At 45.5% G+C, this 144,179-nt stretch overlaps 1 protein-coding gene and 1 pseudogene across 1 annotated transcript; both read right to left on the minus strand.

The window, feature by feature from the left end:
* Positions 1–2,782: 2,782 nt before the first annotated feature.
* On the minus strand, positions 2,783–64,380 carry LOC139225796 (protein sel-1 homolog 1-like; annotated as a pseudogene).
* Positions 64,381–73,954: 9,574 nt separating this feature from the next.
* On the minus strand, positions 73,955–75,376 carry LOC139226674 (putative per-hexamer repeat protein 5). The gene has a single exon (XM_070857989.1). The coding sequence runs from the start codon at positions 75,374–75,376 to the stop codon at positions 73,955–73,957; it is 1,422 nt and encodes a 473-aa protein (XP_070714090.1).
* Positions 75,377–144,179: the final 68,803 nt, after the last annotated feature.

The following is a 144,179-nucleotide window of genomic DNA, read 5'->3' on the forward strand; positions in this document are numbered from 1 at the left end:
AACACAGAGCTGATGGGTGAACGGGACTTGGTGCGAGTTAGGACATGGGCAGCTGAGTTTTGGATGACCTTAAGTTTACGTAGAATAGAAAATGGGAGGCCAGCCAGGAGTGCATTGGAATAGGCAAGTGTAAAGGTAACAAATTCATGGATGAGGGTTTCAGCAGCAGATGAGCAGAGACGGGCAATGTTACAGAGGTGGAAATAGGCGGTCTTAGTTATGCTGCAGATATGTGGTCAGAAACTCATTACAGCATCAAATATGACACCAAGGTTGCAAAAAGTCTGGTTTAGCCTCAGACAGATGCTAGGGAGAGGGATGGAGGCAGTGGCTAGGGAATTGAGTTTGTGGCGGGGACTGAAGACAATGGCTTCGGTCTTTCCAATATTTAATCAGAGAAAGTTTCTGCTCATCCAGTACTGGATGTCGGACAAGCAGTCTCTCAGTTTAGAGACTGTGGTCGAGAGAGATGACTGTGAGGTAGAACTGGGTGTTGTCAGCGTACATGTGGAAACTGATTCTGTGTTTTCGGATGATTTCGCCAAGGGGCAGCATGTTGATGAGAAATAGGAAGGGGCCAAGGATAGATCCATAGGGGACACCAGAGGTAACAGTGGGGGAGTGGGAAGAGAAGCCATTGCAAGAGATTTTCTGTCTACGATTAGATAGATAAAAATGGAACCAGACGAGTGAAGTTCCACCCAGCTGGACAACAGTGGAGAGGGGTTGGAGATGGATGAAGTGGTCAATGTGTCAAAGGTTGTAGACAGTCGAGAAGGATGAGGAGGTATAGTTTACCTTTGTCACAGTCACAAATGTTGTCAGTTGTGACTTTGATGAGAGCCGGTTCGGTACTGTGGCAGGGATGGAAACCGGATTGGAGGGATTCAAACATGGAATTGCGAGAAAGATGGGCATGGATTTGGGTGGTGACAACACATTCAGGGACTTTGGCGAGGAAAGGGAGGTTGGAAATGGGGCAAGGGTTGGTTTTTTGAAGAGAGGGGTAATTACCGCAGATTTGAAGGAGAGAGGTACCTGAGGAGAGAGAACAATTAACAATGTCAGCTAACATGGGAGCCAGAGGAGGGAGTTGGGTGGTCAGCAGTTTGGTGGGAATAGGGTCAAGGGAGCAGGAAGTGGGTCTCATGGACAAGATGAGCATGAAGAGGTCATGAGAGTAGATCGGAGAGAAACTAGAGAAAGATGCGAGTTCAGGGCTCTGACGGGGAGAACCTTAGAGGAAGTTTGGCCTGGTGGACTAGGGGAAGGAAGGGAAGTGGTAGAGGCAGCTGAACAGATGGTCTAAATCGTAAAGACAAAGAAGTCCATGAACTCCTCGCACTTGTTGGAAGTGAGGGTGGAGGAGACAAGGGAGAGGGTTTTAAGAAGACAGTTTTCAGTAGAGAATAGAAGCCGGGGGTTATTTTGTATTCCAGAATGAGCCTGGAATAGTGAGCAGTTATGGCAGACGAGAGCAGGACCCAATAGTGCTTTATGTGGTCAGCCAGATCTGGCGGTGAATGGCTAAACCAGTTGTCCACCACATCTGTTCAGGTCTGTGTCCCTTGGACTTAAGGGAGCAAAGGTGGGGGCCATACTAGGAGGAATGGCTAGTGTGAGAGAGAGTAATTGTTTTAATAGGGACTGGAGCATCAAAGGTGGTGGTGAGGGTGTGGTTGAGCAGACATGTCATGGTGAATGGAGGGACAAAGGCTGGACAATTGGGATTTCATAAGTGCAGTTGTAAGAGAGTTGGGAGAGAGCTTTTTCCAGGGGCGGACACAGAAGGAAGTAGGGTTGGTGGGGTGTGGGGGGAAGGGGGATGTGAGTGGAGGCTTGGTCCTAAATGGAGGAAAGGGCCACCTATCAAGGTTGAATATCAATATTGCTGCATGTTTCTTGAAGCACCAAATGCAAAGAGACATTGAGCACTCATTAGCCTCTCCAAGTGCATTAGGGACTTGCATTTAATTTTCATTAAATGGGAGCCTTAATGAGCCATGCATACAGTTTGTATACAGGTTCTAAGTACCAACAGCACTTGAAACGGCACTAAATTGCACAGTGCATAGAGTGTCCAATACTTTCAGGTATCTTTTTGGAAGCTGCAGACTGCATTATTGACCTCAATGCTTTTATCTCCACTGCATCTACATTACTAAGCAAATATAAATAGCGTGTAATAAATAACCAGAACTTTTGTCGGAAGAAGAAAGGAACACAGTGAATGAGGTAGAGAAAAATGCACCTGGGCTGCTGTCTGTTCGAGGCTTGCCTCAGGGCTGTCGCAGACATGTTATAACAGAACCAGTGATTAAGATACCAAAGCATGAACTAATTCCAAAGTGTTTATATGTATTTGAGTAAGACCTGCCATTTTCATTATGTGAACAGGGATTGTACGTAGCACGTGTGAATCCTGCAGTCGCAAGTGGCTCCTGACTTGAGCGGTTTAAGTCTGACAAAGGTCTGTAATTATTTTTCAAGCTCGTTAGCTATCATTTCTTATTATGAAGTACAAATTGTCGAAATCTGAAGTAAAGCAAAAATGCTGAAATAAACAGCAGTCTCATCCTTACTTACTCCAGCCATGTCACTGTTACTGTGCACTCGCTCAGCATGTCCACTGATCCGCACAGAAGCAGACATCAGGGCAGCAGTTAGATATGTGAATCCCGACTTCAAGGTTCTCTCTATCCAATCACCCAGAACATTAAAGCTGGATGAGAAAGCCTCTTGTAGATTTGAACCCAAGGCCTCTAAAGCAGAAGTGTGATATTCACGAGACATGCTCCCATAGGACCTGTGAATCCGAGGCCAAGTCAACCTCCATCCACATCTCTGGGAATGTTGTTTCACTCAGGTACTCCACTGAATACATCAGACCTAGTTTACAAAGTGTGAGGAACAGCATTTATAGCAGTATTTAATGCAGTAAAATGTCCCAAGGCACTTCACGGGAGCATTATGAAACAAAATTTGACACTGAGCCACATAAAGAGATATTAGGGCAATGACCAAAAGCTTGGTCAAAGAGGCAAGTTTTAAGCAGTGTCTTCAAGGAGGAAAGCAAGCTAGAAAGGCGGAGAGGTTTAGGGAGTTGAATCATTGTGGGTGGAGATTAGAGATAGTAAGGGGAAAAAGTCACTGGTGGGCGTAGTTTATAGGTCCTCAAATAATAACTTCACGGTGGGGCGGGCAATAATCAAGGGAATAATGGAGGCATGTGAAAAAGGAACAGCAGTAATCATGGGGGATTTTAATCTACATATCGATTGGTCAAATCAAATAGCACGGGGTAGCCTTGAGGAGGAATTCATAGAATGCATACGGGATTGTTTCTTAGAACAGTATGTTACAGAACCTACAAGGAAGCAACCTATCTTAGATCTGCTCCTGTGTAATGAGACAGGAGTAATAAATGATCTCCGAGTAAAAGATCCTCTAGGAATGAGTGATCACAGTATGGTTGAATTTGTAATACAGATTGAGGGTGAGGAAGTAGTGTCTCAAACGAGCGTACTATGCTTAAACAAAGGGGACTACAGTGGGATGAGGGCAGAGTTGGCTAAAGTAGACTGGAAACAAAGGCTAAACGGTGGTACAATTGATGAACAGTGGAGGACTTTTAAGGAGCTCTTTCATAGTGCTCAACAAAAATATATTCCAGTGAAAAAGAAGGCCGGTAAGAGAAGGGAAAACCAGCCGTGGATAACCAAGGAAATAAAGGAGAGTATCAAATTAAAAACCAATGCGTATAAGGTGGCCAAGGTTAGTGGGAAACTAGAAGATTGGGAACATTTTAAATGACAGCAAAGAATAACTAAGAAAGCAATAAAGAAAGGAAAGATAGATTACGAAAGTAAACTTGCGCAAAACATAAAAACAGAGAGTAAAAGCTTTTACCGATATATAAAACGGAAAAGAGTGACTAAAGTAAATGTTGGTCCTTTAGAAGATGAGAAGGGGGATTTAATAATGGGAAATGTGGAAATGGCTGAGACCTTAAACAATTATTTTGCTTCGGTCTTCACAGTGGAAGACACAAAAACCATGCCAAAGATTGCTGGTCACGGGAATGTGGGAAGGGAGGACCTTGAGATAATCACTATCACTAGGGAGGTAGTGCTGGACAGGCTAATGGTACTCAAGGTAGACAAGTCCCCTGGTCCGGATTAAATGCATCCCAGGGTATTAAAAGAAATGGCGGAAGTTATAGCAGATGCATTCGTTATAATCTACCAAAATTATCTGGACTCTGGGGAGATACCAGCGGATTGGAAAGCAGCTAATGTAACGCCTCTGTTTAAAAAAGGGGGCAGATAAAAGGCAGGTAACTATAGGCCGGTTAGTTTAACATCTGTAGTGGGGAAAATGCTTGAAGCTATCATTAAGGAAGAAATAGCGGGACATCTAGATAGGAATAGTGCAATCAAGCAGACGCAACATGGATTCATGAAGGGGAAATCATGTTTAACTAATTTACTGGAATTCTTTGAGGATATAACGAGCATGGTGGATAGAGGTGTACCGATGGATGTGGTGTATTTAGATTTCCAAAAGGCATTCGATAAGGTGCCACACAAAAGGTTACTGCAGAAGATAAAGGTACGCGGAGTCAGAGGAAATGTATTAGCATGGATAGAGAATTGGCTGGCTAACAGAAAGCAGAGAGTCGGGATAAATGGGTCTTTTTCAGGTTGGAAATCGGTGGTTAGTGGTGTGCCACAGGGATCGGTGCTGGGACCACAACTGTTTACAATATACATAGATGATCTGGAAGAGGGGACAGAGTGTAGTGTAACAAAATTTGCAGATGACACAAAGATTAGTGGGAAAGCGGGTTGTGTAGAGGACACAGAGTGGCTGCAAAGAGATTTAGATAGGTTAAGCGAATGGGCTAAGGTTTGGCAGATGGAATACAATGTCGGAAAATGTGAGGTCATCCACCTTGGAAAAAAAAACAGTAAAAGGGAATATTATTTGCATGGAGAGAAATTACAATATTTCATGCTGTGCAGAGGGACCTGGAGGTCCTTTAGCATGAATCCCAAAAAGTTAGTTTGCAGGTGTGACAGGTAATCAGGAAAGCGAATGGAATGTTGGCCTTCATTGCGAGAGGGATGGAGTACAAAAGCAGGGAGGTCCTGCTGCAACTGTATAGGGTATTGGTGAGGCCGCACCTGGAGTACTGCGTGCAGTTTTGGTCACCTTTCTTAAGGAAGGATATACTAGCTTTGGAGGGGGTACAGAGACGATTCACTCGGCTGATTCCGGAGATGAGGGGGTTACCTTATGATGATAGATTGATTGACTGGGTCTTTACTCGTTGGAGTTCAGAAGGATGAGGGGTGATCTTATAGAAACATTTAAAATAATGAAAGGGATAGACAAGATAGAGGCAGAGAGGTTGTTTCCACTGGTCGGGGAGACTAGAACTAGGGGGCACAGCCTCAAAATACGGGGGAGCCAATTTAAAACCGAGTTGAGAAGGAATTTCTTCTCCCAGAGGGTTGTGAATCTGTGGAATTCTCTGCCCAAGGAAGCAGTTGAGGCTAGATCATTGAATGTATTCAAATCACAGATAGATAGATTTTTAACCAATAAAGGAACTAAGGGTTATGGGGAGCGTGCGGGTAAGTGGAGCTGAGTCCACGGCCAGATCAGCCATGATCTTGTTGAATGGCGGAGCAGGCTCGAGGGGCTAGATGGCCTACTCCTGTTCCTAAATCTTATGTTCTTATGTTCTTATATTCTTATGAGTCAATTCCAGAGATTAGGGCCTTGGCAGCTGAAAGCCCGGCCACCAACAGTGAAGCGATTAAAACCGGCCAAATTTTTGCAGGAGTTTAGATATCTCATGGGTTGTAGGGCTGGAGGAGGTTACAGATAGAGACGCATGATACCATGGAAGGACTAGTCTCTGCAGTCATGTTATAAAACTGCTTTGCAAGATAGATATCCTGCTTAATGCCAAAATATATTTTGTTCATGCAGCCCAGGTTAAACCTGGTCTGCGCAATGTGCTGTTGCTCAGAGGTGAGTCTTGTCATGTATGTAACCATCATGCAATGTTGATCTTCATGGAACTGTAACCTTTATGCAACTCCTGTACACTGTATTTATACCCTAGAAATGCACACCCTGACCACAGGGGGTGAACTTGTGGGAGACACTCCTCACCTTGGTTTCCAGGTATAAAAGGGGAGGTCCCACCTTGGGTCAGCACTCCTTGCTCCTGGGAATAAAGGTTGAGGTCACATAGTGACTGTGTCTGCTGTACATGCCTCGTGTGAATTTGTAGTAAGGTGCAAGGACATCACATTTGGCGATGAGAAACAGGAATCACCGAACCACGAGGATGGCCACCGGTAGCACAGAGGAACGTTACTGTGTGGGTGAGGACTTGGACGACTTCGTGGAGAGACTCCAGCAGAGCTTTTCATGAAGGACTGGCTGGGAGTGGCAGTAGCTGACAAGTGGAGGGCGCATCTACTGACCAGCTGCGGATCACAGACGTATGCGCTGATGAAAGACCTGCTCGCACCCCAAAAGCCAACGGACAAGTCCTTTGAAGAGCTCAGCCAGCTGATCAGTGAGCATCTCAAGCCGGCGAGTAGCATACACATGGCCCGGCACCGGTTCTACACACACCGGCGTCGGGAGGGACAAAACATCTCAGACTTCGTTGCGGATCTGCGGCGCTTGGCCAGTCTCTGTAAGTTCACAGACGCCTGCAGGGGGGAGATGTGAAGGGATTTCTTCACTGAGGGCATTAATCATGCCGGGATTTTCAGGAAGCTCATAGAGACCAAGGACTTGACTTTAGAAGGGGTGGCATTGATAGCTCAGACCTTCATGGCAGGGGAAGAGGAGACCAAGCTAATTTACACGCGCAGCCCTGGTCCCAACGTGGCGATGGACCAGGGAGTTAACATGGTGAACGCGGCTCGGGACCCGGCAGGCAGGCAAGGGCATTTCAAAACCGCCCAGGCAGCAACAGACTCTAGGGTGGGCCTGCAACAGGGACAATGGAAAGGGGATCAGCAATTTAAGCCATCACGAGGAACAGTGCGTCCCCCGATGGGACCATTAACACTCACCATCAGAGTGCTTAGAAACAACCAAATGGGCAATCAGAGAGGAATGCCAGGTAACAGTCCTTTTGTTAACAACAACCTCAGCTCATGCTGGAGGTGCGGGGGTAGACATACTGCGAAAAGCTGTAGGTTTCAGCAATATACCTGTAGGATTTGTAACGTCAGTGGACACTTAGCCAGGATGTGCAAAAAGGCTGTAGCGAGGTTAATCTGCAAGACAGAGGAACCAGACGAGGGGTCTGCAATGCAGGATGATGCCTGGGGAAAAGCCATGGATGCTGAAGTTCAGCGGGTTCATGTGCCTGACGTCCACAGCTCATACACTAAAACGCCACCCATGATGATGAAAGTTTTATTGAATGGCATCCCGGTGCGCATGGAGCTGGATACGGGAGCTAGCCAGTCACTTATGAGCGCCCAACAATTTGAGAGACAATGGCCACACAGAGCTAGCAGGCCCAAACTGGAACGCATTGACACGCAGCTACGGACATACACCAAAGAGATCATCCCAGTGCTGGGCAGTGCAAACTTGGTGGTAACACATAATGGATCACAGATCCGGCTGCCACTCTGGATCGTACCGGGAAATGGCCCCGCGCTCTTGGGGAGGAGCTGGCTAGCCGAGATGAATTGGAAATGGGGGGATGTGCACGCCATTTCATCTATGGAGCGAAGTTCATGCTCACAGGTCCTACAAAAATTCAGGTCACTGTTTCAACCCGGTGTCGGAACGTTCAAGGGCACTAAAGTAGTGATGCGCATCACTCTGGACGCCAGACCAGTGCATCACAAAGCCAGAGCGGTGCCATATGTGATGCGTGAGAACATTGAAAGTGAATTTGACTGGCTGCTCAGAGAGGGCATAATTTTGGCCATTGAATTCAGCGACTGGGCAAGTCCCATCGTTCCTGTCCTTAAAGCAGATGGCTCGGTCAGGATTTGTGGCGACTACAAAGCCACCATCAACCGAGTGTCGCTGCAAGACCAATACCGCTCCCGACAGCGGAAGACCTTTTTGCCACGCTGGCAGGTGGCAAGCTGTTCACGAAGCTGGACCTCACTTCGGCCTCAGGAACTCAGGAACTGGCTGAAGAATCCAAGCTTCTGACCACCATCACGACGAACAAGGGATTATTTATCTACAACAGGTACCCGTTTGGTATTCGTTTGGCGGCAGCTAACTTTCAGAGAAACATGGAAAGTTTGCTCAAATCCATTCCTGGTTCAATCGTATACCAAGATGACATCCTTATAACGGGTCAAGACACCGAGGAACACCTCCACAAGCTGGAGGAGGTGCTACGCCGACTGGACCGGGTAGGCTTGCGGCTGAAAAAGGCCAAGTGTGTGTTTTTGGCCCCAGAGGTCGAGTTTTTGGGCAGGAGGGTTGCCGCAGATGGGATCCGGATAACTGAATCAAAAACAGAGGCGATCCGCTGGGCGCCCAGGCCCGGCAACACGTCGGAGTTGCAATCATTCCTGGGACTTTTGAACTATTTCGGGAACTTTCTGCCGAACTTAAGCACATTGTTGGAGCCGTTGCACATGCTCCTGCGTAAAGGTTGTGAATGGCTTTGGGGGTACTGTCAAGAATGTGCTTGCAATAAGGTGAGGAACGTGCTGTGTTCGAACAAACTGTTGACTTTGTATGACCCCTGTAAAAAACTGGTTTTAACGTGCAATGCATCATCCTACGAGGTTGGGTGTGTGTTGCAGCAGGGTAATGATGACGGCCGACTCCAACCGGTGGCTTATGTCACCAGGTTACTCTCCCAGGCAGAGCGTGGATACGGCATGGTCGAAAAGGAAGCACTCGCTTGTGTTTACGGTGTGAAAAAGATGCACCAGTACCTTTTCGGTAGACGGTTTGAGCTAGAAACGGGCCACAAGCCGTTAGCATCCCTGTTGTCCGACAGCAAGGCTGTCAATGCCAATGCGTCAGCTCGCATACAGCGATGGGCTCTCATGCTGGCTGCGTATGACTACACCATACGGCACCGGCCAGGCACCGAAAATTGCGCTGACGCACTCAGCCACTAGCCACTACCGAGGGGGCGTCGGAGCAGAGCGCTGAGATGGTCATGGCCATTGAGGCTTTTGACACCGCAGGCTCCCCCATCACAGCCCATCAGATCAAACTCTGGACCAACAGGGACCCCCTCCTATTCATGATAAAGAAATGTGTTCTGGCTGAGGATTGGGCGGCCGCACACAGGGTGTGCCCCGAGGAGGTCAGACCGTTTCAGAGACGGATGGATGAGCTCTCCATCCAAGCCGACTGCCTGCTATGGGGCAACTGGGTAGTCATGCCCCAGAAAGGCAGGGAAGCGTTCATCAGGGAACTCCACAGTGAGCACCTTGGCATCGTGTTAAAAGAAGGCCATTGCCCGGTCACATGTATGGTGGCCGGGGATTGACTCAGCCTGGAACACTGGGTTCGCAGGTGCACGACGTGTGCCCAGCTGGACAATGCCCCCAGGGAGGCCCCACTCAGCCCGTGGCCCTGGCCCACCAGGCCATGGTCACGTATTCACGTAGACTATGTGGGCCCGTTCATGGGGAAAATGTTCCTGATCGTTGTCGATGCATACTCGAAATGGATCGAGTGCATCATATTAAACTCGTGCACGACATCCATTACCGTGGAGAGCATGCGTACGGTTTTCGCGACCCACAGCTCGCCAGACATCCTGGTCAGCGACAATGGCCCGTGTTTCACCAGCCATAACTTCCAGGAGTTTATGTCGGGCAATGGTATCAAACACGTCCGGACAGCACTGTTCAAGCCGGCTTCCAATGGCCAGGCGGAACGTGCGGTGCAAGTCATAAAACAGGGCATGCTACGCATCCAAGGACCCTCCTTTCAGTACCGCCTATTGTGCCTCCTGCTGGCCTACAGGTCCCGCCAGCACTCGCTCACGGGAGTACCGCCAGCGGAACTCCTCATGAAACGCACGTTTAAAATGTGGCTGTCTCTTATTCACCCAGCCCTGACAGACATTGTTGAGGGAAAGCGCCAGTCCCAAACCGAGTTCCATGATTGAAACTCAAGGAGGAGGTGTATAGAAATGGATGACCTGGTATTTGTTCTTAACCATACTTTGGGACCCAAGTGGCTTGAGGGCAGAGTAATCGGCAAAGAAGGGAATAGAGTCATAGTGGTCAGACTGAACAATGGGCAGATATGCTTCAAACACTTGGACCAAGTAAAGAAAAGGTTCAGCATAGACACGGAGGAACCTGAAGAAGAGCATGAGATGTCACCCACACCACTGCCAGTGGACGAGCAACAAGTGCAGTCCACAGCATGCACAGTTCCTGCGGCCAGCCCAGACAGGCCGAAATCACCTCAGGTAACAGAGACGCATGCCAATGCTCAGCCATCAGAGCCACCACTGCGGTGCTCCACGAGAGAGTGTCAACCACCTGAAAGACTTAATCTTTGACACAAAAAGACGTAAGGGGGGAGGTGATGTCATGTATGTAACCATCATGCAACAGTGATCTCCATGTAACTGTAACCTTCATGCAACTCCTGTACACTGTACTTATACCCTAGAAATGCACACCCTGACCACAGGGGGTGAACTTGTGGGAGACACTCCTCACCTTGGTTTCCAGGTATAAAAAGGGAGGTCCCACCCAGGGTCAGCACTCCTTGGTGCTGGGACTAAAGGTTGAGATCACGTAGTGACTCTGTCTGCAGTACATCCCTCATGTGAATTTGTAGTAAGGTGCAGGGACACCACAAGTCTAAAATGGATTACTGCTGTTTCATAGTCAATGGTTGTACCATACCATAGAAATGATAATCTCCAAGTTTGATTCTTGCAACTATATAACCTTGTGCTGTTGAACTATTCCATTAGCGCTCATGGATAGGTCTCATTCCCGCAAATGATTTAGCTTCCTTTTGATTCTGAATGAATGCAGCATTGCTCTGGACTACTTCGTACCTTTGTTCAGCCAATAAGAAGTGCTGTAGCAATGCATAGTCAATGGCTCCTCCTGTATGCAGACATTAGCCACTCTGACCAGCGACCTTGTTCATAGACATTTTAAAATAATGCCACAGCTCTATGACAAGATCCATTCACACCACAACAACCACAACTTATATTTATATATCACCTTTAAAGTAGTAAAACTTCCCAAGAAGTTCACAAGAGTGTAATAAAACATAATTTGACACCGAGTCACATAAGGAGATATTAGGGCAGATGACCAAAAGCTTGGTCAAAGAGGTAGGTTTTAAGAAGCAAAAGAGAGGTTGAGAGGTGGAGAAATTTACGGAGGGAGTTCCAGAGCTTAGGGCCTGGGCAGCTAAAGGCATGGCCACCAATGATGGACCAATTAAAATCAGGGATGCTGAAGAGGCCAGAATTTGAGGAGCACAGATATCTCGGAGGGTTGTAGGGCTAGAGGAGATTACAGAGATAGGGAGGAGTGAGGCCATGGAGGGATTTGAAAACCAAAGATGAGAATTTTAAAATCGAGGCATTGCTTAACCACGAGCCAATGTAGGTCCGCGAGCACAGGGGTGATGGGTGAACGGGGCTTGCTGCGAGTTAGGACACGGGCAGCAGAGTTTTGGTGACCTCAAGTATACAGAGGGTAGAACATGGGAGGCCAGCCAGGAGTGTGTTGGAATGGTCAAATCTACAAGTAACAAAGACATGGATGAGGGTTTTAGCAGCAGATAAGCTGAGGCAGAGGCAGAGTCAGGCGATGTTACAGAGGTGGAAATAGGTGGTCTTAGTGATGCCGCGGATATATGGTCGGAAGCTCATTTCAGGATCAAGAATGACACCGAGGTTGCGAACAGTATGGTTCAGCCTCAGACAGTTGTCAGGGAGAGAGATGGAGTCAGTGGCTAGGGAACGAGGTGCGTGGTGGGGACTTGACACAGTCTTCCCAAAATTTAGTTGAGGAAATTTCCGCTCGTCCAGTAATGGATGTCGGACAAGCAGTCTGAAATTAGAGACAGTGGAGGGATCGAGAGAAGTGGTGGTGAGGTAGAGCTAGGTGTCATCAGCATTCGCGTGAAAACTGACGTTGTGTTTTCAGATGATGGCATTGAGGTGCAGCATGTAGATGAGAAATAGGAGGGGGCCAAGGATAGATCGCTGGGAGACACCAGAGGTAACAGTGCGGGAGTGGGAAGAGAGGCTACAATTAGATAGATAAGAATGGAACTAGGCGAGTGCAGTTCCACCCTGCTGGACAATGGTGGAGAGGCGTTGGAGGAGGATGGAATGATCAACCGAATCAAAGACCACAGACAGGTCGCGAAGGATGAAGAAGGATAGTTTACCTTTGTCGCAGTAACATAAAATGTGACTTTGATAGCCGTTTCGGTACTGTGGCAGGGGCGGAATCCTGATTGAGGGATTCAAACATGGAGTTCCGGGCAACATTGCATGAATTTGGGAGGCAACATCATATTCAAAACTTTGGAGAGGAAAGGGAGGTTGGAGATGGGGTGATATTTTGCAAGCACAGTGGGGTCAAGGATTGTTTTTTTGAGGAGAGGGGTGATGACGGCAGATTTGAAGGAGGGGGGACAGTACCTGAGGAGAGAGAATCGTTAACAATGTCAGCTAACATGGGAGGAAAAGAAGGAAGTTGGGTGGTCAGCAGTTCAGTGGAAATAGGATCACGGGAGCCGGAAGTGGATCTCATAGACAAGGTGAGCCTGGGGAGGGCACGAGGGGAGATCGAAGAGAAATTGGAGATGGATGTGAGTTCAGGGCTAGAGCAGGGGTGAACTTTAGAGGAAGTTTGGACCGGTGGGCTAGGTTAAGGAAGGGAGGTGACAGAGGCAGCCAAACAGATGGTCGAAATCTTAGTGACAAAGAAGTCCATGAGCTCCTCGCACTTGTTGGAGGTGAGGATGGAGGAGACAGGGGAGTGGGTTTAACGAGATAGTTTACAGTAGGGAAAAGAAGCAGCTAGTTATCTTTGTATTCCAGAATGATCCTGGAATAGTGAGCAATTTTGGCAGATGAGAGTAAAACCCGCGAGTGCTTTATGTGGTCCAGCCAGATCTGGCGGTGAATGACTAAACCAGTTGTCTGCCATATATGTTCAAGTCTCCGTCCCTTGGACTTAAGGGAGTAGAGATGAGGGCCATAGCAGGGGGAATGGCCAGGGTGAGAGAGAGTAATGGCTTTAATAGGGACTAGGGCAGGAAAGGCGGCTGTGAGGGTATGGTTGACCAGATCGGTAGCTACAGAAATGTCGTCGTGAATGGGGGGCCAAAGGCTGGACAGTTTGGATTGTGTAAGTGCAGTTGTAAATGAATTGAGAGAGAGTTTATTCCAGGGGCAAACACAGAAGGAAGTAGGATTGGGAGGGGGAAGGGGGATGTGGGTGGAGTGCAATACAAGGAAGTGATCAGAGATGGCCTTATCTGTGATTGACACGATGGGAGTAGCAAGACCATGTGAGATGGCAAGGTAAAGGGGGTGGCCATGAATATGGGTTGGGGAGTTTACATGGAGGGAGAGATTACGGGAGGATAGGAAGGCAGTGAACTCAGAGGAGAAAGAACACAATGAATTGAGATGGAGGTTGAAATCACTAAGGATTAGAAGTTGCTTCGTGCAGAGGTTGAATGAGGAAATCAGTGAAGATTCATCAGTAAAAACATTGATATGGTACTTGGGTGGGCAGTAGAGAATCAGAAGTAAGAGGGATGAAACAAGGTGAAATGCTCAAAGGAGGAGAAAGTGCCAGAGGAGTAGGATGATAGACAAAGGTGAGATTTGGTTATATAAGTCACAGCGCCACCGTGACAGTCTGGGCGGGACATATGGTGGAAGCTATAGCCAGGTAGGGAGGCTTCATTTAGTCCTCACCCCTCAACCAGGTTTCCGTCAAGGCCATGATGTCGATGCATTCATCCACAATAAGCTCATGAATAGCAAGGGCCTTGTTCACAAGTGAACAGACATTCTGGAAAAGGATGCGGAGAGGGGTGGTGATAGCTGATCCACTGCCAGAATCCACAGGGTCAACACTAGGAGAGCTGAGTTGGTTGGGGAGAAGACTGGCAAGATTAGAGCCCAGCAGGCATGCTAGGCGGAAAGGTCGGCGAGCAAGTAGGATGCGGAAGTTGGGGTTGCTGTTCATACGGAGGCAGTGATGAGTGTCTCGATGAGCCCTTCGGAGAATCTCAAGAGAGGCACAGAGGGAAGTTGAGGTTCATCAAAGAGGGAATCAAACTTGGGACGACAGCAGGAGAGTAGTAAGGTTGAGGAATACTGAAGGGTTGGGGTAGGGATTTGGGATGCAAAGTACCCAAGAGGAGAGAAATGAATGGAGTCATGGGGGAATCTAGAACTAGGGGACATAGTTTCAGAATAAGGTGCCACCCATTTAAAACAGAAATGAGGAGGAATTTCTTCTCTCAGAGGGTTGTGAATCTTTGGAATTCTCTACCCCAGGGAGCTATGGAGGCTGGGACTTTGAATATATTTAAGGTAGAGATAGACAGATTTTTGAATGATAAGGGAGTTGAGGGTTATGGGGAGCGGGCGGGGAAGTGACGTTGAGGCCAGGATCAGATCAGCCATGATCTTAGTAAATGGCAGAGCAGGCTCGAGGGGCCAAATGGCCTACTCCTGCTCCTATTTCTTATGTTCTTATAAGTCATAATGACAGGACAGAGGGGATTTGGGGGACTAGAGAGAAAATAAGTAAAAAAAGGGGCAGAAAAATGTGGAAAAGAGGTGATGGGCTCGGGTCCAGGGTGGCAGCTAAAATACGCACGCAAATATACATAAGGAAAACTCTCATTACATAGGCCTGGTTACGTAGCAATTATTATTGTGATATATTCACAGAGCACAAGCACACACAGCTTCCTACATGGCAAGCAGCTCTCTCGGAAGCCTCCGGAAATCTGCCTGGTTCTGTTTAATTATTAACTGTGCAATTGCAGTACACAATACGTCCACATCCACAGTGTGGAGCTACAAACATTACAAGCTTACAGACATTACACTTCTCCCTCCTTAATGAAGAAGTTATTATAACAAACATCATACATAACTTTCATGTTTATACATACCACAGGATATAACTTATTTTTTTTTCCATATTTACAAATTTAACTTTACCATTTTTTTTCTGTTTCGAAGAGGATACCTTCGCTCTCGAACAGAACCTTCCAAACATGGTGTCGAATCTAAACTCATTTGAGGCTCATCCTGAGGAACATTTTCCTCCACGGAATTGCTTTGATTTTCATTTGAACTCACTCTAACTTCAGGCTTTTTGTTTTCCTGACTCGGACTCAGACTTTCATTCTGATTCTCTCCTGGATTTGTTTCCAGTACATTGGATTTAGGATTGCTACTGGTGTATCAAAACTATCTGAAATAATTGAATCATTCCCACTTTCAACTCCTTCCATGTGTGTAGGTAAAATATGATCAATATGAACAAACCTAACCTGTTCATTATCAAACATCTTTACCAAATATGTGCGAAGACCACATATTTTCACCACTCTTCCTGGTAACCACTTTAACCATTTATGGTCGTGGTTCTTCACTCGTACCTTCTGGTTTAATTTCACACTTCTCTCTTTTACTCTACCTCTAAGATGATTCTCTTTCTGTCTTAATTGTGTCTATTTTACGGACTGTGCCAAATTTGGCTTTAACAACGAAAATCTGGTTTGTGGCTGTCGTTTGAGAAACAACTCTGCTGGTGTTCTACCAGTAGTTGTATGAGGAGTATTTCGATATGTAATCAAAAAATTAGCCAATTTGTGATCCAATGACAACTGTCATTTCCTTGGATTAGGATCTAACATTTGTTTTATGAGGGCACGTTTTACAATTTGTACAATGCGCTCTGCTGCACCATTCGAAACAAGGTGGTATGGTGGAACCTTGGTGTGCTTCACACCATTTTTGCTCGTGAATTGTGCAAATTCTTCTGAACGAAATTGTGGTCCATTATCTGAAACAATTTCTTCAGGGAGGCCAAATGAAGAAATAAATTTTCGTAAAATGTCCAATGTTTTACTTGTTGTTATTTTCCACATTGGGAACACCTCAACCCACTTCGAATGGCTATCAATCACAATGAACAATTGTCCGTCTAACTCAGCAAAATCAATATGTAGCCTTTGCCACACCCTGGGAGGCCATTTCCATGGCTGTAATGGTACTGGTGGTGGTTTCTTGCTTACCGATTGACATGTCGTACACTGACTCACGATGTACTCTATATCTTTATCAAGACCTGGCCACCATAAATAACTGTGCAAAACGCTTGGTCAAGCACATTCCCAGGTGCTGGTCATGGAGGTCTCCTAATAATTTGGACCTGAATTTATTTGGTATAACCACTCTTGCACCCCACATGATACAATCTTTATTGACTGATAATTCATTCCTACGAATGAAGAATGGATGTGTATCTTTGTCTGTTACCTGGTTTGGCCATCCATTTGCAATATAATCATACACCTTTGACATCACTGGGTCACGTTTGGTTGCTCTACCAATCTCTTCAGCTGTGACTGGCAGTTCATCAATGTATGAAAAATAAAACACTTCTTCCCTATCGGGTGTAACTTGTGATGAAGAAGGCAATCTAGACATTGCATCAGCATTACTGTGATCAGCTGATCATCTGTATTCAATGTCATATGTATATGCTGACAAAATCAAAGTCTATCTCTGCATTCGGGCTGCAGCTAATGTTGGAACTGGGGACTTTGGATGGAGGATTGCTGTTAGGAGCTTATGGTCCATAACGATGGTAAACTTACGACCATACAAGTATTTGTGAAACTTCTTGACCCCAAAATTGAATGCCAAAGCTTCCCTTTCAATTTGCGCATAATTACTCTCACTGGCACGGAGAGTGCATGAAGCAAAAGCAATTGGTCTCTCCTCCCCACTACTTAATACATGAGAGATTACTGCCCCAACTCCATACGGAGAGGCATCACATGCTCGCTTAATCGCCTTAGAAATGTCATAGTGAACTAACATGGTGCTCTCTAACAATTTGCTTTTACACTCCTTGAAGGCTGTATCGCATTCTTTTGACCACTTCCAATGGACCTGTTTTTTCAAAAGTTCATTCAGTGGATGTAATACTGTAGCCAAATTTGGTAGGAACTTCCCATAATAGTTCAAAAGACCCAAGAATGAACCAAGTTCAGTAACATTCCTGGGAGTGGGTGCATTTCTGATCGCATCCAATTTTTCCATGGTTGGATGTAAACCATCTTTGTCTACTCTGTACCCTAAGTACTCCACTGAGTTTTTAAATAACTTACACTTACGAGCAGACACTCGTACTCTGTGCTTCTCTAGCCGTTTGAGGACTTCATTCAATATGTTATTATGAATTTGCCTATTTGGTGCTGAAATGAGTATGTCATCCAAACAACATACTACCCCTTCAATACCTTGCAACTGCAACATCTGGTTCATCACCCCTTGGAATATGGCAGGGGCGAAAGACACTCCAAATGGTAGCCTATTAAATTGATATAGGCCTAGATGAGTATTTATAGTCAAACATGACTTGGACTCCTCATCTAGTTCAAGCTGTAAGTAGGCATTCGTAAGATCCAGTTTTGAGAAGATCTGACCACCTGTCAGTGTTGTGAACAAATCTTCAATTTCGGCAATGTATTGGGGACATTACCCTCTAGAACCTGGTTTACGGTTACTTTATAATCACCACACAATCTTACCTTACTATCGGACTTAGATACAACAACAATGGGTGCAGCCCAATTACATCGATCTATCTTACAAATAATGTTCTCAGTCTCTAGTCTTTTGAGTTCTTGCTCAACTTTCTCCTGGAGTGCCTATGGTACGGAACGTGGCTTGTAGTAAACTGATCTAGCATCCTTCTGTACTCTGACACTCACCTTGAAGCCTTGGATCGAACTGCCCGTTTCGCAGAACACCTTCGGATACTTCTTGATAACCTCATCAGTTGATGAAAATCTCGTTTCCACACAGAAAATCTTACTCCAACCCAGCTTCAGTGAGCTCAGCCAATTTCTTCCTAGTAAGGCAGGCTTGTCTCCTTTCACTACTATTCGAGGCAAGTTCTGAAATTGACCTTTATATTTCACCGGTACGGTGATACGACCTACCACAGGAATTTTCTCTCCCAAATAGCCTCGCAGCTCTATCTATCTCCAGTTGAAAATCATGCAATTTGTCGCGATATAGTGACTCCGGTACTACACTCACGGATGCACCCGTGTCGATTTCCATTGGTATCTTGAATCCCACAACATCTATGAGGATTTTGATGCTTTCCGAATCGCTGTCCGTTAACCTCGTGCTCCTGATGACGTGTAACTCTAACATCTCCTCGTCCTGTTGTTATTCTTCCATGCTATGTAGTCTCTTGGGATTTCTACTCATAGCTTTGAACGCTGGACTCATAGCTTTAAAAACTGGTTTACCCATCAATCGGCATGCCTTCGCCAGATGCCCAGTCTTTCTGCAGAAGAAACACTCTGCCTTCACGGATGGACAACTTTGAGCAATGTGTTGTCCCAGGCACCTATAGCATGACTTTGACGCTCTGGTAGAATTTCCAGTTTCTGAGACTTTTGGCTTCCACTATCTTTTACTTTGAACCTGCAGGTGATTTACCTCGGTTAACTGACGACCGTAATTATTATTTAATTCTCGAGAATATTGTTCGGCCATGCCCATTGACCTCGCTGTCTGAAAAGCAACCTCAAAAGTCAAGTCATCCGTCATTAATAACTTCCTTCTGATCGCATAATTTTTCACTCCACAAACAAAACGATCCCGTAATGCTCGGTTTTGAAAGTTTCCAAAATTACAGTGCATCGATAGCTTTTTTAATGCTATGAGGTAATCACTGATACTTCCATCAGCCTTTTGATTCCGAATCCCGAAACTATAGCTTTCAGCAATTTCTAACGGTATAGTGCTGCTCCAGCTTCGTTAAAATCTCTTTAAGTGTTGTGTCCTTTGGCTCGTCAGGCACAAGCAGATTTACAAGGGTGTCATACAATGCCGGATCTGTCTCCGATAAGAAGATTGCTTTCTTACGTTCCAGCACAGCCCGGTTCTGGACTGCATTGTCTGGAACTTCGATTATGTTATTTGCAGTGAAATACATTTCTAGCCGATCCACATACGCTTTAAAACATTCCCGGTCGTGTCTATATTCCCCAAATGTCTGATTACACCTGCCATTTTAATCTCTAGCTGTTCACGCTGTGTGTTGTATTTTACCTCGGATTTTTTAGCTTTTTTTTCCAAAAACAGAAACTTCCAAAGTCTCTCTGTCGGCTGGCTGAATCCTTCACCAACAAAATTTAAGCTTTAAATCATCCGAAAAATCCCATCTCGCCGCCAAATGTGATATATTCACAGAGCACAAACGCACACAGCTTCCTACATGGCAGGCAACTCTCTCGGAAGCCTCCAGAAATCTGCCTGGTTCTGTTTAATTATTAACTGTGCAATTGCAGTACACAATACGTCCACATCCATGTGGAGCTACAAACATTACAAGCTTATAGACATTACAATTATGATACATATATCCTGGTAGGAACAAGGAATAGATAGGAGACAATAGGACAGAGTAAATGTCTGAGGTCCCATGGTGGTAGAAATGACCTTGGTAGGATGGAGTCAACTTAGAGCATCGATGAACTGTTGTCCAAGTGTAGAGACAGGTGTAGCGGATGAGTGAAATCCAGAGGCTTTTTGAAGGGTAGAGTTTCGGAGGAAAGAGCTATTTCCATGGGAATGAAGATCCAGGAAATATGCAGAATCGGTTGTGGGGCAGTAAGATGATAGCGAAGTTGGAGGTCAGCATAAGATCCAGAAGTGGCAGAGAGATATACATCAGCCCAGGAGAGTAAAACACTAGCCAGGAACCAGCCTGTAGGTGAAGCTGAAAAACCAGTAGAACCAGTAGGCCAGTCACAGGCTTAGCAGGGAACAGCAGCGGTGGGGGAAGGGCTGTAAGCTGATCAAGGTTACTTTAAAATGTAAGCAACAGAGCAGATCAGAGACACAGCAGGTGAGTCTTATGGTGTAGACCAGTGTAATCCAATGCAGAAGTGTATTTTTGATGTCCAGACAAATTCAGGAATTTGGAAGCCAAATTTTAGAAGAGATCCAGGATCTCAATGAGAAAAGCAGAGAGCAGGCATGGTCGGGGGATGGGCAGTGGCGTTTTAAACTAGCAGTTAACTTGTAGCTAGTCCACCTATGGCACAAGCACCCAAGGCCCCACCCCACTGCTGGCCAAGAATGGAGAGGCACTCATTAAGGACACCAAGGCAGTCAACGCCCACTGGAAGGAGCACTTCGAAGATCTCCTTAACCGAGACTCTGCCTTCGATGTGAGTGTCCTCGATTCCATCCTGCAGCATGCCCCGCCACCATCTCAGCAAAACCCCAGTCCTGCACGAGGTAGAAAAGGCCATCCATCAGCTCAAGAACAACAAGGCCTCAGGAGCAGATGAAATCCCCGCTGAGGCACTAGTGTATGGCGGAGAACACTATTGGCATGTAGGCATGACCTTATCTCTCTTATCTGGAAGGAGCAGAGCATGCCAGGAGATCTCAGAGATGCCGTAATTGTGACCATCTTCAAAAAAGGAGACAAGTCCGACTGCGGTAACTACATAGGAATCTCCCTGCTGTCAGCCACTGCGAAAGTCATTGCAAGAATCCTCCTCAATCGTCTTCCCCTCCTGGATGAAGAGCTCCTCCCAGAGTCGCAATGTGGATTCCACTAAGGGGTACAACCAACATGATCTCCAATACGCGTCAACTACAAGAGAAATGCAGGGAACAGCATCAACCCTTATGCATGGCCTTCTTTGACCTCACAAGGCCTTTGACTCTGTCAACCGCGAGGGACTATGCAGCATCCTCCTCCATTTCGGCTGCCCCCAAAAGTGTGTTACCTTTTCTGCCTGCTCCATGATGACATGTAAACCATGATCCTGACCAAAGGGATCCACCACAGACCCAATCCACGTCCGGACCAGTGTCAAGCAGGGCTGCGTCATCGTACCACTGTTTTTTTCGAGTTTCTTTGCTGCAATGCTCCATCTCACTCTCAACAAGCTCCCCACTGGAGTGGAACTAAACGATAGAATCAGTGGGAACCTGTTCAACCTTCGCCGCCTCCAGGCTAGATCCAAGGTTGTCCCATCCTTTTGTTTTTCATTTTTTTTTTGCAGCAATTACTTAGTTAAAGGTCTTGTAAATGTGTTGTGATTTTTTTTTGTTTATTGCTTTTTTTAAAGTTTTCCTCCCTGTCTTTTAGCGGTAATCGGCCTCTGACAGAGAGTGGAGAGCACCAGTTCCCACTGTCACAGGACGGGAGAGTGGAAAGCACCAGTTCCAACTGTCACAGGATGGGAGAGTGGAGAGCACCAGTTCCAACTGTCACAGGATGGGAGAGTGGAGAGCACCAGCTCCAACTATCACAGGACAAGAGAGTGGTAGCTCCAGTTCAAACTGTCACAGGACGGGAGAGTGGAGAGCTCCAGTTCCAACTGTCACAGGATGGGAGAGTGGAGAGCACCAGTTCAAACTGTCACAGGAGCATCCAGTCGTGCCCCGGTAACTGCCCCCAGAGGAAGTGGAGTGTGGGAAATTGCACTCCGCTTCCATTGAGGGGTGGTAAGGCCAATTCTGCGGCGGGAGCAACCCTTCCACGCTGGGGGCTAAAATTCCCTGCCCCAGAAGGTTACCGCCCCTAAGATGGGAGCCTGTGCGGGGAGGCAGAGGGAAGATGAGGGGAGACGGGGGCGGGGGATGGAGGGGAGAGTGGTGGAGGTGGGGGACAGAGAAACCCAGGGCGGGGGACAGGAGGGGCCACATTGCAGCAAGGTCTGGGGGGGTGAAGTGTGTTGGAGGGGCGGGCCTGGGGCCTCTGTGCCTCGGTGCGGGGAGTGTTCAGAGTGGGGTGGACGGGTTGACTGCGCAGATGGCGGTTGGTGGATGTGGTGTGGTTGGCATCGTGGGGGCGTGGCTCCGGGGTGGCCGGGGCTGGGAGCTCGACATCCGGAGGTGTTCGGCATTTGGGAAGGATTCTGACGGGCCGGGGCAAGTTGGGTGCAGGGGGCGTGTTCCCGGTGTTGGGTGGGTCGGGGCTGGGGGTGGGGGGCATGGTCTTGGGATGGGGGATGGGCTGTTTGGGGCTGGGATTGGGAGAGACTTTTTCACTCGGGGAGTTGTTGGCCTGTGGGGTTCCCTGCCGCGGAGAGTTGTTGATTCCAGTTCATTGGATGTGTTCAGGAGGGGGTTGGATGTGGTCCTTGTGGCTGGGGGTGTGGAGGGGGTGTGGAGGGGGCGTGGGGGGGAGGTGCTGGGGTGGGTGATCAGCCATGATCTTGTTGAATGGCGGTGCAGGCTCGAAGGGCCGAATGGCCTACTCCTGCACCTATTTTCTATGTTTCTATGTTTCTATGACTAAAGTTGTCGAGGACCGCGGTTTCCACCCCGAATCCTCATGCATTGCCTATTTTTACCGTTGGGTGCATTTTCTTTGCCAATTTTAGGCCTTTAAAAATGGCAGTGTGATTAGTAGTATTTTTGGCAAAAAATGACGAAAAATTACTGCTATCACCAAAAGACCAATTTCTAGCCCATGGTCTTTGATATGACATATGCAGGAAGTAGTTCTGAGGAAGAGAGTGAAGATAATGATGAACATGAACAGATTATACTGGTCACAAGGGATTTTAATCCCGTAATGAACATATTGGTGGCGAACTCCTTTTAATTGTGCAATATTAGTGAATGTCCTTCAACTATATGCGGGTAGATTGGTTAAAATGTTATCTTGATTCATTAAGTAGTGATGATCGACACAAGGTTAGGGAATATAAAAGTACTACGTGCTTTAGATCTGGTGATGACAACACATTGAAGTCACTCGAGAGCAGTAATTCCATGCAAGATAGCTGGAGTAAGCCATTTTATAAGTACAGATGTAGTCTGTAGTGAGATACCTATGCTTTTGAGTAAAACTTCCATGAAAAAGGCACAAATGAAACTTGACATGGAACATAAGGCAATTAATTTGGGGAAATCGGTTGCTCTGCAGTTTACCCAGTCAGAACACTAATGTATCCCCTTAACCAAACCTGATGCTTCTCATCAGAATGTTGGAGCAAGTATTAATGGCATCAGGCGATAAGGATAAAAGTAGAAAAAAAACAAATTGTCTTAAAGTTACAGACAATTTTCCCAACCTACTTGTCCCTGTTTAAAAATCCTGCTAAAAGATACAGGTGTAGTTGATGAGCAGTATACAAGGCTAATATAGATGAGTGAGAACTGTACGGAGTATAGAAGGATGCCCTATGTCCTGTTGCAAGTCTTCCATTGACACGTGACTTTAACAGGGTTGTTACCATGGATCTAAAGATATGGGACTAAGACAGAAATAGTTTCATTTTCCATTTTATTAACCTAGCTGCGAGATTTAGGGGCCGAAATTGATAAATCGAATTTTCTGGTGAATTACCGCCTGAATCGATGGGGTGGGGAATTTGCCCTCTTTTCTTTTGAAAAAGCATCGCAGCGGTGTTTGGGGTGGAAGTGAGTCAGGAGTGGGGCGTAAGGCGGGCGATGTCAGTGCGACGCGGATGTGCCGCGTTGCGCTGACACTTGGCTAAATCCCTCCCCTTCACTTAAAGGGGAGGGATGCTGCGAGGCCTACTTGGCGCCCACTGGGCCAGAAATGGATCGGGACTGGACTTGGGATAGCAACAAAGTTTTTGACTGATAATGGAGGTGAATTCACTAACGAGGAGTTCAGAGATATGTGTGAGAATATGAATATCATTGCCATGAATACAGCAACTGAGAGACTTTAAGCAATATACTTTGAGAAAGGGATCATGCTGTGATTGATGACATGGTGCATAGAATTTTGACTGACCGACCGACCAGAGTGTAAATTGTCAACTCAGTGTACACAAAGAATTCTCTTCAGATGGTTGAAGGATATAGTTCTTATTAACTAGTCCATGGGTGCAATCCCAAATTACCTTCTGTTTATTGCGATAATATTCCTGCTCTAAAAGGTACTACAAATAGTGCATTTTTTTTCTTAGGATTTAAATGCATGCAGACAGATTTTTCTTGAGGCTGAGGTATCAGAGAAAATTTGTAGAGCACTGAGGCGTCGTTTTCGACTATCTGAGACAGAATTCAATTCAGGAGATTTGGTATTCTATAAAAGAGAGGGTCACGGGGAACGGCAAGACCCTGGCAGGGTAATGGGTCATGATCGTAAGACAGTACGTGTCAAACATGGCAGTTCAACTGCCAAGTTCATTCCTTACGATTAATTGGAAATGATTATAAAATTGCAGACTCTGAGTGTTGATAGAAGTTAATGAGGCACCTTGCACCTCAAATGTTCATGTGTTTTTTGATGAATGTCCTGAGGAACAGGATGAGCTAGAGCAAGGGCTGGACTGTGGTAATGTGAGAGATCATGATGCACATGACAGCTATTACATCCACAGAACAATTACCCAAAGTAGGTACACGGGTGACATATGTTCCAAAAGGGACTAATGTATTGAGAGATGCAACAGTTTTTGGACGTGCAAGAAAAGTTACTGGTAGGTTTAAATTTTGGATGAATGTTCAGGATGATGGCCAAGAAGCAAGGTCCATGGACTGGCAGAATGGGTGAAAGAGTGAGAAGTAAGAAAGCCCAGTACAAATAGTGATGGGGAGTCCGGAAGTGACTCTCGCGTCAGAAAATAATCACTTACTATGGGAAGAGTCTATAATAGTGCAAGAGGGAGATCTCCTTACAGACATAATAGTGGAAGTAGGGGCTGTAGTTTGAATAGATCAGACAATGAAACAAAGACCACAGAACAGTCATGTTACAGAACTAGAAGTTATTGGTGGCTGCCAATAAATTTGAAGATAAACAAGTAAGAGAGGCAAAACAAAAGGAAAGAACATAGTTGAAAAGAATTTGGAGTTTATTCTGAGGTACCAGATAAGGGTAAACCAGCTTTGTCACATAGATGGGTTTGTACTGAAAAAGTCCCTGCAGATGGGACTTATAAGGCTAAAGCGAGGTTGTTTGTTAGGGGTTTTGAAGAGAAACTGGGTGATACAGATGTTAGAGTGGACTATTCCACTGCTGGAAAAGTAATCTTAAAAATCTTTTGGCCACATATTCATGGAGTGTAGTTAAGAACATAAAGAACATAAGAATTAGGAACAGGAATAGGCCATCTAGCCCCTCGAGCCTGCCCCGCCATTCAACAAGATCATGGCTGATCTGGCCGTGGACTCAGCTCCACTTACCCGCCCTCTCCCCGTAACCCTTAATTCCCTTATTGGTTAAAAATCTATCTATCTGTGACTTGAACACATTCAATGAGCTAGCCTCAACTGCTTCCTTGTGCAGAGAATTCCACAGATTCACAACCCTCTGGGAGAAGAAATTCCTTCTCAACTCGGTTTTAAATTGGCTCCTCCGTATTTTGAGGCTGTGCCCCCTAGTTCTAGTCTCCCCTACCAGTGGAAACAACCTCTCTGCCTCTATCTTGTCTATCCCTTTCATGATTATAAATGTTTCTATAAGATCACCCCTCATCCTTCTGAACTCCAATGAGTAAAGACCCAGTCTACTCAATCTATCATCATAAGGTAACCCCCTCATTTCTGGAATCAGCCCAGTGAATCGTCTCTGTACCTCTTCCAAAGCTAGTATATCCTTCCTTAAGTAAGGTGACCAAAACTGCACGCAGTACTCCAGGTGCAGCCTTACCAATACCTTATACAGTTGCAGCAGGACCTCCCTGCTTTTGAACTCCATCCCTCTCGCAATGAAGGCCAACATTCCATTCGCCATCCTGATTACCTGCTGCACCTGCAAACTAAATTTTGGGGATTCATGCACAAGGACCCCCAGGTCCCTCTGCACCTCAGCATGTTGTAATTTCTCCCCATTCAAACAATATTCCCTTTTACTGTTTTTTTTCCTCAAGATGGATGACTTCACATTTTCCGACATTGTAATCCATCTGCCAAACCTTAGCCCATTCGCTTAACCTATCCAAATCTCCTTGCAGCCTCTCTGAATCCTCTACACAACCCGCTTTCCCACTAATCTTAGTGTCATCTGCAAATTTTGTTGCACTACACTCTGTCCCCTCTTCCAGGTCATCTATGTATATTGTAAACACTTGTGGTCCCAGCACTGATCCCTGTGGCACACCACTAACCACCGATTTCCAACTGGAAAAGGACCCATTTATCCCGACTCTGCTTTCTGTTCGCCAGCCAATTCTCTATCCATGCTAATACATTTCCTCTGATGCCGCGTACCTCTATCTTCTGCAGTAATCTTTTGTGTGGCACCTTATCGAATGCCTTTTGGAAATCTAAATACACCACATCCATCGGTACACCTCTATCCACCACGCTCGTTATATCCTCAAAGAATTCCAGTAAATTAGTTAAACATGATTTCCCCTTCATGAATCCATGCTGCGTCTGCTTGATTGCACTATTCCTATCTAGATGTCCCGCTATTTCTTCCTTAATGATAGTTTCAAGCATTTTCCCCACTACAGATGTTAAACTAACCGGCCTATAGTTACCTGCCTTTTATCTGCCCCCTTTTTTAAACAGAGGCGTTACATTAGCTGCTTTCCAATCCGCTGATACCTCCCCAGAGTCCAGAGAATTTTGGTAGATTATAACGAATGCATCTGCTATAACTTCCGCCATCTCTTTTAATACCCTGGGATGCATTTCATCAGGACCAGGGGACTTGTCTACCTTCAGTCTCATTAGCCTGTCCAGCACTACCCCCTTAGTGATAGTGATTGTCTCAAGGTCCTCCCTTCCCACATTCCTGTGGCCTGCAATTTTTGGCATGGTTTTTGTGTCTTCCACTGTGAAGACCGAAGCAAAATAATTGTTTAAGGTCTCAGCCATTTCCACATTTCCCATTATTAAATCCCCCTTCTCATCTTCTAAGGGACCAACATTTACTTTAGTCACTCTTTTCCGTTTTATATATCTGTAAAAGCTTTTACTATCTGTTTTTATGTTTTGCGCAAGTTTACCTTCGTAATATATCTTCCCTTTCTTTATTGCTTTTTTAGTCATTCTTTGCCGTTGCTTAAAATTTTCCCAATCCTCTATTTTCCCACTAACCTTGAACACCTTATAGGCATTGGTCTTTGATTTGATACTCTCCTTTATTTCCTTGGTTATCCACGGCTGGTTTTCCCTTCTCTTGCCGCCCTTCTTTTTCACTGGAATATATTTTTGTTGCGCATTATGAAAGAGCTCCTTAAAAGTCCTCCACTGTTCCTCAATTGTGCCACCGTTTAGTCTTTGTTTCCAGTCTACTTTAGCCAACTCTGCCCTCATCCCACTGTAGTCCCCTTTGTTTCAGCAAAGTACGCTCATTTCTGACATAACTTCCTCACCCTCAATCTGTATTACAAATTGAACCATACTGTGATCACTCATTCCGAGAGGATCTTTTACTAGGAGATCGTTTATTTTTCCTGTCTCATTGCACAGGACCAGATCTAAGATGGCTTGTTCCCTTGTAGGTTCTGTTACATACTGTTCTAAGAAACAATCCCGTATGCATTCTATGAATTCCTCCTCCAGGCTACCCTGTGCGATTTGATTTGACCAATCGATATGTAGGTTAAAATCCCCCATGACTACTGCCGTTCCTTTTTCACATGCCTCCATTATTCCCTTGATTATTGCCCACCCCACCGTGAAGTTATTATTTGGGGGCCTATAAACTAAGCCGACCAGTGACTTTTTCCCCTTACTATCTCTAATCTCCACCCACAATGATTCAACATTTTGTTCATTGGAGCCAATATCATCCCTCACAACTGCCCTGATATCATCTTTTATTAACAGAGCTACCCCACTTCCTTTCCCTTCTTGTCTATCTTTCTGAATCGTCAGATACCCCTGTATGTTTAATTCCCAGTCTTGGCCACCCTGCAACCATGTTTCTGTAATGGCCACCAAATCATACCCATTTGTAATGATTTGTGCCGTCAACTCATTTACTTTATTTCGAATGCTGCGTGCATTTAGGTAGAGTGTTTTCATCCTAGTTTTTAAACCATGATTTTTAGTTTTGACCCCTCCTGCAGCCCCTTTATATTCAGTGGCCCTTTTTGTTTCTTGCCTTGGGTTTCTCTGCGATCCACTTTTACTCATCTCCTTTCTGTCTTTTGTTTTTGTCTCCTTTTTGTTTCCCTCTGTCTCCCTGCATTGGTTCCCATCCCCCTGCCATATTAGTTTAACTCCTCCCCAACAGCACTAGCAAACAGTCCCCCAGTACATAGGTTCCGGTCCTGCCCATGTGCAGACCTTCCGGTTTGTACTTGTCCCACCTCCCCCAGAACCTGTTCCAATGCCCCAGGAATTTGAATCCCTCCCTGCTGCACCACTGCTCAAGCCACGTATTCATCTGTGCTATCCTGCGATTCCTACTCTGACTAGCACGTGGCACTGGTAGCAATCCCGAGATTACTACTTTTGAGGTCCTACTTTTTAATTTAGCTCCTAGCTCCTTAAATTCGTCTCGTAGGACCTCATCCCTTTTTTTACCTATGTCGTTGGTACCAATGTGCACCACAACAACTGGCTGTTCTCCCTCCCTTTTTAGAATGTCCTGCACCCGCTCGGAGACATCCTTGACCCTTGCACCAGGGAGGCAACATACCATCCTGGAGTCTCGGTTGCGGCCGCAGAAACGCCTATCTATTCCCCTTATGATTGAATCTCCTATCACTATCACTCTCCCACTCTTTTTCCTGCCCTCCTGTGCAACAGAGCCAGCCACGGTGCCATGAACTTGGCTGCTGCTGCCCTCCCCTGATGAGTCATCCCCCTCAACAGCACTCAAAGCAGTGTATCTGTTTTGCAGGGGGATGACCACAGGGGACCCCTGCACTACCTTCCTTGCACTACTCTTCCTGCTGGTCTTCCATTCCCTAGCTGGCTGTGGATCCTTCTCCTGCGGTAAGACCAACTCGCTACACGTGCCACTCACGTCATTCTCAGTGTCGTGGATGCTCCAGAGTGAATCCACTCTCAGCTCCAATTCCACAACGCGGTCCTTCAGGAGCTGGAGGCGGATACACTTCTCACACACGTAGTCGTCAGGGACACCGGAAGTGTCCCTGAGTTCCTACATGGTACAGGAGGAGCATAACACGTGACCGAGCTCTCCTGCCATGCCTTAACCCTTAGATACCCTTAAATTGGCACAACAATGTTACAGTTTACTTACTGATATAAAAAAGAAAAAGAAAAGCTACTCACCAATCACCAGCCAATCACTTACCCCCTTGGCTGTGACGTCACCTTTTAATTCCTTTCTACTTCTTTTTTGCCTTCTCTCCCCGCTGTAGCTGCACCGGTACGCCTTTTATAGGCCGCTCCGACGCTGCTCCCGCCTCTCGCCAACTGCCGCTGCATTAAATTGACATAAAAACCGCATTTCCGCAGGACGGTACTTTGTGTTTCTGAAACCGCCTGAAGAGGCAGAAAGAAAATGATGGAAACTAAACAAATGTGTTTATGGCCTGAATGATGCTTCCAGGGCATCGGTGAGATCTGTTTTGCTGAAAATAGGTTATGTTCAACTAAAATCAGGTCCCACAATGTTTTATTGCTAACATAAAGGAAAACTTTCAGGCATCTTCATGATACATGTTGATGATTTCTTGTGGTGTGGTATTGTGGAATTTGAGAAATTTGTCATTAATAAGATTAGAGTAGAATTTAAAACTGGGAGTGAGGCCTGTGGGGCTTTTAAATATATTGGTTTAGATATTAAGCAAAGTGGATCTGGTATAACTTTAAAGCGACAGTCCTATTTCGAGAGTGTTACTCCCACACCGGTTAATCGTACTTGGTCATCACAGAACGATGATGCTATATCTAAAAAAAAGACAGAAGAATTGGGAAACTTCAATGGTCAGTTGAACTGATTGTACACTCAGACTAGACTAGATGTTAGTTTTGATGTGTTGGAGTTAAGTACTTCAATGAAACACCCCATAGTAGAGAATGTTTTAAGAGCAAATGAAACATTATGAAAATTAAATCTGGATCAATGTAAACTTAACTTTCCATACTTCTTGAGTGACTCAAAGAACATGAAACTATTTATCTTTAGTAATGCTTCACATGCTAATCTTCCTGATAGGTATTCTAGTGCAGCTTGTTTCATAGGCCGGAACCTTCCTGGTCTTGCGAGTGCAGGTTTGGAGGCGGGCCCACTGTGATAATGTCCATGATTGACAGCGGGGCTGGATCCTGCTCTGTGCCCACCTCCTTGTAAATTTCCAAAGTGCTGGGTCTGGCTGCGGTTCACAGACCCGGCACCAAGCGGCGGACCAGCCAATTAACATAATTAAGAGGTACTTTAAAGGTATTTTAAAAGAATTTTACCAGGTACTTACCATTTCTCCAAGTGTTTTACAAGCTTCACATCCCTTGGGGAACACGTCAGGTAAGTGTGTCAGGTTCTCAATGACTCTCCATTGTTTTGACTAGTTGAAAGCTGCAGAAGGGGTATAAAAGCTACTATTTCACAGCTCTTCACTTTACAATCTCAGAAGTTGAAGCCTTCAGGATTTGGAGGACACTTTTGAACTGTATGCAGGTTGGAAATGTTTACAGTGAACTCTCTATTCACTGTCACCTCCTTGGAGCAACCTCATCATTGACAGATCGCTTCTGTCATCGCAACTTCAAATACTATCTATTCCATCAGATGTGGCTAGTGAGATGGGGATGTGATAATGTAGATAGATAGAGAGAGAGAGGGATGGGTGGAGGTGCATGGTAAGTTGGTGTGAGTAAGGATTGCAGGATTAGGGTAGGGAAGGCAGAATGATGGGGATATGATAAGTAGCACAGCAGGATAAGGTTGAGTGTGGCTTTGCAGTAACGTTTCGTGATCTACTGAGATCATTGAAGGGTTTGCACCACTGCAGCCAGGTCCTCCAGATGACATCCCTGCTTGTGCCCTCCTGTGCAATGTGCAACCAGGCTGCATTGGTGTCCTGGGGAGGTCTCTTCCGCCCATTGGAAGGGAAGAGAAACTCTCTGCATGCTGTGACTCCCTCCATAAGCATCTGAAGGAAGTGATGGGAGAGCCTGGGTGCAGCCATGCACCTTTGTGCAGTGCTTGTCAGTGTTTACAGCAACTCAATGCTGCAGAAAACTGTCAATCAATGTAGCCATGGTCTCTTAAGGAAACAGGCTGATGACTTGTCATCTAATGACCTCAGACTTGCTTCCTTTTAATTGGCCGGGAACCTCGCAGGGCGGGCTTAACAAGCCCAATCTAGGGAAAATTCTTTTCACAGTGCGGGCTGGAGACAGGAGTGGGGTTGCAACCTGCCACTGGCCCCACCACGGTTGGTGAAATCGCGGCCATAGTGTTTCTTATCGGTAAGAATGAGAAATATTTTCCTTTTTATCTTAGGCAACTAAGAAAATAAAATGGATTGTTAAAAGTACTCTGGCTGCTAAAACTCTGGCTCTTGTGGAGGCAGTGGATATGGTATTCTCTTTGGCAACTATCTTGAATGATACCTTATACAATGGGAGTACTGAATATAGTATACCCATTGAATGTTATGCAGACAATTGTTAATTGTGGGATAATATACGCTCTACAAAAAAATGTGAATGAGAAAAGATTACAGATTAACATTGCTCCAAGAGAAAGGAAATCTCAAATTAAATGGGTGGATTCAAGTCATCAATTGTTGGATTGTTTTACGAAAATAATTTATTAGAACCCTTCTCCAGAACCCCTATCACAATGTAATGCTTTGTACAGAACATTTATTGAAATTTGGTTGTACTTTTATATATTTTTTAATTTAGAGAGAGAAGGGAATCTTTCAATTGGGTGTTAATTGTATTCAGTTGGTGGGTGTTAATTGGAGTCTCACTTGTGCTCAAAAATAGGGGAGCAGGCTGGGGAAGGGAGGCTTATCTTGGGGGTGTACGGTATGTAATTTGTGTCTCTCAGTAAATAAATCCTTCACCACCTGGTTATCCAACTGAAACACCATTGATCAGAACTTAATTGGATCAGACACAAGCATACAGTGGCTACAAGAGCAGTCCAGAGGCTAAGTATTCTGCAGTGAGTGATTCATGTCCTGACTCATCAAAGCCTTCCCACCACCTACAAGGCACAAGTCGGGAGTGTAATGGAATACTTTCCACTTGCCTGGACAACACCATGCAAGACAAGCAGCTCACTTGATTGACACCCCATCCACCACCTTAAACACACATTCCTTCCACCATTGGCGCACCGTGGCTGCAGTGTGTACCATCGACAAGATGCACTGCAACAACTCACCAAGGCTTCTTCGCCAGCACCACCCAAACCAGCGACCTCTACCACCTCCAAGTGCAAGAGCAGCAGGCACATGGGAATACCACTACCTGCAAGTTCCCCTGCAAGTCACACACCATCCTGACTTGAAAATATATTGGCATTCCTTCATAGTCGCTGCGTCAAAATCCTGGAACTCCCTACCTAATAGCATTGTGGGAGTTTCTTCTCCACATGGACTGCAGCACAAAGAGAAGGCGACTCAGCACCTTCTCAAGGTCAATAGGGATGGGCAATAAATGCTGTCTTTGGCAGCGACACCCACATCCTATGAATGAATGAATTTTTTTTAATTGTCTCTTTTTTATGTATGTAAACCAAAGTGTAAGATTTGCCACCAGGTGGTGCACCTATGGGAGACCCAAGGGTCACCTGCATACCCTGGGCAAGCAGGTATAAAAGGCAGACTATCATGCTGCCTCCTCACTCTGGAGTTACAATAAAAAGACCAAGGTCACAACAGTTTGAGCTGAAGATGTACAGTCTTGTGGAGTTATTATAAACCTAACAGTCTCCACTGGCATCCAGCAAATGGAGTAGCTCAGAAATACCCTTCTAAGGAGGATTTCAGATACTCCTAGGGCATCACGATAGTACAAGAGGAAGCTTGCCTGATGGTCTGCATCCCAGAGTACTTAAGGAGGTGGCCTTGGAAATAGCGGATGCATTGACAGTCATTTTCCAACATTCCATTGACTCTGGATCAGTTCCTATCGAGTGGAGGGTAGCCAATGTAACCCCATTTTTTAAAAAAGGAGGGAGAGAGAAAACATGGAATTATAGACCGGTCAGCCTGACCTCAGTAGTGGGTAAAATGATGGAATCAATTATTAAAGATGTCATAGCAGCGCATTTGGAAAATGGTGACATGATAGGTCCAAGTCAGCATGAATTTGTGAAAGGGAAATCATGCTTGACAAATCTTCTGGAATTTTTTGAGGATGTTTCCAGTAAAGTGGACAAAGGAGAACCAGTTGATGTGGTATATTTGGACTTTCAGAAGGCTTTCGACAAGGTCCCACACAAGAGATTAATGTGCAAAGTTAAAGCACATGGGATTGGGGGTAGTGTGCTGACGTGGATTGAGAACTGGTTGTCACACAGGAAGCAAAGAGTAGGAGTAAATGGGTACTTTTCAGAATGGCAGGCAGTGACTAGTGGGGTACCGCAAGGTTCTGTGCTGGGGCCCCAGCTGTTTACATTGTACATTAATGATTTAGACGAGGGGATTAAATGTAGTATCTCCAAATTTGCGGATGACACTAAGTTGGGTGGCAGTGTGAGCTGCGAGGAGGATGCTATGAGGCTGCAGAGTGACTTGGATAGGTTAGGTGAGTGGGCAAATGAATGGCAGATGAAGTATAATGTGGATAAATGTGAGGTTATCCACTTTGGTGGTAAAAACAGAGAGACAGACTATTATCTGAATGGTGACAGATTAGGAAAAGGGAAGGTGCAACGAGACCTGGGTGTCATGGTACATCAGTCATTGAAGGTTGGCATGCAGGTACAGCAGGCGGTTAAGAAAGCAAATGGCATGTTGGCCTTCATAGCGAGGGGATTTGAGTACAGGGGCAGGGAGGTGTTGCTGCAGTTGTACAGGGCCTTGGTGAGGCCACACCTGGAGTATTGTGTACAGTTTTGGTCTCCTAACTTGAGGAAGGACATTCTTGCTATTGAGGGAGTGCAGCGAAGATTCACCAGACTGATTCCCGGGATGGTGGGACTGACCTATCAAGAAAGACTGGATCAACTTGGCTTGTATTCACTGGAGTTCAGAAGAATGAGAGAGGACCTCATAGAAACGTTTAAAATTCTGACGGGTTTAGACAGGTTAGATGCAGGAAGAATGTTCCCCATGTTGGGGAAGTCCAGAACCAGGGGTCACAGTCTAAAGATAAGGGGTAAGCCATTTAGGACCGAGATGAGGAGAAACTTCTTCACCCAGAGAGTGGTGAACCTGTGGAAATCTCTACCACAGAAAGTAGTTGAGGCCAATTCACTAAATATATTCAAAAGGGAGTTAGATGAAGTCCTTACTACTCGGGGGATCAAGGGGTATGGCGAGAAAGCAGGAAGGGGGTACTGAAGTTTCATGTGCAGCCATGAACTCATTGAATGGCGGTGCAGGCTAGAAGGGCTGAATGGCCTGCTCCTGCACCTATTTTCTATGTTTCTATGTTTCTAACATAAAAACTGACTGCAAAAGCTTCTATAGATATGTGAAGCGAAAAGGTTTAGTGAAGATAAATGTAGGTCCCTTGCAGTCGGACTCAGGTGAATTTATAATAGGGAACAAAGAAATGGCAGACCAATTGAACAAATACTTTGGTTCTGTCTTCACGAAGGAAGACACATAATCTTCCGGGTGTACTACGGGACCGAGGGTCTAGTGAGAAGGAGGAACTGAAGAATATCCTTATTAGGCAGGAAATTGTGTTGGGGAAATTGATGGGATTGAAGGCTGATAAATCCCCGCGGCCTGATTGTCTGCATCCCAGAGTACTTAAGGAAGTGGCCCTAGAAATAGTGGATGCATTCGTGATCATTTTCCAACCATCTATCGACTCTGGATCAGTTCCTATGGACTGGAGGGTAGCTAATGTAACACCACTTTTTAAAAAAGGAGGGAGAGAGAAAACGGGTAATTATGGACCAGTTAGCCTGACATCAGTAGTGGGGAAAATGTTGGAATCAATTATTAAGGATGAAATAGCAGCGCATTTGGAAAGCAGTGACAGGATCAGTCCAAGTCAGCATGGATTTATGAAAGAGAAATCATGCTTGACAAATCTTCTGGAATTTTTTGAGGATGTAACTAGTAGAGTGGACAAGGGAGAACCAGTGGATGTGGTGTATTTGGACTTTCAAAAGGCCTTTCACAAGGTCCCACATAAGAGATTGTTGTGCAAAATCAAAGCACATGGTATTGGAGGTAATGTATTGGCGTGGATAGAGAATTGGTTGGCAGACTGGAAGCAGAGAGTTGGGATAAACGGGTCATTTTCGGAATGAGAGGCAGTGACTAGTGGAGTGCTGCAGGGCTCAGTGCTGGGACCCCAGCTCTTCACAATCTACATCAATGATTTGGATGAAGGAATTGAGTGTAATATCTCCACGTTTGCAGATGACACTAAACTGGGTGGCGGTGTGAGCTGTGAGGAGGATGCTAAGAGGCTGCAGGGTGATTTGGACAGGTTAGGTGAGTGGGCAAATGCATGGCAGATGCAGTATAATGTGGATAAATGTGAGGTTATCCACTTTGGTGGCAAAAACACGAAGGCAGAATATTATCTGAATGGTGGCAGATTAGGAAAAGGGGAGGTACAACGAGACCTGGGTGTCATGGTTCATCAGTCATTGAAAGTTGGCATGCAGGTACAGCAGGCGGTGAAGAAGACAAATGGCATGTTGGCCTTCATAGCTAGGGGATTTGAGTATAGGAGCAGGAAGGTCTTACTGCAATTGTACAGGGCCTTGGTGAGGCCTCACCTCGAATATTGTGTTCAGTTTTGGTCTCCTAATCTGAGGAAGGACATTCTTGCTATTGAGGGAGTGCAGCGAAGGTTCACCAGCCTGATTCCAGGGATGGCTGGACTGACATATGAGGAGAGACTGGATCAACTGGGCCTTTATAGACTGGAGTTTAGAAGGATGAGAGGGGATCTCATAGAAACATATAAGATTCTGACGGGACGGGACAGGTTAGATGCGGGAAGAATGTTCCCGATGTTGGGGAAGTCCAGAACTAGGGGACACAGTCTTAGGATAAGGGGTAGGCCATTTAGGACTGAGATGAGGAGAAACTTCTTCACTCAGAGAGTTGTTAACCTGTGGAATTCCCTGCCGCAGAGAGTTGTTGATGACAGTTCATTGGATATATTCAGGAGGGAGTTAGATATGTACCTTACGGCTAAAGGGATCAAGGGATATGGAGAGAAAGCAGGAAAGGGGTACTGAGGTGAATGATCAGCCATGGTCTTATTGAATGGTGGTGCAGGTTCGAAGGGCCGAACGACCTACTTCTGCACCTATTTTCCATGTTTCTATGTTTCTATCCTCTGTCATCGAACTACAGTATGCGGACGACACTTGCATCTGTGCACACACAGAGGTCAAACTCCAAGCCATCGTCAACACCTTCACCGAGGCATATGAAAACATGGGCCTTACGCTAAATATACGTAAGGCAAGACAAAGGTCCGCCGCCAACCTGACCCCATCACACAGCACTGCCCCCCCGTCATCAAAATCCATGGCACAGCCTTGGACAATGTGGACCATTTTCCATACCTCCTACTATCCTACTATCAGCAAGGGCAGCCTTCGGTCACCTGAGGAAGAGAGTGTTTGAAGACCAGGACCTCAAATCTGGCGCAAGCTTATTATCTACAGGGCAGTAGTGATACCCACCCACCTATAAGGCTCAGAGACATGGACCATATAGAGCAGACATCTTAAAGCGCTGGAGAAATACCACCAACGCTGCCTCCGCAAGATCCTGCAAATCCACTGGGAGGATAGACGCACCAACGTCAGTATTCTCACTCAAGCCAACATCCCCAGCATCGAAGAACTGACCTCACTCGACCAGCTCTGTTGGGCAAGCCACATCATCCGCATGCCCAACACGAGACTCCGTAAGCAAGCGCTCTACTTGAAACTCCTACATGGCAGGCGAGCTCCAGGTGAGCAGCGGAAACGTTTCAAGTACACCCTCAAAGCCTCCTTAATAAAGTGCAACATCCCCACTGACATCTGGGAATCCCTGGCCAAAGACCACCCAAAATGGAGGAAGAGCATCCGGGAGAGTGCTGAGCACCTCGAGTCTCGTCACCGACAGCATGCAGAAATCAAGCGCAGACAGCGGAAGGAGCGTGCGGCAAAGCAGGTTCCCCACCCACCCTTTCCTTCAACCACTGTCTGCCCCACCTGTGACAGAGATTGTAATTCCCACATTGGACTGTACAGCCACCTGAGAATTCACTTTTAGAGTGAAAGCAAGTCTTCCTCGATTCCAAGGGACTGTCTATGATGAAAATGAGGGCTAAAATGCACACACTATTAGAGCCAGAGGTACTTAAACAGTGGAAGAGAGGAGATTGGGAGAGCAAAGGTAAAGGATGGCAGCGGATTGCCAAGGATAGAGGAACACAGTGAGGAAACCCCTAGGGAGCTGCTAGCCTAGGAGCCATCTTGAAAACTCTAGTTTGAAAGCTCCACTGCCGAGTGCAGGCATTTGAGCCAAATTATAAAAAGCCAGTTCTGATGAAAGGTCATCGACCTGGAACGTTAACTCTGTTTCTCTCTCCATGGATACTGTCTAACTTGCTGAGTATTTCCAGCAATTCCTGATTTTATTATAAAAAGCCAGAATGCGTCCAGCTTGTGAGGCAAGGTTAAAATACTTCAAGGCTTGTTTGTAAGCTCCTTTCACAACTACACCATTGTAATATCCTATACATGGAACCCAGCTGGAGCTGTTCACCCACCCAACCCCGTTCAGCAGCTTTCTGAAAGTACTTCAGCGCCAACCACTTGGCAAATCTGCCCAGCTGGATTACCCTTCTCTGCATGTTTATTGAAGTAATGTTGTTGTTCTGGGGTACAACATTACTACTCTTTGCATACATCTTTCCAAGGGATCCCACTGCATGAGAGTTTCCAGTAGCTGTTGCTTGGTTAAAGTACTTGAAGGCTTTCTGATCATTTTGTTCCACACGTCGTCCTCCATGCAAATGCAATTGACCAAGTCCAACCTGCGCTTGGACATCTTTTTCAGCCAGGAATTGGTAGTATTGGATCAAGACATCTTCCAGCATTCCACTGCCAACACCAGAGTGTTCTGTTTCATCAAGAAGGCGCATTCTCTGAACAAAATTACCAGTTAAAGATATATCATTGACAACATAATTTGCCATTAGTTTGTAATGTGTTAGTGCAAATTTACAGCTCTGAGCGATTCCTATACCAGCCCAATATCTATAACCCAAAATCACTGTGATAGCAAGTTTCCTCCAAGCACTCCAAAGGTGCAAAATACCTACGTCTTAGCTTGACTTGAATGGACTCCCACTCCAGACACATAAAGGAATCCAAGTGCTGTTTGACCTTTCAGAGACCCCTGCTCTGTAAGCATCTCAAATAAATTCTTAGCTGTTCCAATGTTTAACTTTAGGAGTAATCCAACAGAATGGCACAGCCCACCTTCTCCATGGACTTGGAATTTCCCACGTCAGCTGCTTTGACAACTATTTGATATCCTTTTTCGCATTTCATTCCAATATGATAAAAAATTGTCTCTGCCTCTTGTGCAAGTTTTCTTTAATTGGCTTCTTCTTCAGTTTCACAAAGTCCCCGCTTGTGGTCCCGATTATAGGTGTAGGTTATTGCACACCAGAATTGGTCATTGTCCCATCATCAGTAGTACAGCTCAAGTACTCCTGGTCCATAAACAGGAAGGGAACACACATAGTGCTCACCATCAGCAATGCCACCAAATGCCATTGGATCTTTTTAACATCTTCCATATCATCAATGATTAGACCTTTTTCATCAGAAGTAGTATGCTGCTGTTCTTCGTTCTAAGAGCATAGAATATAAGAAATAGGAGCAGGGTTAGGCCATTCAGCCCCTCGAGCCTGCTCTGCCATTCTATAAAATCATGGCTGATCTGATCATGGACTCAGGTCCGCGTCTATGTGCACCCCTTATTCACTTATCTTTCAAAAATCTGTCTGTCTCCACCTTAAATACATTCAATGACCCAGCCTCCTCAGCTCTCTGGGGCAGAGAATTCCATAGATTTACAACCCATTGAGAGAAGAAATTCCTCCTCATCTCAGTTCTAAATGGGCGACCCTTTATTCTTAAACTATGCCCCCAAGTTCTAGATTCCCCCACGAGAGGAAACATCCTCTCTGAATCTAACTTGTCGAGCCCCCTCATTATCTTATATGTTGCAATAAGATCACCTCTCATTCTTCTAAACTCCAATTAGTATAGGCCCAACCTGCTCAACTTTTCTTCATAAGTCAACCCCTTCATCTCAGGAATCAACCTAGTGAACCTTTTCTGAAATGCCTCCAATGCAAGTATATCCCTCCTTAAATAAGGAGACCAAAACGGTACGCAGTACTCCAGTTGTGGCCTCACCAATACCCTGTACAGTTGTAGCAGGACTTCTCTGTTTTTATACTCCATCCCTCTTGCAATAAAGGGCAACATTCCAATTGCCTTCCTGATTACTTGCTGTACCTGCATACTAACATTTTGTGTTTCATGCACAAGGACCCCCAGGTCCCTCTGTACTACAGCACTTTGTAATCTTTCTCCATTTAAATACTAATTTGCTTTTCTATTTTTTTCTGCCAAAATGGATAACCTCACACTTTCCCACATTATGCTCCATGTGCCAAATCTTTTCCCACTTACTTAGCCTGTCTATATCCCTTTGCAGATTATTTGTGTCCTCTTTGCAACTTGCTTTCCCACCCATCTTTGTATCATCTGCAAACTTGGCTACATTACACTCGGTCCCTACATCCAAGTCATTAATATAGATTGTAAATAGTTGGGGCCCCAGCACCAATCCCTGTGGCACCCCGCTAGTCATTGTTTGCCAACCGGAAAATGACCCATTTATCCCGACTCTCTGTTTTCTGTTCGTTAGCCAGTCTGTTAGCCATGCCAATATATTACCCCCAATCCCGTGAGCTTTTATCTTGTATAGTAACCTTTTATGTGGCACCTTATCGAATGACTTCTGGAAATCCAAACACACCATATCCACTGGTTTCCCCTTAAATACCCTGCTCGTTACAACCTCAAAGAACACCAGCAAATTTGTCAAACATGATTTCCCTTTCATAAAACCATGCTGACTCTGCTTGACTGTATTATGCTTTTCCAAATGTCCTGCTACTGCCTCCTTAATAATGGACTCCTTAGTAATACTCCTGTATGGCTCAGAGAAATGGACCATGTACAGCAGACACCTCAAGATGCTGGAGAAATATCACCAACGGTGTCTCCGCAAGATCCTGCAAATCCCCTGGGAGGACAGGCACACAAATAGCAGCATCCTCATCCAGGCTAACATCCCCAGCATTGAAGCACTGGCCACACTCGATCAGCTCCGCTGGGCAGGCCACATAGTTCGCATGCCAGACACGAGACTCCCAAAGCAAGTGCTCTACTCGGAATTCCTTTACGGCAAACGAGCCAAAGGTGGACAGCGGAAACACTACAAGGACACCCTCAAAGCCCCCCTGATAAAGTGCAACATCCCCACTGACATCTGGGAGTCCCTGCCCTAAGTGGAGGAAGTGCATCCGAGAGGGCGCTGAGCACCTCGAGTCTCAACGCCGAGAGCATGCAGAAACCAAGCGCAGGCAGCAGAAAGAGCATGCGGCAAACCAGTCCCACCCTCCCTTACCCTCAATGACTATCTGTACTGCCTGTGACAGAGTCTGTGGCTCTCGTATTGGACTGTTCGGCCACCAAAGAACTCACTTCAGGAGTGGAAGCAAGTCTTCCTCGATTCCGAGGGACTGCCTATGATGATGATGAATGGACTCCAGCATTTTTCCAATGACAGATGTTAGGCTAACTGGTCTACAGTTTCCTGCTTTCTGTCTGCCTCCTTTTTTAAATAGAGATGTTACATTTGCGGTTTTCCGATCTGCTGGGACCTCAGAATCCAGGGAACTTTGGTAGATTACAACCAATGCATCCATAATCTCTGCAGCCACTTCTTGTAAGACCCTAGGATGCAAGCCATCAGATCCAGGGGACCTGTTCACCTTTTGTCCCATTATTTTACCAAGTACTTTTTCTTTAGTGATACTGATTGTTTTAAGTTCGGCCCCCCCTATAGCCCCTTGATTATCCATTATTGGGATATTTTTAATGTCTTCTACCATGAAGACCGATACAAAATATTAGTTCAAAGTCTCTGTTATTTCTCTGTTCCTCATTATTAATTCCCCAGTCTCATTCTCGAAGGGACCAACATTTACTTTAGCTACTGTCTTCCTTTTTATATACCTGTAGAAGCTCTTACTGCCTGTTTTTATATTTCTTGCTAGTTTACTCTCATAATGTGTCTTCCCTCTCTTTATTTTTTTTTAGTCATCCTTTGTTGGTTTTTTAAAAATTCCCACTATCCTCCCACTAATCTTGGCCATTTTGTATGCCATTGTTTTCAGTTTGATAATGTTATATTTAGAATAACTGTAAGCTTAAACTGATGTGACCATAGTCTCTTTAATAAAACTCCAGAATGCCAAAGCAGCATGGCAGACAACCTTTTATACTCGCATGCATGAAGTGTGCAGGTGACCCTTGGGCCTCCAACAGGTGCACACTGGTGGCAAGTCTTACACAGTTATAATGTTTTCATACATAACATCACTCCACCACCCCCCCCCCCCCCCAAGACTTTGATACTAGATATTTACAAGTTGAGGCGGTCCACGGCCCTTTGCTCCCTGGTTGAACGCCTGGCATGGGTGAGTTGGTGGGGCCATTGCTGCACTGCAGCACGACTGGTCTGACCGGACTGTTGGGCATGCTGGGTTCATCCTCTTGATTGACGGCGAGGTCAATTGCTGGTTGGGTGTGTGTTGGTGGATCGATGATGGTGATGACCTCTTTAAGTTGTTCCTCATTGTCAGTGAATTGCAGTTTGGTCTGATCCAAATGCTTTCTGCACATTTGTCCGTTACATAGTTTGACAATAAACATTCTATTCCCCTCCTTGGCCAAGACAATGCCAGCAACCCATTTGGGACCATGACCATAATTAAGGACAAACACAGGGTCGTTTATATCAATGTCACGTGATACAGTCACGCGATCGTGGTACATGTTTTGCCGATGATGCCAGGTTTCCACATGATCATTAAGATCCGGGTGGACTAAGGAGAGCCTGGTTTTGGAGGCTCTCTTCATTAACAATTCCGCCGGTGGAACCCCGGTAAGCGAATGGGGTCACATCTAGTAGCTGAGCAGAACCCGAGATAAACGGGTTTGCAGAGAGCTGTTCATCACGCGTTTCAAGCTCTGCTTGATAGTTTGGACGGCCTGTTCTGTTTGACAGTTGGATGCGGGCTTAAACAGGGCATACCTGACATGTTTAATGCCATTGCGGGCCATAAACCTGTTGAATTCCGAGCTGGTGAAACACGGCCCATTGTCACTGACAAGGACGTCGGGCAAGCCATGGGTGGCGAACATGGCCCAGAAGCTTTCAATGGTGGCAGTGGACATGCAGGATGACATGACTACACATTCAATCCATTTAGAGTAAGCGTCCACTACTACGAAGAACATCTTTCCTAGAAGGGGGCTAGCGAAATCTACGTGGATCCTGGACCACGGTTTGGAGGGTCATGACCACAGACTCAGTGGAGCCTCCCTTGGTGCATTGCTTAACTGTGAGCAAGTGTTACATTGGTATACGCATGACTCCAAATCAGAGTCAATGCTGGGCCACCAAACGTGCGACCTGGCGATAGCCTTCATCCTGACTATTCCTGGGTAGGTGCTGTGTAGGTCGCATATAAATGTTTCCCTGTCTTTTTTTGGCAAAACCATGCGATTACCCCATAAGAGACAATCCGACTGGATGGACATTTCATCTTTACGTTGGTGAAACAGCATAATTTCATCCTACATTTCCCTGGGAACAGCCGACCAGCTCCCATTGAGAACGCAACTTTTTACTAGTGATAACACAGGATCCAGGCTAGTCCAAGTCCTGATCTGGCGAGCCGTGACAGGTGACCCCTCGCTCTCAAAAACATCTATGACCAGAAGCAAGTCTGCGGGTTGCACCATTTCCACCCCGATGGTGGGCATTGGTAGCCAACTGACGGCATCAGCACAATTCTCCGTGCCTGGACTGTGGCAGATAACATAGTCGTAAGCTGACAATGTTAGTGCCCATCTTTGGATGCGGGACGAAGCACTGGTGTTTATACCTTTGCTTTCTGAAAACAGCGAAATGAGCGGTTTGTGGTCGGTTTCAAGCTCGAATCGGAGTCTAAATAGGTATTGGTGCATTTTCTTAACCGCGTATACACATACTAATGCTTCTTTCTCGACCATACTGTAGGCTCTTTCAGCCTTAGATGGACTTCTAGACGCATATGCAACCGGTTGCAGTTTGCCTGATACATTGGTTTGCTGTAACGCACACCCGACCCTGTACGAAGATGCATCACAAGCTAGCACTAAACGTTTACATGGGTCATACAATACAAGTAACTTGTTAGAACATAGCAGGTTTCTGGCCTTCTGAAAGGCTGTCTCTTGAGATTTACCCCAAACCCAGTTATCATCCTTACGTAGCAACATGTGCAATGCTTCCAGCAAAGTGCTCAACCTGGGTAGAAAGTTACCAAAATAGTTGAGGATTCCTATGAACGAACGCAGCTCCATCACATTCTGTGGTCCGGGTGCATTCTTGTTGGCCTCCGCCTTTGAGTCCATGGGTCTGATGCCGTCTGCCGCAATCTTTCTCCCCCAAAATTCGACCTCTGACGCCAGGAAAACACACTTGAGCATTTCAGCCTGAGTCCCGCTCTGTCTAGTCGACTTAGAACCTCTTCGTTGAGCAGGTGTTCGATGGTGTCACGACCAGTGATCAGGATGTCGTCTTGAAACATAACGGGGAACTGATTTCAGCAGACTCTATGTTCCTCTGGAAAATGGCAGCAGCCGAGCGAATCCCAAAAGGGCATTGTGGTATAAAAACAGTCCTTTGTGCATGTTTATGCACATTGTTAGCACGAATGTTTTCTGGAAGAATCACTCGTCACTCGGGTCAGTTCCAAACGTCAAAACGGTTTTAATTATGCCGGCGGAGAGAAAGCCTCTGGGTTACTCCAGGCACTACTCTCCGCCGAACAAAGAAATTCATCGATATTTATATATTTTACAACAGTTCACTACTATTACTCAGCCCATGTCGGCTGGACACAATCCAATCATAATGATTATAGATTACAAATCGTTTTCTTTGGGCCAATGGAATTGGCCCCCAGGCACCAGGGGACTGCGTGATCACCTCCTGTTTAGCTAGGAGCTTACTCATGGCCTTGTGATGTTTTCCAGACGCCCTTACCTCTGCTGTCCTTGGGTTCTGTTTGCGCCTAACCTCCTTACCTTAACACAGTTATAGGAATCCCTTTGTCCAGTATTCTACCAGGACCATCTTGTCTGGGGTTGCTGATTAAAGACATTCTGCTGTGTGGTCCTTTTCAATGTTCCTGTGCAAGGAACTGCAGTATCATCAGTTAACTAGAAATGTGGCCAAGCTGGTTAGCTAAATTCCCCTAATGCTTTGCGGAATCTCTGGCAGCCATTTTATACATACATACATACATATACCCTGCAGGGGCCTTTGCCTTTGGAAGCGTCCTACAACAATCCCCCCTTTCAGTAAGGGACTAGTCCTAGTCCCCTTTAACCGACATTTGTTATAATTTGTTGCCCCATTTATGGCTTTGTGTACCACCAGGTACTCCCTGCCCCAACGTGCTGGCCAGTCACGTGGTTTCAGGAGTTCCGGTTGCTTAGATCAAATTGATATAGTTCAAATTCCCCTGTCCCTCTGCTAGACAGATCTCTTTATTTACTTGAGCCTGGTTCTGATTCTCCTTTGTCGTGCATACTGCCTGCAGGATCGACAGGCCATGACTCCCCATGTTAGTGCTAAGACCAGCTGTACCCCGACCAATATATGCGATATTATTCGAATCCGGGGTGTATGTTTAAATTCATCCCCCAGTCCCAAACCCTCCTCCACCAACTCTGATTCTGTAACTCTATGTCAGTATCCTTTTCCAGTGTTTCAATCTTTGTCTGTAGTTGGTGGTAGAGCTTGACAGACTGGCCCACTCTGAGTTTTAGTTCCCTTAGTACCTCAGCTAGATGTGGTATAGGGGCCTGCTCTGGCTCGTCATAATCCTGCAGGTGATCGTGAAGCTGATCGGTGACGTTAATGATTTTGGTACCTCGGCGTCTAACCTGGATAATGTGGGCTTGTCCAATAGCAACGGGTCGTAGAGGCGTAAAGCAAAAGTTTGGCTGTGGGATCTGGCATTGTAGGCCATTGTATGGATAAGTGCATTCCATAGTAGAGACACTGTACTTCCCTTTGCCTCCGTAACCTGCTCTGACAAAGTGTGTGGGGGCAGGTACTATTTCTAATATACGTCCATCGGTTCGATTGAACCCACACTCGTCTAGTTCTTCTTGTCCCACCGGGGAGGGCACACCATGATGTCACCCCTCTGCTTACATCCCGTTAGGGAGATATCATAGAGTGTGTTGTCTCTGCGGACAGCAGAGGTTATGGTCAGATAATAACGGAGGGAGGTGTTTTCCCGTACGATCCCGATATTTTCTATCATGCTTATTCCCACTCCGGCAGCTTTGCCCATTTGGCAGCCTGGGATCACTGGGTATACTCTGGTTAGTCCCTTCAGAGTACAGTTATCCAGTGTCCCCTTCCGTTTGGCCAATTGAGCTAGATGTGGGCTGTCTATCCAGTCTGGCACCTCCCCCCTTTGGATCTGATCAAAGTTGTGTCGTATCTGTCCCACCATCCATAAGTCATAAGCGTGACAGAGTTGTCCCTGTGTAAGCTTTCCAGCATCTTCCTTCTCTCTGTCAATAAGGCATTTAATTGTTTTGGCATGAGCTTCTAGGACTGAAATTCCATCCAGTTGGATTTCTGCGCCCTCTCTTCCTAGGTTAGCTTGATCTTCCTGATTCTGCTCTGCCCATTCTAATAATCCTTTCATCATCCCCTTAAGTTGCTCCACCTTTTAATTTAGCCCTTGTATATCCAGCGAGTTTACTATGGAGGTTCCAGTGTTAAAACCGGTAGCAGCATCATTAACTATTCCCCTCTTAGTCCTATGAACTGGCTCCTGCCCTTAGAATCTACTGGCACCCATGGCATCGGCAGCCTGCTGCATTACAACTTTACTCAATACACTATACATATTTCTTGCTTGTTCCATACAATATTCCGGCATTCGTATGCCTGAGATATTGATCAAGCTGAACATTATCATATAGTCATGCGTTAAAATAAGTTCTCTCCTTGCTCCAGTCTTTGGCTGCTGGGATGCATATTCCATCAGTTAAATTAAACAAAGCCCCATAGTTCATGTAGTTGTGTCTTTCCTGCATGTGCTGTATCTCTCGTAGTCTGTCTGTATTATCCAGTGCTTGCATGGGCTTAAGGTTCCCAATATCCTGAGTCTCCAGAGTCGAAGTAATCGCTGCGGTCCCATCTCGGTGAGTGTTTTATCTGCAAAGTTTAAACAGATAGCCTGGTCGTCACCAGGTGTTAGGTTCTGGTCTACTCATCTTTTATCCATGTATGTCGAGGTCACTCTGTGAAATCGGAGGTAAGGGTTTGGTTATCCATATCCTTTATAGTCGTACCAATAATGATCTTTACTGTGGTGGGTATAGATATGGAAGGGCCTTTTCTGCTCGGGTAATCCCAGGGCTGCAGCACTTGTGAGAGCTTGTTTTAACCTTACAACCACAATTATTGTTATGTATTCTAGATATGTTACTTCGCTCCTTCCCAACGGTATCTTCCTAGGATTTATTTTTAATCCTGCACTGTAATTAAAGCCTTTCCGTGTTGTTGTTCTATACTGGATGCAATAAGGATATCATCCACATACTGCAAAAGCGTGCTCCCTTCTTTGCCTGTTGGGGGCCTCACCTTCCTGCGTCTCCTCCCTTATTGCAGCTAAAACATATCAGGGGAGCTGCGTGGGGCTGTGTCTCCTCCCCTTCGTTTCTGCTGCTACCACCGTTGCTGCTATTTTTGCTTTTGTTTTCTAACCTTCACTCTTCTACTTGTTCTGCCCATTCCAACGTTTCATCGTAATCATCTCCTATCTTAAATCCTCACTTAATTATCTTTTGATGTGCCTCTCCTAGTTGGTCTGAGAGATACCTCCTGTATGGTAATGTGGGCTGCTCTACGTCCATTGGAGGGAATGGTGGTAGTGCGTATCGCTGCCGCTGATAGATAGCCATTATCATGTGCCGGGGGCCACTCTACTCCGCACTAGTTATCCCAGTCTGGTTTACTGTTAGGTTGGGTTTGTGGACTACACTTACCCACCATGGGGTACATTGGCTCTATTACCATAAGTGATGGTGTTATGGCTGCGCACTGTACTATCCGTCTGGTCCCGTTTTTTTAAATCTCTTCCAGCTTAGTTATCTTAGCTTTAACTCTTGAATTTGTTTGAAATAAATTGAGTATCTATTTCTTTTATCTGTATCAGGTGAGTATTATTATATAGGCTAGTTCTGTTTTATTTTTATTCTGACTATCCCACCATTTCCTCTGTCTGTCAGGTGAGGCTTCTTTCTTTTATTAAGAAATCCAAATTAATAATGTCCAGTATAAAACAGCTGTCAATGGAAAGGGTTAACTCCTTTACAGGTTTGTAAGAAGGCCTGATGTCATTACGTGACTTCGCGTAATCATCCGAAATATTTTCCAAGTCTTTGTACCTTCAAAACTTGCTTAGAAATTAGGAATCTGTTAAAACAGCAGAAATCATTACTAAAGCTGTCATAATAAAAATCTTCTCATCGGGAAAGACAGCATTTTAGATTAAACTCCAATTTTTCTAAACTTCTAATTCAAATACTTGCCAAAGATTTTTTTTTAATTGATTTAAAATGAGACCACACATTTTTAATAGCTATTTTGTTTACTGAAATCCAATTTTCACACAAGCTGTATACATTCCAGCATTTCAAGGTTTTTTTAATGGCCCCGTTCACTGGGCAAATCTTGTGTTTTATTTCTCTCTCGGCACAAAATCTAAACTTCTGTGCCAGTTCCATTTTTTATAAGAATTTTTAAATTCAGTAAGATTTTCTAATTCCCAGGTTTTTTTCTTTCTGTGCTGAGTTCGCATAGCTTAGATCTTTTCTCCTCGTTATTTTCAAAACCCTCCTGCTTGTTTAGGTTGATCGGGACTTTTCTTGATAAACAATGTCCATTTTGGAAATCTTTTCAAACTGCAGTGAAACTTTCTCGTAATTTAAAATCATTATCAATGGAGAGTGTCTTTTACCTTTTCCAATTTTTTTCCCCCTTCCTTTTCCTAATTAAATCAATGTCAACTAGTATTTAGTAAATTACGTCTTTTTCCATTTAAATCTCCTGTCTTCAAATTAGGTTGTGTATTTTACACAGAGGGCTTGTGTCTCCGTAAATTTGTTCATTTAAAATCATAAGACAATCGAAAACACTTTTTTCCAAATTCGTTCAATTTGTTTTCTTTCAAGGTTGCGTCTTTATCTTTTGATAAAGACAAGCTGTCCTTTGTGGATTCAACAGTCTAGCTTCAACAAACATTCACACCAAATACAGCTTATCCTGTTTTTTTTCCAGCAACTTCAGGTTGCATCTTTATCTTTTTCGTCTTTTCCATAACTAGAACAGAGTCTAGCATGTAGGCTTTGAAAGCTGCTTTCCGTTATCTCATTTTAATTTTTCCAAAGTCCCTTTTACACTTTCACAGATAGCTCACCACTTGCCCAGGAGTTTGACCTGATCCCTGAAGGTATTTCTAGATTGTTTCCAAACCTTTTAGTTTTATTTCTTTTTTTTTAAAGAGATTATATTTAACTTTTTATTTTAAATGTATCGCATTTTGTTTTGCCTTTTCTTAACCATGGTACTTGAAACCTTCACAACAAAATTAAATCTTCACTGTTCCCATCCTAATTTCTGCTCCCCTTTTGTAGAATTTGTATTTATTGTTGAATTACAAAATATCAAATATGGTAATACTGTTTTTTTTATATCGGACTTCTCATTTATACTTAGTGATTCACAGATCACAGAATGCAAAGTACTTGTTTTATAATTATTTTTCCAATACAACCAAAATCTTTTTATTTAAAACTCTTTTTACTGAGCTAGAAGCTTTCGCATCAAGGTTTTACACATAGGAAAATGGAGGCGTACTTCCCCAGCCCGCAGCCTCGAGAGACCCATGTAGGCTTTATTTTTAAAAGGCATTTTTTTTAAAACCAACGGGACCACGCATTTTTTATCTTTTGCTCAAAAAACCTATCCTTTGTGCATTTCCTAGCTCCGTAACTTATTATCCGAATAAATCCGCACCTGCGTTTCTAACTTAAAATGTAATTCAATTCTAGGTTCACATTTTCTTAAAACTTCCCACATACAGGACAACACTGCAAAGGGTTAAAAAAAACTTTCACTCTGTCTGAAAAAGTGGGTGGAGCTAAAACAAACAGACAGCTCCACCATTTTTTCAAACAAGCTTTCAGACACCTGAAAAATTCATTAATTCCCACTTCAAATATTCTTCAGTCAAAAATCACACAAGCACTCTCATTCAAAGACAGACCTTTACAAAAGTCTCTCTTCATTCAACAAAGCTTATTGTTTGACCGGCTCTATTTTTGGATCCATACATCACTTAAGATAGTCACTATCAGGATTTTTTTTTGTGGCATTACGTAATTATGCAAGTTACAATTAATACATGATGATAGATTAATACATGATTGATTTACTTTCTCTGTTAATTTTACGTGGCCCGAAGATTCAGAACCCAGGCCTTTTCTTCCTTATCTTTCTTTTCCTTCTTCCACCACTCACGCTGGTCAGCCGGTGGGTCGTGGGGTTTCCAGCCTGATTTAATCATCCTTTCCATTACCTTTCTCTGTTTCAACGCCAGGTGGCAGGTAAGGGACCTTTCTGGCCCCCACTCAAGTTTTTCTGATCGTTGACCATTCCTGGGTAGGATTAGAACCATTAGGAATCTACTCCCAGAGGTCCGCTTTCTGTCTAGCACTACTTGTAGTAGACCATCTCCTGGCTAGCTGTTGGGTCACAAGTACATCACGATGTCTTTCTTACACCAGGCTTATGATACAATTCTTAAATATTTTAAGAAATTCCCGATAGCGCTCTACGTGTCCTTAACGAACTACCTACCACCATTTTGCCTGTTGGTCCGACCCTGTTCACAAGTTGGATATTCGTCGGTCGCTGGACACCACCCAGCCCCAGGATAAGTTTAAGTATATACTCTATATACTCACCCGGTTTTTCCAAGAGTATCAAAGCAATCTCCAAAATCTTGCCGACTACGCCACTGTTAGCGCGAATGTTTTCTCGGGTCGGTTCCAAACATCAAAACGGTTTTAATTACGCCCGCGGAGAGAAAGCCTCTGGGTTACTCCAGGCACTACTCTCCGCCGAACAAAGAAATTCATCGATATTTATATGTTTTACAACAGTTCACTACTATTACTCAGCCCATGTCAGCTGGACACAATCCAATCATAATGATTATAGATTACAAATCGGTTTCTTTGGGCCCCAGCACCAGGGGACTGCGTGATCATCTCATGTTTAGCTAGGAGCTTACTCATGGCCTTGTGATGTTTTCCAGACACCCTTATCTCTACTGTCCTTGGGTTCTGTTTGCGCCTAACCTCCTTACCTTAACACAGTTACAGGAATCCCAATGTCCAGTGTTCTACCAGGACATCTTGTCTGGGGTTGCTGATTAAAGACATTCTGCTGAGTGGCCCTTTTCAGTGTTCCTGTGCAAGGAACTGCAGTATCATCAGTTAACTAAGCTGGTTAGCTAAATTCCCCTAATGCTTTGCGGAATCTCTGGCAGCCATTTTATACATACATACATATATATACCCTGCAGGTGCCTTTGTCTTTGGAAGCGCCCGACAACACACGTCAAGCTTTTCGAAGATTCAACCAGCTCCTGTGTCATGTAAGCGGAGTTTAGATCCAATTTGGTGAACGACTTCCCCCCTGCTAGCGTTGCGAACAGGTCACTCGCTTTGGGTAGTGGATACTGGTCTTGTAACAACACTCGGTTGATTGTTACCTTGTAGTCTCCGCAGATTCTGACCGTGCCATCACTTTTCAACACCGGAACAATTGGGCTGCCCCACTTGTTGAACTCAACTGGCGATATGATTCCCTCTCATTGTAATCTGTCCGGTTTGATCTCGACATTCTCCCTCATCATATATGGAACCGCTCGAGCCTTGTGATGAACAGGCCATGCAACAGGGATTGGATGTGTCATGTATTCAACTGTCATTGTAACCCATGTATAATCTGACCTAAGCTGTACACTGTGAGAACAATGACCACTAGGTGGTGAACTTGGGGGAGACACTCCGAACCTGGACCTTCAGATATAAAAGGGGAAGTTCCACCCACTTCCATCACTTAAGTGCTAAGGAATAAAGGACAGGCCACAAACTGACCTTCTCTCAAGCATGGGCCTTGTGTGCATTTATACTGTATAGTAAGGATGTATCAATGGCGAGGAGAAACTGGGATTTAAACCACGCGAGCATGGTCACTAGCAGAACAGACGAGAGGTACTGTGTTAAACATAGAAACATAGAAAATAGGTGCAGGAGCAGGCCATTCAGCCCTTCTAGCCTGCACTGCCATTCAATGAGTTCATGGCTGAACATGAAACTTCAGTACCCCCTTCCTGCTTTCTCGCCATACCCTTTGATCCCCCGAGTAGTAAGGACTTCATCTAACTCCCTTTTGAATATATTTAGTGAATTGGCCTCAACTACTTTCTGTGGTAGAGAATTCCACAGGTTCACCACTCTCTGGGTGAAGAAGTTTCTCCTCATCTCGGTCCTAAATGGCTTACCCCTTATCCTTAGACTGTGACCCCTGGTTCTGGACTTCCCCAACATTGGGAACATTCTTCCTGCATCCAACCTGTCCAAACCCGTCAGAATTTTAAACGTTTCTATGAGGTCCCCTCTCACTCTTCTGAACTCCAGTGAATACAAGCCCAGTTGATCCAGTCTTTCTTGATAGGTCAGTCCCACCATCCCGGGAATCAGTCTGGTGAATCTTCGCTGCACTCCCTCAATAGCAAGAACGTCTTTCCTCAAGTTAGGAGACCAAAACTGTACACAATACTCCAGGTGTGGCCTCACCAAGGCCCTATACAACTGTAGCAACACCTCCCTGCCCCTGTACTCAAATCCCCTCGCTATGAAGGCCAACATGCCATTTGCTTTCTTAACCGCCTGCTGTACCTGCATGCCACCTTCAATGACTGATGTACCATGACACCCAGGTCTCGCTGCACCTTCCCCCTTCCTAATCTGTCACCATTCAGATAATAGTCTGTCTCTCTGTTTTTACCACCAAAGTGGATAACCTCACATTTATCCACATTATACTTCATCTGCCACGCATTTGCCCACTCACCTAACCTATCCAAGTCACTCTGCAGCCTCATAGCATCCTCCTCGCAGCTCACACTGCCACCCAACTTAGTGTCATCCGCAAATTTGGAGATACTACATTTAATCCCCTCGTCTAAATCATTAACGTACAATGTAAACAGCTGGGGCCCCAGCACAGAACCTTGCGGTACCCCACTAGTCACTGCCTGCCATTCTGAAAAGTACCCATTTATTCCTACTCTTTGCTTCCTGTCTGACAACCAGTTCTCAATCCACGTCAGCACACTACCCCCAATCCCATGTGCTTTAACTTTGCACATTAATCTCCTGTGTGGGACCTTGTCGAAAGCCTTCTGCAAGTCCAAATATACCACATCAACTGGTTCTCCTTTGTCCACTTTACTGGAAACATCCTCAAAAAATTCCAGAAGATTTGTCAAGCATGATCTCCCTTTCACAAATCCATGCTGACTTGGACCTATCATGTCACCATTTTCCAAATGCGCTGCTATGACATCCTTAATAATTGATTCCATCATTTTACCCACGACTGAGGTCAGGCTGACCGGTCTATAATTCCCTGCTTTCTCTCTCCCTCCTTTTTTACAAAGTGGGGTTACATTGGCTACCCTCCACTCGATAGGAACTGATCCAGAGTCAATGGAATGTTGGAAAATGACTGTCAATGCATCCACTATTTCCAAGGCCACCTCCTTAAGTACTCTGGGATGCAGTACATCAGGCCCTGGGGATTTATCGGCCTTCAATCCCATCAATTTCCCCAACACAATATCCCGACACAATTTAAAGAATGGTTGGGACAGAGATTCAACATTGTTAAAGCAGCACACAGTTCTTCAGGCAGTCAAGGGCAATCGGGCATGCCCCAACATGTAGTCGAACCCAGAGGGGGAGTTCGACAGAGACAATGGCAAGCTGAACGGCGATTCACGCCATTGCAAGGGACAATGCGGCCAGTAATGGGGCCATCAACACCTGTTAATGGCATGCTCAAGGACAATAACAGGGGCAGTCAGAGACGATCGACTGGCAAGGGACCTTTTGTTTCCAACAGCAGCTCATGTTGGAGGCGTGGAGGCGTGGAGGCACACACTCAGCTGGAGTTTGCAGAGATGAGCAAAATACCTGCAGAAAATGCAGAAATGAACGCTGGGGGAAATCGCTGGAAGCTGAAGTTCAGCGAGTTCATGTGGAGTACGTATACAGTTCATACACCAGGACGCCACTGATAATGATGAAAGTGCTCCTCGATGGCATCCCAGTATCAATGGAGCTAGACACAGGGGCCAGCCAGTCCCTGATGGGTATCAAACAGTTCAAAAAGTTGTGGGCATCCAAGGCCAGAAGGCCAAAATTATCGCCGATTGACGCACAGCTACGGACATACACAAAGGAGATCATTCCGGTGCTCGGCAGCGCCACGGTAGTCATGACCCACAAAGATTCGGAGAACAGGTTACCACTCTGGGTTGTCCCAGGGGACAGTCCCGCACTACTGGGGAGGAGTTGGCTTGCTGTCATGAACTGGAAATGGGGCGATGTCAATGCAATTTCCTCTGTGGAGCGAGTATCATGCTCACAGATCCTGGATAAATTTGACTCATTATTTCAACCCGGCATTAGCACTTTCATGGGGGCCAAGGTAGTGATTCACATAAACCCGGACGCCAGGCCAGTACACCACAAGGCCAGAGCGGTGCCGTACGTGATGCGGGAAAAGATAGAAGGCGAATTGGACCGCCTGCTGAGGGAAGGCATCATCTCGCCAGTCGAATTCAGTGACTGGGCGAGCCCGATTGTGCCAGTGCTCAAGGCAGATAGGTCGGTCAGGATATGTGGTGATTACAAGGCCACCATCAATCGGGTGTCACTCCAAGACCAGTACCCACTACCGAGAGCGGAGGACCACTTTGCGATGCTATCCGGTGGCAAACTTTTTTCAAAATTGGACCTGACCTCAGCTTACATGATCCAGGAGCTGGCGAGTGAGTCGAAGAAGCTGACCACCATCACAACACACAAGGGGTTGTTTGAGTACAACAGATGTCCATTCGGGATTCGCTCGGCAGCCGCGATCTTCCAACGAAATATGGAAAGCCTCCTCAAGTCGATTCCAGGGACGGTGGTTTTTCAGGACGACATCCTCATCATGGGTTGCGATACTGAAGAACACCTCCACAACCTGGAGGAGATGCTACGCAGACTGGACCGGGTAGGGCTGCGACTGAAAAAGGCGAAGTGTGTCTTCCTAGCTCCAGAGGTAGAATTTCTGGGGATGAGGGTAGCAGCAGACGGGATCAGCCCTACTGCGTCCAAGACGGAAGCGATCCAGAGAGCACCCAGACCCCGTAACACGACGGAGCTGCATTCATTCCTGGAGCTCCTGAACTATTTTGGTAACTTTCTTCCCAAATTGAGCACGCTGCTAGAGCCGCTACACGTGCTCCTATGCAAAGGTCGCGAATGGGTCTGCGGGGACAGCCAGGAAAGGGCTTTTAATAGAGCACGCAATTTGTTATGTTCCAACAATCTGTTAACGCTATATGACCCATGTAAGAAACTTGTTTTAACGTGCGATGCGTCGCCCTATGATGTCGCGTGTGTGTTGCAGCATGTCAATGCCAAGGGTCAGTTACAGCCGGTAGCTTATGCCTCCAGAAGTCTGTCTCAGGCAGAAAGGGGCTACGGGATGGTAGAAAAGGAGGCGCTCGCATGTGTATATGCGGTAAAGAAAATGCACCAGTACCTGTTTGGCAGGAAATTTGAGCTGGAGTCAGATCACAAACCCCTAACGTCCCTTTTGGCTGACAACAAGGCCATAAATGCAAACGCATCGGCCCGCATACAGAGGTGGGCACTCATGTTAGCCGCCTCTGACTACACAATTCGGCACAGACCAGGCACCGAAAACTACGCCGATGCACTCAGCAGGCTCCCACCAGCCACCACTGAATTGGCTACCGAGCATGCTGCTGAGATGGTCATGGCTGTTGAAGCTTTCGGAAGCAAAGGCTCACCCATGACAGCCCGTCAGATTAAAGTCTGGACAAATAGAGACCCGCTATTGTCTCTAGTCAAGAAATGTGTTCTGAATGGGGACTGGGCAGCCACGTACAGGGCATGCCATGAGGAATTTAAACCATTTCACAGGCGCAGGGATGAACTCTCGATTCAAGCCGATTGCCTACTGTGGGGAAACCGCGTAGTCGTGCCCCAGATGGGCAGAGAGGTGTTCATCAGAGAACTCCACAATGAGCACTCGGGCATTGTCATGATGAAGGCAATTGCCAGGTCACACGTTTGGCGGCCAGGGATAGACGCAGATCTGGAACTTTGTGTTCGCAGGTGCAACATGTGCGCCCAGCTGGGCAATGCGCCCAGGGAAGCCCCCCTTAGCCCCTGTCCATGGCCCGCCAAGCCTTGGTCACGCATCCATGTGGACTACGCAGGTCCTTTCATGGGAAAAATGTTTTTGGTTGTAGTAGATGCCTACTCCAAATGGATCGAGTGTGACATTTTAAATTCAAGCACATCCTCTGCCACAGTAGAAAGTCTACGGGCAATGTTCACCACCCACGGTCTACCAGACATCTTGGTCAGCGACAATGGCCCGTGCTTCACAAGCACTTAATTCCAGGACTTCATGGCAGGCAATGGAATCAACCATGTCAGAACGGCACCATTCAAGTCAGCCTCAAACGGCCAGGCGGAACGAGCAGTGCAGATAATCAAACAGGGGATGCTCAGAATCCAAGGGGGTTCCCTACAAAACCGCTTATCATGCCTCCTGTTGGCCTATAGATCCCAACCACACTCGCTCACAGGGGTTCCACCCACAGAGCTGCTAATGAAAAGGACGCTCAAAACCAGGTTATCCCTTATACACCCCACCATGAAAGAAATTGTCGAGAGCAGGCGCCAGTCACAATGTGACTACCATGACAGGAATGCGAGGGCACGATGTATTGATGTTAATGACCCTGTTTTTGTCCTCAACTACGCTGCAAGGCCCAAATGGCTCACAGGCACTGTGATTGCCAAAGAGGGAAATAGGATTCTGGTAGTTAAATTTACCAATGGACAAATCTGCCGCAAACATGTGGATCAAACAAAAAGGAGGTTCAGCAACCCCATAGAAGAAGCAGAGGAAGAACACGATATAGAGTTCACTCCTCCACTGGTGACCGAACACCGGAACCAAGTGGAGGAAAGCCCAGTCACTGTGGGCAGTCCAGACAGGCCTGAGGCACCGCAAACAGCAGACACTCAGGCCAGCGCCCAACAACCGGAGCCCCAACTCAGGCACTCTACAAGAGAGCGCAAACCACCAGAGAGACTCAACCTGTGATCCCAATAAGACTTTGGCGGGGGGGGGGGGGGGGGGCGGGGGCGGTGGGGAGGTGATGTCATGTATTCAACTGTCATTGTAACCCATGTATAATCTGACCTAAGTTGTACACTGTGAGAACAATGACCACGAGGTGGTGAACTTGTGGGAGACACTCTAACCTGGACCTTCAGATATAAAAGGGGAAGCTCCACCCACTTCCATCACTTGAGTGCTAAGAAATAAAGGACAGGTCACACGAGACTGACGACCTACTCTCAAGCATGGGCCTCGTGTGCATTTATACTGTATTGTAAGGACGTATCAGGATGGATCTGCACCTTGACGCCTATGACGTTGCCGATGCCTGGTTCAAATAGCGACGGAAATTTGCTCAGCACTTGAGCTCACAAGGCGTCATCCACCAAAGATAGTGCTTTGATGTCATCCCAGTTCCATTGAATCTTTCCTAGCCAGCTTCTTCTGAACAGCGTTGGGCCATCGCCTGGTACAGTCCACAGTGATAAGTCATGCACAGCTCCATCGTACGATATCTTCACTGCTGAACTGCCAATGACTGGTATGAGCTCTTTGGTGTAAATGCGCAGCTTTGTATAAATCGGGCTCAGTTTGGGCTTTTGTGCCTTGTTGCCCCACTCAAAAGCCTTCTGGCTCATAATTGACTGACTCGCCTCCATGTCCAACTCCATGGAAACTGGAATGACATTTAATTTGACTTTCAGCATTATAGGAGGTCTCTTGGTGGTGAAGGTGTGTACCCCATATACTTCTTCCTCGGCCTCGGGTTGAGTTGTCTCTCTTACTCGTTCAGCATGATCCACTTCGGATCGACCATCTTCTGCCGACTCTGCCACTTGGTGAGTCGCAGCACGTTTGCACATTCACTGGAGGTGCTCCATTGTTTCACTGCCTTTGTACACATAGTGCTTGAATTGACATTGATGGACTCTATGATTACCCCCGCAGCGCCAACATAATGTTAATGGATTCGCATTCATGCCCCATGGCGGACTTTGAGTCATCCTAGGTCTTGAAGCTGCAGACATGTAGGCCCTGCTATGTACAGTTTTGCCTCCTAACAGTATTATTTTATGCACAGTACTTGCCGGTCAGCTTCGATGTTGAGAAGATATCAGTTTAGTATTATCGTTCGTGGACATGAAAGCCTGGGCTATCGTGATGGCCTTGTTCAGGACTAGGGATTCGGCAGACAGCAGCTTGCTAAGAATGATCTTGTGGCCGATTCCAAGCATGAAAAAGTCCAGTAGCATTTCCCCCAAATATCCAGCAAAATCACAAGGTCCCGCAAGGCGTCTTAGGTCAGCGACATAACTTGCCACGTCCTGACCCTCGGAGCGATGGTGCATATAGAAGTGATACCTGGCCATTAAGATGCTCTCCTTCGGCTTGAGGTGTTCCCAAACCAGCGTACACAACTCTGCATATGTCTTTTCTGTTGGTTTCGTCGGTGCTAGCAGAAGCTTGATGAGGCCGTATGTTGTAGACCCACAAACGGTGAGGAGAATCGCCCTGCGCTTGATCGCTTTATCGTCCGCATCCAGCTCGTTGGCCACGAAGTACTGGTTGAGACGTTCAATGAAGGCTTCCCAATCATCACCCTCTACAAATCGTTGAAGAATACCAACGGCAGCAATAACCGTGTGAAAGTTTGTGATCTGTTACTCGGCGCCAATTGTTATGTTTAGAATAACTCCACAAGACTGAGTACTGTAAGCTTAAAATGATGTGACCTTAGTCTCTTTAATAAAACTCCAGAGTGCCAAAGCAGCATGGCAGACACCTTTTATACTCGCTTGCATGAGGTGTGCACGTGAGCCTTGGGCCTCCAACAGATGTGCCCTCTTACACAGTTATAATGTTTATATACATAACAGATACTATCCTTTACATCCTTAGTTAGCCATGGATGGTATTCCCTTCTCTTAAAGTCTTTCCTTCTTATTGGAATATATTTTTGTTGAAAGTTGTGAAATATCTCCTTAAATGTCTGTCACTGTTTATCAACTGTCTTATACTTTAATCTATTTTCTCAGTCCATTTTAGCCAACTCTGTCATACCTCTATAATTGCCTTTATTTAAGATCAGGACATTGGTTTCAGATCCAACTTTCTCACCCTCCAACTGAATTTGAAATTCAACCATGCTATAATCATTCTTTCCGAGAGGATCCTTTACTATGAGATCATTTATTAATTCTGTCTCATTATCCAGATCCAGGATAGCCTGCTCCCTGGTTGGTTCCGCAACATACTGTTCAAGGAAACTATCCCGGATACACTCTATGAATTCTTCCTCGAGGCTACCTTAGCCAATTTGATTTGTCCAATCAATATGAAAATTAAAATCGCCCATGATTATTGCCGTACCTTTCTTACAAGCCTCCATTATCTCTTGATTTATACTCTGTCCATCAGTGTAGCTACTGTTAAGGGGCCTATAGACTGCACCGACCAGTGACTTTTTCTCCTTATTATTTCTTATCTCCACCCAAACTGATTCTACATCTTGATCTTCTGAGCCAATATCATTTCTCACTACTGTCATGATCTCATCCTTTATTAACAGAGCTGCACCCACCTCTTTTTCCCTTCTGTTAATCCTTCTGAATTGTCAAGTACCCCTGAATATTCAGTTTCTAGCCTGTCACCTTGCAACCACGCCTCTCCAATGGCTATCAAATCATACCCATTTATATCTATTTGTGCCGTCCACTCATCTATCTTGTTACGAATGCTGCATGCATTCAGATAAAGAGCTTTTAATTTTGTCTTTTTACCATTTTTCCCTACTTTGACCCCACTTTCTGATGCTTTCTGATACTTTCTTATTTTTATACATTCTATCCCTTCCTGTCACACTCTGATTATAATTTCCCCCATCGCTACCCTGCTCTATTGCCTTCTCCTTGCTCTTTGACTTTTTGCATTTTTCACTCACCTGAACCTTCCCCCTCACTACTGTTTTCTGAATATCTACGCATTGATTTCTTTCTGGTTCTGTATATTTCAGAATAATGGAGGAGCAGTATGATTTACCTTTAAGGATACAATACTTGTTTAACATTTTGACTGGATTGTCTGTGCTTTAAATATTTTATGGAGTTCATGATCTGCCCGGCAACTAGATAGGCTCCACTTTGATGTTCTTCCTTTTGCTCACTCCGTTGATCTATCTTTGAATCCAGTGATTCATCAATTTCTTGTACATTGGCGTTGGGCAAAACTGGAGACTGAGGGCACATAACGTGTCTTCTCCAAAATTAGTGCATGTAGCTAAAATGACAATATTGAGTGTTAACAAACAAGTGGGAATTCTCCTAGATCATCATCATAGGCAGTCCCTTGAAACGAGGATGACTTGCTTCCACATCAAAAAGGGATGAGTTCACAGGTGTTTCAATGAAGGACCTGATATTCCAGATCCAGAACTACATTGTGAAGCCTGTGCTTGGATTTTTTAAACATGTGGTGGCCGTTGCACACCAGCCACCACACGGGCTTGACAAAGCTAGGTCTTGGTCCAGTGGCAAGGATTACCCAAGACTAACTGGAGACCAGCTCTGCTGCACAGACCGAGCCCGCACACATATTGCAGTGTGGGCTGGCCCGTGCTGCCCCTGGGCCCTTGCCTCTTCTGGGCCCCAGATTCACGCATCTCCTGGGTCCCGGTCACTTCCCTCTACGGACTCTTGCCGCTCCTTCGCCCCTCCTGCTGCGCCTGCCAGCACTGCAATCAGTGACCTGGCTTCATAGCCGTCGCCCTCCTGCAGCAGCACGTGCTGCTCCCTGCAGTGGTATGCCGCTGCATGCTGCTCCCTCCTATGGCTCCGGCCTGCTAAAGGTCTTGCAGGCCGGGACCGCGCTGATTTCCTTACTTTAGTCAGCATACCAACAGCAGTTTCTAGGCTATCATTCCATTTTTGTTATGAAAATGTTTTTACAACCAGAGGAAAAGTTCAATTTTGGCACGATAAGTAAACATTTTTCGGTTGCCTTGAGTCAAATATTGAAAAGTGCTGACATTGGCAGTGACTTGGAATATCAAGTTATATGTTAATATTTATAGAGATATTGTGAAATGGTTGAACCTCCTCCTTATGCATTCTTCCTCTATGTCACATCATCATCATCATAGGCAGTCCCTCGAATCGAGGATGACTTGCTGCCACATCAAAAAGTTCACAGGTGTTTCAATGAAGGACCTAAAATTCCAGGTCCTGAACTACATGTTGAAGGGTGGAAGATGCCTGTGCTTGAATTGTTTTAATGTGCGGTGACCGTTGCACACCAGCCACCACACGGACTTGATAGAACTAGGTCTTGGTCAGTAGCAAGGATTAACCAAGACGACTGGAGACCAGCTCTGCTGCATGAACCTAGTGCACACACATATCGCAGTGTGGGCTGGCCCATGCTGCCCCTGGGCCCTCGTCTCTTCTGGGCCCCAAACTCACGCCTCTCCTGGGCCCCGATCACATCCCTCTACAATCTCTCGCCGCTTTTTCGCCCTGACCTCGCCGCATCTGCCCGCACTCCAATCAGCGACCTGGATCTTGGTGATGTCCCTCTTCACTGCCGTTGCTCTCCTGCTCCAGCACGTGCTGCTCCCTGGAGTGGTATGCCACCATGCTGCTCCTTCCGCTCCCCGGCCTGTTCCGATGGTGCTCGCAGGCCGGAGACCGCTCAGCCTGCTGGGCTAGACCGCCACGTTGCTCCTTCCACTCCCCGGCCTGCTCCAATGGTGCTCGTAGGCCAGGGGCCACTCAATGCTGGGGTTGTTGGCTTGGTCGAGAACACGGACATTGGTGCAACTGTCCTCCCATGTCACAGCATTGCATAATTTTTACATAAAGAATAGGGATAATATTGTAACAATTGAGAAATGACTCAGCTAGATTCAATTAGTTAAAAGGGAAGGAATTGATGAATGTAATAAAAGCAGAGAAGCCCTGCTACAACTGTACAGGGTATTGGTGGGGCTGCGTACGGTTTTGGTCTCCATATTTAAGGAAGGATATACTTACATTGGAGGCTGTTCAGAGAAGGTTCACGAGGTTGATTCCGGAGATGAGGTGGTTGATTATGAGGATAGGTTGAGTAGGTTGAGCCTATACTCATTGGAGTTCAGAAGAATGAGAGGTGATCTTATTGACACATATAAGATAATGAAGGGGCTCGACAAGGTGGATGCAGAGAGGATATTTCCACTCATAGGGGAAACTAAAACTAGGGGACATAGACTCAGAATAAGGGGTTGTCCATTTGAAACTGAGATGAGGAGAACTTTCTTCTCTCAGAGGGTTGTTAATCTATGGAATTCTCTGTCCCAGAGAGCTGTGAAGGCTGGGTCATTGAATATATTTAAGATGGAGATAGACAAATTTTTGAGCGATAAAGGAGTAAAGGGTTATGGGGAGCGGGCAGGGAAGTGGAGCTGAGTCGATGATCAGATCAGCCATGATCTTATTGAATGACGGAGCAGGCTCGAGGGGTCAAATGGCCTAATCATGCTCCTATTTCTTATGTTCTTATGTTCTCATGAATAGGATGAATGGGTGCAAAACAGTATCTACATTTATGACAAGGTTGGCCTGCAGTGTCTGTTAACCAGCTTATTCCTGGGTGTCAGCAAGTTTTGAAGGTGGAGGGAGGGTGGTGATATATTTCCCTCCTCCAATTGTCTTTCGTCCTCTCCTGAATGCGCTGACTCATTCTAGAGTGAAAATCACAGGCACATGCCACCCATTGGTATCACCCAATGGGCCATTCTTCAAGCATAAGCCTCAACAATGGTGCTCAACTACATTCAATCTTGTCATCAGCTGATGTACACACACACACATTTTCCAGCAGAAATTAATGGGTAGTGAGCAGGGATGCGAACCTTGGCTGATTTTCTTCCCCTAAGCTTTAGAACTCCCTCCCTAAACCTCTCCGCCTCTTTATCTCTCTTTCCTCTTTTAAGATGCTCCTTAAAGCCTACCTCTTTAACCAAGCTTTTGGTCATCTGCCATAATTTCTTCTTCTGTGGCTCAGTGTCAAATTTATTCTTTTGTCTTATAACACTCCTGTGAAGCGCCTTGGGACACTTTACCACATTAAAGGTGCTATATAAATACAGGTTGTTGTTATTATTCCTTAGCTCAAGGGTACTGAGGTTATGGTAGTACCCAACTCCTGTTTGGATGAGATAGATAACTTAGCACAGGTGAGGGCCCCAGCTGGCTGTTCTTGTTTGAATAGCTCCATTCTATTTTGAGCAGTGCTAAGTCATCAGTGTTACCTTTTCTGCAAAAAAAACCAAGTGATATCAAGTTTGATGATTGAAAGTGCCAAGTTCTGAGTTTTGAATAGTTTCCAAGTTTAAGCACATGGGGTAAACATTTCTAATTGTTTTGCTTTGAAAGTCAATAGCTACTTGGTTTGGAATTTTTCCATTGGAAGGCCTCCAAATATTCAAAGGACAGACAAACCAGTCAAAATAATAAACAAATATAGTATAATCCTTAAAGGTAAATCATACTGCTCCTCCATTATTCTGAAATATACAGAACCAGAAAGAAATCAATGTGTAGATATTCAGAAAACATTATTATGTATGAAGTAAGCATTAATACTATGAACTGAAAAGAGTGATTTATTATATTATGTTGTCACATTATTCATTAGACCAGATATAACAGAAAAATAGAATTATAGCACAGAAGATCAATTGGCGCATCACACCTGTGTCAGTGCTAACTCTTTAATTGCAGTTATCTACTTTAATTCCATTATCATTCCTGTCTTTTCTCCATACCTTTTTAATAAAATACATTTTCAGAGCTTAATGTTTGGTTGAATGCATTAACTGCTTCTGCTTTCCAGTTGTTCTGCCCTTCTTGTGTGACTAATGCAAAGATCATATTCCAGTTCATTTACTACACCACACGTTCCCATGCTGAATCCAATCACTGTTCCCATGCTGAATCCAATCACTGTTCCCATGCTGAATCCAATCACTGTTCCCATGCGGAATCCAATCATTGTTCCGGCGCTGAATCCAATCACTGTTCTCATGCTGAATCCAATCACTGTTCCCGTGCTGAATCCAATCACTGTTCCCATGCTGAATCCAATCACTGTTCCCGTGCTGAATCCAATCACTGTTCCCGTGCTGTAAGGGGTGGTTTGCAGGGGGTCAGCTTTCCCTTCTGACCTTATATGAGCGGTTCCGAATCGCTCCCACACCCTTGGTTCTAGACACCGGAATTATGAAGGGACTGTGACAGACTTGGACAGACAATCGGTTTCAAGGTAGGAAGCAGGTATGGCTTTATTGTGTTTAAAAAGAAGTAAAAAGGCACACCTTTAGTAACACACACAGACCAATACACACTGAAGGGTACAACACATTGAATAAATTGTCCAAATACAGTCTGTGGGGAAAAGAATACAGCTTAAACTCTAAATGGGGTAAAAAGGCGAATGCAGATACATTTACACAAGTTATCCCAGCCTCCCTCCTCCCAATTCCCCTAACTAACGAAGTTATAGCTCTGGGGGGTTCAGGGGCTATGCTCACCAATCCCTTTAGACAGTTGCCGGTGAATCACGGTTTCGGGGTTCGCTGCACTTGGCCTTCTAGGTGAGCCGTACCCCGGACGGAGGAGAGGACTTCGGACTGCGTAGTCTTCGGTTGGGGTGCGTCCGTTGATGCGCTAAGTTGCGTTTTGGATGTATGGGGTAAATACCCACTATCTTTGGTTAGGAATAGTTTTAGTTAGTCCTTTTTGGTCATTTCTCCCCCATTGGTCATTCCGAAATAGATTGTAGAGTGGAAATAAATGTCGATTCTTTGGTTTTTGTTGAGTTGGTTTCGGTTGGTCGTTTTGCTGGTTGTGGTGGCCCGGGTTGTCAATTTGGTTGCTGACAACCTTTCATTTTGTGGGCCTCGTGCTCAGTCAGTTCTTGATGAGTTCTAGTAGTTTCCTTCACTGCTCCATTTCCTCACTCCCCAGCTCCGGCTGCTTGTGTCTGTGTCTGTGTTCCAGTCTGTGCTCTGCTTCTCTCCTGTCTTCTGCTAGTTTTCCTGTGTTCTGCTAGTCTGCGTGTTGCTCCTTGCTGGTCTTTCCTTATAAAACTGGGGGATAGATATATTCCAAAAAAAAGGCTCCGTTATCTCCCATCAAATCTCTTGGGCTCTGTTTAAACTGTACTGTCCACTGATTTTCAAATGTCTCCTTTGTCAGCAGTAACTCGATTAGGGTGTGAGAATGTGCTATCAGTGGTTTTGCATTGTTTTAGAATTGTCCAGTTTCTTGACCATGATTTCCATTGTGCTTGATTGGGTAATTCGATTATCTCTTAGAGGGTGAATAGTTCCCCCAGACAGTCTGGGGTCTTTAATACATGAATTTGGCCCCACCTCCTGTATTTGGTAACTCTTTTTTTTTGCAGCCAAAATGTTGTAGAATCTTAAAATTGATATGCTCCTTCCCATAGATGTTTAGGGAATCTCAAGCTTCTGTAATTTAGGTCCATTTTGAATTCCCTTTCCTATGAGTCCAAACACTGGGGGGGGGGTCTCCATGAATGCATCCCCTTTTATCCCCCATAGGCTTCGTCTGCCCCTTTTAAAAGCCCAGAAAGGGATTCTTCTCCTCTGTAGGGGAAAGGTACCTGGAATCTTTGCGAGCTATTGGTAAATTCTACATTCCCCCCTGTGATACCATATCACTTATGGTATCATTCTTCAAGGTGAGCAAAGTTCCTGACTCCCAAGAGATAACCTTCCCCATAAATTAGCTAAACTAATACCCAAAATGCATTACACTTATGCAACATATCCATAGAGGCACACTTTTCCTTTTACAGGTACAAACTTTTTACATTTATACCCTCCCAGCTTGGAGGGGGTTCAATCACTACAATTGCATTTCAGCACAGTTACATTTCATTTCAGTTACATTATATTCACCAGCATATAGGCAACGTACAACCACATTACAGAAGGAAAAAAAACCTAGATTAAAATTAAACAACATCAATTGGTCTCCTGATAATGTCTGGATCTTGCCCTTGAGAACTGCTCTCAGGCTGGCTGACACACAAGACAAACTCAAAATAATCACCTAAACATTACTGCAATATTACCCTCAATTCTAAACTAAACCTTAAAATATCCTTAAACTAAAATTAGAGCTATGTACAACCGCCACCCGTCTCCGGGTGACCTGGTTAGTCACTGTCAGGCCCATGCCTTGTGCGGCCTGATAGCCGCCTGGATGCTAAGGTTTCCCCGCAGCTGGTGAGCTGGAGACCCTTGTCTCTGGGACAGCTCGTTGCTACTGCTCCTGTGAGACCCTCATCGCTGGAGGCGGCTGGCTGGGGGTCCCTCCTCTGAGCGGCCTCTGTACTTCTGACCTTCGGCCTTTCCTGTCGGGCTGCCCTTCTCCTAGGGTAGAATCGCTGAGGCTCAGATGCCGGTGACCACGGTATCGTTGGCCGTGGTGTACGGAGGGTCCTTCTCAGGGCTTGGGTTACTGGAGGTGCGTCCGAATCCCAAACGATGGGTGGGATAGCCCCTCCAGTACTGCAATTCACCGCCCCTATAGGCACGGTTTCTGAGCCTGCCACATTCCCTGTGGGCCCTCCACCGTCGGGGGCGGCCAACGGAGGGTCCCTGTCCTGAGGACGGTTCACCCCTCCCGGCTGCCCTCTGTGCTTGGCTGACCCTGGGTTGTACAGCTTGCACTGGTTGATATGGAACCACTTAGTACGGCGGGGCAGCTTTATGGCATAGACCATCGGGCTTGCCTTGTCCACAATGCTGTATGGCCCCATATATAATGCTTCAAAAACCCCGACCCGAGCATAGTTCCTCACCATGACCTGGTCCCCTATCTCCCATTCGTGGTGTTTGCTGGGTTCTAGCAGCAATCGGTTACTCTGATGCTGTCTGCCCATGTTACTAGCAGCCTGGCAGTGAATCTGTTTGAGGTGTTCAAACAGGTTCCTGACAAACCGGACCCGGTTCACCTCTCTGAGCTGACCTTCTGTGAGCACCGGGGCTAGGACATGGGTGGGGGTCCGCGTGATCCGGCCAGTCATGAGCTCGTATGGGGAATACCCGGTGCTCTTTGACTGGCTAGCTCGGATCCCCATTAGGACCAATGGTAAGACCTCCACCCACTTTTGGGGTGAGTCTCCCGTTTCCTTCCGCAGCCTTTCTTTAATGGTGCGGTTTAAACGCTCCACAATACCAGATGACTGTGGACTGTGGGCAATGTGCCATTTCCCCTCAATGCCGAGCACCTTAAGGGTTGCCTGCATTACCTGCCCGGTGAAATGGCTCCCCTGGTCCGACTCCACATACTGTGGGAGTCCCCACCGGGAGAACACTTCCCTCACTAGAATCTTAGCTGTCCCTAGTGCGGTGGTTGTTCGGCAGGGGAAGGCTTCAACCCATTTTGAGAACACGTCCACCAGGACTAGGCAGTATTTGTAGCCTCCCTGGGCGGTGGGTAGGGGCCCGATGTAGTCAATTTGGATTGACTGCCATGGTCCCTCTACCCTCCTGACGTGTCCTAGGGACACCTTCCTTTTCTGGGGGTCAGGGTTGTTCGCAGCACACACCAGGCAGTTCGCACAGAACTTGCGGACGTCCTCCCTGAGTCCCGGCCACCATCCTGCCTGTTCCACCCGTTGCCAGGTGGTCTCAGGCCCGGGGTGGTCCCGCTCCTGGACCCTCATGGGCCAGTTTTAGGAATTCCCTCTGGTGCTGCTGTGGCACGACCCATTGTCCCTCTTTAAACAGCATGCCTTCCTTAACGGTAATGGCTGCTGTGCCGTACGGACCTTCTACTCTCTCTCCTCTAGCTAGTGCGTTCAGGACAGCTTTCAGGACTGGGTCCTGTGCCTGAACTGTATTTAAGTCCGGGGCCAAGGCTATCCCTGTAATCTCTGCTGCCCTGTTCTTATTCTTGACCGCTGCTGGTGTCATCGGGGTCCCAGAACTTTCCCATGCGGGCACCTTCTTTGGCCAGTTTGTCAGCCTGTTGGTTTCCCTCTGCACGGGGTTCGGTTTTTGAATGGGCCTTCACCTTATGTATGTAGACCTTTCCTTCTTCCCCCACCGCTGTCATGATTTTTTCCAGCAGGGGCTTGCTTGCCAGGGGTCTCCCGTCAGCGGACATGTATCCGCGACGGGACGAGATAGCCAGGTACTCCGTACATGAATTACAGGTGAACATACTGTCCGAGCAAATCGTGTACGGGGTAGGGAATTCCTCGGAGTGGGTCACCACGTACATTACGGCGGACAGTTCAGCATGCTGGGCGCTCATGGTGCTGGGGAGCTTGATTGCCAGGGCAATACCTGCCCTTGGGTCATAGACTCCGCACCCAGTGAGTCGTTCGCCAGCAGATACCGTGCTGGACCCGTCCACGTAGATGTCCCGGCCTGTAGGGTGTAACCCAGCCCGAAGGCCAATGTTCACCTCCCATACCCCTTCTATGGAGCACCTGTGGGCTTTCCCTGGATAGATTAGGTTGGCTGCGAGCCTTGGCTCGCGGGGGCCTTCTACTCTGAGGTCCATCTGGGAGAGGAGCAGGGTCAGCGAGCAATGCGGGCACTGCTCACCGTCCCGTCCTTAATCCTCCCATCTAGGAGCATCTGAGTAGGTGTGTGGTGGGTTAGGAGTGTTAGAGGAGACCCTCCCGTGAAGATCAAGGATCTTTTCACTGCCCAATGTGTGGCTAGGAGGTGTCTCTCACAGTTGGAGTACCCTTTCTCCACATCTGTGAGGATCCTGGAGGAGTAAACCACCGGTCTCAGCTGGCCGTGCCGCTCTTGAAGCAGTACTGAGCTCAAACTGTCCCCGCTGGCTGCCACCTCCAGGAAAAACTCCTTTCCTACATCTATCGCTCCTAAGGCTGGCGCGGTCTGCAAGTCCTTCTTGAGCTGATTAAATGCTGCCACGCAACTCTCATCCCAGTCCCACTCTACACTCTTGTGTAGGAGCCTGAGCAGAGGGGCTGCATAATCCTCAATGAAGTCTCTGCAGTACCCGGTGAGTCCTAGAAAGGACCTTACTCCTGTCACTGTGTTGGGGGCTGGTAACTCCTGTACTGCCTCCCTTCTAGCCTTGTCTATGGCCCTTTCCCCAGCGCGCACAGTCAGCCCCAGGAATTTGACTTCCTTCTGGCCGATTTGTGCCTTCTTGGGGTTTACTTTAAACCCTTCTTCTTTTAGCAGCTCCAGCAGCTCAGCCAGCAGTGGGCCATGCTCCTCCCCCTGATTGGTGAACAGAAGCAGGTCATCCACTACTGCACCAACTGCTGGGGTCTGCTAAAGCCCTTTAAACAGTTCGCCATGCATTGGTGAAAAATGCTGGGACTATTGTGGAAGCCTTGGGGAAGACAGTTCCACGTGTATTGTTGGCCCTTAAAGGTAAAGGCGAACTTGTACTGGTCCTCTCGTTTTAAAGGAATGGACCAGAACCCATTTGAAATGCCCAGCACCGTGAAAGTGGTCGCAGATGCTGGAATACTCCCTATGAGATCCGCTACGGCTGCTACTGTGGGTGCACAGGCAGGGATATTCTTATTTAGTGCTCGATAATCCACGGTGGCCCTCCATGAGTTGTCCGGTTTCTTAACCGGCCACAGTGGAGAGTTCACATGGGTTGCTATCGGTCTTAACATGCCCCGTGTTCCACCAGTGATCCCAGCGCCGTTGTCAGGTCTGCCTCTGCCTCCCTGGGGAAGTTATATTGCTTTTATGGTCGGGTCATGGGGTCCCCTACTATACTAACTTCCACCCCCATTACCCTGCCACAGTCATGTTTGTGGGTGGCAAATGCTGCAAGATGTGCCCGTACATATGCCTGGTACTCCACTGGGGTGTTACTGACCAGTAATTCCAAGTCGTAACCCTCCTTTGGCTTCACGGTACACAATGTTCCCTTGGCCCCTTTTTCTGGGATCACCGCCACCTCACCTTCCCTGTCAGTCACTATGGCTCCCCATAGACAGTGGTTCCTGAGATCCACTAGGATCTGGTGGCCAATGATAAAATCAGCTCCCAGGATCCCTTTTCCCTTCTGCTCCCATTTCATCAGGACACACTTCCATTTGGTTTTGAGTGTCCCTAACTGAATGGTGAGCGGGATGGAAAATGAACCAGTTTGCTCATTGCCTGTGAACCCCACGAGACTGTACGGGACCCCGTTCGATAGAGGTGAGGTAGCTGGGTTATCTGCATATACAAGGGTGCTGGAAGCACCAGTATCTAGCAGGTAGGTCCCTTTCACTTTCTCCATCTCCATCGTAACGCACGGTCTCTTCCAGGCATCGGACTCTAGAGAACACAGGTACACAGGCTGCGCTGGCTCTAGTCATGCATCTGGGTGGGTTGGAGCAGAGGGTTTTACCGTACCAGCTACTGGACCGGTTGCGATAGCTACTGCTCCCTGTCCGTTTATGAGTGTCTGTAGGGCGGCTACAAGTGTCTCATATGTGTCGGGTGTTCCTGCCGGCCCGGCCTTACGGGCTGGGGCTGGAGTGGCCTTTCCCTTAGTCTCTTTCCAGGGGTTCCTACAATCCTTCCTCCAATGCCCACTTTTCCCACACCCAAAACATTCGCCCCCTTTGTGGGGAGGGTTCCCACCTTCCTGATGCCACTCTCTCTTGCCTTGGCTGGGTTTAATCTCATGGACCCTCCCTTTAGAGGAGGGCTCCTCTGTCCCTCTACCGTTCCGGTAAGCCAGTGTCAACTGCCTGACCACTGTCTCCTCAGTGGTTCTGGGATCTCTTGGATCGAACCAGACCTCGGCTTTTGCCTTTACTCCAGGTAGGCTGTTTGCCACCAGGCTGCGGAGCCAGTGAGCCAGCTCGTTAGGGTTCAGGTGGGCCCGGTCAAGAACCCCACTACAGGCCCTTTCGTAGACTGGCCACAACCTGTCGGCGAAAGCCTGTGGAGTCTCCCCATAGAGCTGCACTGTTTTCTCCACTCGGGAGAAAGGACTCCCGTCGTTCATACCCATGGCCTCTAGAACCTCCTCCTTAACCGTAGCGTACGTGTTTCGCCCCTTTCTGCTGTCTGCAGAGAGGGAATGGCACAGCTTGGTGTCTAGCGAGAAAAGCAACAGCTTAGCCTGCTCTGAATCATCGCACCCGTTAATATATCCCCTGTGTGATCCACTTCCAGGAAGTGTACCGAGGGATCCCCCTGTTGGGTGAGCTTACTTAGGTGGCCTATCATAGCCCTCAGTTTTTGGGTGTCGTGGGGGACTACGAAATTGCTTTCTAGGGGTCCTGCTGCTCCATTGGCATCAGGCGGGCCAAACTTCTGCTGCCGGACCGGGTGCATTGGCCCTGGTTCCAGCCCTTCTTGTATTGGCTCGCCCTCTTCCCCCTGCTGCCAAGCCGAGTTAAAACTCGGGGCTGCCGCTGTTGGTAGTTTGCAATCCTTGCCTGCCCCGCACTCTGGCTGACACCCCTGCTGCCCCGGGCCATTCCTGGGAGCTGCAGGCGGTGACTGAGGGGTTTCTCCTTGATCAACCAGGTGTTCCTGGGCTAAACCCGGGTTTATCAGGCACACCATCCCTTTAGCCCGGGATAGAGCAAGGTTCAAGCTTTGGATCTGCTGCTGGCAGGAGCCGTGGTCTCCTGCCTCAAATTCCCTGGCACTGGCTACCTTATAGGCTACCTGAATGTCTCTCACCCTCTCCCCGTACTCTTTAACTTGCTTGGCGAGGCAGGAATTCTCTTCCCGCAATGCCAGTTCGCTATTCTTGGCTTCAATAATCTGACACTGTAAAAGGTCCAGTTGGGTTTTGTACCTTTCTTTAGTGAGCTCTCTACTTTCCTTTAACTGTCTCACCTCTGTCCACAGACTTTCCCCGACTGTGGCCCTTGCACTGGACCTCTCTTCTGCCTGTCTCAATACTTCCTTTAATTTCTCATTCTCCTCATCTAGAAGCCGGATCTGTTGCTGAAGGCAAATTAGTCAAATGGCCTTCTCTATCAACCTTTTGTGGTCCTTGCTCTCGGTCCATTGAGCTGCAGCATCTTCTGGACGCTCAGCATACAATAGATCGAGTACCCACTCCTTAGCCACATTTACCCTCTTAAACACATACGAGGAAATCCCCTCTTCCATTTTGCTTCGTTTCCTGAAACCAGTCTCTCTCTTATCACGTCCCTTGTACCAGTGTCCCATCTGGGGTGCCATTATGTAAGGGGTGGTTTGCAGGGGGTCAGCTTTCCCTTCTGACCTTATATGAGCGGTTTCGAATCGCTCCCACACCCTTGGTTCTAGACACTGGAATTATGAAGGGACTGTGACAGACTTGGACAGACAATCGGCTTCAAGGTAGGAAGCAGGTATGGCTTTATTGTGTTTAAAAAGAAGTAAAAAGGCACACCTTTAGGAACACACACAGACCAATACACACTGAAGGGTACAACACATTGAATAAATTGTCCAAATACAGTCTGTGGGGAAAAGAATACAGCTTAAACTCTAAATGGGGTAAAATGGCGAATGCAGATACATTTACACAAGTTATCCCAGCCTCCCTCCTCCCAATTCCCCTAACTAACGAAGTTATGGCTCTGGGGGGTTCAGGGGCTATGCTCACCAATCCCTTTAGACAGTTGCCGGTGAATCACGGTTTCGGGGTTCGCTGCACTTGGCCTTCTAGGCGAGCCGTACCCCGGACGGAGAAGAGGACTTCGGACTGCGTAGTCTTCGGTTGGGGTGCGTCCGTTGATGCGCTAAGTTGCGTTTTGGATGTATGGGGTAAATACCCACTTTCTTTGGTTAGGAATAGTTTTAGTTAGTCCTTTTTGGTCATTTCTCACCCGTTGGTCGTTCCGAAGTAGATTGTAGAGTGGAAATAAATGTCGATTCTTTGGTTTTTGCTGAGTTGGTTTCGGTTGGTCGTTTTGCTGGTTGTGGTGGCCCGGGTTGTCAATTTGGTTGCTGACAACCTTCCATTTCATGGGCCTCGTGCTCAGTCAGTTCTTGATGAGTTCTAGTAGTTTCCTTCACTGCTCCATTTCCTCACTCCCCAGCTCCGGCTGCTTGTGTCTGTGTCTGTGTTCCAGTCTGTGCTCTGCTTCTCTCCTGTCTTCTGCTAGTTTTCCTGTGTTCTGCTAGTCTGCGTGTTGCTCCTTGCTGGTCTTTCCTTGTAAAACTGGGGGATATATTCCAAAAAAAAGGCTCCGTTATCTCCCATCAAATCTCTTGGGCTCTGTTTAAACTGTACTGTCCACTGATTTTCAAATGTCTCCTTTGTCAGCAGTAACTCGATTAGGGTGTGAGAATGTGCGATCACTGGTTTTGCATTGTTTTAGAATTGTCCAGTTTCTTGACCATGATTTCCATTGTGCTTGATTGGGTAATTCGATTATCTCTTAGAGGGTGAATAGCTCCCCCAGACAGTCTGGGGTCTTTACTACACGAATTTGGCCCCACCTCCTGTATTTGGTAACTCTTTTTTTTTTGCAGCCTAAATGTTGTAGAATCTTAAAATTGATATGCTCCTTCCCATAGATGTTTAGGGGATCTCAAGCTTCTGTAATTTAGGTCCATTTTGAATTCCCTTTCCTCTGAGTCCAAACACTGGAGGGGGGGGGTCTCCATGAATGCATCCCCTTTTATCCCCCATAGGCTTCGTCTGCCCCTTTAAACTCATTTTAAAAGCCCAGAAAGGGATTCTTCTCCTCTGTAGGGGAAAGGTACCTGGAATCTTTGCGAGCTATTGGGAAATTCTACAGTGCTGAGTCCAATCACTGTTCCTGCACTGAATCCAATCACTGTTCCTGTGCTGAATCCAATCAGTGTTCCTGTGCTGAATCCAATCACTGTTCCTGCACTGAATCCAATCAGTGTTCCCGTGCTGAATCCAATCACTGTTCCCGTGCTGAATACAATCACTGTTCCTGCACTGAATACAATCACTGTTCCTGTGCTGAATCCAATCACTGTTCCCGTGCTGAATCCAATCACTGTTCCTGTGCCGAATCCAATCAGTGTTCCCGTGCTGAATCCAATCACTGTTCCTGCACTGAATACAATCACTGTTCCTGTGCTGAATCCAATCACTGTTCCCGTGCTGAATCCAATCACTGTTCCTGCACTGAATACAATCACTGTTCCTGTGCTGAATCCAATCACTGTTCCTGCACTGAATACAATCACTGTTCCCGTGCTGAATCCAATCACTGTTCCTGCACTGAATCCAATCACTGTTCCCGTGCTGAATACAATCACTGTTCCTGCACTGAATCCAATCACTGTTCCCGTGCTGAATACAATCACTGTTCCTGCACTGAATACAATCACTGTTCCCTTGCTGAATCCAATCACTGTTCCCTTGCTGAATCCAATCACTGTTCCCATGCTGAATCCAATCACTGTTCCTGCACTGAATCCAATCAGTGTTCCCGTGCTGAATCCAATCACTGTTCCCGTGCTGAATCCAATCACTGTTCCTGCACTGAATACAATCACTGTTCCTGTGCTGAATCCAATCACTGTTTCTGCACTGAATCCAACCACTGTTCCTGCACTGAATACAATCACTGTTCCCTTGCTGAACCCAATCACTGTTCCTGCACTGAATCCAATCACTGTTCCCTTGCTGAACCCAATCACTGTTCCTGCACTGTATCCAATCACTGTTCCCTTGCTGAATCCAATCACTGTTCCCTTGCTGAACCCAATCACTGTTCCTGCACTGAATCCAATCACTGTTCCCTTGCTGAACCCAATCACTGTTCCTGCACTGAATCCAATCACTGTTTCCTTGCTGAATCCAATCACTGTTCCTGTGCTGAATCCAATCACTGTTCCCGCACTGAATACAATCACTGTTCCCTTGCTGAATCCAATCACTGTTCCCTTGCTGAACCCAATCACTGTTCCTGCACTGAATCCAATCACTGTTCCCTTGCTGAACCCAATCACTGTTCCTGCACTGAATCCAATCACTGTTCCCGTGCTGAACCCAATCACTGTTCCTGCACTGAATCTAATCACTGTTCCCTTGCTGAACCCAATCACTGTTCCTGCACTGAATACAATCACTGTTCCCTTGCTGAACCCAATCATTGTTCCTGCACTGAATACAATCACTGTTCCCTTGCTGAATCCAATCACTGTTCCTGCACTGAATCCAATCACTGTTCCCTTGCTGAACCCAATCACTGTTCCTGCACTGAATCCAATCACTGTTCCCGTGCTGAACCCAATCACTGTTCCTGCACTGAATCCAATCACTGTTCCCGTGCTGAACCCAATCACTGTTCCTGCACTGAATCCAATCACTGTTCCCGTGCTGAACCCAATCACTGTTCCTGCACTGAATACAATCACTGTTCCCGTGCTGAATCCAATCACTGTTCCTGCTCTGAATACAATCACTGTTCCCTTGCTGAACCCAATCACTGTTCCTGCACTGAATCCAATCACTGTTCCCGTGCTGAACCCAATCACTGTTCCTGCACTGAATACAATCACTGTTCCCTTGCTGAACCCAATCACTGTTCCTGCACTGAATACAATCACTGTTCCCTTGCTGAATCCAACCACTGTTCCTGCACTGAATCCAATCATTTTTGAAAACAACTCAGACCTCAGCAACCATTTGTTGTGCTTTCTGAGGAACAGGATTTTTCCTTTATTCTAAGCATGAATAAAAACATTTTATCCATGAAGGATATTCAAGCTAATATTGTTTCTGTACATATTAGAGTGCATACACAAGGGACTAATAAATGATTTCAAAGGGCTAGAATTTGCATGCAGATCGACTCCGCCCGATCTTTAGCGATATTCCAGCGGTTGTGTCTTTTCAACCGCCGGAATACCGCTGGTGCGCGCTCCCGAGGTTTTCGGGTGGTCCATGTCGGCGGTGGCGAAGCGGTGCGGGTACGGAGTGCAGCGGGCGGCCAAATCGCGACCAAAGTCAGCGATCAACTTACCTGTGTAAATGGGCCGGAAACGCTTCTTTGCGCATGCACGGCCATTCTCCTGCGATTTCAGGGTCAAGGATGACCCCGCACATGCGCAGAAAAGAGAAGGACACACTCAACAGTTTGAAGCTGCAGCGGTTTGTGCATGTCTGTGGGAGAGGAGCTATGAGGATTTGTTTGGTTTTTTGAGGATATCTTACTATTTTCACAATTATATAATAATATAAAAGAATATAATAAATAATATAAGTACTAATAATTATAATAATAAAAATAAATCTTAAAAATAATAATAATTAATTAATTAATTAATTAAATTGGGGTGAGAAAATATTTTATATAAATAAATATCAATACAATGGAAAAGCAAGCCATGTAAGTGGCGAGGGAGTTAGGTGGGAGAAAAAGGGTCACTTGTTTCTCAGCGGAAGCCCAGGAGGCATTGCTGGGCGAAGTGGAGGCCCGTTGGAATCAGTTAACACGGGGTGGGCGAGGGAAACCGTCAACTATCGTGTATCAGTGGTTATGGCAAGAGATCGCTGAGGTGGTGTCCTCCGTCGGGCCCGTGATGCGGCGGCTCGAACCTGTGCCGCAAATGGTGGAAAGACATCGTTTGTCTGCGAGAATAAGTACTAACTTTTATCATGCATTGACGATTTACTCTTCACGTTTTATTATGTGGTAAAGCTTGGTGTCATTTTTATTTCCCATCATCAATCTCATTGTATTAGTCCTCCATATTTTAATGTGTTCATCATGTAACATTTGCATGCTAACAAAACTTAAATTGTGCGAAAAGACTGGGGGACAGTTAATTGGGGATGTGTACCAATATATTGTGTATCGATGTGTGTGCTCAGTATTAGTAGCTGTCAAATTAGTTCACACATATTTTTTGTCACCTTTGCAAGAAAAACTAGCCAGCAATAGGGCGGAGCTATGCAGAACGGGCGATGGTCCACCCAACATTATTCCTCTCAGGAACCTCGAGGAACGCGCTGCAGCCCTCACGGAGCATATAATCGCACTGCCACGTGTGTTGGTGCCGGACCAGTTGACCTGGAGGGCAATTCTGCATAATCCCTGGACTGTACTGCGGTCATGTAATTCAATCTTATGGCAATATAATATAGAATGTAATGCCATGCTGGAAACAAAAAATGTTGTTAGTTGTGACATGATTTTTTGGTTGATCACACTGTGCCACTTGGAAAGCAAACTGTTTGAGACTGAAGTTTTGTTATTTCATGTACTTTCTCTATACTTTGTTTATGATACTTTGATGTAATGATTCTCAATAAAACATATTTGTTCTCCACATAGGCCTGCGCAACGTGAATTGCTCTGATGTTACCTCTGACCCCTCCTCTCCCCTGTCGCCAACCATTAATGTTATGTTTTTACAGTTGCAGAGGTGGAGCCACCTGCCCCTCCCAGAGAGATGAAATGAAGAGATGGTGGTGGAGTAGCTGGAGGAGAACACTCCACAAAGTGTTGTAACGCTGGTGTTGCATGAGGAGAGAGGTGTGATGGGACTTCAAGGGTCGTTTCTACTTGCAGCCACCGGTTCCTCGTTGGAATCCAACTTTCTTGGATTCCGGTTCGAGGAAGCAGGACCAAGCGCCTTGCAACAGCGCACACCGACCCCCGTGGTGAATCCACGGCAGCTGATCCGCCAAAGTGGGAATGCTGCGCGACAGGCAGATACTAGCCTGGATATGGTGGGACTGTCCAGGATGAGCATCGACGTGATTCGAGAGCTCCTCCAGTCCATGCTGGGCTGTCCGAAAACATCACGGCTTTAGCAGCCCACCAATTGGAGGACATAGCGGAGCTGATTGCCGCGATGAGGGAGAACACTCAGACCGCCAATGCCAAAGCAATGTGGCAATCGACGGCACTGCACCCCAAGGAGCCATACCACCAATTGTGACAGCACCTGATCGTTGGAGGAACCAGTTTCTTCCGACTTTGAGGATGGGTCCTTAGCACCTCCATCTTCTCCCAAAACCCCCAATCATAGCGCTGCCATTCTCACCCCGCGCCCCCCCCCCCCCCCCACCCCGTCCCACCCTGCCCTCAGCAATCACGCTCGAGGTGCTCTGCTGGTGCAGAACATTGTGGTCCCGATGTGGGCAGGGCCAGGGGTATTGTTAGTGGGAGGAGGAGGAGGAAGGGGTCAGGGCCAAGGGTCAGGGGGGGATTGGGGAGGAAAGGCGTTGGGAAAGCTGGCCGCAGGTAGAATTGTGGGAGGGTGCAGGGTCTTTTCAGTGCTGTTTATACTGTTGTTGATGGTGTTGTTGTTGCTGTTTGTTGTTTATAATGTTTGTTGTTGTCAAAATTTGTATTCATATAAAATGTTATTTTATTACATTTTACCACTTTTATATAAAATTTTATTCAGCTAAACCATTATTGTACTGTGTCTCACTCACATCTGGGAAGGGGAAAATATATCCCATTTGACAACTTTTAGGAATGACAACTTTAAATGTGTGATTGGCGGTGTCCCTTGTAAAATCATACCTTATTTTGGTTGAGCTAGACCCAACTGACTGGGGTTTTCTTGAGTCTTGTGAACATGACGTAACTGGGTAAGCCAATCACAATGCAACAGCTCTACCAACCTGTGAGCATTCTCACAGGTGCATACATTACAGTTGTGACACCTGCTACAGTTGAATAGCCCCACGACCAGTGTCAAGCCAAGTGAAGAATGGTTACTTGGATGTACACCTAGTGAGTGACTCCCTTCTCAACCACCTCCCCAGGTCTCCTTGCACACCCAATGACTGACTCCCTTCTCCTTCCCCCACCGCCCCCCACCCGCCTCAGGCCATTATGAACACACAATGACTTGGATGAGGCCCTATCATGTGGACACAACCCCTCCCACTTCCGTGTGAGACAGTGAGCCCCTTTCTCTTTGTAATCCTGTACTCATCATAGGCAATCCCTCGGTGCATCATCAGAGGTGCGACAGATAATCGGTGAGGAAGAGTGGAACAGGTTTGTCGCACGCTCTTTCCGCTGCCTGCGCTTGATTTCTGCATGCTCGTCCACTTAGGGCGGTCTTTGGCCAAAGACTCCCAGGTGTCAGTGGGGATGTTGCACTTTATCAGGGAGGTTTTGAGGGTGTCCGTGAAATGTTTCTGTCATGTATTCAACTGTCATTGTAACCCATATATAAGCTGACCTAAGTTGTATACCTTGAGAACATTGACCACAGGGGGCAAATTTGTGGGAGACACTCCTCACCTGGACTTTCTAGTATAAAAGGGGAAGCTCCACCCACCGTCTGCCTCTTGAGGTCTTGGTAATAAAGGTAACTGGTCACAGAGTGACCTTTTCTCAAATATAGGCCTTGTGTGCATTTATACTATATAGTAAAGACATATTATTGGCGACGAGAAACTGGGATTTAAACCACGCGAGCATGGCCACTAGCAGCACAGAAGAGAGGTACTATGTTGGTGATGATTGGGACAACTTTATTGAGAGACTACAGCAATGTTTTCTCACTAAGGAATGGTCAGGACAGAATTCGGCCAACAAACGCAGGGCTCATCTCTTGACGGTTTGTGGATCCAGAACGTACTCCCTGATGAAAGACCTTCTAGTGCCAGAGAAGCCGGTGGACAAGAAGTTCGAAGTGCTCAGTAAGTTGATCAGGGAATACCTTAAACCGGTGAGCAGCATGCAGATAGCGAGACACCGGTTTTACACGCACCGGCGGCGAGAAGGGTAAAGCATTCCTGACTTCATGGCAGATCTCAGGCAACTGTCGAGCCTATGTAAGTTCCCAGATGCATGCAGAGCGGAGATGCTGCGAGACTTTTTTATTGAGAGCATCGGGCATGCTGGGGTTTTCAGGAAACTGATTGAGACCAAAGACTTGACCTTGGAAGCGGCGGCTGTGATAGCCCAGACATTTATCTCAGGGGAGGAAGAGACCAGAATGATTTATGGCAACAATCTTGGCTCAAATGCGGCAAACGACCAGGGAGTCAACATTGTTAACGCGGCACACAGTTCTCTAGGCAGACAAGAGCAATCGGACATGCCCCAGCATGCAGTCGAACCCAAAGGGGGAATTCAACAGAGACAATTGGCTAGCTGAACAGCGATTCATGCCATCGCAATGGACAATGCGGTCAGTAATGGGGCCATCAACACCTGTTAATGGTGCGCTTAAAGACAGTTACAGAGACAGTCAGAGACGATCGATTGGTAATGGACTTTTTGTTTCCAACAACGGAGCCTCCAGCTCATGCTGGAGGTGTGAAGGCAAACACCCAGCCAGAGCTTGCAGGTATCAGCAATATACCTGCAGAAACTGCAACGTCAGCGGTCACTTGGCACGTATGTGCAGGAAGCCTGCAGCCAGGTTGATGTACGAGGGGGACGGGCCCGATGTAAGCCCTACGAGGCCAAATGAATACTGGAGGAAATCGCTGGAAGCTGAAGTTCAGCGAGTTCATGTGGAGCACATATATAGTTCATATACCAGGATGCCACCGATAATGATGAAAGTGCTTTTCAATGGCATCCCAGTATTAATGGAGCTAGACACGGGGGCCAGCCAGTCCCTGATGAGTATCAAACAGTTCAAAAGGTTGTGGGTGTCCAAGGCCAGGAGGCCAAAATTATTGCCGATTGACGCACAGCTACGGACATATACAAAGGAGATCATTCCGGTGCTCGGCAGCGCCACGGTAGTCATGACTCACAAAGATTCGGAGAACAGGTTGCCACTCTAGATTGTCCCGGGGAACGGTCCCGCACTACTGGGGAGGAGTTGGCTTGCTGTCATGAACTGGAAATGGGGCGATGTCAATGCAATTTCTTCTGTGGAGCGAGTATCATGCTCACAGGTCCTGGACAAATTTGACCCATTATTTCAACCCGGCATCGGCACTTTCATGGGGGCCAAGGTAGTGATTCACATAAACCCAGATGCCAGGCCAGTACACCACAAGGCCAGAGCAGTGCTGTACATGATGCGGGTAAAGATAGAATGCGAATTGGACCGCCTGCTGAGGATAGGCATCATCTCGCCAGTTGAATTCAGTGACTGGGTGCTCAAGGCGGATGGGTTGGTCAGGATTTGTGGCGATTACAAGGCCACCATAAATCGGGTGTCACTCCAAGACCAGTACCCGCTACCGAGAGCGAAGGACCTCTTTGCGACGCTATCCGGGGCAAACTTTTTTCAAAATTGGACCTGACCTCAGCTTACATGACCCAGGAGCTGGCGAGTGAGTCGAAGAAGCTGACCACCATCACGACACACAAGGGGTTGTTTGAGTATAACAGATGTCCGTTCGGGATTCGTTCGGCCGCCGCGATCTTTCGGTGAAATATGGAAAGCCTCCTCAAGTCGATTCCAAGGATGGTAATTTTTCAAGACGACATCCTCATCACGGGTCGCAATACTGAAGAACACCTCCACAACCTGGAGGAGGTGCTACGCAGACTGGACCAGGTAGGGCTGCGACTGAAAAAGGCGAAGTGCGTCTTCTTCGCTCCAGAGGTAGAATTCCTGGGGAGGAGGGTAGCAGCAGACGGGATCAGCCCTACTGCGTCCAAAACAGAAGCGATCCAGAGAACACCCAGACCCCGTAACACGACAGAGCTGCATTCGTTCCTGGAGCTCCTGAACTATTTTGGTAACTTTCTTCCCAAATTGAACACGCTGCTAGAGCTGCTACACGTGCTCCTATGCAAAGGTCGCGATTGGGCCTGGGGGGACAGCAAGGAAAGGGCTTTTGATAGAGCACGCTACTTGTTATGCTCCAATAAACTGTTAACGTTATATGACCCGTGTAAAAAATTTGTTCTAACGTGCGATGCGTCGTCCTATGGGGTCGGGTGTGTGTTGCAGCATGTGAATGCCAATGGTCAGTTACAGCCGGTAGCTTATGCCTTCAGAAGTCTGTCCCAGGCAGAAAGGGGCTACGGGATGGTAGAAAAGGAAGCGCTAGCATGTGTATATGCAGTAAAAAAAATAAACCAGTATCTGTTTGGCAGGAAATTTGAGCTGGAGACAGATCACAAACCCCTAATGTCCCTTTTGGCCGACAACAAGGCCATAAATGCGAATGCATTGGCCCGCATGCAGAGGTGAACACTTATGTTAGCCGCCTTTGACTACACAATTCGGCACAGACCGGGCACTGAAAACTCTGCTGATGCACTCAGCAGGCTACCACTAGCCACCATTGAGGGGGCAGCTGAGCATGATGCTGAGATGGTCATGGCTGTTGAAGCTTTCGAAAGTGAAGGCTCACCCGTGACAGCCAGATTAAAGTCTGGACAAATATATCCCCGCTACTGTCTTTAGTTAAGAAATGTGTTCTGAATGGGGACTGGGCAGCCACGTACGGGGCATGCCCTGAGGAGTTTAAACCGTTTCATAGGCACAAGGGTGAACTCTCGATTCAGGCCCTTTGCTTACTGTGGGGAAACCGAGTAGTCATGCCCCAGAAGGGCAGAGAGGTGTTTATCAGAGAACTTCACAATGAGTACCCGGGCATTGTCATGGTGAAGGCAATTGCCAGGTCACACATTTGGTGGCCAGGGATAGATGCAGACCTGGAACTTTGTGTTCACAGGTGCAACATGTGTGCTCAGCTGGGCAACGCACCCAGGGAAGCCCCCCTTAGCCCCTGGTCCTGGCCCGTCAAGTCATGGTCATGCATCCATGTGGACTACGCAGGTCCTTTCATGGGAAAAATGTTTTTGGTTGCAGTAGACGCCTACTCAAAATGGATTGAGTGTGACATTTTAAATTCAAGCACATCCTCTGCCACGGTAGAAAGTCTACGGGCAACGTTCGCCGCCCATGGTCTACCAGATGTCTTGGTCAGCGACAATGGTCCGTGCTTCACAAGCACTGAATTCCAGGACTTCATGGCAGGCAATGGAATCAACCATGTCAGAACCGCACCGTTCAAGCCAGCCTCAAACGGCCAGGCGGAACGAGCAGTGCAGATAATCAAACATGAGATGCTCAGAATCCAAGGGGGTTCCCTACAAAGCCGCTTATCACGCCTCCTGTTGGCCAATAGATCCCGACCACACTCGCTCACAGGGGTTCCACCCGCAGAGCTGCTAATGAAAAGAACACTCAAAACCAGGTTATCCCTTATACACCCTACTGTGAAAGAAATTGTTGAGAGCAGGCGTCAGTCACAATGTGACTGCCATGACAGGAATGCGAGGGCGCGATGTATTGATGTCAATTACCCTGTTTTTGTCCTTAATTACGCTGCAGGGCCCAAATGGCTTGCAGGCATTGTGATTGCCAAAGAGGGGAATAGGGTTTTGGTAGTTAAACTTGCCAATGGACAAATCTGCCGCAAACACGTGGATCAAACAAAAAGGAGGTTCAGCAACCCCATAGAAGAAGCAGAGGAAGAACACAACATAGAGTTTACTCCACCACAGGTGACCGAACACCGGAACCAAGTGGAGGAGAGCCCAGTCACTGTGGGCAATCCGGACAGGCCTGAGGCACCGCAAACAGCAGACACTCAGGCCCAACAACCGGAGCCCCAACTCAGGCGCTCTATAAGGGAGTGTAAACCACCAGAGAGACTTAACCTGTGATCCCAATAAGACTTTTGGGGGGGAGATGATGTCATGTATTCAACTGTCATTGTAACCCATGTATCAGCTGACCTAAATTGTATACCTTGAGAACACTGATCACAGGGGGCGAACTTGTGGGAGACACTCCTGACCTGGACTTTCTGGTGTTAAAGGGGAAGCTCCACCCACCGTCTGACTCTTGAGGTCTTGGTAATAAAGGTAAGTGGTCACAGAGTGATCTTTTCTCAAGTATGGGCCTCGTGTGCATTTATACTGTGCAGTCAGGACATATTAGTTTCTCTGCCCACCTTTGGCTCGTTTGCTGTGAAGGAGTTCCGAGTAGAGGGTTTGCTTTGGGAGTCTCGTGTCTGGCATGCGGACAATGTGGCCTGCCCAGCGGAGCTGATCAAGTGTGGTCCTACAAATCCTGTACTGGGAGTTAATTCAGTGCCTGGTGTGTGTCTGAGACAATGAGCCTCTTTGACTACCCCTTAGAATTTGAGAACTTTTTTATTACACAATCCAATCATTTGCAAGGCTTTTAGAGGTCACAATCCTTCATAGACTTTCTGATACAATGTTTGCACATTGGTGAGGTGATGTTCCAGTCAACCACAGAGTCAAAGGACCCAAGTTTCGGGCCACGCCTAGAACGGCGCAGCCCCGACATGGATGCCCGTTTTTCACGCTCGAAAATGTGCCGAAAAAATACTTGCATATTCTCCGGCTCCCTGCAGGTCTTCAGCAGCTTGGCGCGGCGCACACAGAACAGCGGGGGGGCGGAGCAAGAGACTCACGCCGATTCTACAAGTAGTGGCACGCGCAGTGGCACGTAAACATTGGCACTCGGACATTTTTAAAGGGACTAGAGGAAAAGTGAAGATTTGTCTCTGGAACCCCTGGCCAAACGGCCTAAGACTTTGCAGCTCGGAGGCTGCTGCTGCCATCGCTGTGGCCTGACGCCGCCCCTATCCCGTGGCCGAACGGCCTAAGTCCCTTTCGCAGCTCGACAGCTACTTGCTGTTTCTTCGGCTGCCGTCCAGACACTGATGGAAGGAAGGCCTGCCTGAAGCATCGCAGCTCGAAGGCTGCTGCTGCTTCACACAGGTAGGAACATGGAATATTTAATCTTTGCTTTGTTTATAAATTTTTATTCAGGTTGTATCTTTATTTGTATAAGTATGACTGTTGAATGATTGTAGAATTTAATTACTTCCCTTCACCCCCCCTTTTCCCCCCACCCCTCGTTCCCTATGCCTAATTTGTAACCTACGCCTGATTTGTAAAGTGTTTTTCTGAGCGTACAAAAATCTTCACTTACTCCATTCTAAGTTAGTTTGGAGTAAGTTTTCACTGCCTAAACTTTCAAAACAGGTGTAAGTGGCTGGACACGCCCCCTTTTGAAAAAAAAATTCTGTTCCAAAGTGAAACTGTTCTAACTGACTAGAACTGGAGCTAACTAAATGCCGAGAATTGCAATTTCTAAGATACTCCATTCTAAACCAGTTGCTCCAAAAAAACAGGAGCAACTCAGGCAGAAACTTGGGCCCAAAATGTCAATCAGCTAACACAGAACCAAATTATAGCAGAAACTCAGCATATATGTCAACCCAAAGCCTACTGAACAAAAGGTTCTCCCAATTCTCCCATTCAAATGATACAAAAGTTCATTTTCTGCATAGAATCACTTAAGTACAGTAGTAGTGGTCATGTTGTCGAAACATCACATATCTGTTAATATGTACAGTACATATTACATTTACATCAAAAATGGCTTTTCTTCATTATCCACGATCTTCTGGGCCACTGTGAAGCGGCAAGCAAAATGGAGGGAGGCATAATGCTGGGCCCAAGTCAGGTAAGTACTCCAGAAATGGGCGGTATCCAGCACAGCGTTAACGGGTGGTAGCGGGCTTTAAAAAACAGATTTTAATGGAATTTAGGGCTGAGAGGGAATTTTTAGACTTTTTTGGATCTCCAAAGTGGGCGGGCAGTTTGCAGCAATGCCGGCTGTAATGGTAGGCCCAAATGACTGCTGCCGCTAATCAGGAGCAGTAACGGGCGGTAACGGTGCTAATTTACATTTTTTATGAAAATGGGCAGTAACTGGGCAGTAATTGGGCGGTAAATGGGCAATTTGAGAGGAAGTTAGATTTTAATTTTAATGGTTTGTAATTTTTCCTGGTTTTCCCAGCGTTGAAGTCAACATACAAAAGCCTGATGCTTTTCTAATACTTTATTTACTCCACAGGGTTTCCTCTGACAGCAAACGTGCTTTTTGAGTCAATGCTACAAAGAATACAAACAAAGTCAGCTGTTTCCATGGCAAAAAGACTCACTTAAAGAGGGGTTTGCCTGGTGCTCCCAACCACTGGATGCTGGCAGTGGCAAATATAAATAGTTGCTGCCAGCAGCATTTGCGTTGGGCCATTATTTTGGATATCAGTATTACGTGCAGATATCAGTTACCTAATCCATCCATAGTATAAATAGGGCCAATGCAGCAGCACGGGAACCAGGTTATATTTCAGGACCACCTTCAATAGAAGGAGTTCTGTAATATACATTGGACTGTTTGGCTGAAAGTCTCTTTTCTGTGCTGGCTGGAAGAGTTTTACCCAGAATAAATTGGACAGTGTAACCTCAGTTTTTCAATATGTAGCACAAATTCATCTTTTTATATATTTTTAATCTATCCCTTTTCTGTGAGCGATTTGGTCCATTAGGCGAAGCCAACAAAGAAACCCCAGTGGTTGAAGCAGTTTGCTCAGTTCCTAAGCTCTTATGTAGCACTAAAAACAGGACAGGTTTCAGATCAGGGATCCGATCCTGAACAGAACAAACAGCTCTGGACTTGTTTTCCTTCCTCTGGGTCTGCCCCGTGGAAGACATTTGCTGCTCCTATCCTGAGATAGGTTTTCAAATCCAGCATGGGAGCTGAATCAGTGTCTGTTCTAGTAGGGAACATGTGCTTAAATATTTCACAGGTTCGGGTAACACGCCATAATCTGGTTAGCACTAAAAGAAAGTCTTCTTTTCATTTTTAATACTATTGTGTTTTTGTAATGTGATCAATCCTGTGTTTTCAAAAATTATTTTAATCAAAGTTTGCACCAGGTATTTTCAAATTTTATGTTTTCAAATCATACGTGTGGAGCACAGACCACATTAACAGTGAGAGAAGCACTGTGGTTTATTATTGTAAAAAAGCTTTAAAAAAAAGCAGCATGTCTTGATCTCTCTCTCCAGCCCTTCCTGTTGCTAACACTTCATTCAGTGGTTCTGTCTGTTCTGATTACATTAATAGTATTGCATTTAATCCCAACCCTCCCCCACTATTGGCAAAAATTCTCATTCAATCAATGTCCTCCCCCCACTTACCCCCCCCCACCACCATTAACCTACACTGGCTGTATGTTTCACTCAGAAGTCACCCCTACCCCACTTCATTTCCCATTTTACAGTAACTTCTCCAACTGTATTTCCCATTCGCAGCAACCATCTTCCCCCTCCCCCCACCACCATTAGTTGGTATTCACCTTCCTCAATGGTTGGTTGTGCCCTGCATCAATAACAGCACCCCTGCTGATCTCAATGCCTCTTCCTCAATATTACCCCTTCCCCTTCCCTTGCAGGTTACTTTTCGGGTCTTTTCCCCACTCCCCAACCAGGCAGAGACACAGTCTACTAAACAGCACTCTGCCATCTCCCTGCCATTTCCCTTGCACTCCGCTCCCCTCCGTTCCCTATCTCCAATGCCTCCCTCCCTTTCCCCCTTCCTCTCTCATTCCCTCCTTCCACTCTCCTTTCACTCTCCCCACCTGCTTCCTCCATTACCCACTCCTCTCCCACCTGCCTTTTTTCCATCCCTGGGAGATCCTCACCCTCTCCCCTTACCCTCCCTTCAGCTCCTCCCTCTCCATCTTATAAGGCAAATTGAAGCATGAACCTTTGCATGTCCCAGTGGCTCACATTGACCATGCAAATGACCCCACAATTCGGGATGGGGTTCACAGCCAAATATATGGGCGGGTGGTGGTTCTTCAGCTATCGGACTAGCCCTTGTAGAATTTTCAAAGACTGCACTTTGTGAATCTAGCATAAGGGAAGTAAGTTATTGTGGGTAATTTTCCAAGTACACGCCACGGCAAGGAACCTCGCTCATTGCCAGCATATAGAAACATAGAAACATAGAAAATAGGTGCAGGAGTAGGCCATTCGGCCCTTCTAGCCTGCACCGCCATTCAATGAGTTCATGGCTGAACATTCAACTTCAGTACCCCATTCCTGCTTTCTCGCCATACCCCTTGATCCCCCTAGCAGTAAGGACCTCATCTAACTCCTTTTTGAATATATTTAGTGAATTGGCCTCAACAACTTTCTGTGGTAGAGAATTCCACAGGTTCACCACTCTCTGGGTGAAGAAGTTCCTCCGCATCTCGGTCCTAAATGGCTTACCCCTTATCCTTAGACTGTGACCCCTGGTTCTGGACTTCCCCAACATTGGGAACATTCTTCCTGCATCTAACCTGTCTAACCCCGTCAGAATTTTATATGTTTCTATGAGGTCCCCTCTCATTCTTCTGAACTCCAGTGAATACAAGCCCAGTTGATCCAGTCTTTCTTGATAGGTCAGTCCCGCCATCCCGGGAATCAGTCTGGTGAACCTTCGCTGCACTCCCTCAATAGCAAGAATGTCCTTCCTCAGGTTAGGAGACCAAAACTGTACACAATACTCCAGGTGTGGCCTCACCAATGCCCTGTACAACTGTAGCAACACCTCCCTGCCCCTGTACTCAAATCCCCTTGCTATGAAGGCCAACATGCCATTTGCTTTCTTAACCGCCTGCTGCACCTGCATGCCAACCTTCAATGACTGATGTACCATGACACCCAGGTCTCTTTGCACCTCCCCTTTTCCTAATCTGTCACCATTCAGATAATAGTCTGTCTCTCTGTTTTTACCACCAAAGTGGATAACCTCACATTTATCCACATTATACTTCATCTGCCATGCATTTGCCCACTCACCTAACCTATCCAAGTCGCTCTGCAGCCTCACAGCATCCTCCTCGCAGCTCACACTGCCACCCAACTTAGTGTCATCCGCAAATGTGGTAAAATTATTAGCACGCTGCCACAATGTTATTTCCCTGTAGATCGTTGTCAGGTTCCTTGTCCGACTGTGTGATTATTTTGTCATTTGATTGATAAAAATACATAATTGATGTTACTGATAAATTGTCATAAATTAGCAATTTTGACAACAGGGAGAAAGAAAGGATTCAACCAATGTGTCATTGCAGTCTTGCGCACTTCCAAGTAAATGATTGCAGACAATATAGCCAGAAGCCTGGGAGTGGATTAAACAGCTGCTCAGCCGGGGAGTGACGCATGCCAGAGGAACTGAAAGGAGGGGAAAAAACATGAAGGAACACTGGGTAGGACACAATGTTGAAAATTCTGCAAAAGTTTAACCCCCCTTTTGCATTATTTAGGGATGAGCAGAGAATGAAAACGAGAATTCAAACTGATTTCAACTGGGACAGTTCAAGTCAATCAAATATAGGCCCACACTTATAAACATCCACATTTAATTTGGGCAGTTGCTTACATCGGCCAAAACACGATAACCATTAACCAATTTCATTTAACGTCAGTTTCAAAGTTGCCGGTTATAGAGTCTTAAGTACTCTGTTATTTCTGGCAGAAACAGCTGTATTTAGTCACAAGTTCACACCTCATTACGTTGCACTGAATGTAAAAAATTGGACTTTAGGGGAATCAAGGGATTTGGGCCTAGAACCTTCACTTTTGAGCTTAGCGCCCAAAAATGGGCGTTATTTCCGGTGTGGGTGCTAAAAAAGGGTTTGCAGATCGCCGGCTTTTCACCCATTCTCAAAATATCCAGTTTACATTTTTGAAAATTGCCATTACCGTGAGCGATATCAAATGGGCAGCAGCGTTAAATTTTTCTGACCTTCTGCCGTAAAGTGTGGCCGTCCTTAGCAACGGCATGGCAATGCTCCATTCCCGCGATTCTGGAGGTCAAGGGTCATCATGACATGCGAAGAAGAGGAGACAGAAAGAGAGGAGCTCAGAGGACTGAAAGCGTGTGTGGCTGTGGTGTGTGCTTGTTTGGCTGTTGTGGGAGGAACGATGGAGATTCACCAGCAGCAGAAAGCCAACTAAACACCAAGAACATAGTTGGCACCGAGTTTTTGTCCAACAAATAAGATATAACATGGAAGAGATGGAGGAGGCCCTGGAGCTGGTAGCCAGGAACACTGGTGGCAGAGTACTCCCAACGGTCCCGGAGAGTGGCACTGCACCCCAAGATGACACACCCCCATTCCCAACCACACATGAGAGCCAGCAGCAACATCTTGTTTATGGCTCAGAGCACACTCCCACCTCGGGACCATCCTCTCCCGTATCCGTCCAAACAGCACTTCGGCCGTCGGTTCCCCCCCCTCCCTCCCCAATGAAGCATCGTCTGAGGACCTCCTCGGCCAGGCGGCTTGGAGTCAGGAGGATAAGGGGAAGGGGTAGAGGTGGGGAGGAGAAGCGGGTGTGGGGGGAAGGATTGGTTTGTACAGAAAAATTGATGATTTCAGACTAATGTTCGGTTTAAATGTTTTTTATTTAACAAAACCTTGCAGCACATTGGTGTCCATAATGTTGTGATTCATTCCGGTTAGTTCCACTTTTTGTGGGCGTTTTTTTGGGCGAGCGATATTGTGGGCGAAATGTGTGCAAGGTGGTGAAATTAATGATGGGCGATCTCCATGGCCGCTAGTTTGGGTAAATATGCTCTTTACAACAAAGAACAGTCGCTGAGTGTTAATATTGAGTCTCGGCATTAATTCCGTGCGGAACGTAACGCTGGCCGATATTATGGGCGTTGAATTCGCCCATCCTGCTGATTCTGCCCCAAAAAAGTGGGCGGGCAATAATATTTTTTCCGGCATTAAGCACATGGGAAAGTAACGCTCGGCGATAAGTTTCTGAAAAATGCCCGTCAGTTTCCATTTTGTGCCAAAATGGGTGATATATGGGCGTTATACGTAATTTCAGTAGTAAAATGGGCATTAAGCAGGCAAACAAAGTGGAGGTTCTAGCCCATAGGGATCAGGCGGGAAAGTATTGAGGTCGAAGATCAGACATGATCTTATTGAATGGCAGGAGTAGGCTCGAGGGGCCATATGGCCTACCCCTGCTCCTAATTCTTATGTTCTTATCAAATTACATCATATAGGCTGGGGTTATCAAGGAAAACAAGATGCTTCAGCTTTAATTCCAAACAGGATTTCGTCTAAATTATGATATATATGCATCGCTCAAGCAGTCAATACTAAAGAGCGCAGACCTGAATGGGAGCGATGGCAGTGGAGGCAGCTGCAGCAACATAAGGAGCTGAGTGGCGATTCGAAAAAAACACAAGAAGTGACTTATATGGTAGCTAGTAATGATTGGTTGGTAAAGCTCACACCATTTTTTTTTACTTCAAGTTAGAGGCCGTGGTTAACTAGCTGGTTAGTAATAAAGCAGAAGCTTGGAGATTAGTAACTCATAATACTATATTAAATTAGTAACTGGTAATACTAAATTATATTAATAACTGTTAATACTATATTAAATAGTAACTGTAATATTATATTATATTAATAACAAATTAGATACATCATAGACTTAAGTTTCTGTAAAGTTAGTTATTAGTCAAATAAATAAAGGCATGGCAGAGCAATTCGGTCCAGTGGAGTGCACATCCTGTGCTGAGTGGGAAATCCAGGACACTTCCAGTGTGCAGGAAGTGTCGTCAGCTGGATGAGCTTGAGCTCCATGTTTCGGAGTCACTGCGGTGCAACCGCAACACTGAGAGCTTTGTGGATAGCATGTTTCAGGACGTGGTGCCCCGCAGATAAGGAGTGCGCAGGCAGAGAGGGAATGGGTGACCACCAGCCAGAAAAGGAGGACCAGGCAGGTAGTTCAGGAGTCCTCTGAATGTATTTCGTTCTCCAACCAGTATTCTGTTCTGAGTAGTGATGAGGGTGATGGTTCCTCTGGGGAGTGCAGTCAGAGCTGAGTCCGCGGCACCACGGGTGGCTCAGCTGTACAGAGGGGAGGAAGGAATGTGCTCAAAGGATCGGGAAAGGTAGCGAGCACTAAAGTAAGAAATAGTAAGGTATTAGATGGGGTCTAACTAACAGAGAAGGCAGGATGGTCTAAGATGGGTTTACAGTGTATATATGTGAATGCACGAAGTAAACAAGGTAAATGAGCTGCAGGTCCAAATAGTCAAAAGGGAATATGATGTTGTGGCATTAACCGAGACCTGGCTCAAAAAAGTTCAGGATTGGGTATTAAATATCCCTAGTTGTAAGATGTTCAGGAAAGATAGGGAAGGAAAGATAAGATGTGGTGTGACAGTATTGGTTAAGGGGAATGTTACACTGCTGGAGAGGGAGGATGTCCTGGAGAGTTCAAGTACAGAATCTATGGGCCCAAGTTTCCACATGATTTGCGCCTGATTTTTAGGAGCAACTGGTGGAGAACGGACTATCTTAGAAATCGCAATTCTCCACATTTTTTTTTCTGCGGTTCTAGTCAGGTAGAACAGTTCTACTTTAGAACAGAATTTTTTCTTCAAAAGGGGGCGTGTCCGGCCACTGACGCCTGATTTGAAAGTTTCCACAGTGAAAACGTACTCCAAACTAAAGTAGAATGGAGCAAGTGAAGATTTTTGTAGAACTGAAAAAACCTGTTCTACACATTAAAAAATCAGGCGCAGGTTACAAATTAGGCGTCCAGAACGAGGTGGGGGGGGAGGGGGGGGGGAAGGGAACTCATTAAATTCTACAATAAATCCTTATTTATACTTATACAAATATTATACAAATAAATCCAACCTGAATAAACATTTATAAGCAAAGAAAAGATTAAATAAACCATCTTCCTACCTGTGTGAAAGTGCTTCAGGCAGCTCAACGATGTTCCCGCGAACGGGAGGGGGGGGAGGGGCAGGCAGGCAGTAACGAGGCAGTAAGCAGCTTTCCACTTGAGGTGGAAGCCTTAGTCAGCTCAGCGATGTTCCCGCGAACGGGAGGGAAGGGGAGAGAGGGAGGGGAGGGAGGGGCAGGCAGGCAGGCAGCCAAAGATACAGCAGCAGGCTTCGAGCTGTGAGGGGGACTGAGGCCATTTGGACAAGGAGAGGCAGCCACATCGACAGTTTTATATTTACATTTGCAGTATGGGTGCTGCATTGTCAACACCACATATTATGCAATGGTTCGCCATCAATTCACTGCATAGGAGAGAATTGATTAGAGCTCACCGCACCAGGAACGTCGTAGCCCGTAGGTTGATGGGCAGGAGACCTTACCCACGTCGACAATATCGAACCAGGCGCTCGTACCTGGACAAGAGCGAGGCTGATTGTGTGAAAAGGCTGCGTTTTCGCAGAGAAGTTGTCACTGAGATCTGTGATATGGTGAGAGCAGATTTGCAGCCCAGAAGCAGAAGGACAACTGCCTTGTCTATTGAAGTGAAGGTAACAGCTGCACTTTCTTTCTATGCCTCGTGATCGTTTCAGGCTACAACTGGAGATGTGTGTGCCATCTCTCAACGTGCAATACATGCCTACGTTTACCAGGTCACGGCTGCACTTTATGCGCGAAGGAATGACTTCATCAATTTCCCAATGACCGCACAAGCGATCCATGAGAGGGCTGTGGGCTTCTTCAGGATTGCCGGCTTCCCAAAGGTACAGGGCTGCATTGATTGTACCAACGTAGCCTTGCGAGCACCCGTGGAGGATTCTGAGCAGTACCGAAATAGGAAAGGTTTCCACTCTATCAATGTGCAGCTCGTGTGTGACGACAAGCAGCGCATCATGTCAGTCAATGCGAGATACCCTGGCAGCACCCACGATGCGTTCATCCTACGCGACAGCGTTCTATCTGACATGTTTGAGCAGCAGCCAGAAGGGCAGAGCTGGCTACTGGGAGACAAAGGGTATGGCCTGACCACCTGGCTCATGACACCTCTACGCGTGACACGGACAGAAGCTGACCATCAATACAACATGGCGCACATTGCGACGCGCAGCATCATTGAGAGGACCATTGGCATATTGAAACAGCGATTCCGATGCCTGGACCATTCCGGAGGACAGTTGCAATACTCTCTTGAGATGGTCGGTCACTTCAATGTTGTGTGCTGCATGCTTCATAACTTAGCCATCATGAGGCAGCAGGAGCTGGTAGTGGAACCCGAAGCCCCACGTGAGGGTCCAGTGCATAATGATAGTATTATGGAAGACCAGGATGTGGATGATAACGACAATCAGGAAAGCATGCAAGTGCCTGATGCCGGAGCACGAGGTCGGAGGAAGGCCGTCCATCGTGCCCCTTTAATGATTGCTCGAGCCTTGCGCCAGCAGCTCATCCGTGAACGCTTCAACTACTGATGCCTGAGGGCTCTGCGAACAATTTTGCATATGGACATGTTTATTCTTTGGCGTTGTTCCTACGTTGTGTTGTGTTAATGGAACATGAAACAGTTTTAATGAAAAAATATTTTATTGAAAAGTTAACGTCACTCTAATAAAATATTTGTTATATCAAACTATACTTTTTAATATGACTCTTGAAGATCACTTAAAAACTTTAAGATCACTTATAAACTTGTAAAGTTACAAAAGTTACAAAACACTTTCTATGTGAAAAATTTTACACTCTAAGATCACTTAAACTTCAAGATCACTTTTTAGATGCAAAATTAAATAATTTACAGAATGTGCGAGCATTTACACTATAAGATCACTTGAAAACCCTGAGATCACTTATAAGTTGTAAAGTTACAAAACTTACAAAACAATTTCAATTTGAAAAATCTTACACTCTGAAGAACACTTTTAAACTTCAGGATCACTTTTTAGGTGCAAAATTAAATAAGATACAAAAAAATGTGAGAGCATTTACACTATAAGATCACTTAAAAACCATAAGATCCCTTATAAGTTGTAACGTAACAAAACTTACAAAACAATTTCAATTTGAAAAACGCTACTACAGCTACATCAAGAGCAAGAACAAAAGCAGCAAAGAAAGGCTGCAACCATGTCTCATCCACATCTCAGTGAACGTTCACTTCCTCATAGGGGTGTCATTTGATTGGCCGGGCTGTGTGCCCTTATTGCAGCAACTACCTCAACCAGGCCCTCCCTGACGGCCTGTGCCGAAACTTGCATGCCCTCCCTGATGGCCTGTGCCATCGATTGCACTCCCTCGGACATTCCCTCCCTAAGTTCCCGTGTCATTACTGCTATTTCTCCCGTCAGGCCCGTCAACTCTTCACCTACTGCACTGACGCCACCGATGAGTGATCGGGTAAGCTCATTGGTCTCCATACCCAATGCCACAACCTGAGCCGCATTTGTTGCACGCTGCATCTCAGGAGAGCGTGTCTCCAATCTCCTTCTCCTCTGCCTGGGTCTGCCTCGTGGCACCACTACACTGGGAGGCGCGGGCACGGACGGTGGGATGCTCAGTGTTGCAAGCGGCACCACTACACAGGGAGTCGCAGGCTGGGACTGTGGGACACTCTGTGTTCCAGACGGCTGAACTGGAGGGAGAGGCTCGGGCTGGAATGGTGGGATGCTCTGTGTTGCAGACGGCAGAACTAGAGGGAGAGGCTCGGGCTGGAATGGTGGGATGCTCTGTGTTGCAGACGGCAGCACTCGAGTGCGAGCCATGGGCTGGGATGTTGGACGAATGGGTGTAAACTGCTCAATGATATTAGCAGCAACACTGGGACCCGAAGCGTCGGAATCGAAACCTATGCTAGGGGTTGAAACTCTGATGCCCCTTGATGGGGGCTCATAAACATTAAATTGGAAGCTCTCCCCTGCAGACATTTCAGTCATCGCCGCCATCATCCAGTCTGGATCGTCCGCAGCTGGTTGTACTGGTTCTTGTTCTGTACCCTCAGGATCCTCAGGGTTGGCAGCAGCATCATCATCGTCATCATCATCATCATGTTCTGCAAAATACATCAGAACAGTCAAATGTTTAACAGCAAGGGAGGGGGCCGGGTGGGTGGCATGAGTACTCTCACACATAGCAGGCCAAGCAGCAGGTTGATTTAAAGGGCCATGATGCATTTTCAGGACTTGCCCTCTTCCTCGTGTGCGGGCCCAGCTTGTGCTGTACCGATTGCTTTACTCCATTTACTCATCATAGCAGCTACCCTTTGTTCCAAGGGTGTCAGTGGATGCAGATTGGGCATGCCTCCTCCTGTTCGAGTTGCTTCCCTTTTGTTGTGGGCCAATTTCTTCTGCAAAGAGTAAAATATAACTTTTTACAGAGTGTGTCAGTCTGCAAGGTGGGACATACAGATAGCCAGGTTACAATTACGATTAAATTAAAAATGGGAAATATTACTTACACTAACTACTTGACCAAGGTCGTGCCATTTCTTTTTACACTGACTTCCAGATCTCCTGGTATGCATCACTGCGCAGTAATCTCTGCAACTTGGTTCCAGCGTTTCTTCATTTCTTTTGGTGGCACTTTTATGCGACCTCTGTTGCTGGTATCTAGCTCCTGCCATCTCTGCTCAATTATATTCACTAATATCTCAACTTCCTCATGTAAGAAATTCTTTTTTCTTGGTAGAGGTTGATCCATTGCAAAGTTGAATTGGCACTTTTTTTTCTCCAAACACAGTCCTTAATTTGCAGGCACAGGTACTGCAAGTTTAGCAGTGAAAAGCTGAACTCACTGATTTCAGGTGATTTCTTCAGCAATGCTGCTAAAAGCACTCCCTCACACACAGAAATATCAATAAAATTAAAATACAAGCCTTTGCAGGGGTCCAAGAACAAATCTTCACGTTTTCTGCAGCACTTTCTAAGTGCCAATGTTTTTTTCACACTGCGCGTGCGCAAACGCTCCAACGCGCACGCACAGCGTTGTTGGCAGGGAAAAAAACTAATTTAAATAGTACCCGCCCCCTCCCACTTACAAAATCGGCGCGAGTGTAGGCTCCGTCCTCCTGGGCGCCGCGCCAGGCAGACAAGGAGCTGCAGAATGCTCCAGAATCGCGATTTTTTTTTTTAGGCGCCGTTTTAGGCGCGAAAAATGGGCGCCCAGCTCGGAGGGGCGCCCGTTTTTTTTCGTGTGGAAACTTGGGCCCAATATGACTAGAGTTAAGAAATAATAGAGGTGCCATTAAACTACTAGATGTATTCTATAGACCACCAAGTAGTGGAAAAGATATAGAGGAGCAGATTTGCAGAGAAATTACAGAGAGGTGCAAAACTATAGAGTAGTAATAATGGGGGATTTCAATTATCCTTATACAGGGATCAATTTTCCCCAATGCGTTTTTTTGGCGTATTTCAAGAGTTCTGCCCATTTTCTTTGGACCCGGCTGCTCCAAAAAAAATAACTTGCAAGTTTCCCCGTTCTATTTTTTTAAAATTAATGCCGCGCAGCCTGTCCCTTAGCATTGTGGAGTGGAGCCTAATGCCTGCGTCGAAAAAAATGATGCCCCACCTTCTGCTTATGCTTGGGAAAAAAAATGACGTATTTATGTGACTGCTATGGGCGCGCATGCCCAGTATACCTCCCAGTCTGCATTCGGCCATTTTTAAAAAGCCAGTTGTGTATGAGAACTGTGTGAGAACTTTAATTCTCAGTGGAAAAAATCAGAGCTGCAATATGCAACGCATCTCAAGGACCAAGAATTTCTCACAAGAGGAACTAGAGGCACTAGTTACTATAATTGAGGCGAGGTGGCACGAGCTGGACATCGGCAAAGGTCAAATAAAAGTTTCACCAAAAGAAATGAAGAAACGCAGGAACCACTTGCAGAAAATTACTGTGCAATGGTGACCACCACGAGTTCTGGAGGCCAGTGCAAAAAGAAGTGGCACGTATATGGTCAAGTAGTTAGTGTAAATAAAATTTTCATTTATTCAATGGAATTGCAATTGTAAATGTGACCATCTGTACATGCCCACCCAGCAGAACGACACCCTCTCAAAAAAGTTATATTTTCATCTTTACAGAGGAAGGTGGCACACAACAAAAGAGACAGAACGCGAACAGGAGGAGGCCCGGCAAATCTGCAGCCATTGACACCCTTGGAAGACAGTGTCGCTGCATAGATGGGTCCTGCCCGGAGAAACAAAGAAACATAGAAACATAGAAAATAGGCGCAGGAGTAGGCCATTCGGCCCTTCGAGTCTGCACCACCATTCAATATGACCATGGCTGATCATTCACCTCAGTATCCCTTTCCTGCTTTCTCTCCATATCCCTTGATCCCTTTACATAGAAACATAGAAACATAGAAAATAGGTGCAGGAGTAGGCCATTCGGCCCTTCTAGCCTGCACCGCCATTCAATGAGTTCATGGCTGAACATGCAACTTCAGTACCCCATTCCTGCTTTCTCACCATACCCCTTGATTCCCCTAGTAGTAAGGACTTCATCTAACTCCTTTTTGAATATATTTAGTGAATTGGCCTCAACAACTTTCTGTGGTAGAGAATGCTATAGGTTCACAACTCACTGAGTGAAGAAGTTTCTCCTCATCTCGGTCCTAAATGTCTTACCCCTTATCCTTAGACTGTGACCCCTGGTTCTGGATTTCCCAAACATCAGGAACATTCTTCCTGCATCTAACCTGTCCAATCCCGTCAGAATTTTAGATGCTTCTATGAGATCCCCTCCCATTCTTCTACATTCCAGTGAATATAAGACTAGTCCATCCAGTCTTTCTTCATATGTCAGTCCTGTCATCCCGGGAATCAGTCTGGTGAACCTTCGCTGCACTCCCTCAATAGCAAGAATGTCCTTCCTCAGATTAGGAAACTAAACTGTACACAACATTCAAGGTGTGGCCTCACCAAGGCCCTGTACAATTGCAGTAAGACCTCCCTGCTCCTACACTCAAATCCTCTCGCTCTGAAGGCCAACATGCCATTTGCCTTCTTCACCGCCTGCAGTACCTGCATGCCAACTTTCAATGACTGATGTACCATTATACCTACGTCTCGTCGCGCCTCTCCTTTTACGAATCTATCACCATTCAGCTAATATTCTGCCTTCCTGTTTTTGCCACCAAAGTGGATAACCTCACATTTATCTACATTATACTGCATCTGTCATGCATTTACCCATTCACCTAGCCTGCCCAAGTCACCCTGCAGCCTCTTAGCATCCTCCTCACAGCTCACACTGCCACCCAGCTAAGTGTCATCTGCAAATTTGGAGATATTACATTCAATTCCTTTGTCTAAATCATTAATGTACATTGTAAATAGCTGGGGTCCCAGCACTGAAACTTACGATACCCCACTAGACACTGCCTGCCATTCTGAAAAGGACCCGTTTATTTCTACTCTTTGCTTCCGGTCTGCCAACCAGTTCTCTATCCACGTCAATACATAACCCCCCAATACCATGTGCATTAATTTTGTACACCAATCTCTTGTGTGGGACCTTATCAAAAAACACCACATCCACTGGTTCTCCCTTGTCCACTCTACTAGTTACATTCTCAAAAAATTCTAGAAGATTTGTCAAGCATGATTTCACTTTCATAAATCCATGCTGACTTGGACCAATCCTGTCACTGCTTTCCAAATGCGCTGCTATTACATCTTTACTAATTGATTCCAACATTTTCCCCGCTACCGATGTCAGGCTAACCGGTCTATAATTCCCTGTTTTCTCTCTCCCTCCTTTTTTAAAAAATGGGGTTATATTAGCTACCCTCCACTCCATAGGAACTGATCCAGAATGTTGGAAAATGACCACCAATGCATCCACTATTTTTAGGGCCACTTCCTTAAGTACTCTGGGATGCAGACTATCAGGCCCTGGAGATTTATCAACCTTCAATCCCATCAATTTCCCTAACACCATTTCCTGAATAATAAGGGTTTCCTTCAGTTCCTCCTTCTCGCTAGACCCTCGGTTCCCTAGTATTTCTGGAAGGTTATTTGTATCTTCCTTAATGAAGACAGAACCAAGGTATTTGTTCAATTGGTCTGCCATTTCTTTGTTCCCCATTATAAATTTACCTGATTCTGACTGCAACGGACCTACATGAGTCTTCACGAATCTTTTTCTCTTCACATATCTATAGAAGCTTTTACAGTCAGTTTTTATGTTCCTGGCAAGCCTACTCTCGTACTCTAATTAAACGCCTCCTAATTAAACCCTTTGTCCTCCTCTGCTGAATTCTAAATTTCTCCTAGTCCTCAGGTTTGTTGCTTTTTCTGGCCAATTTATATGCCTCTTCCTTGGATTTAACACTATCCCTAATTTCCCTTGCTAACCACGGTTGAGCCCCCTTCCCCATTTTATTTTTACAGGGATGTACAATTGTTGAAGTTCATCCTTGTGATCTTTAAATGTCTGCCATTGCCTATCCACCGTCAACCCTTTAAGTATCATTCGCCAGTCTATCTTAGCCAATTCACATCTCATACCAGCGAAGTTACCTTTCTTTAAGTTCAGGACCCGAGTATCTGAATTAACTGTGTCACTCTCCATCTTAGTGAAGAATTCTACCATATTATGGCCACTCTTCCCCAAGAGGCCTCGCACAACAAGATTGCTAATTAATCTTCTCTCATTACACAACACCCAGTCTAGGATGGCCAGCTCTCGAGTTGGTTCCTCGACACATTGGTCTAGAATATGATCACTTATACACTCCAGGTAGCCTTGAGGAAGACTTCATAGAGTGTATCCGGGATAGTTTCCTTGAACAGTACATTGGGGATCCAACCAGCGAACAGGCTATCTTAGATCTGGTACAGTGTAATGAGGAAGGATTAATAAATGATCTCATAGTAAAGGATCCTCTCGGAATGAGTGACCATAACATGGTTGAATTTCAAATTCAGTTGGAGGTTGAGAAACTTGGTTCTCAAAACCAGTGTCCTAAGTTTAAATAAAGGAGATTACAAAGGTATGAGGGTAGATTTGGCTAAAGTGGACTGGGAAAATAGATTAAAGAGTGGGACAGTTGATGAGCAGTGGCAGACATTTAAGGAGATATTTCATAACTCGCAACAAAATATATCCCAATGAGAAGGAAAGACTGTAAGAGAAGGGATGACCATCTGTGGCTAACTAAGGAAATAAGGGATGGTATCAAATTGAAATCAAAGGCATACAATGTGGTCAAGATTAGATGGAGGCCAGAGGATTGGGAAACTTTTAAAAGCCAGCAAAGAACGACTAAAAAAATGATAAAGAGAGGGAAGATAGATTATGAAAGTAAACTAGCACAAAATATAAAAACAGATAGTAAGAGTTTCTACAGGTACATAAAAAGAAAAAGAGTAGATAAAGTAAATGTTGGTCCCTTAGAGGATGAGACTGGGGAATTAATAATGGAGAACAGGGAAATGACAGAGGCGTTGAACAAATATTTTGTATCGGTCTTCACGGTAGAAGACACTAAAAACATCCCAATAGTGGATCATCAAGGGGCTCAAGGAGGAAGGAATTTAATACAATCACTATTACTAATGAAGTAGTACTTGGTAAAATAATGGGACTAAAGGCGAACAGGTCCCCTGCACCTGATGGCTGTGTCATAGGGTCTTAAAAGAAGTGGCTGCAGAGATAGTGGATGTATTGGTTGTAATCTACCAAAATTCCCTGGATTCTGGTGAGGTCCCAGCAGATTGGAAAACTGCAAATGTAATGCCCCTATTTAAAAAAGGAGGCAGATAAAAAGCAGGAAACTATAGACCAGTTAAACTAACATCTGTCGTTGGGAAAATGCTGGAGTCCATTATTAAGGAAGCTGTAGTGGGTCATTTGGAAAAGCATAATTCAATCAAGCAGAGTCAGCATGGTTTTATGAAAGGGAAACTGTGTTTGACAAATTTGCTGGAGTTCTTTGAGGATGTAACGAACAGGGTGGATAACGGGGAACCAGTGGATGTGGTGTAGTTTGATTTCCAGAAGGCATTCAATAAGGTGCCACATAAAAGGTTACTGCACAAGATAAAAGTTCACGGAGTTGGGGGTAATATATTAGCACAGCTAGAGGATTGGCTAAGTAACAGAAAACCAAGTCAGGATAAACGTGTCATTTTCGGTTGACAAACAGTGACTAGTGGTGTGCCGCAGGGATTGGTGCTGAGTCCTCAACTATTTACAATCTATATTAATGACTTGGTTGAAGGGACTGAGTGTAATGTAACCAAGTTTGCTGATGATACAAAGATGAGTGGGAAAGCAAATTGTGAGGAGGACACAAAAAATCTGCAAAGAGATATAGACAGGTTAAGTGAGTGGGCAAAAATTTGGCAGATGGAGTATAATGTGGGAAAATGTGAGGTTATCCATTTTGGCAGAAAAAAATAGAAAAACAAATTATAATTTAAATGGAGAAAAATTGCAAAATGCTTCAGTACAGAGGGACCTGGGGGTCCTTGTGCATGAAACACAAAATGTTAGTATGCAGGTACAGCAAGTAATCAGGAAGATAAATGGAATGTTGGCCTTTATTGCAAGGGGATAGAGTATAAAAGCTACAACTGTACAGGATATTGGTGAGGCCATACCTAGAATAATGCATAGTAAGGAGAAAAAGTCACTGGTGGGCGTAGTTTATAGGCCCCCAAATAATAACTTCATGGTGGGGCGGGTAATAATCAAAGCAATAATGGAGGCATGTGAAAAAGGAACGGCAGTAATCATGGGGGATTTTAACCTACATATCGATTGGTCAACTCAAATAGCACGGGGTAGCCTTGAGGAGGAATTCATAGAATGCATACGGGATTGTTTCTTAGAACCGTATGTTACAGAACCTACAAGGGAGCAAGCTATCTTAGATCTGGTCCTGTGTAATGAGACAGGAATAATAAACGATCTCCTAGTAAAAGATCCTCTCGGAATGAGTGATCACAGTATGGTTGAATTTGTAATACAGATTGAGGGTGAGGAAGTAGTGTCTCAAACGAGCGTACTATGCTTAAACAAAGGGGACTACAGTGGGATAAGGGCAGAGTTGGCTAAAGTAGACTGGAAACACAGACTAAACGGTGGCACAATTGAGGAATGGTGGAGGACTTTTAAGGAGCTCTTTCATAGTGCTCAACAAAAATATATTCCAGTGAAAAAGAAGGGCGGTAAGAGAAGGGATAACCAACCGTGGATAACCAAGAAAATAAAGGAGAGTATCAAATTAAAAACCAATGCCTATAAGGTGGCCAAGGTTAGTGGGAAACTAGAAGATTGGGAAAATTTTAAACGACAGCAAAGAATGACTAAGAAAGCAATAAAGAAAGGAAAGATAGATTACGAAAGTAAACTTGCGCAAAACATAAAAACAGATAGTAAAAGCTTTTACCGATATATAAAACGGAAAAGAGTGACTAAAGTAAATGTTGGTCCTTTAGAAGATGAGAAGGGGGATTTAATAATGGGAAATGTGGAAATGGCTGAGACCTTAAACAATTATTTTGCTTCGGTCTTCACAGTGGAAGACACAAAAACCATGCCAAAAATTGCTGGTCACGGGAATGTGGGAAGGGAGGACCTTGAGATAATCACTATCACTAGGGGGGTAGTGCTGGATAGGCTAATGGGACTCAAGGTAGACAAGTCCCCTGGTCGGATGAAATGCATCCCAGAATATTAAAAGAGATGGCGGAAGTTATAGTAGATGCATTCGTTATAATCTACCAAAATTCTCTGGACTCTGGGGAGGTACCATCGGATTGGAAAGCAGCTAATGTAACGCCTCTGTTTAAAAAAGGGGGCAGACAAAAGGCAGGTAACTATAGGCTGGTTAGTTTAACATCTGTAGTGAGGGAAATGCTTGAAGCTATCATTAAGGAAGAAATAGCGGGACATCTAGATAGGAATAGTGCAATCAAGCAGACGCAACATGGATTCATGAAGCGGAAATCATGTTTAACTAATTTACTGGAATTCTTTGAGGATATAACGAGCATGGTGGATAGAGGTGTACCGATGGATGTGGTGTATTTAGATTTCCAAAAGGCATTCGATAAGGTGCCACACAAAAGGTTACTGCAGAAGATAAAGGTACGCGGAGTCAGAGGAAATGTATTAGCATGGATAGAGAATTGGCTGGCGAACAGAAAGCAGAGAGTCGGGATAAATGGGTCCTTTTCAGGTTGGCAATCGGTGGTTAGTGGTGTGCCACAGGGATCGGTGCTGGGACCACAACTGCTTACAATATACATAGATGACCTGGAAGAGGGGACAGAGTGCAGTGTAACAAAATTTGCAGATTACACAAAGATTAGTGGGAAAGCGGGTTGTGTAGAGGACTCAGAGAGGCTACAAGGAGATTTGGATAGGTTAAGTGAATAGGCTAAGGTTTGGCAGATGAAATACAATGTCGGAAAATGTGAGGTCATCCACCTTGGGAAAAAAAAAGTAAAAGGGAATATTATTTGAATGGGGAGAAATTACAACATGCTGCGGTGCAGAGGGACCTGGGGGTCCTTGTGCATGAATCCCAAAAAGTTAGTTTTCAGGTGCAGCAGGTAATCAGGAAGGTGAATGGAATGTTGGCCTTCATTGCGAGAGGGATGGAGTACAAAAGCAGGGAGGTCCTGCTGCAACTGTATAGGGTATTGGTGAGGCCACACCTGGAGTACTGCGTGCAGTTTTGGTCACCTTACTTAAGGAAGGATATACTAGCTTTGGAGGGGGTACAGAGACGCTTCACTAGGCTGATTCCGGAGATTAGAGGGTTACCTTATGATGATAGATTGAGTAGACTGGGTCTTTACTCGTTGGAGTTCAGAAGGATGAGGGGTGATCTTATAGAAACATTTAAAATAATGAAAGGGATAGACAAGATAGAGGCAGAGAGGTTGTTTCCACTGGTCGGGGAGACTAGAACTAGGGGGCACAGCCTCAAAATACGGGGGAGCCAATTTAAAACCAAGTTGAGAAGGAATTTCTTCTCCCAGAGGGTTGTGAATCTCTGGAATTCTCTGCCCAAGGAAGCAGCTGAGGCTAGCTCATTGAATGTATTCAAATCACAGATAGATAGATTTTTAACCAATAAGGAAATTAAGGGTTATGGGGAGCGGGCGGGTAAGTGGAGCTGAGACCACGGCCAGATCAGCCATGATCTTGTTGAATGGCGGAGCAGGCTCGACGGGCTAGATGGCCTACTCCTGTTCCTAATTCTTATGTTCTTATGTTCTTATACAGTTTTGGTCTCCGTATTTAAGGAAGGATATACTTGCATTGGAGGATGTTCAGAGGAGGTTCACTAGGTTGATTCGGAGATGTGGGGGTTGACTTATGAAGATAGGTTGAGTAGATTGGGCCTATACACATTGGAGTTCAGAAGAATGGGAGGTGATCTTATCGAAACATATAAGATAATGAGGGGGCCTCGACAAGGTGGATGCAGAGAGGATATTTCTACTCATAGGGGAACTAAAACTAGGGGACATAGGGCTGGATTTTCGTCATTTTCTTCGATCATTTACCACCCATTTACCACCTATTTACCACCCATTTACCACCAAAAATACCACCGGTGTTAAATTCATCTCAGATTACCACCGAAATAGCGCCGATTTCATAAGTTAACATCAAAATTCATCAGTGATTTAGGTGGTAAAAAATACTACCAATCTTATTTTTTTGCCGTTTTTATGACATCATTAAGTGTGCAACACTGAAATACCGCTGAAAATTACCACTAGAGATAAAGTCATCAATACCACCATTTTTACCATCCGCAAAAATACCACCCATTTTACTTTGAGTGTTGCACGATCAAAACTAAGCACGAAATACAGTTAGCCCTACCACCCGTCATATTTGATGAAAATAGCGGCGTTGAGTGAAAGTGGTATTTTGGTGGTAAAAATCAATGCAATTTTTAAATAGCATCGAAATACCACCAGAAAACCAGTGGTCGGGCTGAATGATGAAAATCCAGTCCATTGTCTCAGAATAAGGGGCCACCGATTTAAAACTGAGATGAGGAGGAATTTGTTCTCTCAGAAGGTTGTAAATCTATGGAATTCTCTGCCCCAGAGAGCTGTGTAGGCTGGGTCATTGAATATATTTAAGGCGGAGATGGACAGATTTTTAAGCGATAAGGGAATAAAGGATTATGGGGAGCGGGCAGGGAAGTGGAGCTGAGTCCATGATCAGATCAGCCATGATCTTATTAAATGGCGGAGCAGGCTCGAGGGGCCAGGTGGCCTACTCCTGCTCCTATTTCTTATCTTATTAATTACGAGGGGGCATAGGTTTAAAGTAGTTGGTGGAAGGTTTAGAGGGGATTTGAGGGGAAGCTTCTTCATGCTGAGGGTTGTGGGGGTCTGGATCTCACTGCCTGGAAAGGCGGTAGAGGCCGAAACCCTCACCACATTTAAAAGGTGCTTGGATGGGCACTTGACGTGCCGTAACCTGCAGGGTTATGGACCTAGAGCTGGTAACTGGGATTAGACTGGATAATCTTTTGTTGGCTGGTGCAGATATGATGGTAAGTATTTCAGGGAATCTAAAACGACCAGGGTGGTCTCCTGGACTTGTTTCGATTGCCTGGATGGGTCGGAGAGGAATTTTCCAAGATTTTTTTCCCCAATTGGCCTGGGTTTTTATCTGCTTTTTTTGCCTCTCCCAGAAGATCACATGGTTCCGGGTGGGGTGGAGTGTAAAATGTTGCGATACATGGGGTATCGTAGTTGTGTGGGGCAGACTGGTTGGGCTGGATGCTCTATATCTGTCTGCCATTGTTCATTGGTTTATATGTAACCCTCAGGGTTGCTGACCAAGGACCATGCGGCTCTTTGTCGGCCGACGCGGACATGCTGGGCCAAAATGGCCTCCTTCTGCACTGTAAATTTCTATGTTACTATTTTCTGCAGTGTGATACGACATTTTTTTGCTGCAATGTCATTGGGCAGAAAGTTTGGGGGTTGCAAGAAAGATTTTGTTCAATTTTATTTGTGGATAATGAAAGTAGAAGGCAAACTATGATAAAAGACTAAACACAGAGGCCTAAATTACAATGGTGGAAAAAGGCACAACTTGGGTAGATTGCTCGCTGGGGCAGGGGGAGGGGTATGTGTGGCAGGTAGGGGCAGTAATTTTGGGTCGGACACAAATCCATTGGGTAATGCTGCATTCTAAATCCTGCCCACTCCATCTCCTTACATCCGCAGGCAGCTTTGGTTTTATGTCTAGGGAATTCTGATCATCCCAGGAATTTCGCCAGCTTAGGACGAGTGGAAGCCACACTTGCCTGCTGTGGACCTTCTCAAGGTCCTAAACATGATAAGAGACAAAGATAATTCCTTGAATTCCCTACAGAAATAAACCTGATGAAAGGTTAACAACCAGAAACATTAACTCTATTTCTCTCTCCACAGCTACTGCTTCAACTGCTGAATTTCTGTTTTTATTTCAGATTCCCAGCATCCACATTATTTTGCATTTGTGTGAGGAAATAATGTCTTACAACTGCAGTTATCAACTCAAAACTGTCCAACCTTTAGTTCTCTTTTAACAATGACATTTCTGCAGCCACCGATCTGCTCAATCACACCCTCACCACCACCTTTGATGCCCTAGTCCCTATTAAAAAGATTACTCTCTCCCACGCTGGCCGTTTCCCCTGGTACAGCTCTTATCTTCATTCCCTCACGTCAAAAGGACGCAGACTTGAACGGAAGTGGCGGACAACTGGTTTAGCCATTCATCGCCAGATCTGTCTCGAACACATAAAACATTATCGGGTCCTACTCTTTTCTACAAAACTGTTCATTATTCCAAGATCATTATGGACTGCAAAAGTGACCCCTGGCTACTATTCTCTACTGCTAACCGTCTTCTTAAACCCCTCTCCACTGTCTCCACCACACTCACCTCCAACAACAAGTGTGAGGCAGAAATTGCGGCCTTCCGGGTCCATACTGAGTGTCTATGGACCCGGGAAGGCATCACAAAAGCCGGTTTTCAGCGCACAATGCACATGCGCTGAAATCTGGCTTTTCCGATCTGTCAAACTGGAGCTTGACAGATCTTCCATATCTCGGGAGTGAGGACATTTGCTACGGCAAGATTGCCCATATCTTGCACAGCAAATGTCCTGAAAACTCTTGCGCCTGATAAAAGCAGGCGCATAACCTGCTTTAACAGGCATAAGAGTTTTAAAATACACAAAAACATTTTTAAATAAAATTATAAAAACACATTTTATTGTTAAAAAATCTCCACACTGTGATAAATTTATTTTAAACCATAATTTAAAAAACTTTTTAAAAAATCAGAAAAATATATATTTTTTAAATACGTAAATAACTTTAATTTAAATTAGTAAAAATATGTGCTGTATTTTTTCCATTTTTTAATTATTGGTTTTGTGTGTTTTGGGGGCTGTTTCTCATTCATAATAATGGGAACTCCAACTTACGGAGTTCCCATTATTATGAATGAGAACATACTATATTTGATTGCCTGCCCAGAGCCATGAGACTCCAGATCCAGGCCTGCGCACGTCCCGACGTGCACGCTCTGCGACGCGCAATCAGAGGAGGCCTCAGGACTGGGTGCACCAGGATAAGGTAAGTGCGCATTTTTTAAAAGTTTTTTACCCAATTGCCCTGTAACTAGTAGAGTGGACAAGGGAGAACCAGTGGATGTGATGTATTTGGACTTTCAAAAGGCATTTGACAAGGTCCCACACAAAAGATGGATGTGCAAAATTAAAGCACATGGTATTGGGGGTAATGTATTGACGTGGATAGACGGGTCCTTTTCAGAATGGCAGGCAATGACTAGTGGGGTGCCACAGGGCTCAGTGCTGGGACCCAGCTATTTACAATATACATCAATGATTTAGATGAAGGAATTGAGTGTAATATCTCCAAGTTTGCAGATGATACTAAGCTGGGTGGCGGTGTGAGCTGTGAGGAGGATGCTAAGAGGCTGCAGGGTGACTTGGACAGGTTAGGTGAGTGGGCAAATGCATGGCAGATGCAGTATAATGTGGATAAATGTAAGGTTATCCACTTTGGTGGCAAAAACACAAAGGCAGAATATTATCTGAATGGCAGCAGATTAGGAAAAGGGGAGGTGCAACGAGACCTGGGTGTCATGGTACATCAGCCATTGAAAGTTGGCATGCAGGTACAGCAGGCAGTGAAGAAGGCAAAAGGCATGTTGGCCTTCATAGCTAGGGGATTTGAGTATAGGAGCAGGGAGGTCTTTCTACAGTTGTACAGGGCCTTGGTGAGATCTCACCTGGAATATTGTGTTCAGTTTTGGTCTCCTAATCTGAGGAAGGACGTTCTTGCTATTGAGGGAGTGCAGCGAAGGTTCACCAGCCTGATTCCCAGGATGGCAGGACTGACATATGAGGAGAGACTGGATCGACTGGGCCTGTATTCACTGGAGTTTAGAAGAATGAGAGGGGATCGCATAGAAACATATAAAATTCTGATGGGACTGGACAGGTTAGATGCAGGAAGAATGTTCTCGATGGTGGGGAAGTCCAGAGCCAGGGATCACAGTATAAGGATAAGGGGTAAGCCATTTAGGATTGAGATGAGGAGCAACTTCTTCACTCAGAGAATTGTGAACCTGTGGAATTCTCTACCACAGAGAGTTGTTGATGCCAGTTCGTTAGATATATTCAAGAGGGAGTTAGATATGGCCCTTACGGCTAAAGGGATCAAGGGGTATGGAGTGAAAGCAGGAAAGGGGTACTGAGGTGAATGATCAGCCATGATCTTATTGAATGGTGGTGCAGGCTCGAAGGGCCGAATGGCCTACTCCTGCACCTATTCTCTATGTTTCTATGTTTCTATGCGACCTAATTCCCTTGAACTTATTCCCACTAAACTGCTGACCACCCAACTTCCTTTTTTGGCTCCCATGTTAGCCGACATTGTTAACGGTTCTCTCTCCTCAAGTACTGTTCCCCTCTCCTTCAAATCTGTTGCCATCATCCCTCTCCTCAAAAAACCAACCCTTGACCCACTTTGCTTGCTAGCTATTGCCCCTCTTCAACTTCCTTTTCCTGTCCAAAGTACTTGAATGTGTTGTTGCCTCCCAAATCCGTGACCATCTTTCCCTGAATTCAATGTTTGAATTCCTTCAATTTGGTTTGCGCCCTGGCCACAGTATTGATACAGGTCTCATCAAAATCACAAACGACATCCTTTGTGACTGTGACAAAGGTAAACTATCTCTCCTCGTCCTTCTGGACCTGTCTGCAGCCTTTGACACAATTGATCATTCCATCCTCCTCCAACGCCTCTCCACTAGCGTCCAGCTAGATGGGACTGCACTCGTCTGGTTCCATTCTTATCTATCTATTGGTCGCTAGAAAATCTACTACAACGGCTTCTCTTCCCACTCCTGCATCGTTACCTCTGGTGTCCCCCAAGGATCTATCTTGTTCCCTCATAATTCTCATCTATATGCTGCCCCTTGGCCATATCATCCGAAAACACGGAGTCAGTTTCCACATGTACAATGATGACACCCAGCTCTATCTCTCCACCACTTCTCTCGACCCCTCCACGGCCTCTAAATTGTCAGACTGCTTGTCCGACATCCAGTACTGGATGAGCGGAAATTTTCTCCAATTAAATATTGGGAAGACCGAAGCCATTATCTTTGATCCCCGGCACAAACTGCGTTCCCTAATCACTGACTCCATCCTTCTCCCTAGCATCAATCACAGGGTGAACAAGAATGTTCACAACTTAGGTGTCATATTTGACCCTGAAATTAGTTTCTGGCCACATATTCACGGCATAACTAAAATTGCCTTTATCCACCTCCGTAACATTGCCCGCCTCCGCCCCGCCTCAGCTCTTCTGCTGTTGAAACCCTCATTCATGCCTTTGTTGCCGCTAGACTTGACTACTCCAACTCACTCCTGGCTGGCCTCCCACATTCTACATTACGTAAACTTGAGGTCATCCAAAACTCAGCAGCCCGTGTACTAACTCGCACCAAGTCACAATCACCCCTGTGCTTTCTGATCTACATTGGCTCCTGATTAAACAATGCCTCGATTTCAAAATCCTCATCCTTGTTTACAAATCACTCCATGGCCTCACCCCTCCCTATCTGTGTAATCTTTATCGGCCTCACAACCCCACAAGATGTCTACGCTCCTCAAATTGTGCCCTCTTGAACATCCCTCATTATTACTGCTCAACCATCGGTGGCCCTGCATTCAGCTGTTTAGGCCCTAAGCTCTGGAAATCCCTCCCTAAACCTCTCCGCTTCTCTACCTCTTTCCTCCTTTACGATGCTCCTTGAAACCTAGCTCTTTAACCAAGCTTTTGATGCCTTAATTTATTTTGTGACAAATTTATCTGTTTTGTCTTGTAACACTGCTGTGAAGTGCCTAGGGACGTTTTACTACGTGAAAGGTGCTATATAAATAAAAGTTGTTGTTATTGTTGCCACATGTAATGGTCTACAGAGAAATTGCTTTTTGAAGGAAACTATGCAGAGTGCACTGGTAAAACATGCTCATGCCTGTCCATTTGGAAAGTAGATGAGCAGTTGCTAGAGAACTATTGTTCCTCTTCCATGCTGCACCGAGGTTACAGTGAAGTGCGTATTAAGATGCTTTTTAAAGGAAAATTGCAATATTTTGCAAATTGTGAGCATGCTTTCTTTGACAACCTAGTGTAGCCAGGAAACATATTCCTCATCTACTCCCAGGATCAGGGCACAGGTGAGCCGGCATTAACTCATTCAAAAACTTAATCTAAGCTACTCTGGTAGTTCTCTTGCTCTTCCACTCCAAAACGATCTAACCTTCTCTGTAGCACCTCCTGAAGTAACATCTCCAAAGTAGCATCTTGGAATAGTGTTAATCTGCCTCTACTTCTTTCTTTTGTCATTTTGAAAATTGGCAGCCTTTAAGAGCCCCTGGTATCAGGGCTGTTGTGCTGTGTGCCTGAAGCACTGACAATTTACTTAAATGAGCTGACCTCACTTTATTTGCCGAGGTCAGCTCAGTGAGCAGCAGCCATAAAGCAGAGACCTCAGCACCAAGATCACATTATCAGCCCCTGGGTGTGAAAGTGCAAAATTATCTTCTTTCCATGCACTTAGATTGCTCGCAGCGGTGCACTGAAAATTCATCTATTTGTACAATATTGAGGTGTGGACCTCCAATTTCCTCAGGATCTGGTGCATGGTTCTGGGTCTCCGTCCTGAAAACATCAATCTGAGAATTCCCACTGGGGTAAAGGTGGGCTGAAGTTCTGTTCCCGCTTCCTTTGCCCTGAGAGACCTGGATGTCGGTAAGACAGCAGTGACCATGTCAATACTACAATGTAAGTTGGGCACACGATTCCACAGCAGTTAACATGGGCGACTTTAATCTACATATAGATTGGGTTAATCAAACTGGTAGCAATACGGTGGAGGAGAATTTCCTGGAGTGTATTAGGGATGGTTTTCTAGACCAATATGTCGAGGAACCAACTAGAGGACTGGCCATCCTAGACTGGGTGTTGTGTAATGAGAGAGGATTAATGAGCAATCTTGTTGTGCGAGGCCCCTTGGGGAAGAGTGACCATAATATGGTAGAATTCTTTATTAAGATGGAGAGTGACACAGTTAATTCAGAGACTAGGGTCCTGAACTTAGGGAAAGGTAAATTCGATGGTATGAGACGTGAATTTACTAGAATAGACTGGCGAATGATACTTAAAGGGTTGATGGTGGATAGGCAATGGCAAACATTTAAAGATCACATGGATGAACTTCAACAATTGTATATCCCTGTCTGGAGTAAAAATAAAAAGGGGAAGGTAGCTCAACCGTGGCTAACAAGGGAAATTAAGAATAGTGTTAAATCCAAGGAAGAGGCATATAAATTGACCAGAAAACGCAGCAAACCTGAGGATTGGGAGAAATTTAGAATTCAACAGAGAAGGAGAAAGGGTTTAATAAAGAGGGGGAAAACAGAGTATGAGAGTAAACTTGTAGGGAACATAAAAACTGACTGCAAAAGCTTCTATAGATATGTGAAGAGAAAAAGATTAGTGAAGACAAACGTAGGTCCCTTGAAGTCAGAATCAGGTGAATTCATAATGGGGAACAATGAAATAGCAGACCAGTTGAACAAATACTTTGGTTCTGTCTTCACGAAGGAAGACACAAATAACCTTCCGGAAATACTAGGGGTCCGAGGGTCTAGTGAGAAGGAGAAACTGAAGGAACTCCTTATTAGTCAGGAAACTGTGTTAGGGAAATTGATGGGATTGAAGGCTGATAAATCCCCGGGGCCTGATAGTCTTAAGTACTTAAGGAAGTGGCCCTAGAAATAGTGGATGCATTGGTGATCATTTTCCAACAGTCTATCTGAATCAGTTCCTATGGACTGGAGGGTAGCTAATGTAATACCACTTTTTAAAAAAGGAGGGAGAGAGAAAACGGGTAATTATAGACCGGTTAGCCTGACATCAGCAGTAGGGAAAATGTTGGAATCGATTATTAAAGATGAAATAGCAGCGCATTTCGAAAACAGTGACAGGATCAGTCCAAGTCAGCATAGATTTATGAAAGGGAAATCATGCTTGACAAATCTTCGATAACTTTTTGAGGATGTAACTAATAAAGTGGACAAGGGAGAACCAGTGGATGTGGCGTATTTGGACTTTCAAAAGGCTTTTGACCAGATCCCACACAAGAGATTGGTGTGCAAAATTAAAGCACATGGTATTGAGGGTAATGTACTGACGTGGATAGAGAACTGGTTGGCAGACAGGAAGCAGAGAGTTGGGATAAACGGGTCCTTTTCAGAATGGCAGACAGTGACTAATGGGGTGACGCAAGGTTCAGTGCTGGGACCCCAGCTCTTTACAATATACATCAATGATTTAGATGAACGAATTGAATGTAATATCTCCAAGTTTGGAGATGACATTAAGCTGGGTGGCAGTGTGAGCTGTGAGGAGGATGCTAAGAGGCTGCAGGTTGACTTGGACAGGTTAGGTGAGTGGGCAAATGCATGGCAGATGCAGTATAATGTGGATAAATGTGAGGCAAAACACGAAGGCAGAATATTATCTGAATGGCGGCAGATTAGGAAAAGGGGAGATGCAACAATGACTGATATACCATGGGTGTCATGGTATATCAGTCATTGAAAGTTGGCATGCAGGTACAGCAGGCGGTGAAGAAGGCAAATGGTATGTTGGCCTTCATTGCTAGGGGATTTGAGTATAGGAGCAGGGAGGTCTTACTGCATTTGTACAGGGCCTTGGTGAGGCCTCACTTGGAATATTGTGTTCAGTTTTGGTCTAATCTGAGAAAGGACGTTCTTGCTATTGAGGAAGTGCAGTGAAGGTTCACCAGACTGATTCCTGGGATGGTAGGACTGACATATGAGGAGAGACTGGATCGACTGGGCCTGTATTCACTGGAGTTTAGAAGGATGAGAAGGAATCTCATAGAAACATATAAAATTCTGACGGGACTGGACAGGTTAGATGCAGGAAAAATTTTCCCGATGTTGGGGAAGTCCAGAACCAGGGGACACAGTCTAAGGATAAGGGGTAAGCCATTTAGGACTGAGATGAGGAGAAACTTCTTCACTCAGAGAGTTGTTAACGTGTGGTATTCTCTACCGCAGAGAGTTGTTGATGCCAGTTCAATGGATATTTTCAAGAGGGAGTTAGATATGGTTCTTATGACTAAAGGGATCAAGGGGTATGGAGAGAAAGCAGGAAAGGGGTATTGAGGTGAATGATCAGCCATGATCTTATTGAATGGTGGTGCAGGCTCGAAGGGCCGAATGGCCTGCTCCTGCACCATATTCTATGTTTCTATGTTTCAAACGATTCAATATTGTAAATATAAAAATAATTTTTTGAGGAATAAAACAGCTTTTGGACTTTAATGTTTCATATTAATTCCTATGTTAATATTTTGGGCAAATGTTTGAAAATAAGAATACAATTAATAGCTGTTGTGTCAAAAATAAAGCTTTATTCTATTTTTCATTGTTGAATAGTTTATATTAAAATAATCATTGCCTCGTGTTTCCTAATGTCAAAAAACAGATATTTACTGAGAATAATGAATAATATTGAGATGGTATCACAACTGTTAGTCTGCACTGTAGAACAGCATTATGCTCCATTACCTACTTTACCGTCGACTGAGGTTTTACTAGCGTGTAACAAATAGGACATTTGATTTTAATTTAAAACAGATGTTGGTGATGCAATAACTCTCTCAGAGTTTGCAAATGAGTCCTGCATTCTGTAAATCCACTAATAGGAGCATAAGCATGTGATTCGATCTGGAATAACTGTCTAGATAGTAGAGCAGTGATTCATTACCAGCCCCTTGGTGGCTGTGTTCTCTTCTCTATTATCCCTTTTTCTCACTGCTTCACTTACAAATGTCAGGGACATGAGTGTTACAACTCTTGTGTAGATGGTGCTAATTTCCTCTTCTGAGTTGCTTTTGATGCATCTTTTAGATGCAACAGACTCAACTGCAATATATTTTCAGTCAAGAATATGTCTAATCCAAAATGTGTAACAATAATACTTGTAATGCTATTTACACACATAAGAGCCAGGTTTATTGGTAAGCTGAGGCCCTCTGCCTCTCACTCAATCGTTTTATCTTTCTTAAATCCTACAGATGAGACAAAATGCATCTTGCCAATTTTTTACTGGCAATGTGCCTATAGTGAAAATCATCTCCACAGTGACTGTAATGATATTGTTAAAAGTGTTCCAAGCATTTTGAGTAAGTCTGTCCATACTCCTCACTATTCCATGGGCTAGAATTTCCTAACAGCCCGCCAGCGCCCAATTGCCACCCAAAAAACCGCCAAGATTCCGAAGATTATCGCCGGCAAAAACTTGCCCCCCAAAAATTTTTTTAAATCCGCCGAGCGAAAAACATGGGCATTGCACCCCCATTCTGGGCGGAAAAGTGGAATTTAGGTTTGATTGGGCGATTCCTAAAGAAAATGGACAATAAATAAAAAATTCACTAAAAATTTACCCCTAGGCCAAGCAGCAGAAAAACACTAAAAATAATTTTTGAAAAAACATCACATAAAAAATCAGAAAAACATTCTCAACAGCCTTTTAAACTAAATCACCACAACAGATTTTTAAAATAATGAATAAAAAAACAATTACTAACATTTTTCTTGCAGAGCTACTCACCTACCGCCCAGCTCCACTGATCCTCATGGGTGTTTTTTTTCATACGTACCTATGTGTCACCGCTGAGCCAAATATTGTGCCAGAGTGATCTGAGGACGGTGCACGCCGACAGTCCACACCCCAGCGGTACCTCGAATCCGCCAGCGTAACTCAGGTAGGGAATTTTTCGCTTACCTGTTTATCACCCACAATGGCCAATACCGCCCAGAAACCGGGCAGTAAGCCATTGGAAATTCTAGCCCTTTCAAACTGTCTGATAATAAGACTATGGCTTATGAGCTTCTCCCATAGCTTAGTGAGCTAAGGCACTTCCAGTGTAATATTAAACCATATAAACCATCGAGGTCTCAGGTTAAGTTTTCAGTCTGTGCTGATTTAGCTAATTTCTGACAGTGAAATAATCCCCTGCGCTGGAGAGGGAAAAATCAGATAGAGGTCCTGCTTTTGATTGCTATCCAGTGACTCCTATTGGAAAGTGAGTGTGTGTACACACCGAGAACAAAATTGGGCTCAATTTTAATTTCCCCCTTGATCAAAAGCCTACCACTAAGAAAGGCACATGGGTGAGGTAGTGGAGGGTTGCAAGAACCCATGGAACCATACCACAGCAGGAGTCAACATCTTCAGGAGAGAAGGGGAGAACATTAGAAACTACACTTCACTAAAGAGGTCTATTTGTGTGTGAACAATCGACAGTATATATAATTATACAAGAAATAGATAATTACTATTCACATAAATGGAACCTATTTAAACATCCTTATTAATGAAACTGATAATCAGTTTTGATCTCTTCTTGTGATATTGCCAAATGCTCAGCTGTTCTGCTTACAGATTTATTGCTTATTGTCACGTACAGACTGACAATTTCCTTCTGGGTGAAGTCTACATTGGGTTTTTAACATAAGGCCCCCTTTTTCAAATAGCCTGCTGAAATTCACTGTTCAAGTTTACATGTTAACAATGGTTAGTAAGGGATTGGTCTCCATCAAACTGTACCCCAATGAAAAGTCATAAAATGTTATAAATCATTGATATTTCAAAAGGAACAACAGTCATATAAATGGATAAATAACGTTATTAAAATATGCAACGTTGACCTCCACGATGGTTCAGTAGCTAAAAGCATCATTAGGGATGGTCTGACGCTAACAGACCAGGAAGATCTCTGGTTCAACCTCTTGTCAGTACTGAGTTAGCTAATCTAAGACTGGCCAGTGGTGAGGACATCACTGTTGGCCTCAGTTTCTCCCAACTAGAGAGGGGGAAAGAAACAGTCATCACTCCCACTCCTTGAGCCCAAGTTTGCGCCCCCCCCCCCCAGCCCCATTTAGAGGTGTGCCGACTTTGTAGAAAAAAAAACGCGCCTAAAACTTACCGAGGCATTCTCCCAGCTCCTCAGGATGTCTTCGGCCTCAGCGTAGCACACCACATCCAGTGAGGGGCGGAGCCAGGTTTCGGCGCTGAAAACACACGAGAGTGTGCGCACATGTGCAATAGCTCCTGGCAGCCCGAATCTCTGCGACGTTTTGCAGACTGTGTGGGAGGGGCCCAAAGCATGCCGCCCCTAGCCCTGGCCGAATGGGCTCCCTCATCGATGGCCCGCTGCGTTCCCTAAGGTAGGACTTCTATTTTTTATTTCTTATTTATTGATTAATTGATTGTTTATTACTTTGGTCTTGGTGCTTCAGGTGCAGGGTTCTTTCTATTTTTATTTGTTAATTAATTGCTTATTACTTTTTGTGCTTTGTTTAGTGCTTTGTAAGTCTTGGTGCTAGGTGTAGGTCCTCTCAGCTTCCTTGTGTTTTTTTATTTGTTATTGAATACTTATTTTTGTGCTTTGTTTAGTGTTTGGAGCTTTAAATGTGTTTATGCTTCTTTAATGTTGTTGTGAAGTTGTTTAGTGCTTTGCAAAGTCCTCTTCCCACCCCCCTCGCCCCCCCATCTCTGGCTACCTGCGCTGATTTCTTAGCTCACCGCAAGGTTTTTCTGTGCGGACACAAGTGGCACATACGCTGGCCTAAGTTAGTTTGCAGTAACTTTTAGCTGTCTAAACTTGCTTAAATGGCTAAAACAGGCATAAGTGGCTGGTAACGCCCCCTTTTGAAAAAAAAACTAAACTAAAAAAAACCTAACTCACTTAGAATGGAGTAAATTAAATGGACAGAATTGCGATTTTTAAGATACTCCAAAAAAATCTAGTTGCTCAAAAAAAATAGGAGCAACTCCTGGGCAAACTTGGACCCCTTATTGCTATCTAATGATCCTCGCTGAAAAGTGCGCATGCGTGGAGGTCAGGTTAGGACAGGGCTGAATTCAGCTGAGATGGCTCCTCCCTCTACAGTTAAGTGGCCAGCTGACACTCAGGCCCCGATTTTTGTCTCTCCAACATCCAGACTGTTGTGTATCTGTAAAGCATGCACTCCCATGTTCCGCCACCAGGGAGCGCATCCCCTGAAGTCCCAAGGGATTCCAGTATCCCTTGGGAGCACTGTATATAAGCCGGCCCCTAAGGCCTGTTCCTCACTCTGGAATGTCTTAATAAAGACTGAGGTCATTGTTACTTTAACCTCCCTGTGTGTAGTCACAATACAGAATTCGGATGACAGATGCCAGATAATATTTGTGCCACATAAGGCCAGGTAACCATTATTTCCAACAAGGCTCAGTCACTTCCTCGTGACCTTCAATAGTGACACTATTGTCAAGTCCCCCACCATCAACATGCTGGGAGTTACCTTTGATGAGAACTTTAACTGGACCAGCAATGTCAACACCATGGTTATAAAAGCAGGGCAGAGGTTGGGTACTCTGCAGAGTGGCTCACGTCCTCGCAATTCAAAGCCTCTCCACCATCTACAAGTCTCAGGTCAGGAGTGTGATGGAATACTCACCCTTTAGCTGGGTGAGTGCATCTTTAACAACCCTCAAGAAAATTGATACCATCCAGAACAAACCAATTTGCTTAATTAGCACTCTTGCCACTGAACTCAGTATTCACCCCTTCACCACAGCAACCCTGTGACTGCAGCATGTACTATCTTCAGAATGCACCACAGGAACATGTTAACCTTACTTCTACAGCACATCTCCACCACATGACCTCTACCATGGAGAAGTTCAAGAACAGCTACACCATGGGAACACCATCACCTACAAGTTCCTCTCTAACTCAATCATGATCCTGGACATATACTGTTGTTCCTTTACTGCTACCATGTCAAAATTCTGGAATTCCTTACCCAATACCACTGTGGAAGTAGTATCACCACAAAGGCTTCAGTGCTTCAAGAAGAAGATCTAGCACCACTTTTTCAGGGCAGCTAGGAATGGGAAATAAATTGCCAGTGTCACCCACATCCAGAGAGTTAAAAAAAACTAATATTGCTTCAGTCAAATTGAGGATCACTATGTCACTTGTACTGATGAAAAGAGATCAAAAACATTAATTAAAATATGTACAAGGCAGCCAGAGTATTCAGCTTATCGACACTTATTTACCATTATGACAAGTATGGAAGACTGCAACATGACAGAATTTGTCAGTTAAAACAGAATTATTAATTTGAAAAATCATCTCCTTATTGCTTGAGGAACTAAAACAAAATGTAAGTGCCTCAAAATGATCAATTTGTCAGACAATCTGAAATAATGGGCTCAATCTTCCCCAATTTTCTGCGCCGTTTTTTTGGCATGTGCCATTTTTTTGGCATAAATTAAAATATCCAAATTTCCCCAAAGTTTCTGCACCAGCGTAATTCAGTTAGGTATGATTTTTATCGGTTAGTTTTTTTTGCATCATAGGGGGCATAACCTGATGTCTGCGCCAGTTTTTCACATTGAAGCAAGTTTGGCCAACTTACATTTTTCTTAGGATAGCGTATATGACCACTCCCAAAAAACCTTCTGGGCACCTAAGAAAAACCAGCGCACATTAAAAAAACGACGCAGAAAGACGCCATTGTTTGTCGGCAAAGTTTTGGAGGGAGTCAAGAAGACAAAGAATATGCATCATGAACCTTAATGTTTTCAAAGTCAAATGGGAGCAAATGGAAGTCTAATGCAATTCTTTAATTTTTGATTTTTTTTCAAAGTACCATGCCACCACCTAACGTCTCCTCACAGGGGCTCGGGGCTCGGCTTCAAAAGAAGCCCATGGGGGTGGGGGCTAGTGGAAGACAAACTGAAGGGATGAGAACCCTTAGACTATACAGCAGCTTCAAAAGAAGCCTGGGGGGTGTGGGGGAGGGAGGGTTGGGTGGTGAAGATTTGGCAGACGCCAAGCCCCTATGTCCGGGCGAGGGAGTGATTCTGCTGGCTGACCCTCGAGCCCGGTGAGGAGACATTTCAAAAATTAAAGAATTGCATTAGACTTCCTTGCTCCAAATGCCTTCATTGAATGCTACTTTCCCGTTCTAAGCCAGTCTATTGCACATGCCCAGACCAGGTTGTGGTCCATACTAGGGTGTCGACCTTGGTGAGTGCTTTGTCCTGCTGTTGTGAGCTTCTTACAAAGCTAAAATTTAATTATGGGGGCAATATTGACAATGCCATACCCTGTGCAAGCCTTCTCCATGATGGTGCTGCTGAGGAGACGATTGATTGGACATCATCGCATGAGGAACCTCAGAGCACGTAGTATGATGGGCAGGAGGCAATACTACATTGGGTATATTGAGACAGGCATTTATACCTGCACCTGAGTGATGCAGACTGTGTGAGAAGGCTGCGTTTCCGCAAAGAAGTTGTAACCGAAATCTGTGAGTTAGTAAAGGCAGACTTGCACCCTAGAAGCATCAGGAAGACTGCTTTATCAGTTGCAGTAAAGGTTACAGCTGCACTTTCATTTTATGCATCTGAATCATTCCAGACCACAACTGGAGATGTGTGTGCCATTTCTCAACATGCGACACATATCTGTATTTGGCACGTGACTGCTGCACTATATACCTGGAGAAACGACTACATAAAGTTCCCCATGAACGCCCAGGCAATGTGTGACAGGGCTGTAGGCTTCTCCAGGATTGCTGAATTCCCAAAGATACAGGACTGCATTGATTGTACCCACATCGCCTTGGAGCACCTTTGGAGGATTCCGAGATGTATAGGAACAGAAAAGGCTTCCACTCCGTGATTGTGCAGCTCGTCTATGACGACATGCATCGCATCATGGCCTCGCCACCTGGCTCATAATGTCCCTACGCATAACCCAGACGGAAGCTGAATGGGAATACAACATGTTGCACATTGCGACACGCAGCATAATAAAATGGACCATTGGCATCTTGAAGCAGTGTTTCCGATGCCTGGACCATTCCGGAAGCTACTTGCAGTACTCCCCTGAGATTGTCGGTCAGTTCACTGTTGTGTGCCGCATGCTGCATAAATTAGCCATCAGGAGGCAGCAGCAGCTAGTAGTAGAGGACCCACCTGAGGTGAAAGTGGCTGATGATGAAGAGGAACATGCAGATGACGAGGAGGAGAAGGAGGAGGAGGAGGAAGCCATGCAACTATCTAAACCCGTAGCACGACGGCGGAAGAGGGCGGGCCGTTGTGCCCCTTTAACGATTGCTCAAGCATTGAGCCAGCAGCTCATCTGTGAACACTTTGCTGCCTGAAGGCTCAGTGACAACTATTCCAAATGGACTCTGTTTAATGTTTGGACTTGTTCCGTAATGTTGTGTTATGTTAATGGAACAAATAATGGAAATGATTCTTCTTTAGTTCAAAAAGTTGTGTTAATAATGGAACAAATAATGGAAATGATTCAGTTATAATTTAAAATATGTTTTATTTAAAAGTTTAACACTTGTTTGTACTTAACTTAACTTTAATAAAAATATTCTTGTATCAAACTTTAAAGTTTTCAGTTAAGATCACTTACAAACTTTAAGATCACTTAAAAACTTTAAGATCACCTACAAACTTTTAAACTTGTAAATTTATATCACTTACAAAAAACATTTAATTTGAGAACAGTTACAACAGTAACAACAATAATAACAACAACAACAGCAGCAGCAAAGAAAAACTACACCCATCTCTCCTCCACCTTATTCTAAGACTGCCCGCTGTGCTTGGTCTTGGTGACTTCACCCTTGCCCGCAGGTGGTGGTGCAGCGTTTCTCGGGTTGGTACCAAGCTTATTCTTTCGAGCATCTCGGGTAATGCGCACTTTTTGATGGGGAACGTGGGCGGGTGGTAATGTGGAGGGCCCAGTTTGAGCCTCTTCAGAGGCTGGTCTGGGGATTGGAATGGGAATGGCAGTTGATTCCATCAATGGCCGCGGGGTCTGGGCGTGTTCCCTTATTGCAGCAGCTAACTCCGACATTCCCTCCCTTATGTGCCCCGACAGTGTCTCAACTACCTGCAGCATTCTCTTCCTCATGTTCACCGACAGTGTATCAGCTACCTGCGACATTCCCTCCTACATGTTCGCCGACAGTGTCTCAACCACCTGCAACATTCCCTCTCTCATGTTCACGGACAATGTATCAGTTGCCTGCGACATTCCCTCCCTCATGTGTCCGGACAGTGTTCCCATTTCTCGTGAGAGTGTGGTTACTTCTCCCGACAGTCCTGATACATCATCACCCACCCCACTGATGGTGTCCAGGAGTGATCGCGTAAGGTCAATGCTCTCCGCACTCATTGCCATCATCTGAACCACATCTGTTAGATCCTGCACCTCAGGAGAGTGCTGTCAAGCTCTCCTTCCTCTCCTCACCCTGGGTGTGGGTCGCTGTATCCCACTGGGACCCGCCGCCTCGGACGGTGGGGCCCTGGGTGTGCCTTGCTGCACCCCACTGGAACCTGTAGCCATGGACTGTGCAAAACCATGGAATGTCCCAACACTCGTACCACTCAGGAAAGGGCCTGGCACCTCAATGGGCAGCAACAACAGCTCCTACAGAGTGAGTATAACAGTGGGGACTTCATCCTCCTCCTCCCCTTCCCCCTCCCCCTCACCCCCATGCTCTTGGTCTGGAAGGTGGGATTGGAAGATGTTCTCTTCAGGCTCGTCCGTGTCTGAATCTTCTCCTGCATCGGCTTCAGCCTCGTCAGGGTTGGCCTCAAGTTCTGCAAAATATAACAGAGCAGACAAATGGTTAGCAGCAGAGGAGGGGGCAGGGTGGCATGAGTAGGCTCACACAGCGCAGGCAGCAGGCTCATTTGAAGGACCACGATGAAAGATATTACATTGTATCAACCGAAGAGTAGCTGACGGAGACAACCCCATGAACCGAAGCATGGCTAGTCCGTGCAGTACTTGACTTTTAGCAAAGCCAGACTATGGAATTTACAGGACTTACCCTCTCCCTGGAGTGTGGGCCCAACGTGTGCAGTGTTGGTTGGTTTTCTCCAGGCAGGACCCATCAAAGCAATGACCCAAGTGTGTCAGTGGATGCAGATATGCTGGGCCTCCTCCTGTTCGAGTTCTCTCTCTTTTGTTATGTGCCACCTTCCTCTGCAAAGATGAAAATATAACCTTTTAGAGAGGGTGTCTTTCTGCTGGGTGGGACATACAGATAATCACATTTACAATTCCAATTCCAGTGAATAAATGAAAATATTACTTACACTAACTACTTGACCAAGGTCCTGCCATTTCTTTTTACACTGGCCTCCAGACCTCGGGGTGGTCACCATTGCACAGTAATCTTCTGCAAGTTGGTTCCAGCGTTTCTTCATTTCTTTTGGTAAAACTTTTATGTGACGTCTGCCGGTGTCCAGATCATGCCATCTGTTTTCAATTACCGTAACTAATGCCTCCACTTCCTCTTGTGAAAAATTATTGGTCCTTGAGCCGTGTTGCATATTGCAGCTCCGATTTTTCCACTGAGACTTAAAGTTCTCACACAGCACTCAAAGTTCTCACAGACAACTGGCTCTTTAAAAATAGCCGAATCCAAACCAGGAGGTGTACTAGGCATGCGCGCCCATAGCAGTCACGTAAATAACATCATTTTTTTGTTTCGCGAATGCGCAGAAGGGTGCGCGTTGTTTTTTCAGCGCAGACATTAGGCTCCATCCCCGGAGCTAAAGGACAGGCTGCACGGCACCAATTTCAGAAATTAGAACGGGGAAACTTGCAAGTTTTTTTTTGGAACAGTCAGGCCCCAAAAAATGTGTGTAACTCTTGAAATACGCCAAAAATTGGCATTGGGAAAAATTGAGCCCAGTGTCTGGTTTTAAGCATTAGTCTGTCACAAAAGCCTGAACTGACCCATTTCGCAAACTAAACATAATTTACATTTATTCTTACCATTATAGCCTGCACTACTCAAAAGACCCGATACAAAACCCTCTGGTCATTAGAACTGCACCCCTATTTTAAATTGGGTTCTGTTGTACTTTGGCAATACCCACATGTGTGTATTTATTTTTAGCTGTGCTCAGAACCAAAACATTTCCTAAACTACAGCCATTACAGCCTCAGGGCCTGTATGTCAGCCAAGGTTTGAGGGATTGACACGTTTACGTCTGTTTTTCCAGGTGGTTCTGTTGTTCTTTATTTCTATTCTTGAGGCACAAAATCCCCTCTTTTATGAAAACAGATGTCTTTTAGATGCAGAGGTCTGATTGTTTCTCAGTGCACATGTATTGTTCTACGTACTGATGCCGGGTGATAAGAATATAGTAGCTTGGGTTTATTTGCCATTGCTTCATGAATACAACTAGGAAGCAACACAGTACGGAGTCTTGTTTGGGCTATTATTCGGCTGCCTTCCCATAGCGACCCACTCAAAAGGAATTTTTGTATTTAAATGGATTGAGTTGTTCTCTTCAGATCTATTTGGATTTTGCATGTCTAGTAATTTATTTGGATTCCAGACATCATTTCATTATTGTTGCAAATAAAAGAGCTTTAGGTTATTTGAGCACAGGTGTTGCTGCTTTGAAAAAAAATGAAGATGCTCCACACAAATCTGAAGGACCAGAATTGAGTGCTGAAATTTCAAATACCAAGTCCCAAACCAGAACTGAATTCAGATTCTGATATCTCAAATATCACATACAGATGAATTCAGATTCAAAAGTAAAAAAATAGTGGGGCCAAGTTTCGGCCTGAGTTGCTCCTGTTTTTTTGGAGCAACTGGTTTAGAATGGAGTATCTTAGAAATTTGAATTCTCAGCATTTAGTTTGCTCCAGTTCTAGTCAGTTAGAACAGTTTCACTTTGGAACAGAATTTTTTTGTTCAAAAGGGGGCGCGACCGGCCTCTTACGCCTGTTTTCAAAGTTTAGGCAGTGAAAACTTACTCCAAACTAACTTAGAATGGAGTAAGTGAAGATTTTTGTACGTTTGAAAAAACCTTGTCTACATTTTAGAAAATCAGGCGTAGGTTACAAATTAGGTGTAGGGAATGGGGGGAGGGTTTAAAGGGAAGTTTACAAACATTAAACACTTCAGTTTTACAAATAAAGAGCCATCAACAATAATAAATGATAAATACATCAATAAATCAACCAATAAATCAATCAAAAAAAATTAATGAAAAATGAAAAAAATTTAAAAAATCAATAAATAAAACATTTTCTACTTACCGACTGCAGCACCGGGAGTCCTCCAACAGCGTGCTGGGACGGCCCACCACAGTGTGTCTCTGTCAGTGTCTCTATCTCTCTGTCTGTCTGTCAGTGTCTGTGTTTCTGACAGCGAGGGAAGGGGGTGGGGGGGGAGGGGGAGAAGGGAGAGGGGAGGGAGGGAGGGAGAGAGGAGGGAGGGAGCGAGGGAGAGAGGAGGGAGGGAGGGAGGGAAGGAAGGAGAGAGGAGGGAGGGAGGGAAGGAGAGAGGAGGGAGGGAGGGAAGGAGAGAGGGAAGGAAGGAGAGAGGAGGGAGGGAGGGAAGGAGAGAGGAGGGAGGGAGGGAAGGAGAGAGGAGGGAGAGAAGGAGAGAGGAGGGAGGGAGGAAAGGAGAGAGGAGGGAGGGAGGGAAGGAGAGAGGAGGAAGGGAGGGAAGGAGAGAGAGAGGGAGGGAGGGAAGGAGGGAAGGAGAGGGGGAGGGAAGGAGAGAGGAGGGAAGGAGGGAAGGAAGGGAAGGAGGGAAGGAGAGAGGAGGGAGGGATGGAAGGGAAGGAAGGAGAGAGGGAGGGAGGGAAGGAGAGAAGGAGAGAGGGAAGGAGAGAGGAGGGAGGGAAGAAAGGAGAGAGGAGGGAGGGAGGGAAGGAGAGAGGGGAGGAAGGGAGAGAAGGAGGCTGAACGGCCGGGCCCAAGACCTCAGGCTGGATTTACAGGTAGGTGGCGTCGGGTCTCGGGGGGGGTCGCGGAGGTCCGAGGAGGGGGGGGCGGTGGGGGGGGGGAAGAGTCGCGGAGGTCGGGGGGGGAAAGAGAGAGTTGCGGAGGTCCGGGGGGGATAGTCGCCGGGGGGGGGAGACCGGGGGTCCAGTCCGGTCCGGTCGGGTGGGAGGAGCCTGATGTACGCAGCCCCAGTGAGGCCATTCGGCCAGAGCTAGGGGCTGAGTGCTTTGGGCCCCTCCCACAGTTTTGGGCGCCTGGAGCTACTGCACATACGCGCCCACTGTAGCGCACATGTGCAGCGGTCCCGGCACTGTTTTCAGCGCAGGGACCTGGCTCCACCCCCTACAGCTCGTGCTGCGCTGCGCCCAGCTCCAGAGGACCTCCAGGGAGCTGGAGAATAGGTAAGTTTTTTTTAGGTGCACTTTCTGGCGCGTAAAACAGGCGTCCAGGTCTGGGCTGCACCGTTTTAGGCGCGGCCCGAAACTTGGGCCCAATGTTCTGAATCCTGATTCAGGAATCTAGCTCGACTTGCATTTATATAGCACCTTTCATGGCCACCGAACATCTCAAAGCACTTTACAGCCAATGCAGCACAGCTACAGTTGTAATGTAGGAAACGCGGCAGACAATTTGCACACAGCAAGCTCACACAAACAGTAATGTGATAATGACCAGTTAATCTGTTTTTGTTATGTTGATTGAGGGTAAATATTGGTCAGCACACTGGGGATAACTCTCGTGTTATTCTTTGAAATAGTGCCATGGAATCTTATATGTCTTCCTGAGAGAGCAGAGGGGGCCTCGGTTTAATGTCTCATCTGAAAGACAGCACCTCTGACAGTGCAGCAGTCCCTCAGCACTGTACTGGAGTGTCAGCCTAGATTTTTGTGCTCAAGTCCCTGGAGGGGATCTTGAACCCACAACCTACTGACTCAGAGGTGAGAGTGCTACCCACTGAGCCACAGCACACAAATGAGACACTACACACAAATGAATGAATCCGGAATTAGTACTAAATTCAAATAAAGATTCACCAAACTGTCTTCATACCCACTCCTACATCACAACCAAATGCCCGGTATCCAGAATTTACAGGGTAGGGGGAACAAAATAGGTAATCACATCTTTGTATTGATTTTGTCAATCTATATGTGAAATGGCAGGATTTTTTTCCAGGCAAAAATACATTTTACAAGGTAAATTGTGAACATGTCCTACAGACTGCATATAAATTAACCATCAGTTCACACGCCAATATGAGAGACAAGTAGGATAATCCAAAAGAGAACTTTTAATAGAAATGGACAGACAGACATTCTCTGCAATGATGTTCTCAAGACACAAATGCTGCTATATCTTTTTCTTTCCTTTTTATTTATTTAGGTAACATTATACCAGAATATTTTATATTAATGTCTGCTGAGTGCCATAATTAGATTATACAGGACCCAGAGGCTGTAAAGATCAAGTTGTATTTATCCATTGAAAACACACTGGATGCAGTAATCTAATACTTTTTGGCCAGCTGGAAAAAAACATCTTGGCTTAATAAATTTATGCAATTGTCCGGTGTCTGCAAACACATACTTTCCATTTATTTTAGTTCATCTGGTTTTTGTAAATGTAAATTAAAGAACAGGCAACTTCACTCAGATCTTGTTTATCAAATGGACAATTTTTTTCCGCTAAAATTTCAGAGGACTACTAACAATGTGATAATTTACAAAGCTCTTTATGGAGTGCAGCTGGAGAAGGGAAGAGGTGAAGGGGGCAACTTTCACCATTTCCTTCAGTTTTCCATGCTTGCACCTTTATTTTTCCCCCATGGTCATGTTTCCATGAGCATCAACAGCTGTCCAAACTGGGTTGTTGCAACATTGTGCGTCGTTTGATGTTTGTCAGGTCTGCACAGCATTTTTTTTAAGGTATGTCTTGATATAATTCAATTGCATCAAGACCAGCCCAAAGTAAGAAAGAAAGACTTGCATTTATATAGTGCCTTTCACAACCTCAGGACGTTCCAAAGCACCTTACAGCCAATGAAGGAATTTTAAAATGTAGTCACTCTTATAATATAGGAAATGCGGCAGCCAATTTGCACAGAGCAAGGTCCCACAACCAGCAATGTGATAATGACAAGCTAATCTGTTAAAGTGATGTTGGCTGAGGGATAAATATTAGCCAAGACACCGGGGATAACTCCCTTGCTCTTCTTTGAAACAGTGCCTACAACCTTCTGACCCAGAGGCACGTGCTACCAACTGAGCCAGGCTAATGCCTGAACTTGAGTCATCATGTTAGTTGTACATAAGCTATAGATGGTAGGTGAGAAGCCATTAAAGATGCAGTGCAATCTTTTTGAAGTCTCAGTGACTACTCCCTTCAAAATAGGTGCGGTTCACAGTTGGTGAACTCTCTTGTTATTAATAACACTGAGCCATCCAGACAGACGTGGTTACCCAACCAGATACTGAAGGCACCAACCTCCTTTGTTCGTTTGACTTCACAGCTGATAAATTGCATATATACTTTAATGCCGGTGTGTTATAGCCTCATTCCTCTACAAAGAAAGCTGTAATAACACAATTTATTTAGCATATTGTATTGTTCTGGAAAAAGAAAATAAGGTTTCACTATTTCAGAGTTTCTCAACAACAACAACTTGCATTTATGTAGCACTTTTAATATAGTAAAACATCCCAAGGCACTTCACATGAGTGTTATTAAACAAAATTTGATAAAATTTTTCTCACAACATTTTTATCGACTAAAGTGCTGGATTATTTGATTTGCTAAGGTATCACTTTGTTTTCTAGTAGCTTACATCATTTAATTTTCTCTATTTTTTAAAACCTTTAGTTCTTTATACAAACTAATTTATTACAGCTGCTGAAAGCACAGTGCCCTCTCGTGGTAACAGTTTGCTGGTGAAGCTAAAGAACAATGGTCCACTCAGACTGCTCAATGGAAATAAGATACAGCCTATACAACTGAACTAGATACTTATTAAATAAATACTTCACCAGAAGTCTCAATAATTACCTTATGTTAGAATTTCAGTAAAATCAATCTGAGTACCACCTCTGCTTCTAGAACACTTACAAATATAATTCATACTAGCAGATCTTCCATGGCATTAGGACTAGACATCCTGTGCAACTGCATGGGGTCCCTAGCGGATTCAATGATGACTTTGCCCAGTAAAATGTAGTGGTCCCAAACTGAAATTTTGCACAGCGGCCCACAAGGCAAGTGATACCCCTGCAGAGGATATGCTACTTATAGAATCAAAGAAAATCATAGAAATTTACGGCACAGAAAAGAGTTATCCAGCCTAATTCCACTTTCCAGCTCTTGGTCTGTACTCTTGTAGGTTACCACACTTAAAGTGCACATCCAAGTACTTTTTAAATGAGGTGGGCGTTTTTGCCTCTACCACCCTTTCAGGCAGTGAGTTCCAGACCCCCATCACTATCTGGGTGAAAAAAGTTCCCCTCAACGCCCCTCTAATTCTTTTTAGAATCAATGCCCCCTGGTAATTGACCTCTCTGCTAAGGGAAATAAGTCCTTCCTATCCACTATATAGGTTGCTCATAATTTTATACACCCCAATTAAATCTCTCCTCAGCCGCCACTGTTCCAAAGAAAACAATCCCAGCCTATCCAATCTTTACTCATTGCTAAAATCCTCCAATCCTGGCAATATCTACGTAAATCTCCTCTGTTCCCTCTCTAGTGCAATCACATCTTTCCTGTAATGTGGTGACCAGAACTCTAGCTGTGGAATGAGACCATTATATTGTGTTACCTATAAAGTATTATTGTGCTGCTAGGGGAGAACTGTTCAAATATTCTTTTAAGGTTGCAAGTTAGTATTGCTGTAAATAGCATATCTTGAGGTCAATTGCAGGCTAATTGCTCTCGGGTGCAAGAGATATTGCTGGTTTCCTTGGAGACAATTTTACCCTAATCTGCCTGTCAGGAAACTGATGGGATTGGTTGCAATGCTCATTTTACACCCAGCTCAATTTTACTCTTAGTAATATTAAGTGGGGTGTAAAACTGGCATTCCACCTGATCTCGTGGGTTTCCCATGAGTGAGCTGGCTAAATTACCCCCTCTCTCTTTTCCTTTTTTTTTAGGTGTAACATACAGAAGTTGCATGTGTGACAAATTGTTATATCAGAAAAGTGATGGATGTGTTAGATATAATAAATAGCTGATCTACATTCCTCTCAGCCTGCCATGGGCATTCTGGGGGCTGGAATATGGTTGTGATGTTTAGCTTATAAGATGGAGCAGAACTCAATGCATATTAGTCAAATTCCTCCATCTTCTTCTTAGGCAGTCCCTCAGAGTCGAGGATGACTTGCTTCCACACTAATATGAGTTCTCAGGTGACTGATGAGTCCACTGCAGGACCTACAGTCTCTGTCACAGGTGGGGCAGACGGTGATTGAAGGGAGGGGCAGGTGGGTGGGGTGCTTGGGTTGTCGTGCGCTCCTTCCACTGTTTGCGTTTGACTGCCGCTTACTCTCGGTGAAGAAACTCGAGGTGTTTGGCGCCTTCCCGGATGCTTCTCCTCCACTTTGAGCGGCCTTGGGCCAGGGATTCCCAGGTGTCGGTGGGGATGTTACACTTATTCAAGGAGGCTTTGAGGGTGTCCTTGAAGCACTTCATCTGACCACCTGGGACTCACTTGCCGTGTCGGAGCTCCGAGTAGAGCGCTTGTTTTGGGAGTCTAGTATCGGGCATGCAGACGATGCGTCCATCGGAGCGTGCTTCGATGCTGGGGATGTTGGCCTGAGCGAGAACACAGATTTTGGTGCGCCTATCTTGCCAATGGATTTTCAGGATCTTGCGGAGGCAGCGTTGATGGTACTTCTCCAGTGCTTTGAGATGCCTGCTGTACATAGTCCATATCTCTGAAGCACATAGGAGGGCGAATATCACCATGAGCTTGATGCCGGGTTTGAGATCCTAGTCTTCAAACGCTCTTTTCCTCAAGCGACCGAAGGCTGCACTTGCACACTGAAGATGGTGCTGGACTTCGTAATCGATATCTGCCCTTGTTGATAGTAGGCTCCCAAGGTATGGAAAATGGTCCACATTGACCAAGGCCTCGTTATGGATTTTGATAATCGGGGGGCAGTATTGTGTGGCGGGGGCAGGTTGGTAGAAAACCTTACCGATAAAAGGTCTTACGGATGTTTAGTGTAAGACCCATACTCTTGTACGCTTCGGTGAAGGTGTTGACAATGGTTTGGAATTCGACCTCCGAGTGTGCGCAAATGCAAGCATCGTCTTCATACTGTAATTCAGTATCATCCATCACTGTAATAGTGTAATTCCTCCGTAACCATCCCTGAGAATGCCCTGTTCCACCGGCAGGACAGACCCACCAGGGGTGACGGCACAGTGGTATACGGAAGGGAGGGAGTGGCGCTGGACATCCTCAATATTGACTCTGGACCCCATGAAGTCTCATGGCTTCAGGTCAAACATGGACAATGAAACCTCCTGCTGATTACCACCTACAGCCCTCCCTCAGCTAATCAATCAATACTCCTCCATGTTGAACACCACTTGGTAGCAAGGGCACAGAATGTACTCTGGGTTGGGGACTTCAATGTCCATTACCAAGAGTGGCTCGGTAGCACAACTACTGACCGAGCTGGTCGAGTCCTGAAGGACATAGCTGCCAGACTAGGACTATGGCAGTTGGTGAGAGAACCAACATGAGGGAAAAACCTATTTGACCTCGTCCTCACCAATCTACCTGTCACAGAGGCAACTGTCCATGAGAACATTGGTAGCAGTGACCACCGCACAGTCCTTATGGAGACAAAATCTCGGCTTCACACTGAGGACACTCTCCATTGTGTTGTGTGGCACTACCACTGAGCTAAATGGGATAGATTCAGAACAGATCTAGCAGCTCAAAACTGGCCATCCACGAGACGCTGTGGGCCAGTAACAGCAGAATCGTATTCCACCACAATCTGTAACCTCATGGCCTGGCATATCCCTCATTTTACCATTACCATCAAGTAAGGGTACCACTGCTGATTCAATGAGGAGTGCTGAAGTGCATGCCAGGAACAGCACAAGGTGTACATAAAAATGAGGTGCCAACCTGGAGAAGCTGCAATACAGGACTACATGCATGATAAACAGCAGAAGCAGCATGCTATAGACAGAGCTATGTGATCCCATAATGAACGGATCAGATTAAAGCTCTGCAGTCCTGCCACATCCAGTCATGAATGCGGGTGGACAATTAACAACTAAGGAGAGGAGGAGGGTCCATGAATATCCCCATCCTCAATGATGGCGGAGCCCAGCACGCTAGTGCAAAAGACAAGGCTGAAGTGTTTGCATCCATCTTCAGCCACAAGTGTCGAGTGGATGATCCATATTGGTCTCCTTCTGAAGTCCCACCATCACAGTAGCCCATCTCCAGCCAATTCGATTCACTCCACATGATATCAAGAAATGACTGAGCGTACTAGATACAGCAAAAGCTATGGGCCCTGACAACATCCCAGCTGTCGTGCTAAAGACTTGTGCTCCAGAACTAGCCGTGCCTCTAGCCAAGCTGTTCCAGTACAGTTACAATACTGGCATCTACCCAACAATGTGAAAAACTGCTCAGGTATGTCCTGTCCACAAAAATCAGGACAAATCCAATCTGGCCAATTACCGCCCCATCAGTCTACTCTCAATCATCAGTAAAGTGATGGGAAGTGTTGTCGAGAGTGCTATCAAGCAGCACTTACTCACCAATAACCTGCTCACCAATGCTCAGTTTGGATTCCATCAGGACCACTCAGCTCGACCTCATTACAGCCTTGGTCCAAACATGGACAAAAGAGCTGAATTCCAGAGGTGAGGTGAAAGTGACTGCCTTTGACATCAATGCATTCATGCCAAGAGTGTGGCATCAGGAGCCCTAGTAAAACTGAAGTCAATGGGAATCAGGGAAAACTCTCCACTGCCTGGAGTCATACCTAGTACAAAGGAAGACGGTTGTGGTTGTTGTAAGCCAATTATCTCAGTCCCCAGGAGGTTGCTGCAGGAGTTCCTCAGGGCTGTGTCCTAGGCCCAACCATCTTCAGCTGCTTCATCAATGACCTTCGCTCTATTATAAGGGCAGAAGTGGGGTGTTCGCAATGATTGCAGTGTTCAGTTCCATTCACAATTCCTCAGATAATGAAGCAGTTCATTCTCGCATGCAGCAAGACCTGGATGACATTCAGGCTTGGGTTGATAAGTGGCATAGAAACATAGATATTAGGTGCAGGAGCAGGCCATTCAGCCCTTCGAATCTGCACCACCATTCAATAAGGTCATGGCTGATCATTCAACCTCAATACCCTTTTCCTGCTTTCTCTCCATACCCCTTGATCCCTTTGGCCGTAAAGGCCATATCTAACTCCCTTTTGAATACATCTAACGAACTGGTCTCAACAACTTTCTGCGGGAGAGAATTCCACAGGTTAACCACTCTCTGAGTGAAGAAGTTTCTCCTCATCTCAGTACTAAATGGCTTACCCCTTATTCTTAGAATGTGACCCCTGGTTCTGGAACTCCCCAGGAATGGGAACATTCTTCCTGCCTCTAACCCGTCCAATTCCGTCAAAATTTTATATGTTTCTATGAGATCCCCTCTCATTCTTCTAAACTCCAGTGGATACAAGCCCAGTTGATCCAGTCTCTGCTGATATGTCAGTCCTGCTATTCCGGGAATCAGTCTGGTGAACCTTCGCTGTACTCCCTCAATAGCAAGAATGTCTTTCCTCAGATTAGGAGACCAAAACTGAACACAATATTCTAGGTGTGGCCTCACCAAGGCTCTGTACAACTGCAGTAAGACCTCCTTGCTCCTATACTCAAATCCTCTAGTTATGAAGGCCAACATGCCATTTGCCTTCTTCACCGCCTGCTGTACCTGCATGCCAACCTTCAATGACTGATGTACCATGACACCCAGGTCTCGTTGCACCTCCCCTTTTCCTAATCTGTCACCATTCAGATAATATTCTGTCTTCCTGTTTTTGCCACCAAAGTGGATAACCTCACATTTGTCCACATTATACTGCATCTGCCATGCATATGCCCACTCACCTAACCTGTCCAAGTCACCCTGCAGCCTCTTAGCATCCTCCTCACAGCTCACACCGCCACCCCTTAGTGTCATCTGCATACGTGGAGATATTACGTTCAATTCCTTCATCTAAATCATTGATGTATATTGTAAATAGCTGGGGTCCCAGCACTAAACCCTGCAGCACTCCACTGGTCACTGCCTGCCATTCTGAAAAGGACCTGTTTATTCCAACTCTCTGCTTCCTGTCTGCCAACCAGTTTTCTATCCACATCAATACATTATCCCCAATACCATGTGCTTTAATTTTGCACACTAATCTTTTGTGTGGGACCTTGAGAAAAGCCTTTTGAAAGTCCAAATACACCACATCCACTGGTTTTCCCTTATCCACTCTACTTGTTACATCCTCAAAAAATTCAAGAAGTTTTGTCAAGCATGATTTCCCTTTCAAAAATCCATGCTGACTTGGACCGATCCTGTCGCTCCTTTCCAAATGCGCTGCTATTTCATCTTTAATAATTGATTCCAACATTTTCCCCACTACTGATGTCAGGCTAACTGGTCTATAATTACCCGTTTTCTCTCTCCCTCCTTTTTTAAAAAAGTGGTGTTACATTAGCTACCCTCCACTCCATAGGAACTGATCCGGAGTCAATAGAACGTTGGAAACTGATGACCAATGCATCCACTATTTCTAGGGCCACTTCCTGAAGTACTCTGGGATGCAGCCTATCAGGCCCTGGGGATTTATCGGCCTTTAATCCCATCAATTTACCTAACACAATTTCCTGACTAATAAGGATTTCCTTCAGTTCCTCCTTTTCGCTAGACCCACGAACCCCTAGTATTTCCAGAAGGTTATTTGTGTCTTCCTTAGTGAAGACAGATCCAAAGTATTTGTTCAATTGGTCTGCCATTTCTTTGTTCCATATTATAAATTCACCTGATTCTGACTGCAAAGGATCTACGTTGGTCTTCACTAATCTTTTTCTCTTCACATATCTACAGAAGCTTTTGCAGTAAGTTTTTATATTCCCTGCAAGCTTCCTTTCATACTCTATTTTCCCCCTCCTAATTAGACCCTTTGTCCTCCTCTGCTGAATTCTAAATTTCTCCCAGTCCTCAGATTTGCTGCTTTTTCTGACCAATTTATATATCTCTTCCTTGGATTTAACACTATCCTTAATTTCCCTTGTTAGCCACGGTTGAGCTACCTTCCCCGTTTTATTTTTACTCCGGACAGGGATGTACAATTGTTGAAGTTCATCCATGTGATCTATAAATGTCTGCCATTGCCTCTCCACTGTCAATCCTTTAAGTATCATTTGCCAGTCTATCCTAGCCAATTCATGTCTCATACCATCAAAGTTCAGGACCCTAGCCTCTGAATTAACACTGTCACTATCCATCTTAATAAAGAATTCTACCATATTATGGTCACTCTTCCCCAGGGGGCCTCGCACAATAAGATTGCAAATTAGTCCTCTCTCATTACACAACACCCAGTCTAGGATGGCCAGCTCTCTGGTTGGTTTCTCGACATATTGGTCTAGAAAGCCATCCCTAATACACTCCAGGAAATCCTCCTCCACCACATTGCTACCAGCTTGGTTAGCCCAATCTATATGTAGATTAAAGTCGCCCATGATAACTGCTGTATCTTTTTTGCACACATCCCTAATTTCTTGTTTGATGCCATCCCCAACCTCACTACTACTCTTTAGTGGTCTGTACACAACTCCCACTAGCGTTTTCTGCTCTTTGGTATTCCGCAGCTCTACCCATACAGATTCCACATCATCCACGCTAATGTCCTTCCTTACTATTGCGTTAATTTCCTCTTTAACCAGCAATGCTAGCCCACTTCCTTTTCTTTTCTGTCTATCCTTCCTGAATGTTGAATGGCAAGTAACAATGGCGCCACACAAGTGCCAGGGAATGATTATCCCCAACAAGCGCGAGTCTAATCACGGCCCCTTGATATTCAACAGCATTACCATCACCGAATCCCCCACCATCAACATCCTGGGGGCCACCATTAACCAGAAACCTAACTGTACCAGCCACATAAATAATGTAGCTACAAGAGCAGGCCACAGGCTGGGTATTCTGCAGCCAGTGTCTCACCTCCTCACTTCCCAAAGCCTTTCCACCATCTACAAGGCACAAGTCAGGAGTATGATGGAATGCTCTCCACTTGCCTGGATGAGTGCAGCTCCAACAACATTCAAGAAGCTCGACACCATCTAGGACAAAGCAGCCCACTTGATTGGCACCCCATCCATCACCTTAAACATTCACTCCCTGCACTATCGGCGCACAGCGGCTGCAGTGTGAATCATCTACAAGATGCACTGCAGCAATTCACCAAGGCTTCTTCAGCTGCACCCTCCCAAACCCGCAGCCTCTACCACCTCGAAGGACAAAGTCGCACACCTTTCCTACTTGGAAATGTGTTGCCATTCCTTTATCGTTGCTTAGTTAAAATCCTGGAACCTCATTTTTAGGTATGCTTCTGGCATGCTCTTTATTGAACCAGGGTTGGTCCCCTGGCTTAATTGTAATGGTAGAGTGAGGGATATGCCAGGCCATGAGGTTACAGATTGCGGTGGAATACATTTCTATTGCTGCTGATGGCACACAATGCCTTATGGATCTTCTGAATCTATCCCATTTAGCACATAATGTCCTCAGTGTGAAGATGGTACTTCGTCTCCACAAGGACTGTGCGGTGGTTACTCCTACCAATACTGTCATGGATTGCGAAAGGTGAGGACGAGGTCAAGTAGGTTTTTCCCTCATGTTGGTTCTCTCAACATCTGCCGCAGGCTCAGTCTGGCAGCTATGTCCTTCAAGATTCTATCAGTAGTGGTGCTACCAAGCCATTCTTGGTGATGGACTTTGAAATCCCCCACCCAGCGTACATTCTGTGCCCTTTGTTACCCTCAGTTCTCCCAAGTGGTGTTCACCATGGAGGAGCACTGATTCATCAGCTGAGGGAGGGTGGTAGGTGGTAATCAGCAGGAAGTTTCATTGCCCTTGGTTGACCTCAATGTTGAGGACTCCCAGGGCCACTCCTTCCCAACTTTATACCACTGTTCCACCACTTCTGATGGGTTTGTCCTGTCTCACCAGCAAGACAGACCCAGGGATAGTGATGGAGGATTGTGGGACATTGGCTGAAAGATATGATTCTGTGAGTATGACAGCTCTCCCAGATGTTAGTGATGTCAGAGTTGACTGGGCTGGGTGTGCCTTTGTCGTGTTTGATAGGTCTAGTTTTATTCTTATTGTTTTTCTTAGCAGTTTGATACAACTGAGTGGCTTGCTAGGCTATTTCAGAGGGCAGTTAAGAGTCAAGCACATTGAGTTACAACTGGAGTTACATATAGGCCAGACCGGCAGATTTCCTTCTCTTAAGAGGACATTAGTGAACCAGTTGGGGTTTTATGACAATACTGATTCTAGATTTTTATTCCAGATTTATTTATTTAACTGAATTTAAATTCCACAGTTGCCATGGTGGGATTTGAACTCATGTCTCTGGATTACTAGTTCAGTAACATAACCACTATGCTACCATTCTCATTAGGGGGCTGAGTTATGAGGAAAGACTGGAGAAACTTGGGGATGGATATTCCTACCTGAAATCGGGCAGGGTTGCAGTGGAGAGTGAGGGTCAATTCAGACGATGAGGGCAAAACTGACTAGCCTGCATTTCTCTCCCCCAGCCAGGACCTCTGCTGGCTGCTTCCTCCCCACCCACTGTATGCAAATGTGGTGGGGGACAGGGCCCAGGTCCCGAGTGGATTTCCCTTTTAACTGTCTAGTTACTGCTGCCTCCCAGGCCCACCAAAGGGAAGAGAGTGAGAGTCCACAGGAAGCAGCAGTAACACCCCTGAAGTGCCATCATGTGCGACATACATAGGAACAGTTGTAGGTCATTCAGCACCTTGAGGCTGTTCCACCATTCCATTAGATCATGTAGGATGGTGCACCTTAAAGTGGCTACTCTTCCTCCAATCTGCCCCTAGCGGCTTATCAGCTGAAAGCTCCAGTCTTGGCCGAAGTGTTCAGTGGGATATCCTTTACAATCTTTGGGGCACTTCAGTCCTTTAACAACCCAGCTGCCTCTTCCAATGCTGCAGAGATTGTGCCTTTTGACAGTAGAGGCTAGCATCCCTGGAGAGGATGACCACTCCATCCTAGTGAAAAGCTGAACAGTGCCAACATCCATAACGATTCTTAACATACATATCCCAAATCAAAAAATTTCACATTTTCCCACACATATGGAAGGCACAAAGATCATGGGTGGGGATCTAAATTGTGCCAGTATCATTGTGAGCCCAGGTGAGTTTTGTTACTGCACGGACCAGGCTGTTCAACGTTCTAATTATTTCACATTTACATTTCCTACTTTTGTGATCTGAAGGTCAGGGATGACAACACACTGATACAGCTCTGACCTTTATCACATCCTTATAAATAAGATCTTCTCATTATGTAATGTGCCTGCTTAGCATAAACTACATTATAACCAGGAAAGGGAAAAAGTCCCTTTAGAGAAGTGACTCTATTGTACCCTGGATGTGTCATTCTCACCGATTTCCTGTATTTCAGGAAATGTGAAAACTGTACAGTTTCTGAAAACAGAGAAACAAATCTAACAGATATTTGAAATTATTCCTCTGATCTTGCAGTTCTCTGTGCCAGTAGCACCTCATACTATACTGGAGTTTGAACGATGTTAATCCAAGGTTCTAGCCAGCAGCAGGGTAAAGCTGCAGAACTATATTTTAGCAGTGTTGTATACCATTATGAATTTGTTGTACAGCAACAGCTTATGAAAACCAATTATCAAACTCAAACGTTGTTCATTGCCAAGTTTGTAAGGACTGCATGGCAATTCTCCAATACTTCTGATTTTGATGGTAGGATGTCTGCCAATTTGCAGTATTTCTCAGAATTAGAGTCAGTTTCCAATAATGATGTGTAAGATTTCCCAATCCCAATAAAAGAATTAAAAAGTTCTTAACAAAAATTAGGACTTTGAGAATAGTTGTCTTTGTGTCTTTTCTATTTAATTGAGCAGCTGCTGTTAAGAGGAAGATTTCCCAGCTTCCTCAGTAGTTTGTAAATGTGTTGGAATTGAGCCATTTGCACCAGTTACTGAGTTTAACTGGGCAGCGATTTGGACATTACAATTGGTCTTAATTGGGGGATTTTAACCTACATATCAATTGGTCAAATCAAATCGCACGGGGTAGCCTGGAGGAGGAATTCATAGAATACATACGGGATTGTTTCTTAGAACAATATGTTACAGAACCTACAAGGGAGCAAGCTATCTTAGATCTGGTCCTGTGTAATGAGACAAGAATAATAAATGATTTCCTAGTAAAAGATCCTCTCGGAATGAGTGATCACAGTATGGTTGAATTTGTAATACAGATTGAGGGTGAGGAAGTAGTGTCTCAAACGAGCATACTATGCTTAAACAAAGGGGACTACAGTGGGATGAGGGCAGAGTTGGCTAAAGTAGACTGGAAACACAGACTAAACAGTGGTGCAATTGAGGAACAGTGGAGGACTTTTAAGGAGCTCTTTCATAGTGCTCAACAAAAATATATTTCAGTGAAAAAGAAGGGCGGTAAGAGAAGGGATAACCAGCCGTGGATAACCAAGGAAATAAAGGAGAGTATCAAATTAAAAACCAATGCGTATAAGGTGGCCAAGGTTAGTGGGAAAATAGAAGATTGGGAAAATTTTAAACGACAGCAAAGAATGACTAAGAAATCAATAAAGAAAGGAAAGATAGATTACGAAGGTAAACTTGCGCAAAACATAAAAACGGATAGTAAAAGCTTTTCCCGAAAAATAAAATGGAAGAGAGTGACTAAAGTAAATGTTGGTCCCTTAGAAGATGAGAAGGGGGATTTAATAATGGGAAATGTGGAAATGGCTGAGACCTTAACCAATTATTTTGCTTCGGTCTTCACAGTGGAAGACACAAAAACCATGCCAAAAATTGCTGGTCACAGGAATGTGGGAAGGGAGGACCTTGAGACAATCACTATCACTAGGGGGGTAGTGCTGGACAGGCTAATGGGACTCAAGGTAGACAAGTCCCCTGGTTCTGATGAAATGCATCCCAGGGTATTAAAAGAGATGGCGGAAGTTATAGCAGATGCATTCGTTATAATCTACCAAAATTCTCTGGACTCTGGGGAGGTACCAACGGATTGGAAAGCAGCTAATGTAACGCCTCTGTTTAAAAAATGGGGCAGACAAAAGGCAGGTAACTATAGGCCGGTTGGTTTAACATCTGTCGTGGGGAAAATGCTTGAAACTATCATTAAGGAAGAAATAGCGGGACATCTAGATAGGAATAGTGCAATCAAGCAGACGCAACATGGATTCATGAAGGGGAAATCATGTTTAACTAATTTACTGGAATTCTTTGAGGATATAACAAGCATGGTGGATAGAGGTGTACCAATGGATATGGTGTATTTGGATTTCCAAAAGGCATTCGATAAGGTGCCACACAAATAGTTACTGCAGAAGATAAAGGTACGCGGAGTCAGAGGAAATGTATTAGCATGGATAGAGAATTGGCTGGCGAACAGAAAGCAGAGAGTCGGGATAAATGGGTCCTTTTCAGATTGGCAATCGGTGGTTAGTGGTGTGCCACAGGGATCGGTGCTGGGACCACAATTGTTTACAATATATAAAGATGACCTGGAAGAGGGGACAGAGTGTAGTGTAACAAAATTTGCAGATGACACAAAGATTAGTGGGAAAGCGGGTTGTGTAGAGGATTCAGAGAGGCTGCAAAGAGATTTAGATAAGTTAAGCGAATGGGCTAAGGTTTGGCAGATGGAATACAATGTCGGAAAATGTGAGGTCATCTACCTTGGAAAAAAAAACAGTAAAAGGGAATATTATTTGAATGGGGAGAAATTACAACATGCTGCGGTGCAGAGGGACCTGGAGGTCCTTGTGCATGAAACCCAAAAAGCAGGTGCAGCACGTACTCAGGAAGGCGAATGGAATGTTGGCCTTCATTGCGAGAGGGATGGAGTACAAAAGCAGGGAGGTCCTGCTGCAACTGTACAGGGTATTGGTGAGGCCGCACCTGGAGTACTGCGTGCAGTTTTGGTCACCTTACTTAAGGAAGGAAATACTAGCTTTGGAGGGGGTACAGAGACGATTCACTTGGCTGATTCCGGAGATGAGAGGGTTACCTTATGATGATAGATTGAGTAGACTGGGTCTTTACTCGTTGGAGTTCAGAAGGATGAGGGGTGATCTTATAGAAACATTTAAAATAATGAAAGGGATAGACAAGATAGAGGCAGAAAGGTTGTTTCCACTGGTCGGGGAGACTAGAACTAGGGGCCACAGCCTCAAAATACGGGGGAACCAATTTAAAACCGAGTTGAGAAGGAATTTCTTCTCCCAGAGGGTTGTGAATCTGTGGAAATCTCTGCCCAAGGAAGCAGTTGAGGCTAGCTCCTTGAATGTATTCAAATCACAGATAGATAGATTTTTAACCAATAAGAGAATTAAGGGTTATGGGGAGCAGGCGGGTAAGTGGAGCTGAGTCCACAGCCAGATCAGCCATGATCTTGTTGAATGGCGGAGCAGGCTCGAGAGGCTAGATGGCCTACTCCTGTTCCTAATTCTTATGTTCTTATTTATCATGCAACTTCAGTACCCCATTCCTGCTTTCTCTCCATACCCCTTGATCCCTTTAGCCGTAAGGGCCACATCTAACTCCCTTTTAACGAACTGGCCTCAACAACTTTCTGTGGTAGAGAATTCCACAGGTTCACAATTTTCTGAGTGAAGAAGAAGTTTCTCCTCATCTCGGTCCTAAATGGCTTACCCCTTATCCTTGGACTGTGACCCCTGGTTCTGGATTTCCCCAACATCGGGAACATTCTTCCTGCATCTAACCTGTCCAATCCCGTCAGAATTTTATATGTTTCTATAAGATCCCCTCTCATTCTTCTAAATTCCAGTGAATATAAGCCTAGTCGATCCAGTCTTTCTTCATATGTCAGTCCTGCCACCCTGGGAATCAGTCTGGTGGACCTTCGCTGCACTCCCTCAATAGCAAGAATGACCTTCCTCAGATTAGGAGACCAAAACCGCACACAATATTCAAGGTGTGGCCTCACCAAGGCCCTGTACAACTGCAGTAACACTTCCCTGCTCCTATACCCAAATCCTCTCGCTATGAAGGCCAACATACCATTTGCCTTCTTCACCGCCTGCCGTACCTGCATGCCCACTTTCAATGACTGATGTACCACGTCACTCAGGTCTCGTTGCACCTCCCCTTTTACTAATCTGTCATCATTTTGCCATCACTCTGCTGCTAAAAAAATAATTACAAACCTTAACAGCTAATGTTTTGACATCATAAGTCACAGAAGTAGAAAAATACAGACTTATGGTTTGAAAAGCAGACACATGGAATTCGGTTTACTTTTTTAGATATTTTTGGACACTTGGTTCAAAAATATGACTAGTTGAAAACTGAATGAATAATGCCCCTAACAAGTTCAATGATCTTGGTTAATATCCAGCCCAGACTCATGGGATGTCAGTGTCTGTTGGCTATAACTAATTAGTAATCTCAGTCAGAGAGGCCAGAGGATGGCGAACATGAAAAATGGGAATAATGTCACACTGGGGCATTAGGGGATGCTCTTCTGAGTTTGGGAAAGAGTAGGTGGAACTTTATTTTGTTTCTAGCTGTGCTATACCTGACCTGGAGTGCTTGATGCTGACACATGGAAAGCGTTGCATTCTCCATTACTAGCATTCTCATCTTGATGCACACAAATTATTTCAAAAAATACTGTTGAAAGATATTTACCTGGTTAGTGAACAGAGAAAAACACATTATCATAAAATGTTACAACTACTTCTCGCTCTCCACACTCTTTAATATTACACTTTTTTAAGGAATGATCTAATTACCAATAATGTCCACTGATAGCTTTGTTTTAATTTTAAGAACCAAATCTTAAAACTAACGTACCAAATAAAAATCTACATTACAAGAGTGACCAGACACTAAGCCGGTCTAAAAACTCCACAATATGCTCGTTTAAAGATCCAGAATTCATCACCAGACCAATTAATTAATTATTGGCCCTGAAATGTGTGCAGTTTTGGTCACCTTACTTAAGGAAGGATATACTTGCTTTGGAGGGGGTAGAGACGATTCACTAGGCTGATTCCGGAGATGAAGGGGTTACCGTATGATGATAGATTGAGTAGACTGGGTCTTTACTCGTTGGAGTTCAGAAGGATGAGGGGTGATCTAATAGAAACATTTAAAATAATGAAAGGGATAGACAAGATAGAGGCAGAGAGGTTGTTTCCACTGGTCGGGGAGACTAGAACTAGGGGGCACAGCCTCAAAATAGGGGGAACCAATTTAAAACCGAGTTGAGAAGGAATTTCTTCTTCCATACGGTTGTGAATCTGTGGAATTCTCTGCCCAAGGAAGCAGTTGAGGCTAGCTCATTGAATGTATTCAAATCACAGATCGATAGATTTTTAACCAATAAGGTAATTAAGGGTTATGGGGAGCGGGCGGGTAAGTGGAGCTGAGTCCACAGCCAGATCAGCCATGATCTTGTTGAATGGCGGAGCAGGCTCGAGGGGCTAGGTGGCCTACTCCTGTTTCTAATTCATATGTTCTTATGTTGTTATGTTTAACACCAATGGCTAGGGAAATGGAAAAA

Source organism: Pristiophorus japonicus, chromosome 1, assembly GCF_044704955.1.
Source record: "Pristiophorus japonicus isolate sPriJap1 chromosome 1, sPriJap1.hap1, whole genome shotgun sequence".
Lineage (NCBI taxonomy): Eukaryota > Metazoa > Chordata > Chondrichthyes > Pristiophoridae > Pristiophorus > Pristiophorus japonicus.

Coding starts and splice junctions, on each gene's coding strand:
- LOC139226674 (XM_070857989.1), bottom strand. CDS start 75,376: ATGATTGGGTTCAGCAAGGGAACAGTGATTGTATTCAGTGCAGGAACA.